At 41.0% G+C, this 103111-nt stretch overlaps 1 protein-coding gene across 1 annotated transcript; it reads left to right on the forward strand.

Annotated features, from left to right (window-relative positions):
• Window positions 1–29687: 29687 nt before the first annotated feature.
• LOC132482899 (probable helicase senataxin) lies at window positions 29688–92896 on the forward strand. The gene is made up of 24 exons (XM_060088169.1): window positions 29688–29864; window positions 31383–31593; window positions 33563–33672; window positions 37207–37423; window positions 38414–38533; window positions 41194–41365; window positions 41499–41586; window positions 42070–45228; window positions 54735–54834; window positions 61563–61736; window positions 64055–64287; window positions 65348–65515; window positions 66195–66345; window positions 71518–71619; window positions 71810–71925; window positions 73127–73198; window positions 74878–75027; window positions 76200–76307; window positions 79556–79743; window positions 80363–80455; window positions 82139–82303; window positions 85743–85841; window positions 86446–86533; window positions 90538–92896. The coding sequence occupies exons 1-24, from the start codon at window positions 29688–29690 to the stop codon at window positions 91288–91290; spliced, it is 7014 nt and encodes a 2337-aa protein (XP_059944152.1). The 3' UTR covers window positions 91291–92896.
• The last annotated feature ends 10215 nt before the right edge of the window (window positions 92897–103111 follow it).

The following is a 103111-nucleotide window of genomic DNA, read 5'->3' on the forward strand; positions in this document are numbered from 1 at the left end:
ATTGAGCCTTGTGATGACAAATCTCATGGAGCATTCTGATGATAATGGACATGGAACACTGTGATTACAAGGTTCTTGGAGTATTGTGATGACAAGGGCATGGAACATTGTGATGAGAAGGCCATGGAGCTTTCTGATGACATGCATCATGGACTTTGTGATGACAAGGGCATGGAGCATTGTGATGAAAAAGACATGGAGCCTTGTCATGACAGGCTTCAAGGAGCATACTGATGTCAAGTGTCAGGGAGCATTGTGATGACAAGTGTATTGAGCATTGTGATGACAAAGGTCATGGAGCATTGTGATGAGAAGACCATGGATAATTGTGATGACGAGCATCATTGGGCGTTGTGATGACAAGTGTTATGCAACATTGTGATCACAAGCGTTTGGAGCATTCTGATGAGAGAGGTCATGGAGCATTTTGATTTCATTGTGATGACAATAGCATGAAGCATTATGATGATGGGGATGGTGCACTGTGATGCCAGGGGTCATGGAGGATTGTGATGACGGGGGTCTAGGAGCATCGTGATGACAAGAGCATGGAGCATTGTGCTGAGAGGGCCAAGGAGCATTCTGACGACATGTGTCATGGAGCTTTGTGATGACAAGGGCATGGGGCATTGTAATTGCAGGCGTCTTGGAGCATTGAGATGACAAGTGTCACGGAGCCTTGTGATGACAAGGCCTTGGAAGTTTGTGATGACCGAGGTCATGGAGCATTGTTATGACAGGAGTAATGGAGCATTGTGATAACAAGGGCATAGAGCATTGGTCTGAGAAATTTCATGGATTATTGTGATGAGAGTGTGCATGCAGCATTGTGATGACAAGGGCATGGAACATTGTGATACATGGGTCATGGAGGAATGTAATGACAAGGGCATGGAGCATTGTGATGAGAAGGGCATGGAACATTGTGATGACAAGCGTCATGGAGCTTTGTGATGACAGGGGCATGGAGCAATGTGATGAGAGGTTTCATGGAGCAGTGTGATGACAGTGGCATGGAGCACTGTGGTGCCAAGGAACATGGAGATTTGTGATGACAAAGGTCATGAAGCATATTGAGGTCAAGGGCATGGTACATTGTGATGAGAAGGGCAGGGAGCATTATGATGACAAAGTCATGTAGCATTTTGATGACAAAGGCATGGAGCATCGTGATGACAAGTGTCATGGAGCACTGTGATGACAGGCGTCACGGTTCATTGTGATTACAGGTTTCATGGAGCATTGGGATGACAATGGTCATGGAGAATTTTGATGAGAAGCGTCCCGGATCATTGTTTTGTCAGGGGTCATGGAGGGTTGAGATGACAGTACTCATGCAGCATTGTGAGGACAGGGGTCATGGAGCATTGTGAAGACAAGGGCATGGATCATTGTGATGAGAATGTCATGGAGTATTGTGAAGGCAGGTGTCAAGGAGCATTGTGATGACGTATGTCAGTGTCCATTGTGATGACAATGGCATGGAGCATTGTGATGACAAGGACATGGAGCATTGTGATGCCAAGGGCCATTGAGAATTTTGAAGACAATGTCGTGAAGCACTGTGATGACAAGCGCATGGAGCTTGCTATGAAAAGGGTCATTGAGCATTGCGATGACAAGTGCATGGAGAATTGTGATGACACGATCATGTAACATTATGATGAGAAGTGTCATGGAACATAGTGATGACAGGGACGAGGAGAATTGTGATGACAATGCACATGGAGCATTGGGATGACCAGGACATGGATCATTGTGCTGGCAAGACTGTGGAGCATTGCGATGAGAAGACCATGGATATTTGTGATGACGAGTGTCTTGGAGCACTGTAATGACAAGGGGCATGTAGCATTGTGATGACAAGTGTAATGGAGCATTCTGATCACCATCTTGTGGAGTATTGTGATGACAATGGCATGGAGCATTGTGATGAAAAGGGCATGGAGCATTGTGATGAAAACGGCATGGAGCCTTTTCATGACAGGTTTCAATGAGCATTCTGACGACAAGTGTCAGGGAGCATTGTGATGACAAGTTTATTGAGCATTGTGATGACAAAGGTCATGAAGCATTGTGGTGACAATGGCATGGAGCATTGTGATGAAAAGTGCTATGGAGCATTGTGATCACAAGTGTTGGTAGCATTGTGATGACAGAGGTCATGGAGCACAGTGATTTCAAGGACCATGGAGCATTGTGATGACAAGTGTATGGGGCAATGTGATCCCAAGTTTCATGGAGGATTGTGATGACAAGCGCATGGAGCATTGTGATGGCAAGTTCATGTAGGATTTTCCTGACAAAGGCATGGAGCATGGTGATTACAGTGGTCATTGAGCATTGGGATAACAAGGGTATGGAGCATTGGGCTTAAAATATTCATGGAGTATTATGAGGACAGGTTTCATGGAGCATATTGATGAAAAGGGAAAGGAGCATTGTGATGACAAGATCCTGGAGCATTATGATGAGTAGACCAGGAGCCTGGTGATGACAAGTCTCATGGAGCATTCTGATGAAAAGGGGCATGGAGCATTGTGATTACAGGGCTCTTGGAGCATTGTGATGACAAAGGCATGGAGCATTGTGATGAGAAGTCCATGGAGCATTCTGATGACATGTGTCATGGAGTTTTGTGATGACAGGGGCATGGAGCATTGTGATTACAGGGTTCTTGGAGCCTTGTGATGAAAAGGGCATGGATCATTGTGATGAAAAAGGCATGGAGCCATGTCATGACTGGGTTCAAGGAGCATAGTGATGACAAGGGTTCAGGAGCGTTGTGATGACAACTGTATTGAGCATTGGATGACAAAGGTCAGGAGCATTGTGATGATAAAACCATGGATAATTGTGATGACGAGCGTCATAGGGCATTGTGATGACAAGTGTTATGGAACACTGTGATCACAAGGGTTTGGAGCATTGTGATGACAGAGGTCATGGAGCCTTTTGATTTCAAGAAGCGTGGAGCATTGTGATGACAAGGGCATGAAGCAATGGGATCCCAAGTTTTATGGAGGATTGGGATGACAATGGTAAGGGAAGATTGTGAAGACAAGCGCATGGAGCATTGTGATGACAAAGTCATGTAGCATTTTGCTGACAAAGGCATGGAGCATTGTGGGGAAAATATTCATGGAGTAATGTGATGACAGGTGTCATGGGGCATTGTGGTGATAAGGGAATGGAGCACTGTGATGACAAGGTTCTGGAGCATTGTTATGAGAAGACCATTGAGCCTTGTGATGACAAATCTCATGGAGCATTCTGATGATAATGGACATGGAACACTGTGATTACAAGGTTCTTGGAGTATTGTGATGACAAGGGCATGGAACATTGTGATGAGAAGGCCATGGAGCTTTCTGATGACATGCATCATGGACTTTGTGATGACAAGGGCATGGAGCATTGTGATGAAAAAGACATGGAGCCTTGTCATGACAGGCTTCAAGGAGCATACTGATGTCAAGTGTCAGGGAGCATTGTGATGACAAGTGTATTGAGCATTGTGATGACAAAGGTCATGGAGCATTGTGATGAGAAGACCATGGATAATTGTGATGACGAGCGTCATTGGGCGTTGTGATGACAAGTGTTATGCAACATTGTGATCACAAGCGTTTGGAGCATTCTGATGAGAGAGGTCATGGAGCATTTTGATTTCATTGTGATGACAATAGCATGAAGCATTATGATGATGGGGATGGTGCACTGTGATGCCAGGGGTCATGGAGGATTGTGATGACGGGGGTCTAGCAGCATCGTGATGACAAGAGCATGGAGCATTGTGCTGAGAGGGCCAAGGAGCATTCTGACGACATGTGTCATGGAGCTTTGTGATGACAAGGGCATGGGGCATTGTAATTGCAGGCGTCTTGGAGCATTGAGATGACAAGTGTCACGGAGCCTTGTGATGACAAGGCCTTGGAAGTTTGTGATGACCGAGGTCATGGATCATTGTTATGACAGGGGTAACGGAGCATTGTGATAACAAGGGCATAGAGCATTGGTCTGAGAAATTTCATGGATTATTGTGATGAGAGTGTGCATGCAGCATTGTGATGACAAGGGCATGGAACATTGTGATACATGGGTCATGGAGGAATGTAATGACAAGGGCATGGAGCATTGTGATGAGAAGGGCATGGAACATTGTGATGACAAGCGTCATGGAGCTTTGTGATGACAGGGGCATGGAGCAATGTGATGAGAGGGTTCATGGAGCAGTGTGATGACAGTGGCATGGAGCACTGTGGTGCCAAGGAACATGGAGATTTGTGATGACAAAGGTCATGAAGCATATTGAGGTCAAGGGCATGGTACATTGTGATGAGAAGGGCAGGGAGCATTATGATGACAAAGTCATGTAGCATTTTGATGACAAAGGCATGGAGCATCGTGATGACAAGTGTCATGGAGCACTGTGATGACAGGCGTCACGGTTCATTGTGATTACAGGTTTCATGGAGCATTGGGATGACAATGGTCATGGAGAATTTTGATGAGAAGCGTCCCGGATCATTGTTTTGTCAGGGGTCATGGAGGGTTGAGATGACAGTACTCATGCAGCATTGTGAGGACAGGGATCATGGAGCATTGTGAAGACAAGGGCATGGATCATTGTGATGAGAATGTCATGGAGTATTGTGAAGGCAGGTGTCAAGGAGCATTGTGATGACGTATGTCAGTGTCCATTGTGATGACAATGGCATGGAGCATTGTGATGACAAGGACATGGAGCATTGTGATGCCAAGGGCCATTGAGAATTTTGAAGACAATGTCGTGAAGCACTGTGATGACAAGCGCATGGAGCTTGCTATGAAAAGGGTCATTGAGCATTGCGATGACAAGTGCATGGAGAATTGTGATGACACGATCATGTAACATTATGATGAGAAGTGTCATGGAACATAGTGATGACAGGGACGAGGAGAATTGTGATGACAATGCACATGGAGCATTGGGATGACCAGGACATGGATCATTGTGCTGGCAAGACTGTGGAGCATTGCGATGAGAAGACCATGGATATTTGTGATGACGAGTGTCTTGGAGCACTGTAATGACAAGGGGCATGTAGCATTGTGATGACAAGTGTAATGGAGCATTCTGATCACCATCTTGTGGAGTATTGTGATGACAATGGCATGGAGCATTGTGATGAAAAGGGCATGGAGCATTGTGATGAAAACGGCATGGAGCCTTTTCATGACAGGTTTCAATGAGCATTCTGACGACAAGTGTCAGGGAGCATTGTGATGACAAGTTTATTGAGCATTGTGATGACAAAGGTCATGAAGCATTGTGGTGACAATGGCATGGAGCATTGTGATGAAAAGTGCTATGGAGCATTGTGATCACAAGTGTTGGTAGCATTGTGATGACAGAGGTCATGGAGCACAGTGATTTCAAGGACCATGGAGCATTGTGATGACAAGTGTATGGGGCAATGTGATCCCAAGTTTCATGGAGGATTGTGATGACAAGCGCATGGAGCATTGTGATGGCAAGTTCATGTAGGATTTTCCTGACAAAGGCATGGAGCATGGTGATTACAGTGGTCATTGAGCATTGGGATAACAAGGGTATGGAGCATTGGGCTTAAAATATTCATGGAGTATTATGAGGACAGGTTTCATGGAGCATATTGATGAAAAGGGAAAGGAGCATTGTGATGACAAGATCCTGGAGCATTATGATGAGTAGACCAGGAGCCTGGTGATGACAAGTCTCATGGAGCATTCTGATGAAAAGGGGCATGGAGCATTGTGATTACAGGGCTCTTGGAGCATTGTGATGACAAAGGCATGGAGCATTGTGATGAGAAGTCCATGGAGCATTCTGATGACATGTGTCATGGAGTTTTGTGATGACAGGGGCATGGAGCATTGTGATTACAGGGTTCTTGGAGCCTTGTGATGAAAAGGGCATGGATCATTGTGATGAAAAAGGCATGGAGCCATGTCATGACTGGGTTCAAGGAGCATAGTGATGACAAGGGTTCAGGAGCGTTGTGATGACAACTGTATTGAGCATTGGATGACAAAGGTCAGGAGCATTGTGATGATAAAACCATGGATAATTGTGATGACGAGCGTCATAGGGCATTGTGATGACAAGTGTTATGGAACACTGTGATCACAAGGGTTTGGAGCATTGTGATGACAGAGGTCATGGAGCCTTTTGATTTCAATTAGCGTGGAGCATTGTGATGACAAGGGCATGAAGCAATGGGATCCCAAGTTTTATGGAGGATTGGGATGACAATGGTAAGGGAAGATTGTGAAGACAAGCACATGGAGCATTGTGATGACAAAGTCATGTAGCATTTTGCTGACAAAGGCATGGAGCATTGTGGGCAAAATATTCATGGAGTAATGTGATGACAGGTGTCATGGGGCATTGTGGTGATAAGGGAATGGAGCACTGTGATGACAAGGTTCTGGAGCATTGTTATGAGAAGACCATTGAGCCTCGTGATGACAAATCTCATGGAGCATTCTGATGATAATGGACATGGAACACTGTGATTACAAGGTTCTTGGAGTATTGTGATGACAAGGGCATGGAACATTGTGATGAGAAGGCCATGGAGCTTTCTGATGACATGCATCATGGACTTTGTGATGACAAGGGCATGGAGCATTGTGATGAAAAAGACATGGAGCCTTGTCATGACAGGCTTCAAGGAGCATACAGATGTCAAGTGTCAGGGAGCATTGTGATGACAAGTGTATTGAGCATTGTGATGACAAAGGTCATGGAGCATTGTGATGAGAAGACCATGGATAATTGTGATGACGAGCGTCATTGGGCGTTGTGATGACAAGTGTTATGGAACATTTTGATCACAAGCGTTTGGAGCATTCTGATGAGAGAGGTCATGGAGCATTTTGATTTCATTGTGATGACAATAGCATGAAGCATTATGATGATGGGGATGGTGCACTGTGATGCCAGGGGTCATGGAGGATTGTGATGACGGGGGTCTAGGAGCATCGTGATGACAAGAGCATGGAGCATTGTGCTGAGAGGGCCAAGGAGCATTCTGACGACATGTGTCATGGAGCTTTGTGATGACAAGGGCATGGGGCATTGTAATTGCAGGCGTCTTGGAGCTTTGAGATGACAAGTGTCACGGAGCCTTGTGATGACAAGGCCTTGGAAGTTTGTGATGATCGAGGTCATGGAGCATTGTTATGACAGGAGTAATGGAGCATTGTGATAACAAGGGCATAGAGCATTGGTCTGAGAAATTTCATGGATTATTGTGATGAGAGTGTGCATGCAGCATTGTGATGACAAGGGCATGGAACATTGTGATACATGGGTCATGGAGGAATGTAAAGACAAGGGCATGGAGCATTGTGATGAGAAGGGCATGGAACATTGTGATGACAAGCGTCATGGAGCTTTGTGATGACAGGGGCATGGAGCAATGTGATGAGAGGGTTCATGGAGCAGTGTGATGACAGTGGCATGGAGCACTGTGGTGCCAAGGATCATGGAGATTTGTGATGACAAAGGTCATGAAGCATATTGAGGTCAAGGGCATGGTACATTGTGATGAGAAGGGCAGGGAGCATTATGATGACAAAGTCATGTAGCATTTTGATGACAAAGGCATGGAGCATCGTGATGACAAGTGTCATGGAGCACTGTGGCGTGTGGGCTTTCTCTATTTGGGGCGAGCAGGGGCTACTCTTCATGGCGGCTCGTGGGCTTTTCATTGTGGTGGCTTCTCTTGTTGAGAAGTGTGGGCTCTAGGCACGTGGTCTCAGTATTTGTGGCTCATGGGCTCTAGAGCACAGGCTCAGTAGTTGTGGCGCACAGGCTTAGTTGCTCTGCGGCATGTGGGATCTTCCCGTACCAGTGCTCGAACCCATGTCCCCTGCAGTGGCAGGCAGATTCTTAGCCACTGCACCACCGGGGAAGTCCCTCCGTTATAGGTTATTACAAGATATTGTATATAGTCCCCTATGCTATACACTAGGTCCTTGTTGTTTATCTATTCTATATACAGTAGTGTGTATCTGTTAATGCCTTTGTCTTCTACGATGTTGAAATTGTGGGAAAATACAGGCTAGTCATTGTGGAGAACTTGCCTCAGCTGGGGAGTTTGTCAGACGCTTCCGTACTGTTAGATTCGGGATTTGTATTTTACACGGGAATCAGTCACGGGGGAGGCTGTGTTTCTGTCACCAGGTTACATCCCATCATGAGGCATGTGGTTCTGATTTTGATCCCCTGGCTCTGGCGGCCTCTGCCACACTGCCCCACTGTAGAAAAGTAAGTTTTTCTCTTGGTGAAAAGAAACGGCCACAGGAAGATATTTTGAGACCACATCAAGCTCCTGTTCCTCTTTGGATTTGCCTCAGTGGTTTCGGTGTGCTGTTCCTTTGCACTTCTCATCCGAGGAGTGAGATTACATTGGTTGTCACTGTCTGTCTTCATTGCTATGGTCCTTGCATTTTCAATCATTTCTTGCCACTGGAGGAGAGGCCACCACTCTGAAGACCTGAGTTCACTGCTGGCCAAGCAACAGAGAGCTGGTTGGCAAAGCACAGTTCTTCTAAGCAATGCAAACTGTTGAGCATCACAGGGCTCAGGGGTTGGTGGGCTTTGGGAGGTGGGGATGTTGAGGGACTGTCTGGCCTTTAGTTTGGGAAGGGTGCTGAGGGGAACAGGGCTGCCACAACCTGGCTGCCTTCCAGAAACGTGGCTGCTAGAGTGAGGTTGTCACTGATCCATTAGGAAGGGTGTAAACTGGTTCTGCTGGTTAGTTATTTACACCTTGGGATTATGGACAAAGAACAATCAGTCCTTTTTTTTTTAACTTGGAGAATTGGAATCTTTTCGTGGCAGGCCCTGTTGGGAGTCACAGACACATGCCCATGGTTCCAAACCCTTTCCTCTTCTAGCTCATCTCAGGGGTGGGGCACCAGCTCTTGGGTGTGGGTCCCTGAGAGGGGAGGGTGTTAGGGGCTTTGAAGGAAGGCTGTTCTGCTGTGTACCCCACCAACTGCCATCCTAAGAAGTATTCATGTCGACAGGTCCCTCCCTTTGTAATATCAAACCGCTTTGAAAAATCTGACTTTTCCAATAAATGTTTGTGTATCTTGTGACATTGCCTCAGATCACATTTCTTAAATTAAAATGGGTTTTTAATGATTTTAAGTAGAATTATATACTTAAATATTGATTGTTCTGGATAAGGTTTAGAAATCTCAAAGCTGTAAAACAGATGTCATGGCATCCAGTCAAATACCATTGGAAATAGTACATCCTCAAAGTTTTAATAACGAATTAAAACAGTGAAAATAATTAAATTAAAAGTTTGGTCTCTTCAGGTTCTTTAAGCCTCCCTTGTGAATTGTTTAGGCAGGATTTTAAAGAAAGCATCTCCACCTAATGAGATGTAACACCTACTTCGTTTGAAAATGTCCAGATCAGTTATTGTTACTTCTTGAAGCCTGAGCTTTGATCTGCAGAACAACCTGGGTGCGGGGTGCTGTGGGAAGAGGGAAGGCATAGATGCCCTAGAACTTGGGCTTTGCAGTCAGGTGGACCGGGCGTCAAGTCCTGGGACTCTGCTCATAATTTAGCCAGCCTTGGGCAGGTCATTCCCTCACTTGCCTCTGCGTCGCGGTTTCCTCATCTGCGCAGTGGTGTAACAGGACCGTGATGAGGACGACAGCAAGGAGACAGTGCATGTCACGCTGTGCACACGTGGCGGGCAGCTGCTGCCATGAAGAGGCAGAGAGAGCCCAGCCATCTTGTACTTCCACATACCTAGCAGATCCAGTTATTCCCACTAATCATATAACAACTAGATTAATTAGTTACTGAAACAAATATGCCACACTTTTGTGGCTTAGGAAGTGAGTGCCCAGGAAGTGAAGTTAGTGATTTTCACTTTAAAAAAATATTTAAGATGTGGTTGTTTCTGTCCTACTTATTGTAAATGAAAAGTGGATTTGACTCACCAGAATATCGTAAATAAAGCATCCACTGTCTTTAGCTTTGTAAAGTAAAAATTCCAGACCCCTGCCTTTGCATTGTGACAAATATATAGTTAGCCTGAAGGTAGTAGTTAAGAGTGTAGGATTTGTGAAATGTTGCCATTGGCAGCAACACGGATGGACCTAGAGATGATCATACTAAGTGAAATAAGCCACACAGAGAAAGACAAATATCACAGGATATCAATTATATGTGGAATCTTAAAAAAACGGATACAAATGAACTTACTTACAAAACACAAATAGACTCACAGACATAGAGAACAGACTTATGGTTACCAAATGGTTAGCGGGAGGGAGGTAGGGGGATAACTTAGGAGGTTGGATTAACATATACACACTACAGTATGTAAAATACATAAACAATAAGGACCTACTGTATAGCACAGGGAACTATACTCAATATCTTGTAATAATCTATAATGGAAAAATAATCTGAAAAAATTAAATATATATATATACAACTGAATCTTTCTGCTGTACCCTTGAAACTAACACAACGTTATAAATTAACTATACTTCCATTAAAAAATACTGATATCCAAAAAAAGAAAGAAAAAAGTAGAATTTGGAATGGACCCAATTGAAGTTCCAGCCCTTCCCCCTATTCACTGTAAGATCTTGGGCATCTTCTCTCGGGTTCCCCATCTCCAAAACGAGGGATAAGCATAGGAGGCCCCACGCAGAGTGGTCGTGAGGGTTATTTGTTGCTCTGCGGAGAGCCCTCAGGGTGGGGCTGAAGACAATGATAGCATCAGCCCCTGTGAGCTAGTGTTACACCTTGTCTTCTCAACTGGTAGTTTAGATTATTCTAGTTTAGACAGAATCCGTGTTGTTGTACTGCTGTTTTTCTTCCTTTTGTGTGTGTGTGTGTTTAACCAGATGAACAATAGCTTTTCATATGTGTCTTATTTTTCTCACATGTGTAGACATGAGGATTAAGAAAGCTGCTTAGGTCTGTAGACCACCCCTCAATCCATGCACTTAGTACACAGGACTGAAATGATTAATTTTTAAACTGCCACTAACTTTTTGACACCTTTTCCTTTCTAAAGGGGTGTTCCTCCATCTTATGTCCAAAGTAAATTTTATAAGCTGAAAGCTTCCTGTGTTCCATTTTGGCAGAAGAAGACTTTTCCAGGTCACTATTTTCGATATCTGAATAGTGAAAAACACAGCATATGGGGACACACGCTGGTAGTGTGACCTTGGGTAGTGACTTCTGGGAACCTCAGATTCTTCAAATGGAAAATGGTGAAAATTGGCAAATTATAACCCCTACCTGACAGGACTTTCAAAAGTACTAAATGAGATAATGAGCTTGAGAAGTGTGGTCACCAGGCCGCCGGGCGTTTAGCAAGCACTGGGTGAGGAGCTGCGAGTGCTTCTGGATTGCACAGCACACATGCTCACACCACATGCCTGCACACACACTGATCCACAAAAAACTGGAGGTACAGTTTCTTCTCTGCAGCCATTTGTAGGTGGTTTACATATGTAATTCCCAAACCTGGACCATCAGAGTCAGGTGGGGAACTTGGGAAAAAAGATACATACCTGGGTCTCATCCCAGACCCAGTCGATCCTAGTCTCTAGTCTGGGTCCAGAGGCTAGATTTTTCTCTAACAAGCTCACAGATGAGTCGCCAGTGGCCTGCCCAGCATCATTGTTTGGGAACCACTGGTTTGGGTAACACTCCACCCTGCAGTGTGTGACAAAATTCTCCTTGCGTTCAGCAGACAGCACTTCATGGGTTTGAATCCTGGCTTCGCCCTCCTGACTCTGTGACTTTGGATGAGTTTCATGTCTTTATGCCTCATTTGAAACACGGGTGAACAATAGTGCCTACCTCATAGCATTTTTGAGAGGATTGAATGAGTGACTATGAATAAAGCAGTTAGAGCCAGGTCTTGCACACAGTAATGCCAGTAGCAATGCATTGTCATCGTCCATGCCATCCGTCCTTTGACCTTGGGAAGAGGCTTTGTCAGATCATCTCAAGATTCAGTTTCTTTTCTTTAGAGATTATAGACTACCTTCATGAGACTAGTCTACCATTGCTTAAAGAAAAATTAGAGAAGAAGATGGAGAAAAACGGGTCTGAGATCCAGACTCTGGCAACCCCCAAGCCAGTCTTCCTGTTTCGAGACATCTTTTATTGTGACGATGACAGTGAGGGAGAAGACGGAGATGAACAATGTTAAGTGGCTGATATTCTCTTGTCCACTTTTCTAGGTCTGGTTGTGTTTATGTACGTGTCAATAACACTATTTCCACTATTGATTTTACTAAAGAAGGTGCAACAGCCAAAGGAAGGGTATGAAAATAATAACATACTGTGGAACATTAAAAATTGATTCACATTTCATATTCAAGTTTGTCTGAATGTGAAAAGAAAGGCGAGTACATGAGTTGATTTAATATTTTCTGTGCTATTATATTGAAAATTATCATATTGAAAATACTTACAACTAATGGTTTTCATACAACAACAGGATCCCAAGTCCCTCTAATGGCAGCAGAGGGTAGTCATGTCCAAGGAACATTTTCTTTTTGTTTTTTTTGGCTGTGCTACATAGCTTATGGGATCTTAGTTCCCCACCGGGGATTGAACCCAGGCCCTCGGCAGTGAAAGCGCAGGGTCCTAACCCCTGGCCTGCCAGGGAATTTCCCCAATGAACATTTTCATGGTGTGGATTCAACTATACGTGCATTCAGCAAAAAAGAGAATGTTAACAATTTTAATAATGCATGCCATTTTTTTCTGTGTTTCAATTGTTTAGATGTATATTTTAGTGTGTGTGCGTATTAGGTAAGTGGTACAGGGACGTTTGTGTTCCCGGAAGCTGGTTTCGGTTCCCATGTGCCTGTCATGGTGTGCGTATCTCATCTTCCTGAGTGTGATTCTAGTGTTTAAAGATAAGTATTTTTCATACAAGATGCCCTCTCAAAGCCAGTCACAGAATTCTTCTGGTGTTTAACTGGAAAAAACAAAGAATCCAGCAGTCTCTTCCATTGCTTCTGGAAAAACTGCCTCTGTTAGACTTCCCTTGCTGGCAAGGGGAATAAAGTGCCCAGGCTTCTAGCCTCATCTGTACAGGGGAGATCATAGAAAGGAAGGTGTGGGTGAGCAATATCCCATACAGTGAGGCCACCCTCTGGGCCAAGGTGCAGCACCCTTTTCTCCTGAGTGTAGCATCATGATGTGTGATGTTGGTTAATTCATCCACAAAGCTAGACATGTTTCCAAGCTTGCCATCATCAGAGAAGGAAGAATAGAGAGAAACAAGTTTAGGAGTCCTCATTCACCAGTATATCCACAGCACCTATCATGGTGTTGTGCAAATAATAGACACTCGATAAATATTCAGGGCACAAATGAGTATTTTCTTTTTAAAAAGTAATTAATTTATTTATTTTTGGCTGTGTTGGGTCTCCGTTGCTGCACGGAGGCTTTCTCTGGTTGCGGAGAGCAGGGGCTACTCTTCATTGCAGTGCACGGGCTTCTCACTCCGGTTGCTTCTCTTGTTGTGGAGCACGGGCTATAGGTATGTGGGCTTCAGTAGTTGTGGCCCATGGGCTCATTAGTTGTGGTGCACAGGCTTAGCTGCTCCGCAGCATGTGGGATCTTCCTGGACCAGGAGGTGAACCCATGTCCCCTGCATTGGCAGGCGGACTCTTAACCACTGTGCCACCAGGGAAGTCCCATAACAAATGAATATTTTCTTTTTAATAAGCATTTTGCCTTTAGTCACCTCCTTCTATCTGTCAAACATACTAATCTTCAGGCTGATGGGAATATAAATTACATGTTCCTTTTGGAGGACAATCCGGTAGAATACATCAAAGCCTTAAGAATGTACATATTCTGTGATCCAGCAATTTCACTTCTAGGACCTAAAGAAATAATAGAACTAGTGTAAAAGAATGGCACATTTATAATATGGAAACTAGAAAAATGAATGTTCTTTCATAGGAAATTTACTATATATGATGGTGTATTCCTAGAATGGAATATTAGGCAGTAATTAAAGAATGATAATGAGGGACGTCCTGGGTGATGAAGTGGTTAAGAATCTGCCTGCCAATGCAGGGGAAGTGGGTTCGATCCCCGGTCTGGGAAGATCCCACATGCCACAGAACAACTAAGCCCATGCACTGCAACTACTGAGCCTGCGCTCTAAAGCCCGCAGGCCACAACTACTGAGCCTGTGTGTCACAACTACCGAAGCCCACGCTCCTAGAGCCCGTGCTCCACAACAAGAGAAGCCACTGCAATAAGAAGCACACACACCACAACGAAGAGCAGCCTCTGCTCGCAGCAGCTAGAGAAAGCCCACGCATGACAATAAAGACCCAACACAGCCATGAATAAATAGATAAATTTAAAAAAATTAATGATAGTGATAGATTTGGTTAACATACAAGGTAAACAGTATCATCAACTAAAATATATACTGTTTTTCATTCAGAAGTGTACATATTATCTTCTTAATTTTGTAACAGTAAAAAAAAAAATAGGGACTTCCTGGTGGTCCAGTGGTTAAGACACCTTGCTTCCAATTCAGGGGGCACAGGTTCGATCCCTGTTGGGGGAACTAAGATCCCACATGCTGCGTGGTGCAGCCAAAAAAGAAAAAAAAAGTGTAAATAGAGATGCATTACAGTTTAAGGGAGGAATTAAACCCAAAGTGTTGACAGTGGTTCTCTCCGGGGAGTGGCATTGTGAGTTTATAGGTTAGAAGTCTTGACTTGCAAGTGCCAGAAAATGAGACTCAGATAGCTCAAAGGAATCTGGGGACTCTCAGACTGAAAATCCAGAGGGAGAGGATGGATCCAGCTACTCGGAGTCCCCAAAATGTGTTTTCTTGCTGATTCTCAGCTCTCCCTTCTCCAGAGTCCACTTCATCTTCAATCCACACAAGGGGCCCCTTGGTCCTGAGGGGTGCCTTCATAGAGCCCCATGTTATAGCATCCTTATTATTACTTAAATAGAGTATGCCATTCAGAGAAGAGAACAATAGCTCTTGCTTAAGTCCTGGGTTTTGTTCCCAGTGCCCAAATTAGAGCTTGTGCCCAACTCTGAGCCATCACTGTAGCCACAAAAAATAGGATGGTCTTCAACCCATCTGGGCTCATGTCTGGAGCTGGGATGTAGCTCAACCTGCCTTAAATGGCTGAAAGGGTAAATATCCCTGTGGACAATTGTTCCCAATTGTCATCTCTATTCTGCATTGTTATCACCATACAAACAAGCCATGGTGTTAGCTATCTTTTTTATTTTTATTTATTTTTTTTGCGGTACGTGGGCCCCTCAACGCTGCGGACCATCCCTCCGCAGAGCACAGGCTGCGGACGCGCAGGCCCAGCGGCCATGGCCCACGGGCCCAGCTGCTCCGCAGCATGCGGGATCCTCCTGGACCGGGGCACGAACCCACACCCCCTGCACTGGCAAGCGGACCCCCAACCACTGCGCCACCAGGGAAGACCAGTGTTAGCTATCTTTGATTCTATACAGGTAGAATCAATTACCACTTTCTGCTACACTCCCCCCACTGCCCCCAACTTCTACATGCTCATGTTCCTTGAGACTTTTTGGATTCTTCACATTCTCCCAATGCCTCGAAATAACATTTATGTACTGATGGCTCCCAAATGTGTAGTTATAGGTCAGATTTCTCCCAAACTCCAGGCTAAAATATTAATCTGCCTACCTGCCATTTCCATTCAAATGTCTGAGCCGTTTGACCATAAGGTTAAAAAGGACTTTAGTGGGCTTCCCTGGTGGCACAGTGGTTGAGAGTCTGCCTGCCAATGCAGGGGACACGGGTTTGAGCCCTGGTCTGGGAAGATCCCACATGCTGCCGAGCTACTGGCCCCATGAGCCACAATTACTGAGCCTGCGCATCTGAAGCCTGTGCTCCACAACGGGAGAGTCCGTGATAGTGAGAGGCCCGCGCACCGTGATGAGGAGTGGCCCACACTTGCTGCAACTAGAGAAAGCCCTTGCACAGAAATGAAGAGCCAACACAGTCATAAATAAATAATATTTTTTTTAAAAAAAGGACTTTAGTTTCTCAGAGAAGTTTTAGGTTCACAGCAAAATTCAGAGGAAGCTACAGAGATTTCTGAAACACCCGCTGCTGCCCCCCGCCATATGCATAGTATCCCCCATTATCAACATTCCCTACCAGTGTAGTACATTTGTTACAACTGATGAACCTGTGTTGACACATCATTATAACCCAGAGTCCATAGTTTTCATTAGGGTTCACTCTTGATATGTACATTCTATGGATTTGGAGAAATGTATACTGACATGTATCAGTCCTTTAATATCAGAGTACTTTCACTGCCCTAAAAATCCTCTGCGCTCTGCCTGAAAGCTCAGTCAGTTCACAAAGAAGATACACTAATTCTCAATCTGCACATGAAAAGATGTTCTAGGGCTTCCCCGGTGGCGCAGTGCTTGAGAGTCCTTCTGCCGATTCAGGGGACACAGGTTCATGCCCCAGTCCGGGAAGATCCCACATACCGTGGAGCGGCTGGGCCCGTGAGCCATGGCCGCTGAGCCTGCGCGTCTGGAGCCTGTGCTCCGCAACAGGAGAGGCCGCAACAGTGAGAGGCCCGCATTCCACAAAAGAAAAGAAAAGAAAAGATGTTCTACATCATTATTCATTAGGGAAATACAAATGAGGCACCATTTTAACCCATTGGGATGACTGAAATTTAAAATACTTACAATAGGGATAGTATTGACAAGGATGTGGAGCAAATGGCAGTCTTATACTTTGTTTATGGTAATTGAAGATGGTAAAATCACTTTGGAAATGGCTTGTAAATTCTTGTAATGTTAAAGACACACCTACCCTGTAATCCAGCAATTCCACTCCTGCATATTTATCCATGTTAAATGAAAACATATGAGCATAAAAAGACTTGTACAGTAGTGTTCACAACAGCTTTATCTATTAACAGTAGAAAACTTGAAACCACCCAATATTCATCAGTAGATGACAAAAAGAAAAAGACCCAATTGTGGTGTATTCATTGAATGATACCGTTCTCTGCAATAAAAATGAATTGCTGATACATACAGTAACATCTGTGGACTTCATACAGTTCCTGTTGAACAAAAGCAGATGGTCAAAAGAATACATAGTGTATAATTCCATTGATAGAGTTCTAGAATAGTCTAAATGAATCTATGATGATAGATATGTTGATAGAAGTCAAATCAATGTTTCCATTGGGTGAATGGGGAGAAGATTTTCTGCCAAGTGTCCCAAGGGCACTTTTCTGGCAGTAAGAAATTGTTTTATATCATGATTAGGGATGGTTACATGAAATTATGGAGTTGTTAAAATCTCTCAACCATACACCTAAAATGTGTACTTATTGTGTATAATTGTATATAAATTATATAAAGTTGACAGAATAATGGACTAAGAGGCTACAATGAAGGTTAATGATGATGAAATCAATAGAAATTATAATATAACAAATATTTTAGTAATTCATTAAGAACAGATCCATTTCAAATAGAAATAATGTGTAACATGTTCTTGGATTGTTGATGATCCAAATAATGATGAGTAATGAGTCAAATGATCAAACTGGAAAAAGTACTGAAATTTTGACATAAAATACTGACATATAAAACTCACAATCTGTATCTAAAAATGAGAAAATCTATGACAACCTAGTAAGTAATGTGTTATCAATTCCAAGTACTTAGGTTCAATCATTACACCAGAAACTTTATGTGTTCTGAATTCTTACAGCTTATCTGTGAAAAAAGGCTTGATCCAAATTTTTTAAACTTGATAATCCTAAAATGTGCATATTATCAAACGAAGTATTAATTTGAAATGTTCATAAACACAATAAAATTTCATCAATCTTACTAGAAAAGAGACTGAATTACATTTGTGTTCCTTGTATAGAAAATGATCTTCAACCTCATTGCTGAGATAAAAGTGTATGAAGCCCAAATATATAACTTTTATAGAGTTGTGTTTGCAGCTTAAATATTTTTTTCTGAATTTTTAGTATTTGTGGGGTTTGTCCATTTAAAAAATGTGTAATTTGGGCCTCCCTGGTGGCGCAAGTGGTTGAGAGTCCGCCTGCCGATGCAGGGGATACGGGTTCGTGCCCCAGTCTGGGAGGATCCCATATGCCGCGGAGCGGCTGGGCCCGTGAGCCATGGCCGCTGAGCCTGAGCGTCCGGAGCCTGCGCGTCCGGAGCCTGTGCTCCGCAACGGGGGAGGCCACAGCAGTGAGAGGCCCGCATACCGCAAAAAAAAAAAAAATAATAAAAAAAAATAAAAAATGTGTAATTTGTGCTATTCATTTCAAAGAAATATTAAAGACAACCCTCAAGTTGTGTAAACTTTGGGCTCTACAACTACTGAGCATACCTTGGGTCAATGAATCTATGAGTATAAAAAGCAATTCACGGAAAAATGCATTCAGTCTAATTTGATAAAGCTCAAAAACAGGCTAAGCTTCATATATTTACAGATTAAAGACAAACATGGTAATATTATAAGGAAAGACCCACAGCGGGCTCCGAAGCAGGATGAAATTTTGGCTTCAGTGGCCCTAGGCACTTTTTGCCTTCAGGGTCACTCTTCTGCGTAAAAACACCAAAATTTATATTTTATGACTGTATTGGTATAATGACAAATAAATGGTAAATATTAAAAGATTTTCTTCAACGTAATATTCCACTTGTTTTTCTGATTTTATAAGAAGTTAAAACATTTCTGTATGTTCCTAGCCCAAGCTACCCTGTAAAATGGAGGAGCCCCTCTGTGCAGGATTCACAGTAATATTCTGTTTCTTACACTGTGGTGAGTAGCTTAGCATTTTATAAATATCCTTTCATGGCTACATTAATAAAAACGTATGTAATACATTCTTCAAGGATACACATTAAAATGGTTATCTCAGGGAAATAGAGATTCCGGTGATTTTTTTTCCATCTTCTCTTTCAGAAAAAGTTTTTTTTTTTTAATAGCCAGCCAGATCCCTATTTTACAAAAGTATTAATATTATTTTAAAAAGGATACCTCCCCAATTTATAGCGCAATATAGTTCCGCACAGATTTGTAACTTTCGTATTTAAACACTGGATTTGAATTTGGCCAACACAGTCCACCTGACAGAGAAAAATCTAGAAACGAGAATAACAGTCTTCGCCTCCCACTGGGATTGTTAAATTTCCATAACAGGCATCGGGGCTTTCCGATAAGCCACGCCCTCTTTCTGGAATGTTCTTCAGCAGGACCCTGCCCACTTCCTCCCTGGCTCGCCCCTTCTCATTCTTTGTTTAGGGTTTTCTGCTCAGTAAGATCGTCGCTGGCTGACCGGTCTGGATCGGGCCTAACTCAGCCTCTGCTTTCCTTTAGAGCCTTGATCAGAACTAGTAATTATTTGTTTTTCTGTTTCCTCTATTAGAGTATAAGCTAGTGGTGACGCCTCATCGTCGAAGTCACCAGTAAGCATTAAAAGAAAAAAAAAATGGGTAGGCTTCCCAGGGGGGTTTTACTGTTATATTCTGTACTGTTTTTTCTCTTTCCAATACTTAATGTATCCCTTTTCTATGATACAAAGTATATACTTCCCCCAAAGTACGTGTTGATTACATATTATATTTTAGGTCTTTAAAGGAAATCTAAAGAGAAAAACAATTCCTTCGCAACCCGTAACACCCCTGCTGAAACTCCTGAGGCGTCTAAAAGGGAAGAAAAAGGACTGGGCGGAAAAGACAGCAGGGTAGGCGTCCAGGTCGCCCGGGGTGGGCGCATCGCGGGGCGGCCACTACCCGGAGAAATCCGGGTAAAGGCCGCGGTGAAACCTCGGCCTCAAGCTTTTCCCCAGCCCACGCCCCTCACGGACGCTCCTGATTGGGCCCCGGAAGTGACGCCACGCTGGGCTTCCCGGCCTCCAGGCGGAGCCCGGGCGTGTCTCTTCCCACGCCCCGCCCCTCGGGGCACCAAAACAAGAAAGCGGCGGCCGGGGCGGGGCCTGCGGACGGCCGACGCCACGCAGAGGGAGGGACCTGCGCTCGGGGCTTCTTTGGTTGGGTGGTCGGTTACCGATGTAGGCGACTGATCGCACGCCCGCACTTCCGTTCTCGGCCGACTGTTGAGTTGAGGCACGGAGGCGGAGGCTGGTTAGCGGCCGGTGGGAGGCCGAGACGGGTGAGGAGAGCGTTGAACTCACGGCTGCTGGCCCGGTGAGCGTGGGAGTGCGCACGGTGTAACCGTCGCAGCGTGTGAGGCCCGGGCGGGTTGGGTAGGGGTGGCGTGAGCTCGGCCGCGTCCCTCAGGACAGTTGCGGCGCCCATTGGGGCGCCCTCCGGTCCTCTCCCTTCGCGTCGTCTGCAGTGCCGTCCCGTGTGAGCTCTTCTGAGTCTGGGCGCTGCGTAGTTTCTGTGGGAGTGAGTGGGGTGTCTCACTACAGAAAGTCTCTGTCCGCTCGACGCCCCCTGCTTTCTCCTGCTGGGGTTCGTGCCTTTGGAGAGTGTGCCCCTCCCGAGTGGCCACCTGACCCCTCCCTGCCCCACCTGAAGGCGATGGAGCGCTGACAGCCAGCCAGAGGGGCCTTTGCCATCCTCCCCACCTTCCAGGAGCGACGATGTGCCAAGACCCGTGTGGCCCAGAAGGAATCGAGCCCGAGGCTCGAAGGAAGAAGAACCCACGGCTGGTCAGTCAAAGTGGCAGAGATGTTAGCTACTGACGATTGTAGGGCTGAACTCACCTGCTAATTGCGGGACTTAATGACAAAGTGCCTCGCTCTACCCAGCGTGGGGACGAGGTCCCCCGTGGAGCCACTCCCCCTTGTGGAGTCAGAATGGCAGTTGCACTGTTTCTTCATTCCTTGTTAGATCCACCGGCATGTTGTCTAACCTCTGGGAGCTTGAGCCCTGTCATCAAATGGTACTATTTGGTGGTTCTTTATAAGGATTGATGTGAAGCCCAGGTGAGAGAGCGAGTCTAAAAACCACTTCCTCAGTTTTGGTTTGTTTTGCTTTTTCAGAAATGTTGGGGGCCAGAGTCTGGGTATATATGAATGCAGATCCTCACCCATTCTCAAATAAACCCAGGAATCTCGACTGAGAGGATCACTTCGCTGTAGGCCATTATCCCAGGTAATTATTTGTTTTTTTTTTTTTTAATTTTAAATGTTTACATGTTTTATTATTTATTTGGTTGCATTGGGTCTTAGTTGCGGCAGGCGGGCTCCTTAGTTGTGGACTCTTAGTTGCGGCATGCATGTGGGATATAGTTCCCAGACCCAGGGATCGAACCTGGGCCCCCTGCATTGGCAGCGCGGAGTCTTAACCAGTGTGCCACCAGGGAAGTGTCGGCAGTTATTTGTTAAATAGACATTTAAGACTTTTTTTTCAGGCACTTAATATGTGCCAAGCCCTGAGAAGTAAGACAAAAGAAAAAAAAAAAAATACAGAACGGATCCTTGCCTCCTAACAGACTCAGAATTGCTGAGGATGGAGCTTGTAGGTGGGAGACAGATAAGTAAACAGCTCAGCCTAACATGGTAAATGCAGTGATAGAGACCATGTACAAAGTCCTGAGGGGATAGAGAAAAAAGCCATCAAAGACAGATTGGAAGGGAGGGAATGAGTCAGACAAGCCTCCAGGCATGATGATGCTCAGAGGTAGTTCTCAAATCTGGCTCCCCCCACCCCCGCTCCCGAAATATTTACTTATTTATTTATTTTGGCTGTGCTGGGTCTTAGTTGTGGCTTGCGAACTCTCAGTGGTGGCATGCATGTGGGATCTAGTTCCCAGACCAGGGCTCGAACCCCGGCCCCCTGCATTGGGAGTGCAGAGTCTTACCCCCTGGACCACCAGGGATGTCCCCCAAATCTGGCTTTTTATCAGACTTACTGGTGGAGTGTTTTTTAGAACACATCTGAATTTTCTCAGTGGTATCTCACCATGTGCTTTTGCTAATTTTTTTTGCCAAGTTCCTTTGGTGAGTCTGATGCACATCCAGGGTTAAGCAGGCAAAGGTATGAAGAGTAGGTGTCCAAGGCAGATGGAAGAGCTTCCATAAAGGCAGGTAATGCCAAACACCAGGAAGCATTTTAGGAAGTGCAAGTGAGGGGGAATGGCAAGAGATGATGCTGAAGCCAGGTCATGGAGAGCCTTGTGTGGTGAGGTCAGAAATTTTAATTTTATCGGCCAAAGGTAGAGGAGTCATTTGTGCTTTTAGAGTCTGGTTTTGGCTTTGGCCTTTGACAGCACTTTGGAGGAAGAATTGATGGTGGATCAAACAAGAGGCAGATCATTTAGGTTTCTTCTGTAATCCAGACAAATAATGAAAATGTATTGAACTAAGGAAATGGCAGTCTCACTGAGAGTAAAGTACAGAGGTAATCAAGGTGGTAGACTCTATAGAACTTGTAGAGATGGGGGCTAAGGGAGGATAGTATAGGAGAATTCACAGGTTACTGGTTTGAAAAGTGAAGTCATGGTAATACCATGCATACAGAGAATACAGGACAGATAACACATTGATGGGAAGGACTTTGTTCTATTCTGGTCCTGTTTACTTGGAGGCAACTGTCAAGTGAGTATAGATTCACTGTACAGTAGGATATTGAGTACGGTCAGCCTTCCATATCTTTGGGTTTCCCATCTGTGGATATAGAGGGCCAACTGTGTTCCATGTACTCCACTATTTTATGGAAGGGACTTGAGCATCTGCAGATTTTGGTATGCATGGGGGTACTCCTGGAACCAATCCCTTGCAGATACTGAAGGGCGGCTGTATATCTTTGTGGAATTCTAGGCTAGGCTATCATTTATTGAGTAGCTGAAACACAAACATGGCATTGAGTTTTACCTACATTCTCAGTCTTTGGGAAGCTTCATTATAAATAGTAGTTGAAGAAATAGGTTGAATTGTCACCCACAAAGAGGATATTGAATGAAGGGTTAGAGTCCTGAGGACAAACCTTTGGAAATGTTGATATGAAGCAGGGGGAAAAGGAACAGATGATTATGGGGGCTGGGTAGAGGAAGTGAGAGAAGAATGGTGTGTTGTCGTAGATAAGGAATACATGCTTAGCAGTTTCATATGCTTTAGAGGAGTCCATTAAAGAACCTACTGGATTTGGTATTAAAGAGATTATTAGGGACTTTTGTGAAAACATTGAGTGAAACATAAGGTAGAAGCCAGAGTGCAAAGGAGCTAAAGAAGTGAATCTAAATTATTTTTTCAAGGGGAGTTCCCTGGTCGTCCAGTGGTTAGGACTCGGTGCTTTCACAGCCGTGGCCCGGGTTCAATCCCTTGTCAGGGATCTAAACTAAGATCCCTCGAGCCGCTCAGCATGGCCGAGGAAAAAAAATAAATAAATAAAAGCAATTGCGAAGAAGTTTAAAATAAATAAATTTTCAGAAAGTTTAGCTAGGAAGGATAGAAGAAAGTGATTGTTATTTGAAGTTTCTGGCCAGGTATTATTGATAAATGTAATCCCCTGGATAAGTCAATAGAAAATTACAGTTATACCTCTGGTGAAGCATCCTATGTTATTGGCAAAAAACCTGTCTCTCTGATGCACAGGAGCTGCTCTTACTTCTGTCATGCAGCTTGAGGATTCCCTGGACTCCCCCATTTGTGGTTCAGTAATGATTCCAAGCAGTAAAAACACTGATGAAATTAACAAAACTGTCCTCCAGAAGAACTGAATTGTACAAAAATTTGCAAGATTCATAGTCATCTACCAGCAGTTTTCCCTTAAAAGAAAAATTTCAGTATACCCTGTTCAGATTTTTTTGGGGCTTAGCTATCAGGCCAATGATGATTTTACTTTTAGGAACATAACCACACCCACTTATGGCCTTTGAGAGGAACTATGGAAACATGTTTCTATTGTTGATGTGCTGTAGCACTGTTCTCTCTGTTTTCTAAATTCCATGGCACTTAGCTGTTATATGGCAGTAACTCCTATCTACTTTGAGAACATTTTGTTTGCTTTCTGGAATGTGGAAGTAGGCCAGCTCTCTGAGTGAGTGAAATAAAAAGCAGCCTCCATATTTTTTTTTTACTAGAAAGTTTATTTTGCTAACTAACTTCTCTGTTAATAATTATTTTAAAGTATACAACATTTTGGGCTTCCCTGGTGGCGCAGTGGTTGAGAGTCCGCCTGCCGATGCAGGGGACACGGGTTCGTGCCCCAGTCCTGGAAGATCCCACATGCCGCACGGAGCGGCTAGGCCCGTGAGCCATCGCCGCTGAGCCTGCGCGTCTGGAGCCTGTGCTCTGCGATGAGAGAGGCCACAGCAGTGAGAGGCCTGCGTACCGCAAAAAAAAAAAAAAAAAAAAGTATACAACATTTTATTTGTACTTCAGTACCTTGATTTTTTCAAAGTTGCAGTTGACTGCAGTCTTGTTTCCTGCTCAAGTCAAGCTTGAAACAACTGATGTTTGAGAAATCTTCCCTGAGTTTCATTTTCTGTCCTTGCATTGTCTAGAAGGGTGAAACTTGTTGAATTAGATTACTTCACTGGAAAAACACAGCTTCTGCAGACTTTTAACTTCCTGGTATTATATTACTGGTTTTTCAAGTATGAGAAGTTCTTTGAGTGAAATTTATATTCTGCAGAAACATAATGTCTATTCTGTTACTTCATATTCCCTAGTTTGCAGCACCCTTAAAAAATGTAATTGAATTAGAATTAGTGTTAGGAAAGGGCAGGTCTCTCCAGCTGAACTAGCATATTACTTTTTTAATTTTTCACACAAGGACTGTGTAACTCATGCTATCTTTCTGCTCTACTTTTCAGGAAGCTCCTAAATTAGGCCTTATTGAAATTAAATTTCTTCTAAATAAGTTTTGATTTCTCTCCCTTTTTAAATTTCCTTCTAAAATGTCTTTTTCTTTATACTTTAATGTTGAAAGCTGCCCTGAATTCTTTTCAGAAGCATGAAGAAAGTATACAGTTAATATTTAATAAGTTTTAAAAATCAGTTCACAAGACAAATACATGTTTTTGATTGTACAGAAACTATAAATACTGTCAAGATGTGATCAGTTTCCCATTAGCAGAGCTTATTATGCACTCTGAATTTTTGGGTGGTAATGCATTCAAAAATGTAACATTGTCAAGTTTCTGTACCCAAGTATTCAATGACTTGGGTCATGTTTCTTAACCTTTTATTGTCCCTTCTCCCTCTCTGAAAGGAAACATTTAAGACATTTCTTTCCTATGAATTTCCCATGAATTTTAATACCAGCAATATATTATATACTTCTTTACGTAATGTCCATATACCTGTGCTTTATATGTAAAAAGAGTAGGATGTGTTCCACTAACCAGTTTTCATCTCCTTGAGGATGATGTCACTCCTGATGAGAATGCACGGATTAGGATCATCCAGTTAGGAAATGAACTTCATTGGGTTTACAGTTGGGTTTGTAACTTTTTTCCCATCAGGCTGATATACATTCATTAGATAATGAAGGTCAAGTTTTCAAGATCGGTTTTATTGGGTAATTTCCTGGCCCAATTCCCAATAAAATGTTTCCATATGATAGAACACTTGGTTCGATTTCCCTTGGGTGTGGTTTTCTTCATTTTTGTCAAAGACTGGCTAATAGCTGTTTGGCTAATACGTTGAGTTTGTCTGATGTTTTTCACATGAATAGACTGGGGTTGTGGGTTTGGGGAAGCATACTGCAGAGTTGAAGTTCCTGCCTCATCACATTGTGTCAGGGGTTACCAACACGACTTAACCACTGGTGATGTTAACCTTGATCACTTGGTTTGAGGTGGTGTTTGCCAGGTGTCTCCACCATAAGTGTGCTTTTCACTTTGCATACTTTCTTATTTGGAAGTGTTTCACCAAGTCCAGCCCTCGCTCAAGATAGGGTGGGATTAAGCTCCACTTCCTGGAATGGGGAGTATCTGTATATATTATTTGCAATTCTTCCATAAGGAAAGTTTGTTCCTTCCCCCACATTTGGTTATTCATTCATTTGTATCAGTATGGATTCATGTATATTTATACTGTGGGTTATAATCCAATATTACATTATTTTGTTACTCAGATTGTTTCAACTTTGGCCGCTGGGAGCTCTTCACGTTGGTGTCTAATATGTCCCTTTGACATGCCCCCATCCTTTTGTGTTTTGTGCACTTTGTTTCTGTTCCGGGCTTCCCTGGTGGCTCAGTCGTTGAGAGTCCGCCTGCCAGTGCAGGGGACACGGGTTCGAGCCCTGGTCCTGGAAGATCCCACATGCTGTGGAGCAACTGGGCCTGTGCACCACAACTACTGAGCCTGCGCTACAGAGCCTGCAGGCCACAACTACTGAGCCTGTGCTCTAGAGCCTGAGAGCCACAACTACTGAGAACACATGCCACAACTACTGAGGCCCACGCGCCTAGAGCCCGTACTCCACTAGAGAGGCCACCGCAATGAGAAGCCCATGCACCACAACAAAGAGTGGCCTCTGCTTGCTGCAGCTGGAGAAAGCCATTACACAGCAACAAAGACCCAACGCAGCCAAAAATAAATTAATTAAAATTAAAAAAAAGTCCCCCACTATTATTGTGTTACTGTTGATTTCCGCTTTTATAGCTGTTAGCAGTTGCCTTACATATTGAGGTGCTCCTATTTTGGGTGCATATATATTTATAATTGTTATATCTTCTTCTTGGGTTGATCCCTTGATCATTGTGTAGCATCCTTCCTTGTCTCTTGTAACATTCTTTATTTTAAAGTCTATTTTATCTGATATGAGTATTGGTACTCCAGCTTTCTTTTGATTTCCATTTGCCTGGAATATCTTTTTCCATCCCCTCACTTTCAGTCTGTAACTGTTCCTAGGTCTGAGGTGGGTCACTTGTAGGCAGCATATATATGGGTCTTGTTTTTGTATGCATTCAGCGAGCCTGTGTCTTTTGGTTGGAGCATTTAATCCATTCATGTTCAAGGTAATTATTGATATGTATGTTCCTATTACCATTTTCTTAATGGGTATGGGTTTGTTTTTGTAGGCCGTTTTCTTTTGTGTTTCCCACTTAGAGAAGTTTCTTTAGCATTTGTTGTAGAGCTGGTTTGGTGGTGCTGAATTCTCTTTGCTTTTGGTTGTACGTAAAGCTTTTGATTTCTCCATTGAATGTGAATGAGCTCCTTGCCAGGTAGAGTAATCTTGGTTGTAGGTTCTTCCCTTTCATCACTTTAAATATATCGTGCCACTCCCTTCTGGATTGTAGAGTTTCTGCTGAGAAATCAGCTGTTAACCTTATGGGACTTCCCTTGTATGTTATGTGTCATTTTTCCATTGTTCTTTTCAGTAATGTTTCTTTGTCTTTAATTTTTGTCAATTTGATTACTATGTGTCTTGGCGTGTTTGTCCTTGGGTTTATCCTGCCTGGGATTCTCTGCGCTTCCTGGACTTGGGTGGCTATTTCCTTTCCCATGTTAGGGAAGTTTTCGACTATCATCTCTTCAAATATTTTTTTGGGTCCTTTCTCTCTCTCTTCTCCTTCTGGGACCCCTGTAATGCGAATGTTGTTGTGTTTAATGTTGTCCCAGAGGTCTCTTAGGCTGTCATCATTTCTTTTCATTCTTTTTTCTTTAGTCTGTTCTGCAGCAGTGAATTCTACCATTCTGTCTTCCAGATCACTTATCCGTTCTTCTGACTCAGTTACTCTGCTGTTGATTCCTTCTAGTGTATTTTTCATTTCAGTTACTGTATTGTTCATCTCTGTTTGTTCTTTAATTCTTCTAGGTGTTTTTTCTTTAATTCTTGTAGGGCTTTGTTAAACCTTTCTTGCATCTTCTCGATCTTTGCCTCCATTCTTTTTCCAAGGTCCTGGGTCATCTTCACTGTCATTTTCCTGAATTCTTTTTCTGGAAGGTTGCCTATCTGCACTTCATTTAGTTGTTTTTCTGGGGTTTTATTTTGTTCCTTCATCTGGTACAAAGTACTCTCTGCCTTTTCATTTTGTCTGTCTTTCTGTGAATAGGGTTTTCCTTCCACAGGCTGCAGAATTGTAGTTCTTCTTGCTTCTGCTCTCTGCCCTCTGGTGGCTGAGGCTACCTAAGAGGCTTGTGCAGGCTTCCTGATGGGAGGGACTGGTGGTGGGTAGAGCTGGGTGTTGCTCTGGTGGGCAGAGCTCAGTCAAACTTTAATCTGCTTATCTGCTGATGGGTGGGGCTGGGTTCCCTCCCTGCTGGTTGTTTGGCCTGAGGCAACCTAGCACTGGAGCCTACCTGGCTCTTTGGTGGGGCTAATGGCGGACTCTGGAAGGGTTCCCACCAAGGAGTACTTCCCAGAACTTCTGCTGCCAGCGTCCTTGTCCCCACGGTGAGCCACAGCCACCTCCCCCCCTGCCTCTGCAGGAGACCCTCCAACACTAGCAGGCAGGTCTGGTTCAGTCTCCTATGGGGTCACTGCTCCTTCCCCTGGGTCCCAGTGCTCACACTACTTTGTGTGTGCCCTGCAAGAGTGGAGTCTCTGTTTCCCCCAGTCCTGTCAAATTCCTGCAATCAAATCCTGCTAGCCTTCAAAGTCTGATTCTTCAGGAATTCTTCCTCCCGTTGCCGGACCCCCAGGTTGGGAAGCCTGACATTGGGCTCAGAACCTTCACTCTAGTGGGTGGACTTTGTGGTATAAGTGTTCTCCAGTTTGTGAGTCACCCGCCCAGCAATTATGGGATTTGATTTTATTGTGATTGTGCCCCTCGTCATTGCAGCTTCTCCTTTGTCTTTGGATGTGGGGTATCTTTTTTGGTGAGTTCTAGTGTCTTCCGGTTGATGATTGTTCAGCAGTTAGTTGTGGTTCTGGTGCTCTCGCAAGAGGGAGTGAGCGCACGTCCTGTACTCCGCCATCTTGAACCAATCTCTGAAATTAATTTCATTTAACCCTTTTTACTTGAGTTTGGATGGTGGAGGCTGGCTCTGATGGTAATATAAAACCCCAAATTGGAGACAGTTGAAAACTGTGAGTTTCAAACTTAGTAGGAATAGGTTTGTAGCTATTATATTTGCAGCCATTACAGTTTATACTGCGTTGATGAGCAGTGAGTTATGGGCAGCAGTTCATACACACGTGCAAATTCATGTGTATATATACTTCCTAACCAAGAGAAAATTCTTCTCTATATGAGTTTTTGTTATTGGTATGGACTAATATTTGTGGATTTCTAAGGTTTCCAGGGATTTCTGGAGTAGGACCTCAGGGAATGTGAAAGGTTTCCTGAGCTTTTCACTTGACTCCAGTACATGATTAGAACACTCCAAAATCTGTACTTTGAAAACATTGATAATTCTATGTCTCTGTATATAATTTCCCATCAGTACTGTATAGTTTTGAGCCGGCTTTATAACACAGCTGTATGTTGCCTTATGATGTTTATTACTAACTGCTTTCATTTCATTATTTTTCACGTGTCACAGGTAAAGATTTTACGAGTAAGCTCAGATTGAGTTTAGCCAGTGATTGATAAGCTGGCCAGCAGAATATTCTGGATGTGGTCGAGGCACATTGTAAGTTGAAGACATGATCGTTAGTAGGAAATGTATCCATTCTCCACCAGAATATGCCTGAAGTGTTGTGTGTTTTTTTTCTTTAGTCTTTCCATGTCTTCTTTTCTGGATACAGGTACAGAATGAGCACATGTTGTTGGTGTACACCAGGTGGTATTTCCACCATTGACTTCCTGCAACGCTATGTATCCAAGACCCACTCCAGTGAATTTCAGACAGCTGAGGAAGACCTCTGCTACTGCTTAGAATGTGTGGCGGAATACCACAAAGCAAGGGATGAATTGCCATTCTTACATAAGGTACTTTACATTAATTGGGCAGTATTTTTCAGAGCTTGATAACTAGGAAGAGAATAAATTTGAACTCTGTTGGAAGCATTCAGGGAACTGAAAATGTGATTTAAACTGTGAATGCTAATGTACGTGTAGTATGTAACTCATAGCCTGGTAGATAGTAGGTGCTGAATAAATGCTTATTGATTGATGGAATTGAATTGAAATCTAAAGCAGAATTTTATAATCCTCCACATTTAGACATTTTGATGTGAAACAGTTTCATGAAATGAAGTGACATATGGGGTTTTTTTGGGTTCATGTTTTAATGTTGTTGCATTTGACATTGTTAACAGCCAGGTATCTGAATGGCTTGGGTTATTCTTTTATTGGCTAATAGTTCTTTTTTTTTCCCCTCTCTTCATTTTTTAATGTTAAGTGCTATAAATCAATAAAGACAAAAATTTTTTCATTCACAGTAACCAAAGTGAAACATATAATTTTAAATATGTGGCTTTGAATATTGGTTTATTATATTTATCTGATGAGAAATGGAATACAGACCATAGAGTTATGTATAATAATATAGAAGAGTGGGCCTCCCTGGTGGCGCAAGTGGTTGAGAGTCCGCCTGCCGATGCAGGGGATACGGGTTCGTGCCCCGGTCTGGGAGGATCCCATATGCCGCGGAGCGGCTGGGCCCGTGAGCCATGGCCGCTGAGCCTGCGCGTCCGGAGCCTGCGCGTCCGGAGACTGTGCTCCGCAACGGGGGAGGCCACAACAGTGAGAGGCCCGCATACCGCAAAAAAAATAAATAAATAAAAATAAAATATTATAGAAGAGAGGAGGGGGATGATTAGTTATGAACCTTTAGAGGAAAACCTTTACGTTTACAAAGTTGCCTAGTGATGAAGCTAACCAATGCCTTTATGCTAAAGATGATGTTTCAAGGTAATTACCTATGGCTGGAACGTAGGAGGGAAGTCAGAGAAGGCCCAGCTTGTGCCTTGGTAAAGAAGCTCCAACTTCTCATTTCCTTTTCAATAGAGTATAGTTGACAGTGCTGTTGATAACAAAACTCTGCAAGAGCAATGTTGTAAACATCTCATGCTCTATGTACTCATGTTCATGTATCATAAAAGCCACTTTTATGTACAGTGACTGTTTTCTTTAAATTTAATATATGAGGTTTAGACCTTTTTTTTTTTTTTTTTTTTTTTTTTTTTTTGCGGTACGCGGGCCTCTCACTGTTGTGGCCTCTCCTGTTGTGGAGCACAGGCTCCGGACGCGCAGGCTCAGCAGCCACGGCTCACGGGCCCAGCCGCTCTGTGGCATGTGGGATCTTCCCAGACTGGGGCACGAACCCGTGTCCCCTGCATCGGCAGGCAGACTCTCAACCACTGCACCACCAGGGAAGCCCTGTTACTTCTTTAAACTTCTGAATTTTTATGCTTAGGAAAAGGCTTTCTAGAAGGATCGTCACATCCAGTATATTTTGTTGCTAATAAGATATAAAGCACACTGCCCGTTTTTCTTTTCCTGTAGGTTTTATGGGAATTAGAAACCTCACGTCTCATAAATCATTTTGAAAAGGCCATGAAGGGAGAAATTGGAGACGATGACGAGTTATATATAGTAGACAACAATGGAGGGGCACAGATGTTTGACCTTACAGGCCAAGACTTTGAAAATAAGCTTCGAGTTGCTCTTCTTGAAGTACTGAAATATCCTTATTTGCTTTTACATGAGCGTGTTAGTGAGTATCCTGGGTGTTTCACAGTTGTATCATTTTTTTATTTTAAGAATTGTAAGAATTTGGGTTTATCTATATTGAACATCTGTTTCTTAAACATATAATTAGGATACTTTTTTTTCCAAATGTTTTATTTTGAGCATTTCCAAACCTAGAAAAGTGAATTACACAGTGAATACCATATACACACCACATAGATTGTACAGCTGCTGATATCTTGCTGTTTTTGCTTTATCACATATTTATTCATCTATCCATTCAATTAATTTTCATTCTTGGAATTTGTCTGTAGCAGGGTTTTTCAAACTTGGCAATGTTGACATTTTGGACTGGATAAATTTTGGTGGGTGAGGGACATGCTGTTTATTGTAGGATGTTTAGCAGCGTCCCTGGCCTGTCTCCACTAGATGCTGGTAGTGACTTGCTCTCCCCATTACCCTAGTTGTGACAAGCAAAAATGTCTCCAGATATTGCCAAATGTCCCTTGGGAGTTGGGGGTCAGGGCCAGTGGGGGACAGAATCGCCAGGTTGAGAACCACTGTTCTGTAGTAGTTTTCAGTAATCACAATGGCATAGCATATTATGTCTGCCTAGATTTTGGCCATTTATATTTGCATTTCTTAATATGAATCTCTTGAAGATATTTCCCTGATCTGTCACATCTAATGAAATAACAGTACCTTTAAGGCACCCACTACTGTATCTAGTCCACATTCAGATTTTCCCAATAGTTGCAAAATGTGTTTTTGGATGATTTATTTAAATTAGAGTCCAATCAGGGACTGTACATTTGGTTCCATTTGGTTCCATATTTCATACATCTCTTTTAATCCAGAATAGTTTACTTTTACGTATGTGTGCACAGGTATAGATATAGTTAGATACATAGATAGATGGATAGATAGATAGATAGATTTTTTGTCATAACTTTGACTTGCTGAGACCAGATGGTTGCCCTAAAGAATAATGTGCTTCCTGGACTTTTCTGATTTCTTCCTTGTCATGTTATTTGACTTGTTTCTCTATCCTCTGTATTTTCAGTAAATTGAAAAGTATATCTAAAGATTTATTTGATAAATCAGTTCTTTCTAAATAAACTCAAAATAACTAGATTTTTAAATTCGAACAAGTCATTTTTCAAACATTTATTAAAGAGTACCATATCCAGAAAACTATATAAGCTTGATTTTTCATAAACTAAACATACTTGTGTAGCTGGCACCCAGGTCAAGAAACAAAACATCATCAACACACCAGAAGCTCTCCTCTTACTTTTCCAGTCATTGTTCCTCCTTCCCAAAGCTAACCACTGTCACTACAATATTCTTTGAAGCTTGACAAAATAAAGTTGATTCATCTGATATGGTAAATGTAGGAGTCTATTCAGTATACTTTTGAAAGAGTGATGAAGAAATTTCCATAAAGCAACAGGGATTAGGATAGTGCTGGTACAGATAGACTCATGGAGCAGTGTAGAGAGTCCAGAAGTAAACCGAATCTATTTGGGGAATTTACTCTTTGGTGATGATAGCATTTCAAACCAGTGGAGAAAATGGATTACTCAGTAACTGAGAGTAGGACAAAATAGCCATTTGGGGGACAAAGCTGATTTTATCAGTGCGGTACAAGATAAAGTCCTCATGGATCAAAATGTAAAATGCTAATGGAATTGGACCTATAGCCATACTTCTAAGAAGGTGCCCTCTGGAGATAATTATGCCCAGTGTGAAAAAAGATGTTTGTACTAGGAAAGTCAGAGCAATTCATAGGCACACACTATGATCAACCTACCGGTCTTTCAGCAGCTAAATATCATTCCTACATTTACAGCATTTTTATGCCTCAGTTTAAAAAACAAAAGGAGCAACTTTTCATTTACTTACAGAGCAACTGAAGGAGCCAAATTTAGGGAATCTTGATAACGTTGATAAGATGTATGTCTTATGTTTACTGCCTTATTTTTTCTATTTAGATGAATTATGCGTTGAAGCACTTTGCCGGATGGAACAAGCTAACTGCTCCTTTCAGGTTTTTGACAAACATCCAGGGATCTATTTGTTTTTGGTCCATCCCAATGAAATGGTGAGTGTGAGTGTTAGGCAGTGGAAGAGGGGATATTTTATTTTTGCACCTATAGTATAGATAACTATAATAGAGGTTTTTGATGTGTACTTTGTTTAAAATATTTGCCAAAGTTATTCTCTTGTTGTTGTAACATTACTGCAGTTAAGGAGGGGGTGCTGGGGGGGCTCAAAGAAGAGAGTTAAAAGAGTAGGGAAACAGTTCTGACAGGTGATGCTTCAGTTTAAAAGACAAATGAGGGAATAATCTGAACTTTCAGTGTGTTGACCTGAACTAACGAAGAAGGAGAGTTCTCTCTTGCTTTTCTTGCTTGCCTGCCCCGCTCCAAGCACATGGAAATACCAGTTAAAACACTTGAAATAATTATTTTGCTAATAGATGAGATTTTTAACAGGTGATGGTGTAGAGGGGTGGACAAGGAGATTCAGTTCCTAGGTGCCAGACAGGAAGAGGAGCATGAGAATCAGAACAGTAGGTAGACAGAAGCAGAGAGCAACACCAGAGGCTTGGAACCTGACTTTGCGCTGATTGCTCGAGTTTGAGGACGTATCATCATGTGGCTAGGCAGTGTGTGCAGTAGGACCTGTGCACGTTGGCCTCTAGAACTGAGTTACAACGTTAAGGCAATAGCCACGAAGGGTTGCTCTGCCAATAGAAGGATAGTAAAGAGGCTTTTTTTTAAGTGGCGAAGAAAGAACACGGTAATGGGGTTTCCAGTCAGAATGGTGGTGAATTTCAGTCTCCTTTGTGCCAAACCCAAACAATGATAGAAAAAAATTCAAAAAGTGGAATTCTAAAAGGTATAATCACACTTTTCAAAGGGTAAATGTTTCTTTGGACCAGTAATGGAACAGAAATACAAAGTGATACATGGTGGAAACCTGTATGTCGGCCTGGGTGGCTGTAGGTAGCAGGGGACTGAGTTTGTGCATGATAATAAGAATTACAAGTCTACTCCAGGCAAGGGTAGAACCAGAGTCGAGGCCTGTGCTTAAAATAAGGGTGGGGCTTTCCTGCCTGTGAAAGAAGACTGACAGAAAGTACAGCCAGATGCTCTCTGGGACTGGCTTTCTTAAAGCTGCAAAGCAGTAGAGGAAGCAGGTCCAGCTGAGCAACCAGGACCTGGGCCAAGCACTTGCAGACTGGTTGACTGGGTCTGCAGAGCCAGGAATGACTGTATTCTTCATTATATACATGTTTTGGTAGGTGAGGAAACTGAGTCAGGAGACTTAACCACAGTTACACAGGCTAGTATGGTGACTGGGATTTGTATATAGGCAGCCTGATCCAGAGCCCTAATGCTTTTTTTTAAAGTTTTTATTTGAAAATACTTTAAAATTTTCAGAAAATTCTCAAAAATAAAAAAAAAGTAGAAAACACCTGTATATTCTTTAGCTGTATTCACCAATTACTAATGTTTCACTCCATTTGTTCTATCATTTGCTTTCAGTTAACTACAAAGCTGTTTGTTTTCTGACCATTTGAGAGTAGGTTGCATGTATCATAGCCTTTTGCCCCTAAATACTTCAGTGTATATTTCCTAAGAATAAGTATATTCTTACAATATTATAAACTTCAGTGACTTTAACATTGACACAGTAAGGTCTGTTTTCCAGTTGTGTTGTGTGATCCAGTGTACTTTGTAGCATTTTCCCCCTGTACTCCAGTATCCAGACCAGGATCAGGATTTACATGTAGTTGTGTTACATTAGTCTCCCTTAATCTGTAACATTTCCGCAGCCTATCTTTGTCTTTTATGACAATTACATTTCTGAAGAATAGTCATTTCTGTCTCCCTCCCATTTACAAAAAATAGAATGCTTATCATTTTGGGTTTGCCTGATGCTTGTGCATGGTTAGTCTTCGGTTATACGTTCCAACTGGAATACTACATAAGTGAAGGATGTTATGTCCTTCTCAGGGTGTCAGATATACAGGCATGCCATATCATCCGGCCTTTCATGGTGATGTTAATTTTGATCATCTAGTTGAGGTGTTGTCCAGTTTCTTCACTGTACAATGTCTATTTCTTAAGTACTCTAAGATCACATAAATACCTTACTCCTCACCAAAATGTTCTCCTAAATTTAGCATTACCTGATGGTTCTTCCCTGAGCCAGTTTTTCTAAGATTGCAAAGTAGTTTCAACCCCAGCACTTTACACGTTTACCAGTCAGCACTTGACATTGATGATACTATAATCAAGAGCCATTTTCCCTGCTCTTCATTTATTCATCTGTTTATCATAAGTTATAGACTCATTGATTCCTTTGTATTTTTTTCGATAGCTTAAAATCCATTACTTAATTATGTTGGCATAGAGCCCATTCTTTTGTCCACTAGTTCTATGTTTTGCAAACTTTTCTGCCCATAACCTAAGTAAAAATATTCTTCATCGAGTTCACACACATATATAGACATACGTGACCTAAACATTTCACAAAACAGTACTTACTGTTATTATGAAGGAAGCCCACTGATTTTTTTTTATTTTATTTAGTTTTTAAGGTTGGTTGTGGTCACTAAATTCAGTTTGTAGTGCAGAATAAATTTAAAATCACTTCCCTATGCTATATCGCCATGTAGAGGTGACCTTTGATTTCTTCTGAGGTTTCTCTTTTCATTTTTCTTTCCTTTTTTAACTTTCTATTATGGAACATTACAAACATACAAAAATAGATTGGTGTAGTGAACCCCCATATATCCATCACTGTGCTTCATCTATTATCAATATGTGGTCAATATTCTACTCCTGTTAAGATTAGTTACCGCAAATCAGACATCAGAGCATTTCATCCATAAAATACTTTAGTACGTGTATCAAAAAGTTAAGTGCTCTTTAAAAAGAACAATTACATCAACACACTTATAATAATAATAATAATAATAATAATAATATATTTCTAGTCAGTGTTTGAGTGGAAGTTATTATCCAAAAATGCTTTATCAGGTTTAGATCAAATCAGGATCAAGTAAGGTTCACACGTCGCATTCCAGTTGACCTTTGAGCAACATGGGTTTGAACTGCATGGGTCCTCTTATACACAGATTCTTTTTAATAGCATGTAGTATAGTACTACGCAGTTCGAGGTTAGTTGAATCCATGATGCAGAACCAGGATATGGAGGGCTGCCAACTATGTTATATTCGAATTATATTAGTGCATTCAACTACGCAGAGGGTAGGTGCCCCTAACCCTTGTGTGTTGTTCAAAGTTCAATTGTAATTAGTATCTTCCGTCTTTTATTTTTTTCCTGTCATCATGGACCTTTTGGTTTATTTCCTTTAAATGTCTGAAAATCATGTATTTTTCCTAAAGTACTTTATTCTATATGATAGGTTTTTTCTTCCAGTTTTATTGAGGTATAATTGACATACAGCACTGTATAAGTTTAATATATACGGTGTAATGATTTTTTAAAGTATTTGATGTATCTTGTGTCCTCTGTAATCTGTAGAGAATCTTATTTTAACTGTATTCTTTCTCTAGACAATTGTGTGTTATATGAAGTAATGAATGTGTTACACTTTTAGGTTTCGCGTTGGGCTATCCTGACAGCAAGAAACTTGGGGAAAGTGGACAGAGATGATTATTATGACTTACAGGAGGTTTTGACTTGCCTTTTTAAAGTTACTGAGTTAGGGCTTTTAGAAAGTCCAGACATTGATACTTCTGTCCTTGAGAAGGGTAAACTGATTCTTCTGCCTTCACACATGTATGATACTGCCAACTACAAAAACTATTGGTTAGGTGAGTATTGTTCCTACACACATATAATTAGTATTTTCCAATATTTCTTATGATTATCCTGCAAGGGAAGGGATCTCTTCTGGTAATCTGATCAAAATTGCTAAATAGGGTTTCCCGGGTGGCACAGTGGTTGAGAGTCCGCCTGCCAATGCAGGGGACATGGGTTCGTGCCCCGGTCCAGGAAGATCCCACATGCCGCGGAGCGGCTGGGCCCGTGAGCCATGGCCGCTGAGCCTGCGCGTCCGGAGCCTGTGCTCCGCAACGGGAGAGGCCACAACAGTGAGAGGCCCGCCTACCGCAAAAAAAAAAAAAAAAAGCTAAATAAAGGATTTCATAGTTCACAATTCTTGTTCTGTCATTAAATTGACTATTACAACATCTTGTCTTTAAACATTTCTTATCCTAGAAATCATCTGTGTAAGAGGTACATTTTCAATTATGGCAAATAGATCTTTTATTTAAGGCAGTATTAGATGTTACCGTATTAGCACAGCAGCTGAACTTAATAGGGTTTTGATCTCTTGAAACAGAGGTTTAATACCTCTTTTCCCATCTGTAAAATATTTCCTGGGAGAAAGCGATACTAACTTTGGTTTTCATCAAGTTGTATATTGACTTAAAGTAGTTCTGTCCTACTTCATTGATTCAGAGTCTTACAGTCATGTGTATATTTGGCAGTGACTGGTACTTGAAATATAGTGATCTTAAAATTTAAGGGGTCTTTGATATTATGAGATGCAAATTGTGTGGTAGTCATTTTGGAAATGGTTTTCTAACCAGGTTCGTGCCATTTTCCCTTTTTATTCAGTCTAAAGTTCTGTTCTTAGGAGGAGGAGTTGTATATGAATATCTCAGACTTCAATGTCTGAGGCACTGGATACTGTTTGGTTTCATCTTACTGCCTTGTTATTCTTTTTGCCAACTAAACTGGAGAAGACATTAGAACAGTTTTATTTAATCAATTCAAGAAAACTATATGTGATCTTACAGGTATTTGCATGTTGCTGACCATTCTTGAGGAGCAAACCATGGATTCACTGTTGTTGAGCTCAAACAAACAGAATGATTTTATGCAATCAATACTTCACGCCATGGAGAGACAATCAGATGGTAATAAACTTTATTTGCTGACTATTGTGATGATGGTGCACTTTGAAAATACTAGTGTCACTGTAAGAATTTGGGTGTATGATGTGGAGGAAAGAAAGAATGAACATTTTATGGTTTTGGTCACAGAGTCAGAATTTTTAATTGGAAAGGACCTTCAGAGTTTAACTCAGCACGTTACTTTCATAAAAGAAGAAACTGAAGCCCAAGGAAGTTAACTTACTTTTGAAAAAAATTAATTTATTTATTTTTGGCTGTGTTGTGTCTTTGTTGCTGTGCATGGGCTTTCTCTAGTTGCAGCGAGCGGGGGCTACAGATTCTTTCTTTAACATCTTTATTGGAATATAATTGCTTTACAACGGTGTGCTAGTTTCTGCTGTATAACAAAGTGAATCAGCTACACATATACATATATCCCCATGTCCCCTCCCTCTTGCGTCTCCCTTCCACACCCCCATCCCACCCATCTAGGTGGTCACAGAGCACCAAGCGGATCTCCCTGTGCTCTGTGGCTTCGTCCCACTAGCTATTTTACATGTGGTAGTCCATGCCACTCTCTCACTTCGTCCCAGCTTACCCTTCCCTCTCCCCGTGTCCTCACGTCCATTCTCTATGTCTGCGTCTTTATTCCTGTCCTGCCCCTAGGTTTTTCAGAACCTTTTTTTTTTTAGATTCCGTATGTAAGTGTTAGCATACAGTATTTGTTTTTCTCTTTCTGACTTACTTCACTCTGTACCACAGACTCTAGGTCCATCCACCTCACTACAAATAACTCGATTTCGTTTCTTTTTTATGGCTGAGTCATATTCCATTGTATGTATAGCCACATCTTTATCTATTCATCTGTCGATGGACACTTGGGTTGCTTCCATGTCCTGGCTCTTGTAAATAAAGCTGCAGTGAGCATTGTGGTGCATGACTGTTTTTGGATTATGGTTTTCTCAGGGTATATGCCCAGGAGTGGAATTTCTGGGTCATATGGTAGTTCTATTTTTAGTTTTTTCAGGAACCTCCATACTGTTCTCCATAGTGGCTGTATCAATTTATATTCCTACCAATAGTGCAAGAGGGCTCCCTTTTCTCCACACCGTCGCCAGCATTTGTTTGTAGATTTTTTGATGATGACCATTCTGACTGGTGTGAGGTGACACCTCACTGTAGTTTTGATTTGCACTGCTCTAATGATAAGTGGTGTTGAGCATCCTTTCAGGTGTTTGTTGGCAAGCTGTATATCTTCTTTGGAGAAATGTCTATTTAGGGCTTCTGCCCATTTTTGGATGGGGTTGTTTGTTTTTTTGATATTGAGCTGCGTGAGCTGCTTGTAAATTTTGGAGATTAATCATTTGTCTGTTGCTTCATTTGCAAATATTTTCTCCCATTCTGAGGGTTGTCTTTTCATCTTGTTTATGTTTTCCATTGCTGTGCAAAATCTTTGAAGTTTCATTAGGTCCCATTTGTTTGTTTTTATTTCCATGTCTCTAGGCGGTGGGTCAAAAAGGGTCTTTTATGTCATAGAGTGTTCTGCCAATGTTTTGGCAGGCGGATTCTTTACCACTTCACCACCAGGGAAGTCCCCTCTTTAAGAAACATTCCATAATTGTCTTCACCTAACTAATGACTTTCTTCCTTATTTGAGAGCTTCCTAGACATAAGACAGCTTCAGTAGAGGATAAAAAAGTATATGAGCAGTTCTACACGAACGACTATGATAAAAAAAAAAGTAGACTCTAAGAGCCCTGAGGGAAATAAAGCAGAAAGTTCTAAGGTTGACAGTAATTGGGTGAGTTAGAGCACTTGCCTCCTAAGAATACTGCGGAAGATGACAGGTGGTACTCACAGTGAAGCCATTCTGGTTCTTTCTTGGAAAAAGCCAGCTATCTGTTTTTTTCTGTAGGTGGTGTATCTTTATGTGAGTGTAAAAAATAAATCTGGAAAGAAAGAATAGAGTAAGATCTTACAGATGCTTGACTGAGGGCTTCTAATTTCCTTAGAAGACATTAAGGAGCAAGTGAAGGTCTTTGAGCAGGGTAGTGTTTTGCCCCTGCATGTGGAGAAGAGGGGAAGGACTGGGCATAAGAGTGTGTGAGTAATGGGAATTCCTGCCAGTTGGATGGAATGGAGATAACAACAAAGCCATGTTGAGACATGGGTGGATGAAGAGTATGTATCTCTGCTTATCCAGTGGATGAGGGGTTCAGTCCTTTATTCCAACCGAATGACACACACAATTCAGGATTTCTCATATCATGGACTTTGTTTAGATCTGAAAATACCAAGTTTTCCGTTCTCTCCCTTTTTTTTCTACTTTACCTCTGTTATTTATTGAAGGATGGGAGTATAAAGGTCTGGAAGAAGCAGAGGAGGAACGATTCTTTCAGGTTGGCAAATAGGGTGAGAAAGTTGAGTTTATCTGGACTATCTCAGTTTGTTCCACACAACAAGATTTCTTAACAGAGGTGTATTGCTTTAAAAAAAATGCAGACACTATTTAAAAGTTTGCCAGCTTTCTAAAACCTGTAGTTGACAACGCTTTACTTTAAATTACTTCCTGCTTTGCTTTCAGTTTTGTTGCTACCCAGGTAAAGAATGCTTAATTCTCAATATATTTTAGTACCTTTCTCTAATTGTGTTGTAATTTGGCAAATTACTCCATTGTGTCTCAGATGATAATGTGGATCCTTTCTGGCCAGCGTTACACTGTTTCATGGTGATTCTGGATCGTCTTGGATCTAAGGTCTGGGGTCAACTTATTGATCCTATTGAGGCATTTCAAACCATTATCAACAACGTGAGCTACAGGAAAGAGATCCAGAACATACGGAGCAGTTCTGTGAGGTTCGTTCAGTTCCTGTGTCAGGATTTCCAACAATCTGTATGAGGAAGTCTACTATAATTGACTTAACAGTAAGATTTTTCTCTTCTTTTTACCCTTCATTTCAGTAATTTCTATTTGTTCTTAATATTTAAGGACCAAGTCAGAACCGGAGTCATATTTAGATGATATGGTGACTTGCAGCCAGATGGTATACAATTATAACCCTGAAAAGACCAAAAAGGTATAAAACATTTTGAGAATTCAGATGATATTGTATTGCCTTTATATTGTATAGCCAGTGTTTGCATTGCTGATTTTATGATATGTAGCTATTCTGAATCAACTGTTGCATAAAACAGTTTCTGATTGAACAGTAGCTCATGAGGAAAAATGGGCTGTAATGAGAGCATGCACACTTTGAGAGATTAATTTTAAGTACATTTTGGAAGGGTAGAACATTTATGGCATGAGGGAGATAAATCAAAAGACTAGAAATCAAAACCAACTGAAGGAAAGAGGTCCAGAGTACATGGAGGTTTTGTAAATTTAACCTTTTCATGAAAGCTTCACCTCAAAATTGGACTGTTTTCAATTTCTTAGGGGTCCGTATATGTACATCAACACAGGAAAGTTGAGCAGTGTATTTTCTTGTTGGCAACTTTTGTGTTAAACCTGTCATGAATGGTGCTTGTTTATCTGAATATCAGTATCTCTTTCATTTTAGGATTCAGGGTGGAGATCAGCCATTTGCCCAGATTATTGTCCTAACATGTATGAAGAAATGGAAACATTAGCTAACGTGCTTCAGTCAGATATCGGTCAAGACATGCGTGTTCATAACAGCACGTTTCTGTGGTTCATTCCCTTTGTGCAGTCCCTCATGGATCTTAAGGATCTGGGTGTGGCTTATATAGTGGAGGTTATTCATCATCTGCATTCTGAAGTCAAAGACGTCCTCAACCAGACGGACGCCGTGTGTGACACAGTCACTGAGTTTTTCCTTCTGATTTTGGTGTCAGTGATTGAACTGCATAGAAATAAAAAGTGTTTGCATTTGCTGTGGGTTAGTTCCCAGCACTGGGTGGAAGCCATCGTAAAATGTGCCAAGCTTCCCACCACCGCGTTTGCTCGGAGTTCTGAGAAGTCATCTGGAAACTGCTCCAAAGGCACAACAATGATACCTCTGTCACTGCATTCAGTGCCATCTAACTCTGTACAACTTGCTTGTCTGCAGCTGATCAGAAGTCTCCTTAAAGAAGGCTATCAGCTTGGGCAGCAGACTCTTTGTAAGCGATTCTGGGATAAGCTCAACTTATTCCTACGAGGAAATATATCTTTAGGTTGGCAGTTGACAAGTCAGGAAACCCATGAGTTACAAACTTGTTTAAAGCAAATTATTAGAAACATAAAATTCAAAGTGCCTCAGTGTAGCACTTCTGTGGATCTGACTCCTCCATGTAAAACGCCTCCTGCATCTTACAATAAAGAAGAAAGTGAACAAACAGGTAAGAAGTCTAAAAAACACAGGCACTGTCTGGAAAACTCCAGCCCAACATTCTCTAAAGAACCGATGAAAGCTGATGCCTGTCAAGTGAAAGAGAGTATTTTCAGCAAGGCACATAATGCCATAGAAGAGCATAATGAGCAAACTTATATAAAAGATTTGAAACGCAAAGACCATCTCTCAGCTGAGTTGTGCTTGAAGCCCAGTAGTAAAAGGCTTGTTAATGAAAGAGCTCGAGGCCAAATTAAAATAAGTACAGGGAAGCATAAGTCTGTAAAAGAGAATTCCTCATATACCCCACAGAATTGTACTTCAAGAAATGGTCCAGAAAAGGTATTTGACAGAGGAATAATCACATCAGCAGGTTTGTTGACTGATTCTAGCAATGACTCTCTGGAAAAGGTATCCACATCAGATGAGGATTTCTCTTTAAAGGATGATGCTCTTGGCAAAACATCAAAAGCAAGAACTAAGGCACATAAAGATGAAATCTGTGCTAAGTTATCGCATGTAATGAAAAAGCAAGACAGGAAAAGTACCACTTTAGAGGAAAACCTGACTGTATCTAGCATTGAAAGTTTCTGTTCAAAGAAAGATGCAGGAGGTCAGAAAGGAGATGGCTTCATACACAATCTCTCTTTAGGCCCTAGTGGTGTTCTGGATGATAAAAATGGACAACAAAAACCTGAAAACAGTTTATTGCTGAAAAAGAAACAAGTAAAGGAAGAAGAGTTGGGCATTTTCTCCACCCCTGATATCAGTTGTCAAATACTAGAATGTCATGTTGGTAATAAAGATTTGGTCTCATTCACAGAAATGACCAATATTTTTGTGGAGAAAACACCTCCCTTTAAAGATCCTGTGACTGTACTTGAATCAAGAGATATGGGAATTAGCAAGAGTACTGTTCAGTTTTCTTCTGATTTAAGAGAACAGGTCCTTAGCATCAGTCCTAAGTCTGACCCTTTAACAGATTCTCAGATAGACAGAGACATCCACATATTATCTTTAATAGCTCAAGCCAGTGTTATTAAGTTCCCATCAGGTTCAACCCAAAGAAGTTTATCCCAGCTACAAAGAAAAGTTAAAGATGATAGAAGATGTTTGACAGCCAACCAAAATAGTGTCAGGGAAACCTGCTGTGGACACGTCATTATTATTTCCGATTCTGATGAAGAAGATGATGATGATGAAAGAATTGTGGGTTTTAAGAAACACATTAAACAGGGTAAAACATGCATTGAGAAAGAATGTCCAGAGCATCATACTTCAATAGCTAACACAAATGTGGAACAGAATGTAATAAAGGAAGAAAATACAAGGTCCCTTTTGCGGTTTGAGGAATCGGATTCTCATTTTTTTGAGTTTGAAAGTCCATGTGAAGTGTTTTCAGTTTGGCAAGATCAGAAAGCAGACAAGAATTCAGTTCAAGAGAATGAAGATAATTCGTGCTTGACTCATGTAGGTGATACCACAGATGATTGGGGTTATGGTACAGCTTATGTACCTGAAGAGGTCATTAAAACAGCAGAGGCAGCTTTGAAAGAGGGAGAACCTGAATCCAACAGTGACATAGAGGAGGATAATACATTTTTAACACAATATGATCCGGAAGATATGGATTTATGTTCACAAATGGAGAAAGAGAATGATGAACTCATTGAAGTAGTTCATGGAAAAGATACAGTCCAGGTAGAAGAAGATTCTGTGAGTCGGCCTCAGTTGGAATCTTGGAGTAGCACAAAATGTAAATACAAAGATTGTGTGGAAACACTGAAAAACCAGGGTGAATACTGTTCCAAACACTCTGAAGCTAAAGCAGCAGATGAAGATATATTTCGTAGACCTGGCTTGCCTCTCTCTGCATCTAAACCTTCGAGACCTCCCACTGCTAAGATATTTACCTCCAGTAGTACTTCACGAATTGCTGGTCTTTACAAGTCTTTGGTAAATACGTCAGCACTCTTACCAACTCTGCAAAATAAGTCAAGTGGGGTACAATGTGCTTTGAAAGTACCACAGCCAGTCTCTCTGGTGTCTCAGAAGCCAGTGGCTGAAATGAAGGGTTTGTGCAACGTTCTCCAGTCTCATACTCCAAATAATTCCAACAGGCAAGGCTACAAAGTTCCATTTTGTGAAAACAGATCTTTTTCGCCTTCCTCTCCAGTAAACATTTTCTTGTCAGCACAGTCCATCTCTGACACCTTCGTTAAAGAGGTCTTAAAATGGAAATACGCAATGTTTGTGGACTTTGATCAGTGCGGACCCCCTTCAACTCTTTGTCAGTCCATCACAAGACCTGTGCCTGTGAGATTTCAAGATGGTAGAGATTATTTTAATGTGTTTTTCCCTTTGATGATCCTGAATACTTTTGAAACAGTAAGTATATGTTCTAATCGTATACGTTCAGACTTTGAAATTACCTTTCTTTACCATGTTGTGTACGGCTAAAATAACTGATCGCATTTTGATTTAGATGTAGCTTGTAGATTTCATGTTGAACAGACATTGTGCCCGACACTGTTCTAGATGCTGGTGATACAGAGGAAACACTTAAACTCTGCCCTTCTGGAGCTTACAGACACAATTCAGAGTGCTAGTTTACCAAGTCCAGAGGTGGCACAGGAGGAGGAAACGTTTTTCGGTGTAAAATAAGGGAAGACTTCTCAGAGGACATAGTCTCTCATCTGCGTTTATTTTTTTGAAAAGTAGAGTAAACCTTTACTGAAGTTTTCTTGAGGAGGTAGCAAAGGGCAAGTTACACTGGTCAGCACAAAGCAGTAAATCCCAAATTTCTCATCTGTCTTCCCAACTTCTTATGCCTCATAGCAGCCTTTAGCTGCCCCCCTACCCCAACACATCCCATTCTGGCTCTTCTCTCTTTCTTACTGCCTGAATGGGATTGCCAAGTAAAATATAGGATTCCCAGTTAAATTTGAACCTCAGAAAAACAGCTAGTAATTCTTTAGTGTAAACATCCACCTGCACTTTGAAGGATGTTTTTGGTGTTCTCACAGCAGGTCGACTTTTACTTTTTTTTCAAATTGATTAAAAAACAAAAACCCAAAACGTGAGTGTGCAATAAGATGCTTCAAAACCAAGAGCACTGTGGTGAATACCCACGTATTCAGTCAGCAGATCCTTGGGTGCCTGCTACTTGCCCAGTATTATCACAGACCTGGTGGGGGTAAAATGGTGAACACAACAGACAAGGCCTCTGCCTTCTGGGAATGATCATTTCAGATCAGGACAAAAGGCTCTAGAGTGCTCTAGAATGATCTAGAGCAAAAGGGAGCGGGCACTTTAGACTGAAAGGTGAGACGGCCTCTGTGAGCGATGGTATTCACACCGAGACCAGAGTGAGCAGAAGGAGTTGGCCATAGGAAGTATATCCCAGGCAGAGAGACTGCAAAGATCCAGCTTAGAACTGTTAAAGGCAAAGGAGATGTACTGCACAAAGAGGCAAGTTGGTGTCGATTTATGCCCTAAATTTCAGCCATTGTCATAAGAATTATTTTACTAGTGTTTCAGAACCATTAGAAACAACTAACTGGTAAAGGCTCTTCAGTCTCTCTCCTTAAGAACAATGTGAAATAGTAATACAAGAATGATTTTCTTACCTTACAAAATCGTTAGTTCAGTGAACAGTGTATACAGTTAAATAAGCTGGGGAATATACAGAGATTTTCTTCATCTTGGAGCTTATTTTTTTCTTGAACGTTTATCCTTTCCAGAAAACACCAAATCGCTTAGAAGCCATTCATAGCCCTTAAATTTAGGACACATTTGTGATTTTATTTTTCCCTTAGTTCAGAAGTATTTATATGTTTATCTTTAAGATTTCTTCCTTCAGCACATTTCTGTAGCCAGAACCTTTTCAAAACAGAATGAGCGCAAGTTCCGTTTGTATATACACAAAGTTTAAGATAGTCAAATACTTGTGGAAGGCCCATTATAAAAAAAAAATCAGCCACTCTCACCTCCCCAAGTAATTATTTTTGATCCTTGAGGGATCCTTTTGTTATTTACTTCCATATTTCTAAATAACATGCCACTATTTTGACTTGTTAATTTTTCAGTACTAGACATTTTCTGTAATTACCCACTACAGGAAGTACCCTCTCTTCCCAGCCCTGTGTTCACACACACCTCTCCTGTTTCCCCATCCTCACTATGGAGTAGTTTTGTAATTTTTAGGTCAGTATTTGTTATTATTTTGACGATATAAAAGGTGTCCACTGGGCTTCCCTGGTGGCGCAGTGGTTGAGAATCTGCCTGCTAATTCAGGGGTCACAGGTTCGAGCCCTGGTCTGGGAGGATCCCACATGCCATGGAGCAGCTATGCCCGTGAGCCACAAGTACTGAGCCTGCGTGTCTGGAGCCTGTGCTCCCCAACAAGAGAGGCCGCGATAGTGAGAGGCCTGCACACTGCGATGAAGAGTAGCCCCCACTTGCTACAACTAGAGAAAGCCCTCGCACAGAAACGAAGACCCAACACAGCAAAAATAAATTAATTTAAACAAAAGAGAATAAGGTCTTTGAATTTAAAAAAAAAGTTTCCACTACAAAGTCGGGGTAGCTGTAACTACTTTTCGTTTCCAACTCTTTGCTTTCTCTTTCTTTGGATTTATTGTTTACATAATTTTCTATGTACTTATTACTAATTTAGCTTCAGGCTGTCTCTTGGATGTTTAGGTCTCTCAGTATGATCAGGCACATCAGATAGTTGATAAATTTCATCTTCTTGGTTTAGGATGGTTAACCTGAAATGCTCACCATCCTCATCTTAGGGCTTGCATTTCCTTCTTTCCTGTGTTGGAACTTTGTCTCCTGTACCCAGGGTTGTCTGTTTTTGTCACCCTCTCATTTTAGTAAGTCACATCCTTCAAGCTTCCTGAGAAAAGAATGTGTAGGAGATAAATTTTGAAACTTTGCATGTCTTAAAATTTCTTTCTATTTTGCCATCTCTGTCTTTGTTGTTGTCATCGTCATTCTCCTTCCTTGGAGACTTTCTCAGCATCCAAGTCTATTGAAAAATTTTTGAGCATATTTTTAGTTTCACAGTACTCTTGTCCTCTCATTATTCCTTTTTATAGGATTGTGTGCTTTCTTCATGTGCACAGTATTTTTTACCTGAAGTTAATTAATGATAAGTTTAAAGTTAGTTGAAAGTTTTCTTCTCTTTTCATTGTCCCTGTTTTCCCAGTTGCTTTTTTCCTATTCATTTTAGTGTCTACAGACCTTTCATGTTAACTCCTTTCTTCACATGTCTAATGATTTTTGGTGGTTTACTCACATTTAAGAACAGAATACTAACAAGCAGATTGGAGCATTGTTCATAAAAGCCAAAAGTTGTAAACAGCCGAGATGTCCATCAGGAGATGAATGGGTAAACAAAACATGGTATATGCCTACAATGGAATATTAGTCTACTATTAAAAGGAATGACCCATTATATGTACTTTTACCTGTTCTTTGATGAACCTGGAAAATATTATGCTAAGTGAAAGAAGCCAGGTACAGAAGGCCACACATTGTGTAATTCCATTTATATGAATTTCCCAGAATAGGCAAATCCGTAGAGACAGAAAGTGGATTAGTAGTCGCCAGGGGATGGGTGAGGGAGGGGTGTGGGAATTAGGACTGACTGCTAATAGGTATAAGGCTTGTTTTGGGATGGTGGGAATGTTCTGGAATTAGATAATGGTGATGGTTACACAAAATAGTGAATGTACCAAAAACACACTGTAGTGTGCACACTTTAAAGTAGTGAATTCTATATTGTGAAATATATCTCAACTTTTTAATGCTATAAGAAAAGAGGATGCATTTAAATAATGACAGGTCAAAAGAGGTGCTTAGGAAAAGAGATACTTTTACTAAAATGGTCCTTTATTATTTGCACTGTGGAAGTCAAATGTGATCTGAAGGACACCATCACATGGTGAAATCCAAATTAGTTTCATTCTTTATATTAAGATTATATGCTTAGGTATAGTTATAATCTATATTTTGTTACATGTAAGATTTTAAAACAGATTAGAAGCTCTGAGTGAAAGGGATAGGCTTGTTGACCATTTGGCATTTTATTGGGAAGCCTCATCCCCACCCTCATGTCACTGTTTTTAGTCTTTTTTTCCCCCTCTTAGTGAGGTCAGATTTCCCCAAGAAGAATCTTCAGATCGATTGCCTGGAAAGCATAGGCTTGATGGGGAGCTGACTGTGGGGTGAGGGTGGGGGCAGAGGGAAAGGTCCAGGCATTCAGTATATAAACATTTGCTTAATTCCCTGTTTAAAAATTATTTTATTTTATTTTTTAAATTATTTGTTTTATTTTTGGCTGCATTGCGTCTTCGTTGCTGAACGCGGGCTTTTCTCTAGTTGTGGCGAGGGCTTCAGTAGTTGTGGCTCACAGACTCCAGAGCGCAGGCTCAGTGGTTGTAGCGCACGGGCTTAGTTGCTCTGCGGCACGTGGGATCCTCCCGGACCAGGGATCAAACCCGTGTCCCCTGCATTGGCAGGCAGATGCCTAAACACTGTACCACCAGGGACGCCCCCCCACCTTTTTTTTAAGTACAGCATCCCCTCTCTGTCTGCTGCCCCACAGGCAGAGACGGTCACACTTTATAGAAGTGAAACCACTCTAGCTTTTTGCTAGGAACAGGGATGGACAGTCTCCCTTCAGCACTCCTCCTTCTAGAGGTGTATGTCAGATGCTTCCTTCTTAGAGTTCAGCTTCTTGGACTTGCTGAGTTAGTTAACCATTCATCCATCTGCTTACCAGCTTCCCAGATTTTGATACTCTTGCCTCGTCTTCTGTTCTCTTCATCCTAATGAACTAATCCTGTTGTGAAAAATCCCTTGGGTGTTTTAGTGGGGTTTCAGGGGAATGAAAGGAAATGCCTGTGTTCAATCTGTCATCTTTACCATGAAGTTTTATCTTGTTCTTTTTTTCTTATTTTTGCAATCTTGTTCTTTTTCTTTAACCATGTAGTGAAACAGCATTGTTTTAGCATTTCTAGTTTATATAGTCCAACATTTATTAATGGTATTATTAATATACCTTGATTCCTTTTTTTTTTCCCCACTGTAACGTGTGGCTTGTGGGATCTTAGTTCCCTGACCAGGGATTGAACCTGGGCCCTCAGCAGTGAAAGCACTAACAACTGAACTGCCAGATAATTCTCAGATACCTTGATTACTTTTAATGTTTATTCTTTCTTATAAGCCAGAGACTGTGGCATCAACCACAGTCTTGGTCCAAGGCTTCTTATCCTTATTTGGATGTAATTTGACTTCATAATATTGTTTGTTAATGGAATGCTGAAGTGTGTTTAGAGTCCTTTGACAGAAATGTGGTTGGTATCCTATTTAGGACATGAAACACAGTGTTTGGTTATCCAGTTCTTATGTCTTATTGCAGGTGGAATGCAATGACATTGCGTAGAATTATCCCTTGCCCCAAAGGGCAAACGAGCAAATTCAACTTTTAGAAATATGAGTCTCTTGAATAAAAAAAAAAATCCCACAGGATTCAGAGGCAAAAAGTATACAAATCAATTTTCACAGCAAAGTAAAGGAGCTGTTACAGTGGAGGATTCCTGGACTGAATGTCAATATTATGACATAGTATGAGTCTGTTTCGTGTTTGGTAGTTGCAATCGTTGTTGCTTTTGTTGTGGTCATCCATTTGCAATGCTTGGTGTCAGTTTATCTCTTGTAAAAACAAAATACAGTGTGTGTGGGGAAAAAAAAGAAATATGAGTCTTTTGTGTACTGATGTGACTGATAGAGGATATATTAGTTTTTAATCCTTACGTTTAACACACAAAAGTATTAGATAATGTGCACTATTTTGACAGGGACCAATTTTTTTGGTCAGTTTTGGCAAATACTTTATTGTCTTAAAGTTTTGGTTTGCTGGCTCTGTCTGCAGTCCCCTTCGGTTACCTGTGTGTGCATGCACGTATATGCAGAGTGTAATTGGCAGGAGCTTTTTAGGTTGTGTAGACAAGGAGCAGGCAGAAAGGGGGCCCTTCTGGAGTACCAGCTGTGATTCTTAGTGCCCACACCCCTTATAGGGAGAGTGCACCGTTTTTTAGCTAATTTCCAGGTATACTTTGTTCTGTGAAGGAAACAAAACAGGTTGATATGATGAGCGACATTGGGAGGCTGCTTTTGAGATCGGGCTGAGAGCCAGGAGAGGAGGGTTTTGTGCAGAGGAGGGGGGAGGGTCAAGACTATAATGCTTTGAGGTAGGCCTAACTGAGCATATGTGAGCAAAGAGATTAGACTGATGTGACTGGAGTGAGGTAACTTAGAGGTAAAGGGAAATGAAGTAAGATTGCAGAAATCAGTCAAGAGCTGGATGGTATACAACCCTGTAAGTGCAGGTCGGGGTTTCATTCTCAGTACAGTGAGAAGATGTTGGAGGATTTTTAGTTGGTTGGTGTTTAGGCTGGGGGAGTAGCAATATGTAGTAGTTTACTTTTTTGTTTTAAAGAAAACATTCTTAGTTGCTCATTAGAGAATAACTGTAGAAAGGTAAGCATAGATGCAGTAGACCTGTCGGGGGCTATTATAATAGCCCAGGAGAAAGATGATGGTAGCTTGATCTAGGTGGTAGCTATGGAAATAAAGAGAAGTGAATTCATTGGGCGTAAATTTTGGAGATAGTACTCAGTACTTATCTTTTTTTAATATATATAGAAATTTATGTTATTCATTTTTGGCTGGGTTGGGTCTTGGTTGATGCACACAGGCTTTCTCTAGTTGCAGCGAGCTAGAGAAACTCTGCATAGCATCCCCCATTGTCAACATCCCCTACCAGTGTAGTACATTTGTACAACTGATGAACGTACATTGACACGTCATTACCACCCAGAGTCCATAGTTTTCATTAGGGTTCACTCTTGATTTGTATATTCTAAGGGTTCGGACAAACGTATAATGACATGTATCAGTCCTTTAATATCAGAGTACTTTCACTGCCCTAAAAATCCTCTCTGCTCTGCCTGTTCACCCCTTCACAGTCTCAACCCTGGCAATCACTCATCCTTTTACTGTCTCCATAGTTTGCTTTCCCAAGCATGTCAAATAGTTGGAATCACACAGTATGTAGCCTTTCCAGATTGGCTTCTTTCACTTAGTAATGTGCATTTCAGGTCCTTCTGTGTCTTTCCATGGCTTCATAGCTCATTTCTTTTTAGCACTAAATAATATTCCATTGTCTGGTTGTACCATAGTTGGTTTATCCGTTCACCCACTGAAGGGCATCTTGGTTGCTTCCAAGTTTAGGCAGTTATGAATAAAGCTGCTATAAATATCCATGTGCAGGTTTTTAACGTAAATATAAGTTTTCAGTTCATTTGGATAAATAGTGAGGGCACTATTGCTGGATCCTACAGTAAGAATATGTTTAGTTTCATAGGAAACCACCGAACAGTCTTCCAAAGTGGTGGTACCATCTTGGGAATTTCCTGGTGGTCCAGTGGTTAGGACTCTGCACTTCCACTTGCAGGGGGCACAGGTTCGATCCCTGATCAGGGAACTAAATCCCACAAGCCACGTGGCTCAGCAAAAAAAAAAGAAAAAAAAAGGTGATGGTTCCATTTTACATTCCCAGGAGCAATAAATGAGAGTTCCTACTGTTCCACATCCCCGTCAGCATTTGGTCCTGTCAGTGCCCCAGATTTTGGCCATTCTAATACGTGTGTAATAGTTTCTTGTTGTTTTAATTTTCATTCCTTTGATGACATAAGATACGGAGCATTTTTTCATATACTAATTTACGGTCTGTATATCTACTTTGGTGAGGTGTCTGTCCAGGCCTTTTGCACATCTTTTTCATCAGGTTGTCTGTTTTCTTACTGTTGAGTTATTTTTTTTTCTTTTTTAAATAAATTTAGTTTATTTATTTTTGGCTGCATTGGGTCTTCATTGCTTTGCACAGGCTTCCTCTAGTTGCAGCAAGCAGGGGCTACTCTTTGCGGTGTGCGGGCTTCTCATTGCAGTGGCTTCTCTTGTTATGGAGCACGGGCTCTAGGCATGTGGGCTTCAGTAGTTGTGGCATGCGGGCTCAGTAGTTGTGTCTCACGGGCTTAGTTGCTCCGTGGCATGTGAGATCTTCCTGGACCAGGGATCGAACCTGTGTCCCTTGTGTTGGCAGGCAGATTCTTAACCACTGTGCCACTAGGGAAGCCCTTCTCCTTCACTTTTAAAGGATAATTTTTCAGGATTCCGAATTCTAGGTTGGTAGGATTTTTTCTCTCAGCAGTCTAAATATTTCACTACTCTCTCCTTGCTTGCATGGTTTCTGAGGAGAAGTTAGATGTAATTCTTATCCTTCCTCCTCTATAGATAAGGTGTTTTTTCCCACACGCTTCTTTCATGATTTTTTCCTTTATCTTTGATATTTCATATTCCTGAAGGTTGAATATGATATGCCTAGGTGTAGTTTCTGGCATTTATTCTGCTTGGTCTTGGAGCTTCCTGGATCTGTGGTTTGGTGTCTGATGTTAATTTTCGAAAACTGAGTCATTATACCTCAAATACTGCTTCTTTTTCTCTCTCTCTTCTTCTTGTATCTCCATTATGTGTATGCTGCATCTTTTGTCATTATCTCACAGTCTTGGATATTCTGGGGTGTGTTTTTTTTAACCCATTTTTTTTCTCCTTGCTTTTCAGCTTTGGTAGCTTCTATTGCTGTAGCCTTAAGCTCAGAGATTGTTTCCTCAGCAATGTCCAGTGTACTAATGAGGCCATCAGAGGCATCCTTCATTTCTGTTACAGTGTTTTTGATCTCTGGCATTACCTTTTGATTCTTTCTACTTTACATCTCATTCATTACATTACCCATCTATTATTTCATGGCCTCCTTTTTTCATTAAACTCTTAGTATATTAACTATAGTTTAAAAAAAATCCTGGTCTGATAATTCCAGTATTCCTGCCATATCTGACGGGTTTTAGTGCTTCTTTATTCTGTGCAAACTGTGTTTTTTTTTTTTTTTTGCCTTTGAGTATGCCTTGTAATTCTTTGTTGCAAGGCAGACGTAATCTACTAAATAAAAGGAACAGCAGTAAATAGGCTTTTAGTGATATAGAAATGAGGTATGGGGGAAGGAAAACCATTCCATAGTCCTGTGATAAGGTGTCACTCTTTTAGTGAGCCTTTGCCTCTGGACTAAGAACTTTACACCACATGCTTCTTAGTTTCCCCCCACCTCCTTGGGTGAGACAGGATGGTTAGAATGGGCTGGAGCTGGTTTTCTTCCCTCAAGTAGGTTAAGCTCTGATGAAATCCCAGCAAGTTTGACTCCGGTAAAATAGCTTCTCATAGATCAGGCCTTGTTAAGAAGGTCAAGAATGTTCTGGTGTATTTCACAATGGTTCCTTTACCCCAGTCCCCACCAACCCCCCACCCCCGCTGGAAGCACACAGGGAATTTTCTCCAGTGTTCACTGTGAGGGCCTGTTCGAGCTCCTAGAGGTAAGACTCACCAAAGTGTGGAGTCCCACTTATGACTGGGTCCCCCTAGAGTTTTTAAGAGAGGTCATGCTGAGCCTCCAACAGTTTGTCGCATCCAGTTCAGGATTTCCTCCTGGCATGGAGGTTTCTACTTAAGAGTTTTCTGCGCTGGCAAGTTGTGATTGTCTGTATCCACCTTTTTGTCTCTTTTTACTTGTTAGGATGGAGTGGTGACTTCTAAGTTCCTTACATGCCAAGCTGGAAACCAGAAGTCCCAAATTAATTTTTAATGTTTGTGTCACACAGGAGTTCTAGGTTCTGGATTTTATGGTTGCTTACTTTGGAAAATTTTGCTGTTTAACATTGGCTTTTCAGATGTTTTTGCTTTCTTAAGTTGCTTTTTTTTGCTTTGCGTAGGTGGCACAGGAATGGATCAGCTCTCCAAACAAAGAGAAATTCCATCAGTTGCATTTACGAAAATTTCCTGCTGATTATAAAAAATACTGGGAGTTTGTGGGTAAGTTCTTCCTTACGTAACTTGGGCTCTATCATATAATAATTGGAGATTGCTATTTGAGGGAACATAATAATTGCTTGAAGTTTCTGGGATATAGGTTTCCTAAGGTCAATTTGTAAGCTCTTACAAAGAATATGTTTAAAGTCTTTACTTAATGAGGATAATTACTGGGACAGTTATAAAATTCATGGTTTTAACCATTGTGCTAGCAGAATACCACAGGCCAAAGTGTCCCTAGATGCTGGGCAAGGGAGAGAGAAGGTGAGTGAGGGAGTTTGACTGGCGGGGGTGGAGGGGATGTTGACATGATCGTGCGTACAGATTCTGAGTAAATCTCTCTGCCGTCTCTGCTCTCACTTCATGAGTTGTCTGGAGCATGTGTCACAGTTATATCTTAGTTATAAATAAACCAAGCATTTAGAACCCTTTAAAATAAAAAATATAAATTATCCATCTGCCTCCTTCCCCCTTGCAGTCCATCCCACTCCATAAATTCACATAAGAAAAAAAGCGTGTACATATATTTGGGGGGAAAGGTATTATATGTTCACTGTAGAATATTCAGATAACATTAGCCAATAGTAAAATAAACATCACTCACAGTTCCCATCATTCAGAGATCATCTTATGAACATAGTAGTGTATATCTTACTGCTAGACTTCCTATTCATCTGAGTGAAGGCGGGGTGGGTAGGGTTATTTTACCTAAGTGACTTCTTTCATGTATTTATTCAGCAAATATTTACTGACTTTATACTACCTGATAGTGTATGATTCTAGATGCTAGGTATGTAGCTGTGATGAAAACATAAAATTCCACCTTCGTGAAGCTTACATTTGACTTATTTTCATTTAGTCTATTATAAATGTCTTTTCAGAGATAAATAATAATAGCATGTTCAGTGTTTGTAGTTATTCCATTGTAAGCGTATTCCATAGTTCTATTTAACCAGTAATTTCTAGTTAGACATGTACATTACTTACGGTTTTTTACTGTTACACTGAAAAAATCCCTTTGCTAGATCAAACAGTGTGTGCATTTTAAGACTTTCGGTTCATATTGCCTCTGTCTACCAAAAAGAATACCATTTTCACTTCTGACATAAGAATGTAAGAATGCATCTCTTCTCATTTGCTAGTTTAAACTTATCCCCCAGTTTTATATGGAACATGTATCTCATTTGAAGTTGTAGTTTTTGTCCTCAAATCTTTATTGGTCTTTTGTATTCTTGCGGGGTGGATGGATAATTGTCTGTTCATGCCTTTTGTCCTTTTTTTTCTCTTAAGGAGGTTATTTTCTTACTTGTATGCATTGTTATTTTTTTTTCAATTTCATTATTTGCTGTTCAGTTTCACATGCAGTTTTTGAGGCAGACAATTTTTATCTTCACATGTTCAAAAATACCGTATTTATTTCTTTACTGTTCAGTTGGTTTTAGAAATCAGATAAATACTTCCATATTTTCTTGTAGTAGTTTTATATTTCTTTCTAATATTTAAATCACTGATTTATCAGCCATTTATCTTGATGGTATGATAGAATCACATAGCATTTACTCTTGTGTCTGACTTCTTTCATGTAACATGTCTTCGTAATTCATCAATTTTGTGTGCATCTTTGGTATTTTTTCATTGCTGTGGTGGTATTTCAATATGTGACTGTGTCACCATTTTACTGTTGATGGACATTTTTATTATTATTATTTTTAAGAAGTTTTTTTGGCAGTGCCATGCGGCTTGTGGGATCTTAGTTCCCCGACCAGGGATTGAACCCGGGCCACAGCAGTGAAAGCGCCGAGTCCTAACCACTGGATCGCCAGAGAACTCCCGTTAATGGACATTTTTTTCAGCAGTTTAGGCCTGTGTGTCAGGGCTCCCCAAGCCCATGCCCACGTTCAGTGATTCACTAGGAGGACTCACAGGAATTATATTCATGCTCATGGCTGTGACTTACTATGGCAAGAGGATACAAAGCAAAATCAGCAAAGGGAAAAAGGAAACCAGGAGCAAGATTCCAAGAGTCATTTCCCAGCGAAGTCACACAGGACACACTTAATTTTCCCAGTAGTGGGCTGCAACAACCCATGTGACACATTATCTGCCGGGGAAGCTTAGAGACCCAGTGCCTAAAACACCCTCTGCCTAGCCCACATTCATGATTTTCACAAGTAAAGTGGGTGTTTGACATAAGCTGTAGAGAAAAAATTTGGCAAACAGGTAAGGTACAGTGAGCCATTGTCATCAGCAAATGATGAGAGCTGTCTGGAAAACCAAGTTCCCAGATTCCAAGGGGGGCCAACCTTGTAAGCAGGCCTTTCTAATGATAGCAGCCTCAGGCCTTCTTCTACACACAACATTTTATGAATAATGCTACTATGATCATTCATGTGTCTCTTCGTGTTATGTGAGGGCATTTTTGTGGAGTCTGTCTCCTGAAGTGGGTCTCAGAGTCTCAGGGTATTATGCGTGAGCTTAACATGAGTAGATAATGCCCAGCTAGTCATGCAGAATGACATGCCCCACCAGCGTATGGAAGTCACGTTGCTCCATGTCTCTGCCAACACATTTGTGTTGATTGTGCTGTTCATTTTAGCCGTTGTAGTGTGCGTGTACTGATGGCCATTTGTGGTTTTATTTTGTAATATCCTGGCTATCAGTGAGATTGAGCACCTTCTCATATATTTAGTAGATGCTCAAGTAACCTCTCTGGGGAAGCACCTATTAAATTAAAGACTCTTGTTCATTTTCTGTTAGTTGTCTTTTCCTTACTGATTTGTAGCAAGTTCTTTATGTAATCTGGATATAAACCATTCTCCCACTTTGGCATGCATTATGACTCTCTTAGTGATGTCTTTAAAATTCTTATTTTATTCTTGTTTAGACTTTATTTTTTAACATAACAAATGCATCTGTGTATTTTTTTATGGTTAATGGTCTGTGCCTCATTTAAGAAACCTTTCCCTGCTGCAGGTCATAAATATATTATCTTAACATCTAGAACAGGTGTCAGCAAACCACAGCTTGCAGATCTACCCTGTATCCTGTTTTTATACTGCCCAAGAGTAAGGTTCTTACATTTTTTTAAGGTTTTGAAAAAAAGATGATGATGAATATGCAACAGACATCATGTGTAGCCGGCAAAGAAAAATCTGGCTCTTTACAGAAAGTTTGCCAATCCCTTTTCTAGAGGCTTCGCTGTTTTGCCGACCAGGAATGGATTTTGTACACGAGTAAGATGTAGGGGCCATGTTTCATTTTTTTCCCTAATGGAGATGTAATTACCGCAGTAGTATTTATTGAAAAGATTATCCTTTCTCCATGGTCTGCAGTGTCATATTTGTTACAAATCTAATGTCCATTTAATGCACTGACCTTTTTCTGGGCTCCTTTCTTCTTTGTTGGATCATTTGCCTACCTTTCTGCCCATATCACGTTGCTTAATTTTACTTAATTAAGCTTTATTATAAACATTAATGAGCAAGTCTGCTTACCTTGTTTGGCCTTAAGAGTACGTTGGCTATTCTTGTCCCTTTGCATTACCATGTAAGTTTTAGAGAAAAAAAGATGTGGACATTTGTTAGGAATTGGCATCTTTCTAATACTGATTTGAATACAATACATACTGTCAGTTATTTAGGTTTACTTTCAGTAATGTTTTACAGTTTTCTAGGGAGAGGTTTTGCAGATCATCATTGGTTAGATTTTTTTCTTTTGGTGTCATTTGTAATTATTTAAGTGACTATCTCTAATAGAGATGGACCTAAAAATTCATAGTAAAACATTATTTTGTTGCTAAAGTATTAACCATGATTTCTTAATATTAGATAGCTAGACAGTGTTCAAGTTTTCAGTTTCCTCATAAAGAACAATTTATTTCAGCCTGCTTGAATTAAGATCCAAGTTAGGTCCACTCATTGACATTGTTAATATGTCTTCTTCAATTATAATTGTCTCCTTCATGGATTTCCCCCCTCCTTTGTAATTTATTTGTTGAAGAAATTGTGTTGTTGACACTGTAGAATTACAGGGTCTGTGTCTGTGTCTTGCTGATAGCATCCCCCTGGTGGTGTTTAGTATGTTTTTCAGTCCTTTGTACTTTTTGTAAATTGATAGTTGGATCTAGAGGCTTGATCAGTTTCATTTGACCTAATATTTTTGGCAAAACTAGTTCATAGCTGAGGTTGGTGTGTTCCTTTATCAGGAGGTGCTTGATCTCTAATTTCTCTTTTTGTAATACTTATAACCATTGATCCTTAATGCCTTGATTAATTATCTTACTAAAGGATACAAAATGGTGATATTTTTATTTGATCATTTCTTCATGTATTTGCTATTGTAGTTCTATAAAGAAAAAGTGCTCCATTTTATTTGATTACTCAGTAGTATACTTTATAAAGAAGGGTAGAATAAGTATTGATACTTGACTCCTGACCAGTTTTCAAAATAATGACTTAATTCTCTGCAAGTGCTGGGTTGACCAGTGAACTTTAAAAAAAATGTTTTTTCGTTATGAACACATGGACTTAAATACACTTGTTTCAAGTCTTTGTAATTGGTTTCTTCAAGTTGGCTCCTGAGCCCTTTAGACAGGACCCTACTAGTCTTTGAGAGCTTTCTTGCTACCTGATACAACCGATACCATCTATATGTTTTATCCTGTATGTGAGCTTTCAATTTTCTAAGTAGCCTTAGTATCTTTGGGTAGAAAAAGTTATTTCAAGATCAGTATTGGCATGTTATATGCTGTTTACAAGTAATACATGTAAACATAAGGATACAGAAAGGTTAGAAGAGGAAGATTGGAGAAAGCTACTCATGCAAACCCAACTAAAAGAAACTTGTTTTGCTCTGTTAATACCAGACTAAATAGACTTTACGGCAGAAGAGCATTATTTGAGATTAAAAGCGAGTATTTCACAATGATAGCAAGTTCAGTGAACAGAAGATAGGACCATTTTGAATACCTAATAAAATATATAAAGAAAAAACTGATAGAACTAGAGTGTACTCTTTACATATATGTGAGACCTTTGAACCATTCATTTTTTTCTTTTCTTTTAGTTTGGAAATTATACATCAACTTTTACCTCTTTTGCCATTTAGTAGTTCAGGTGAAAACTTAGAGTGTACATGATTCAAACTTTACAGATTTCATCGATACTTTAAGTGTCTCCATAGATAAGGCAAAATCTTAAAAACTTTAACCCTGTTTATGTGTTCCACTTTGTATATTATTATTGTTACGTATTTTAACTCTATATTTTAAACTGTGTAAGACATACAGTTGGTCCTCTGTATTTGCGGGATTTGCATCATCAGATTCAAGCGTGGATTGAAAATATTCATGGAAAAAAATTCCAGAAAAACATGTTTGCTATGCACCAGCACCTATTTACATACCACTTATGTTGGATTTACAACTATGTCCATAGCGTTTGCATTTTATTAGGTAGTATAAGTAATCTAGAGATGATTTAAAGTGTACTGGAGGATGTGCGTGGGTTATATGCAAATACTACGCCATTTTACATAAGGGACATGAGCATCTGAGGATTTTGGTGCCTGCGGGAGTCCTAGAACCAATTCAAGGACTGTACTCTGTGTAGTGCCTTGTGCAGCCCTTTTTTGTTTGTTTGTTGATTCTACTAGTTCATGTATTCTCTCCTGGTGCTTTGCTTATTTCTAATATGTTGGTCATTGTCTTTGGAAAGTTATTTAAAAAATAATCAGGGGCCTAGGATGATACGATGTCCTCTTCCAGAGAGGATTTTTCTTTGCTTCTGCCAGGATTCTGGGAGTACTAGCAATGTGGGATCATCTTAATCCGGTTTAAAGGATTGAGCTTTCCTGAAGTACTCGGGTGAATTGAAGCTGCCTTCATTGTTGGGTGTAGTCCTTCATGGTCCCTACCTGAAGCTTGAGGGCTACCAGTATGCCTACTTTATCTATGCAGGCCCTGGACTCCAGTTTTTGTCTCATTTTTTGTACAAGGCTATCCCAGGTACTGCTCAAATTCCTGGCTGCCACTCCCTGAAGAGTTCAGATGTTTCTAGGGAAAATACTGGGCTGGCCCTTGCGGATCTCCACCTTGTTCTGGATCTCAACAGAGTGATTCTTCATTGTTGTATTTGCTCTCTGATGCCTTCAAATAGACATTTCTTACATGATGCATTTTTTAAATTCTTTTTTGACTTAGTAGTTCAGTCTACTTAATCCTAGTACTTCGTGCTTTGGTTCAGTATGTTGTTGCTGGATTTGGCAGTTGGTACTGAACTTTTTAATTTTAGAGCTTGCTCTGTTTTCCCAGCCCCATTTATTTTACGACTGTCCTTTCCCCCTTGTTTGAAATGCCACTAGTAGGCTCAAAATTCTTACGTGTACATGGATCTGTTTCCAGATTTTCTCTTGGGATTTTGAAAGTAGGGCACAAAAGTGAAAATTCCTTGATTAAAAACTACGGTAAACTTCAAGGAAAAGAAATTTATTAGCTACTTTTGAATATTATGACTTCATCTATTTTGGCTTTGTAGCAGGTTTTAAGAAGACTTTTATAATGCTGTGTGATCAATATTTGTCAATGCTGACTAGCTTAGACTATCATTTTGAAGTATGTACAAAGTCCGCTAGTGCTGTATACTTGCTTGAACTTGGTACAAGCGTTTAATATCCTTTAATCTCATGTAAAATAATTCTGTTAGAATAAATGCTGGCTTCTTCTTGTGTTATAGTTTATCTTGAGGAATGTGAACTAGCTAAACAGCTTCATCCAAAGGAAAGTGATTTGGTGTTTTTGGTCCCTGAAAGACTAAATGGAGAGAAGAAGGATATAGAGAGAAATCGCCTGCAAGTACCCCGTGAACATTACTGTGGCTATGTTCATACGTTCCGCCGCACTTCAGTCAGTAAGTACCTAATGAGACATGGAAGAGAAATCTGTCAGCAGCTCATCTTTTAATCTCCCTCTAAATTAGGCTTTACTAGCCATGTATTTGCTATACATTTACCAGCCCTCTATTTGCTGTACATTTACCAGATGTATATTTGCTCTATGTTTACCAGACTGTATTTGCTAGGTTGATTACTTACCATTCAGAGTCCTCTTTTAGTTTTTCTAGACTCAGCTGGAAAAGGCCCAGCATGTATTGCTTTAGACTTAGGATTTTAAAGCTTTCTTTTGTAATGTCTTCTCCTTCTAGTAAATTCCTTCATCTGTCAGTGTGTTTGTTATAAAACAGACAGTTTGCAAACCATCTGTTTGTTAAATCACATTCCAGCCTTGGTTTGGGGGCTAATTATTGATGAGCAGACCAAACACAGAACTAATTGTAAGGCAACTGGAGGGGTTTACTGTTTCATCACTCCCATCCATTGTGGTGTAGGGACTTCTCTCCCTAAGGTAGCATAACAAAAATAATGTTAGCTTGAATTTAAGGACTACTGACTGTGTGCCAGCCAGTGTGCCCTGTCCTTCCTGTACACATTTATCATCTTTTCCCAGAGCCCTGCAAAACAGAATGGTTTGTTCCCTGCTCATTGGGAAATCAGAGTTCAGGGATGTTAAGTAACATATCCAAAGACATCCTTAGTATTAAACACTCGGTCCAGAATTGAAACCTAATTTTGTTTGACTACGAAGTCCACATGCTTGATATATGCCAAGCTGCCTTTTTGACATTGCTGCTCTCTTAGTCTCTGTTATGGGAAGAGAATATGTGATCATTATTCCTTCACCTTTTTGTATCATATCTTAAAAATAGCAACAAAGCTCTTAGAGTTTAACATTGTGCCGCATCATAACTGGTGTGCCATGTCCACTATTGTGTGATCGGAGCTCAGTTCTTTGTGCAAGATGCGTTGAGCACCAGGGATATCTAGCTTCATCTGTGCTTTCAACTCTTACAAGTGGTTACATTTGCCAAAGTTCTGTTTCTAAGATTTAGCAATGGTTTCTGTCTCCTTCCCGGAACTCCTCATGCATCCAACTACCTGACGTCTCCATTTGGAGATTATTAGACATTTCAAACCTACTGCAAAAGGAAGCACTTGATTTACTGCCTGACATCTGCTGTTGCTCCGGTTTTTCCCAACTCAGCATGTGGGACCTCCATCCCATTCTTCCAGTTGCTCAGCCCAAAACCTCAGAGTCATCCTTGAGTCCTGCTTTCCCTCGCACGCTCCATCTAATGCATCAGGAAGTCCTGTCGGATCTTCCTTGGCCATATATTCTACATCCAAGCACCACCTCTCCTGCTGCCTCCTGGCCCACGTGACCATTCACTTTTACCTAGATTTTAGCCTCTTAAGTTGTCTTCTTGTGCTTTTTCCATTGCAGTTTATTCTTCTTTCACGATAAGTGATTCTTTTAATGTGTGACTTAGCGAGTGTCACTTACCTGCACGGAGCTGTCCTGTGCTCTTGACCTGACTCAGAGTCATGTTCAGAGTGGTTAACTGCAGAGCCCTCTGAAGTGTAGCTGCATTTACTGTCTTGGTCTTCTAGCTTGCTTCTCCCTGCTTTTCCTTCTAGCCATTCTGGCCTTCTTCCTGTTGTGAAAATAATCCAGGCACCTCGCTGCCCCATTGTCTTTGCAGTTGCTGATTCTCTGCCTGTAACCCACTTTCCCCGGTTACGGGCATGGCTCACTCACTTAATGCCATGGCTCTGCTCAAATATCATATCAGGAAAACCTCCCCTGACTCTCCTGTCTACAACAACACTCCCTCACAACCCTCATCACTTCCTCATCCCCCTTCTCGGCTTTCTTCCTAGCACTTACCATCACCTGACATGTTTATTTGCTTTTCTGCCCCCTTCTTCTAAAAAATAAGCCTCCAGAGGACAAGAACGTTGCCTGGTTCTTAGGAGGCAGTCAGTAGATACTTACTGAGAAAATTATTTAAATGATGTATAAAAAACATGTTACAGGGCTTCCCTGGTGGCACAGTGGTTGAGAGTCCGCCTGCCGATGCAGGGGACATGGGTTCATGCCCCGGTCTGGGAAGACCCCATGTGCCACAGAGCGGCTAGGCCCGTGAGCCATGGCCACTGAGCCTGCGTGTCTGGAGCCTGTGCTCTGCAACGGGAGAGGCCACAACATTGAGAGAGGGCTGCATACCCCCAAAAAAAATGTTAACAAAACACCTTGTTCTGAATAACCTTTTTAACTGGACACTGATATTCACTGGTAACTGAAATTGCTTTTTCTCCTTCTTGATAATAGTGCGTAATGGGAAATCTGAGTGTTCCCTTTCCATCCAGACTCAACATAATTTACCAGTCAATTTAAATGAATTCGTGAAATGTCTTGTAATCAGCTCTCTGGTGACTACACAGAGGAAGTTGAAAGCCATGTCTTTGCTGAGTGGTCGGAACCAACTGGCCAGAGCCATTCTGAATCCAAACCCCATGGACTTCTGTACAAAAGATTTACTAACTACAGCATCTGAGAGAATTGTGAGTGACAGTCATTTGATAACAGGGGAAGTCAGAACATTTCATGTCAAGATGTTAAAGCATGTTATTTTTATCTGTCACACATTCCCTGTTGTCTACAACAAAGACATAGTCACCATGTGTGCCCAGTGACGTTTTTAGTGCTTAGTTTTCTTTAATATTGCAAAGTAGTTCTTTGTGTTAAGTTAGTCAGCTTACCTCAGGAAAAAAGGTAGAGTCCAAAAAGGAATTGAAAATATGCTTGCAGAGCAGCATTAAAATGTGAGGTGAACATCGTACTTAACGGTTTGTTAGGTAATTAAATACAGGAGTAAGAGGAGGTTTAATGGAATGACTTTTGCATTTGAATGATCAGTGGAGCATTGACTGGTACTGTTGTCAGTGTGACGACGAAGTTGTGATTTTTGTGTGAACACATATTTCTCATTGTTGTAAGAGTTGTGTGTAAGTTCCAGGAAATTAACACAGAGACAGGCGGAGGGAAAGGAATGCTATTTGAACCCCTGTCTTGTGTTAGGACTTTCATATGCATTTTCTCAGTGAGTTCTCACCCTCTAAGGAATCCCAGATTTAATGATTGTCAAAGCCTGAAGCCCAGAGAGGTTAGGAGTTTAGAGACCTAGCTTTTGAGTGAAACTGAGGTGTAGACTCAGATCTGACCCCAAATCCATGTTGTTTTGACTGTATCACTTGTGTTAGGAAAGGAAGTCTTGGAATGTTTTTACTGTCTAAAGAGAGAATTGACTAAAATGGGAAGAACCACGGAATAAAAAGAAGAAAAGTACAAAACAGTTTATTGTGATCATCTTTATAAGAATCACAAATAAAAATATAGTTGTTGTGGTTGTAGGTGGACTGAGGCCTGTAGACTCATCAGTAGCTCTTTCCAGTAGTGAAAGTGGTTCTTAGATTAAGGGTCATTTTGGGGTTTTGCCTGATCATCACCAAAGCATCTGTCTGACAAAGGTCAGCAGCAGTTCAAACAGATGTCTTCCACTCTCTCGCTCTCTTGTGCCATCCCAGGAAGAACCACTCGTTCTCACTAGTGTCTTTTGTATAGATTGCCTACCTAAAAGATTTCAATGAAGACCAAAAGAAAGCGATAGAAACTGCATATGCCATGGTGAAACACTCCCCAGCAGTTGCCAAGATCTGTCTGATTCATGGACCACCCGGGACAGGAAAATCAAAAACCATTGTGGGCCTCCTGTACCACCTACTGACAGAGGTAGAGTGTGCACAAGGGCATCTGTGCCCTTAATTGAGTATGTTGTTTTACTTTAACTAATGTGTAAATAAGTACTAAAGTGCGTTTTTTCCCTTCACTTCTGTGTATCTTTTTGATACTGTGTGGAACTATATCAGATAAAGCGGTAGCAGAGGTAGAGAAGGTTATAAGAAATAAAAGGAACAGAAAATGTTATCTTGTGTGAAACTAAGGGCCAGAAGAGTGTTCTTCGGGCTTTATTATAGGTCACGGCTAATCCCAGGAGACAATCTTGAATGTATTCCTGGGTTACATTTTGGATTGAACATTGAATAAAATAAGTGGATAGTAAGGTAAGGCTCAGAGAAGTTAGATAAAATTTTATGCCAGATTAATTTTTATTTTTTGGGCACACCATGCGGCATGTGGGATCTTAGTTCCCCGACCGGGGATCGAACCTGGGCCCTTGGCAGTAAGAGCACTGCGTCCTAACCACTCGTTTGCCAGGGAATTCCCAGCCAGAGTAATTTTTTAACATCAGTGTAAGATGTAGGTGCTTTTATTTACTTTTAACTATTTATTAGGGGAACTTTCAAATATATGTGACAGTAGAGAAGAACTATAACACTGCATAATAGAGCTTATCAGTATTGTTTGTTTGTTTTTTGGTTTGTTTGTTTGGTGCAAATTGTCGAACCAGAGGAGGGGGCATTCAGATGAGAACTCCAATGCCAAAATCAAACAAAACCGTGTCCTTGTGTGTGCACCTTCCAATACAGCTGTTGATGAACTTACAAAAAAAATTATGCTTGAATTCAACGAGAAGTGTAAAGACAAGAAGAATCCTTTAGGTATGATACTTATGTGGGCTTTTCATTTGTTTTTGTTTTCAGTGTTTAGTGTGGGTAACTTTGAATGACAAAGAGCAAGCCAGTTCTGGTCATTTTTTCTACTTGAGGCTGTGGCCCATGTGTACTTACTGCTTTGTTTACTGAATATTTTGGAGCATTTATTCTGTGCCAGGCCCTGTGCTGTTTGAAACACCTTAGAGCAGCCCTTGATTCAGTTGTGTAGGGGTTACGGAAGACTTTTAGAGGAAATGATATCTAAGATGAAACTTGGAAGAGCAATGAGGAAGTGAAGTGGGGAGAGGACTCTGGTGGAACTTACTGTACATAAAAAGGACCAGAAGCCAGAGAACCGTGGATGGTTCAGTCTAGCTAGAATATAACAAGCTCCACCAAGGCAAGGGGTTTTAAAAATATGTTCATTGTAGTAACCCCCGTGCCTGGAACAGTGCCTGGCACTCAGTTGGGACTTAGTAGATGTTTAGTGACACAAAAGCTAGAGCAGTCATCACTTATGGTTACCGAGTGCTCACTATGTGTTAGCACTCAGAGTAATCCTCTGAACCATGCAATAAATAACCTATCTACATTTTATAGGCGGAGAAGCTGAGGAGTTGAGATGTAAAGTATACCACAGGGATAAGTCTTTACAGTTGACAGATTGAAGAGCATTGCCACCGAGGATTCGGGATGCTTGAGCGAATGTGTAAAGTCATTTCTGTGCACTTAACCTTAACACCTCCTCTCACACCAGCCATCCTGAGTGGCGTGGTTATGGCTCTGGGTTGGGCTGTTCTTCTAAGCACATGTATCTCGTCTTCCCTAAGCAAATTTTATTTTCCTTGGGGTTACCTGGCAGTGACCTAAATCAGTTAAGATTCAATTGGGCTGCAAATAATAGACACTCCAAATACAGTGGCTTAACTATGATAGAAGTTTATTTCCTTCTTACTCAGAAGCCCAGAGATGGGCAGCTGAGGGATGATACTGGCGTGATGACTCTGCTTCCGAGTCTTCAGAGACCTAGGGTCTTTCTACCTTGTTGCTGCACTACATGGGACCCCCCACTCCTTAGTGCACCTCATGGTCAGAAACGGCTGCTGCAGCACCAGTAGTCCCATCTAGCAAGTGCAAGGAAAAAGGGACAGATATACTAGCTGTGCTTTAAGGAAAGTTGTGAGACGCTGCCAGTAGCACCTCTGCTTATTTCCTTTTGGCCAGAACTTAGTCCCGTGGCCACACCAGCTGCAGGAGCAGCCAGGATGTGTCGTCTGTCTTCGCAGGGATCACGCACATTTCCCCTTTTATTGCACATGTATTAGCTACATGTAGAGGTCATTTGCTTTTAAAACTGAAAATGCATTGTCAACGGAAACTTTTCTACTCACCATTATGTTTGTGAGAACTATGACTTTATGTATCGCTGTATATGGATACGGTCATTCATGTTAACTGCTATAGGGTGTTTCATCTGTGAGTGCACAGTTCATTCGTTATCCATTGATAGAAATGTAAGTTCTTTCCCTTTTTTTTTTTTGTTATTTCAAACTTTATTCCTGTACTTGTGCCTGTTTCTCCAGTGCAGGATGAAAACGTTTACTGCAGTGACTGAGTTGTATTGTGTTGTACTGTACAGCAGCTGAAGGGAGTACACTGGAGTACTGTGTTCTTACTCACGTCTCCTGAGTATTCATACAGGCTGCTAGGGCAGTGCTTTCACACTGTGGCTTGTGACCAGTTAGTGGATTGTGAAATCAGTTTAGGGAGATCAGACCCAGCATACTTAGACAAGATAAGATAGAACAGAAGAGAACAGAAAAGATTAGAGTGTAGGTAGTGAGGGGTAAAGTATTGTTTTGTGAAACCTGTTTTATTGGTGAGGTATGAGTGTACTGGCTTTCAATGTGAAGTGTACCTCATACTATAGATCACGGTCAAAAGAGTTTATAAAAACACTGGTCTAGTGTATATATACCTAGAAATGAAAATGCTGGGTTGAAGGATTTGTGCAGATTCTAGATAGTGCCCGGTTCTGCTCCAAAGTGGTTGTATCAAGTTATACAACCGAAAACAGTTCCCACGTGATTTTCACTTTCCTTTCCCTGAGGGAGGGTAATAAGCCCCTTTTCAGGTGTGGGCTGACAACACGAGAAGGCTGGGATGAAGGTGGCACAAGTGTAGTGTCTAGGTTGGATTTTTAATATTTTTGTTAGAGAGAAAATGACATCTCTTGTCAGTAAAGACAGCTTTTTTCTTCTTATTCAGTACTTTCATTTTTGCTTCTTTTCACTATGTCCAGTGGTCCTGGGTGTCCTTTACGGAAATACCTTGGACATCTCACCATTATGTGTGATGTTTGTTCCTGGGGTTTGGTATATACGCTTTTATCAGGTTAAAAAAGTCCCCGTCTAATTAGAGTTTTTTAATGAATGGGTGTTGAATTTTACTGCATGCAGTTTTTTTTTTCATTCATATACCCCTCCCCCTCACCGTATGGCAGTGCAAGCACAGAGTCCTAACCAGGGAATTCTGCTTTTCTTTCTTTCTTTCATTCTTTCTTTTCTTTCCTTTCTTTTCCTTTCCCTTTTTTTTTTTTTTTTTTGTGTGTGTGGTTCACTGGCCTCTCACTGTTGTGGCCTCTCCCGTTGTGGAGCACAGGGTCTGGAAGCGCAGGCTCAGTGGCCATGGCTCCCGGGCCTAGCCGCTCCGTGGCATGTGCGATCTTCCCGGACTGGGGCACGAACCTGTGTCCCCTGCATCGGCAGGCGGACTCTCAACCACTGCGCAACCAGGGAAGCCCCTTTTCTTTTCTTTCTTTTCTTTCTTTTCTTCTTTCTTTCCATACCCCGAGGCTTAAGGGATCTGAGTTCCCCGACCAGGGTTTGAAACCAGGCCCATGGCAGTGAAAGTGCCGAGTCCTAACCACTGGACTGCCAGAGAATTCCCTACAATGCTTTTCTAATGTGAAAATATCCTTTATTCCTAGAATAAGGTCTGCTTGGTTGTGTACTATTATTTTTTTACCACATTGCTGGATTGCTATTGATTTTTTTAAATGAGGGCAGCCTATAATTTTTCTTTGTCATATCTTTGGTTTTAGTATTGAAGTTATACAGACTTTAAAAATGAAGTTATACAGGGCTTCCCTGGTGCCGTAGTGGTTGAGAGTCTGCCTGCCGATGCAGAGGACATGGGTTCGTGCCCCGGTCCTGGAGGATCCCACGTGCCACGGAGAGGCTGGGCCCATGAGCCATGGCCACTGAGCCTGTGCGTCTGGAGCCTGTGCTCCGCAACGGGAGAGGCCAGAGCAGTGAGAGGCCCGCATACCACAAAAAAAAATAAAGAAAGAAGTTATACAGACATTTATTTGGGATGTTTCATATATGACAGAGAATTACCTGTTACTTGAAGGTTAATTTGTCTTTAGTGTTGTTTTTTGGGGGGACTTCTTGTTTGTTTGTTTTTTGTCTGTTTTTTGACAGATGGGTAAGTTTCTGTCTGCTGAATGTCTTTAATTGTTTATTCAAGTTTTCTACATTTGAGTGAGTTTTGCTAATTCATATTATTCAAGAAAAATTTCCACTTCACCTTAGGTTTTCAAATATATTGGCATAACATTGGTCACTGTATTCTCATTTTTAAAATCTCAACCATATTTTGGTTGGGTCACCTTTGTCATTCTCTGTATTATGTATTTAGGCTCTAAGTCCACATGTGGCATGGGCCTATAGTTGGAAAGTCCTAGAAGAGAGTTTTTTTTTCCCAGCTAAGCCCAGGCCAAGATAGATTCATGTCTTTTTCATCCCTCCACCTCTTCCATGCCCTCTTACTTTCTAGTGGACATTAAAATCCAAGCCCCCATTAAAAATTTCTATATGTTGATTGGAATGGTAGTTTTGCTGATGTAGATATTTGTCAAACTCTGTAGAACTAAGGATTTTTAAATCTCTGCATTTGATTGTATGTAAATGAAAAAACAAACACCTAAGCATCTAGAGAGTGACCAGCCCTCACCCTGTTCCCTCCAGGGAAGCCACAGCATCTCAGGGGCTTTCACCTCTGGTTTTCACCTTTCTCTTTGTTTTTGGCCCCTAGGAATTTCTCTTACATCCTTCTGAGCTCACCCTGCAATTTAAAGGATGTCTGTTTTAATTTCTGGAGCATTTTTAGATGCTTATAGTGGGTATAAATCTCATCCACCTTTCTGGTAGAAACACAAGTTAGCAATTTTGACACCTTCAAGTAAATGTTGGTCCGAGAAGATGGCTTCAAATTTTAGAAGAATGAGCTGAACTCGGAACAAAAATATGTGTAAACAGCTGTATAATGAGTTCATTTATTCATTCAGTGTATGTTTATTGTACTTACGTGCCAGCTGCGGTTCTAGGCAGTGACCAAAACAAAACCTGGTTCTTATGGGACTTGGATTCAGTGGAAGGAGATAGCAAACAAGTATGTGATGTGTCAGATTGGGATAAGTGCTAATAAACGCTGCATGATTGCTATAGTTTAGTAGTTCAGTGAAGCAGTGGGAGACTTTTCGATTAAATAATATCTGAAATGTGCTAACCTAAAATTAAAATGTGGTTAATAAACCAGTTAAATGATGCTGACAGTTTTTGGAATTACCATATTCCAGAATTTCCAGCATCTTGTGTCCCTTAGATCCTGGAGTGGCATTGTGATGTGGAACAGAGTTTCAAAACCGTGGTTCTCAGTATTCTGCAGAAAAGCATTTGATGGTCCTGTAAGATTCTGTTTGGGGAATTCAGACATGCATTAATAGAGAAAAGTCTTCATCTTCGAAATATCCTATGGTCAAGAAATTTGTTTTATTTTCACTCGCCATTTCCCAAATACATTTTACCATGGAGTGATGTATAGAACATAGTTTGAGAAGCATTAGTGTAATAGAATCTCAACTCTGCAGTGTACTGCTTGTGCCACCTCAGTAGCTTTTACTAGGTGGAAATAAATCCTTGCCTTATAGGATTCTTATGAAGCAAATCTAAAAGAATGTGTGTGGAACCTCTAGCGCAGTTCCAGGTATTTGGTTGATTAATAGTTCATGTTAGCTCCTTTCTCTGATTGTTAATATATTTGCTTAGAAATAATTATTATGTACAGAAATTGACAGCATTCTTATTAACCTCTAAGTGTGACTTGTATCAACAGGAAACTGTGGAGATATAAATTTAGTACGTCTAGGTCCAGAAAAGTCTATTAATACTGAGGTCCTAAAATTCAGTTTGGACAGCCAAGTTAACCACAGAATGAGTAAGTACTGAATAAAGATATATATTAATTGATTTCTGTTTCTTTTTGTATGGTAGAAAATGGCATGGGCATTAAAGGTAATTTGGAGATCCTAGAAGTAGTCTAGTTTTGAAAGCTAGTTTTTCTTCTCATTGTGTATGCATATGTGTGTATTTGTTAGAATTAACAGCTTTTTATCTTTTTTTTAAAGAAAAAGACTTACCTTCTCATATTCATGAGATGCACAGAAGAAAGGAATTTCTAGGTCATCAACTAGATGAACTTTCTCGCCAGCGTGCTTTATGCCGAGGTGGAAGGGAACTACAGGTATCTAAACATGTCTTGATCAGTGTTTTTTAATAGCTCATAGATAAACTAGTTGGTGAGTATTTGATGCCATTCTTTCATTGTGGAATAGCATAATTTGTGTATAAAAATGTACAGAGAAATGGTATGCCTTATATTAGGGGTTAAACTTTTTTTTAAAAGAACAAGATAGTAAATATTTTAGACTTTGCAGGCCATGTGCAGTCTGTTTTAGCCACTGAACGCCACTGTTAATAGCATGAAAGCAGAGTAGATAACACGTAAGTGATGCCCCAAGTTGGCCTGCTTAAGCAGAAAGAGCGTACCTGCAGTACTCTGAACAGAACTGAATCATACACACTATTAAGAATTTATTGGACTTCCCTGGTGGTCCAGTGGTTAAGAATCTGCACTTACACTGAAGGGAGCTCAGGTTCGATCCCTGCTCAGGGAACCCTAGTTCCTCATGAGCATTCCTCATGCTGCACAGTGTGGCCACCAAAAAAGAAAAGAATTTATCAAATTAACACCTACTGATTGAAGCATGGGGTGCTGGTTGTTGGGTTGCTGGATAATGAGCTGATGTTTAAAAACAGACCACAAGAGAAAGCGAAATAGAGAAGTTTATTTTCACAGGTCTTGAAGAAGGTATAAGGCATGTCTCATGGGGCATGACAGGCAGGTCAAGGGAGAGTGCAGACAGAGAGAGGCAGGCCCTGGCGCACATGTCATTATCAGAGTCCATGGGTGGAGTACTTTGGGGTTCCCAGGCTAGGGCTGGATTGGCCAATTTTAACCAAAAGAGCAGGGTTTTGGTAAGTAGCTTGGAGGGTCTCTTATCTAAAGGGCATATAAGGGGAAGGCACTGGATGGCAGAGGAGACTGTTGATCACAAGAGCTAATGTTGGCTGGTGGGCCGGTGACTCCACGGGCTGCCATCTAGGGCGTGCATGTGTGTGAAGGGGCCTAGTGTTAGTTTGGGGTCTCTGCAGGCTGCTTGGCCAAACAAAATGGATGCCAGGGCATCAGTACCATGGAGTAGCTTAGCTAAACTCTGACCCCCAGCAATACAGAAAGACTGATATAGAGAAAACACACTGGGTGAATCAGTTTTTCATTGGTAAAGTACTGGCTCACCCTTTTGAAATGTGAGACAGTCCATTGGAAAGCATTTTAAAATGCTTAATTTAATTTTAATGATGGCATTCTGATTTTTTTCCAGAGGCAAGAATTAGATGAAAAAATGGCCAAAGTTTCACAAGAAAGGCAGGAGCTTTCTTCTAAAATTAAAGAGGTAAGTAGTTCACCTGTAGCACTTTACTGGTATTACTTTTTCTTTTTTTAAATTATGAAATAGTTCAGACAACCTGTGGTCTTTTCTCAATTACATTTAAAAATTGGGGGGAATTCCCTGGCTGTCCAGTGGTTAGGACTCTGCTTCCATTGCAGGGGGTGTAGGTGTGATTCCTGGTCAGGGAACTAGATCCCATGTGCTGCAACTAAGAGCCTGCATGCTACAACTGAAAGATCCCTCATGCTGCAACTAAAAGATCCCACACGCTGCAGGGAAGATCCCACATGCCACAACTAAGACCCAGCATAGCCAAATAAATAAATAAATAAATAACTATTTGAAGATACAGGAAAAAAATTACACGTCTGAATTCAGGTAGAGTGACAGTGGCTGGGATGTGGCCCAAGAAATATAAGCACCTTTTTTCTCAGTTTTTGGCTGAAAGCATATACTCCTTTTACTTGTGTTTGATCACAAAAAATCCTTCTATAACATGTATAACTTTTCCCAGTTTTCTTTGGATATAAAAATATCAACTAACATTTATATTGGTCAAAGCTAGGATGAGCCAGGTGTGTACCCCATCACCAGAATGCAGCCCTTAATGAAATGAATTGGCGGTCAGGGAAAGAGAGGGTAATACTCAACCGGTAATGGTATTTGTATTTTTGAGCTGAGGTTTTCCTCTTGAATGTATTATTGACCTTCTCTGTGTGGCTAAATAAATATAATTGAACTTAATGTGTATTTCCACTAGCAGTTTGTTATGTGGAAAGCTTTTTATTAAAACTTTAAGCTGAGCCCAAAATTAATCTTCCCACATTTAAGGATGAAGTCCATGTTTACCAGTACTATGGTTTTTGCCGCTGATCACATTGTTCTGTGGGCCATTAAAACAATTGTACTTGGCAGTTTTACTCATTAGATGGCTGAGAGGAGAGGTATGTGACAGTTAACATGTGAGCACCAGAAGGCCACAGTTGCCGCCCTCTCTTCACATACATGCCTTGGCAACCATGGTTGAATCTATCACATGTTCAGGGATGATTCACGACAGCTTTTTCAGGAGGGGAGATAGGCTACCTGAATCTATGATGAGAGTACCAGTTTATTAATTTGAACACTGAATGATATGCGTTGTGAGGTGTCATTCATACTGTTAGTCTCCATCACAGCTTATTCCATTATAGTCTGGACCAAGGTTGTTGGATTCCACTGTGGAACTAGAATGCTTGTCAGTTTCACAGGCGTTTTTGTTGGTACTATCCCTTATAAAAGAACAATATTACATACTTAAAAACTAACAGCAAAGTGTATGTTCAGGCTTAGTTCTGATCCTGGTTTTACTCAGATAATTGCTTCACAACTCAGTAGAATTACTTAATCTTTGCTTATTCTGATAGCTTCCCTCATACGTCAGGCTGTAAGAATTGTAATCCACTTCGACCAAATTAAACCTGAATAAATTTTTCTTAATGTGCTTATTATTAACTCATGTTCTGAGATTAGACTCCACTGCAAAGTGTTCTTTCTGGTGGCTTCTGATTATCTTGAATGTTTCTGCTGTTTTCTAGGTTTGAGGTTCCTACCTAACATTTACTAGACATTATTTTGCCACATAATAAGTGTAGTTAAGAATTTATATACAACTGAATGTTGATGAAGTTTTATTCTCTTAGGTTCAAGGATGCCCACAAAAGACACAGAACATCATCATCTTAGAGTCCCACATCATCTGCTGCACACTGAGCACGAGTGGTGGTTTGCTGCTCGAGGCTGCTTTCCGTGGGCAAGGGGGTGTCCCCTTTAGTTGTGTCATTGTTGATGAGGTCAGTAAGCAGTCGGCCATACAGCTTTGCTAGGAGTAAGGCGTAAGTCTTAGATGAAGAGTGGCTGCCGAGATGTTGACAGAGTGGTCTTTGCATCTGATTTTGACCTGCCATTACATGTGTATTCTCTTATGTTGAAATATGCTGCTAATGACCCACCACAATGAAAATTGCTTTTTCAGTATCGGGACTGTAGTCTTAGAGATTCCTGATTGTTCTTCATAAAATCCCTCCCAAGGATTATTCTAGCTCCTGCTTTGGATATCTCTGGTTACCTTTATTTTTTTTGTGGTACGTGGACCTCTCACTGTTGTGGCCTCTCCCGTTGTGGTGCACAGGCTCCGGACGCACAGGCTCAGCGGCCATGGCACATGGGCCCAGCCACTCCGTGGCATGTGGGATCTTCCTGGACCGGGGCATGAACCCGTGTCCCCTGCATGGGCAGGCAGACTCTCAACCACTGCGCCACCAGGGAAGCCCTCTGGTGACCTTTTGAAGCATTTTTAATATAACTCTGGGCAGCTCTGAGCCACTGTATTTTCAGCTAACATCTTTATTTCTACTTCATTCATTGAGCAAACATTTATTGGGTACCTACTGTTTGCCAGAATGTAGAGCCAGAAGACAAAAGAGATGGAAAATGAGGTACAGAGAACCCATCCAGGAGATCCAAGATCCAGTATTCATCAAAACGAAGGAATAGAAAAGATGGAAGTGATGAAATAATTGAAGGAAATGCCATTGACTTGAAAAGAAGTTTGACTCTTGCGTCTGAAGCGGCCTACTGAGGAGCAAGGAAGAGAGTGAGAGGGGGTGGGACACACAGACACACAGTCCCCCCAGGCATGTGCCCAGCAGGGACAAAGAAGACAAACCGGGGGCATGACATGGCCCTTCTAGCTTATGGGCTGCTTCCCAGGTGGTAGTGGCACCTGAGTGGTGGCTGACTTCAAAACGTGTGTGGGCTTTTTTCCCCCACTTCGGTGTTTAGAATGTTTTTGTTGTTTTGTTTTCTAACCAAAGAAAGTTCTTATTTTTGATCTTTGGTGCAGAAGGAGAAAGTGTATGTTTCTGAATGGTTAGCACTCTTATGAATTGGATAGACTGTATATGGATAAATAAATAATAGATATAATTCTGATTATGTCTCCATTCTGTACTCTCTTACCAAGGCTGGACAGTCTTGTGAAGTTGAAACTCTTACTCCCCTCATACATGGTTGCAACAAGCTCATCCTTGTAGGAGATCCTAAGCAGCTCCCTCCCACAGTCATTTCCATGGTACGTTTTTTCACATTCGTGTTGCTTTAAAGTGGAAGGGGCTTGTTTGGGTTTTTTTGTTTTGGGCGGTGCGGCGGTCTTTCTTGGATCATCATCTCTTATTTGCAAGGATAAATAGGGAATGGCTGAGAAAAGAGAACCACTGTTGAGAGCCTTCATAGTGAAAGTCTCCCGAAATGTTCCTTTGTTCATAATGTGCTTATGTGTGTGTGACAGGAGCAGTGTGAGTGTCACAGACCAGAAGTTTAGGAGGAGGATGTCCCATGTGCAGTGGGCTGTTCCTTTGGGAAAGGCAGTGTGCAGCTGTTCTAAGGGCTGTGTCTGATTTATTTTAGTAACATAAACACCAAAACAATAATAAAAGAAAACCTTTAAAAGCAGGGAATAGAATCCAACCTCCTGATTTATCTTTCAATATGTGAAAATTTGAGGAAAACAGTATAAAGAGAAATTATTCTTACAGTAACGTTTTCAATTTTAGAATTCTGTATCCTATAGCACAGGAAAATGCCGGTGTCCCTCATATCCTCTGAAAGGGAAGGTGGAAAAGGAAAGAGGTTGTGGGCTGTGCTTGTGGGAAGATGAGCACCAAAGTTGTGGTTCCGTTCACTTCGTTTCTTAAATCTCACTAAAGGTGGCTCCTAGAAATGCACAGCAGAATCAGGATTCAGATGTTTTGGGTAATCTTCATAGGTCTAGATGACGGTTTTGAAGTTTAATGAAATTTCAGCATTTTACTGATACATAGATTATTTGTACAAATATAGAGTAGTGGCTGCATAAACTGTCCCAGAGAACAGACCATTTTCACAGCATTTCTGTTACGTTATGGAAACAAAGCAGGTTTTTTTGGTTAGTATTGTTTTTGACTTTGGAATCATCAAAAGGATAGTGCAGTTCTTTGACGTCTGAACACTCGTGCGTGACTGTTCAAGGGAGTAGCCTAGGAGCGCCCGTGTCCCTGAGTGAAAACCTTGTCCATAGGACAGAGCTGCTGTGGGGGGTTCTGCTTGTGGAGACCTAGGAGGAGCCAGCTCTGCCCTGCATTCTTTGACTAGTTGCAGTATTTCAGAAACCTACTGATTTAACTTCCTGAAGGGCCTTAGCATGTGGTTAGTGAAAAGGGTTGTCGATAGGCCTCAACTTGACTGTCTCCTTTGGTGATGGATTAAAAACAGCAGAAATGAGAAAAATCCATTTAGGCTTTTCTTATTGTTGCAAAAATAATAGAGGCTTATTGAGAAGATTCAGAAAATAATTACAAAGTTAATTTTCTCAGCATGCCTTTCTAACCCTAGGGATAAGTACTATGAACAGTTTAGTGAGTATTTGAACAGTTTGTGGGCATGTGTGTGTTGACTTTTTTCAGTCTGTGTTCATTGAGTGCCAGGCTAATTCAGGCACTGTTTTTAAGTTTTGGCGTCATGACAGTGATGAAAATAGACGAAAATCCCTGCCCTTGGGCTTCCCTGGTGGCACAGTGGTTGAGAGTCCACCTGCCGATGCAGGGGACACGGGTTCGTGTCCCAGTCCGGGAAGATCCCACAAGCCACGGAGCGGCTGAGCCATGACTGATGAGCCTGTGCGTCCGGAGCCTGTGCTCTGCAGCGGGAGAGGCCACAACAGTGAGAGGCCCGCATACCACAAAGAAAAAAAAAATCCTTGCCCTCATGAAGCTGACATTCCTAGTGGGTAACAGACAGTAAATAAGTTACTAGATTCAGAATGTCAGATGGCTATAGGGAACGTATAAATTTGTGTATATGTATGTAGGGTTTTTTTAAATTTATGGCTGTGTTGGATCTTTGTTTCTGTGTTAGGGATTTCTCTAGTTGTGGCAAGTGGGGGCCACTCCTCATCGCAGTGCGCGGGCCTCTCACTGTCGCGGCCTCTCTTGTTGCGGAGCACAGGCTCCAGACGCACAGGCTCAGTAATTGTGGCTCACGGGGCCAGCTGCTCCATGGCATGTGGGATCTTCCAAGACCAGGGCTCGAGCCCTTGGGTCCTGCATTGGCAGGAGGACTCTCAACCACTGCGCCACCAAGGAAGCCCTGTATGTAGGTTTTGACCTTGTTTAAAGGTGGAAGAATCAGTCTGTACCAAATTACCCTTTTTTCCAGTCAGTAAATAGATCAGGGATATATGTTCATGTCAAAACATAAAAATCTCCATCATTTTGTAGGATGGACTCAGTTTTTTTTTCTGGAAGTAGATGTGTTACCTCATATAAACCATTTTCTTTTTCCCCAGAGTGAAATAAATGAGGTTTTTTAGCTAACTTGAATAGATAAACTTTGGGGGGTATAGATGAAATTGCCAAATGTCTACTAAAAATATTCTCTTTAATTATACAAACTTATTTAATATCACATATGTAAATAATCACATATATAACTAATATAAATAAGAAGTAACACCTGTTTTCTCCACTCTGATAGTTTGTGAAACAAGTTTATTAAAACTGTGCACATACATCTTCAACGCTCATATTGTCAACGTCACTCATAAAGATTGCATCATCCTAGTGGGTTTTCCAGAGCACATTTTTTGCTTCTAGATTATTTAAGACGTAATACTTTTTGAATCTTGATGTGATGCTACCATTGAAAAGTATATCCCAAGGCACGACCGTGATAACATTAAGACAGTTTTCTTCGTTTGTCAATTAAGTCACTGTGTTTCAGATCACAGGTTTGTAACCCTTTCTTGGATTTATGAAATCAACTTAGTTGCCTGTGTCCTCTACTAGAATGTAAGCTCTGTGACATTTGATCTTCACTGTAGACTGTCAGCACCCCAAATTTTAGCTGCTCGGTATATGATGGATGGATAAAGAAATTGGTCTTTCAGAGGCTTATTTACAATGGCATTCATTATTTCTAGTTGTGAGAGCATAGCCCAGAAATAATTGTTAAAATCTGTGTTACAGTTCTTTGCTGCTTTTATCATCGGTTCTTTCAGGTGACCTCTGTTAGCACCAAAATAGCGACAGCTGTGGTCATTCACAAGATCACATCTCGTTCATAAGCAGTATGTGGGTTTTCTAAATAAGGGGAAAATACCTTAACTTTTGTAGTCAAGCTACATGGCTTTTCTAGGGCTGGAGTCGGAAACATCTTCTCTCTCTGAATCTTTGGTTGTTGGTAATACCTTGTATATTTTAGAGCTCAGTGATTGTTTTTTTTTTTAATAGTGGGAAACGTACACATGAATTCTTGCAGATTATTGCTTTGTTTTCCTCCTTTCAGAAGGCCCAGGAGTATGGCTATGACCAGTCGATGATGGCCCGCTTCTACAACCTTCTGGAAGAGAACGTGGAGCACAATGTGATTGGCAGGCTGCCTGTCTTACAGCTCACCATTCAGTACAGGATGCACCCAGACATATGTCTCTTCCCTTCTAATTACATTTATAACAGGAACTTGAAAACAAATAGGTGAGCTCTGTTCATTTCATGTTCACCTGTTTTATTTGTAGGTTTGGCTGCTTAGGAAGAATAGCTCTTTTGTTGTGCTTTTAGGTCTTGTTATTAAAAACACAAAGGTTTAATAATTTTAATTACAAAAGTCCTATTGATTGTAGCAAATGCAGATAAATGAAAAGAAAGGGATAAACCCAACCCCTATTGATACTACCCAGAAGTAATCGCTGGTAACATTTTGTTATATCTACTTCCAGTCCTTGTACTATGCACATCTTTTTTTTACTTTTTCTCCTTTTTTGGGGGGGTGGAAAAGCACACCATGCTCTACATAGTATACTGTAGCATGCTTTTTTCACTTACTGTATTATGAGTAATTTTCCAATCATGATTGTTATATTTTAATTTACATGGGTCATTCTCCCTAGTACTAGAATAGAAATGAAATTAACTTGCTACCTTTCACTAAAATATGTTATTTAAAAGTATTTAATTTTATTTAAAAAGAAGGTCCTCTTGTCCTCTTAACTTTCCCTTGCTCTCTTCCACAGAAAGAACAAATAGTAATAATAATTCTAAAACATTTTCTCTTGTAATTTGACTTGCATTCTAAATGGTGGCTGCTCTTTTGTAGAATGACAGAGACCATTCGGTGTTCATCTGACTGGCCATTTCAACCCTACCTCGTGTTTGATGTTGAAGATGGTTCAGAAAAGCGGGATAATGAGTAAGTTCTCCTTTTTCTTCAGTCCGCACTGATGGTCCCAGAATTTTTGTATTGTTTCTGTTCATATTTAAATTCAAAATACTTTCCATATAAATCTCTCTGCCTAGTGCCAGTGCACAATCATTTTCTTTTAGCTGGGTTGATAACTTCACCTTTTCAATCATAAATTACTGATGTCTTTATATATTTCAGTCTTGAATTTTTTTCTTAACTGGGTAATGGGGGTTATGTTACCTAACATGCGGTCAGCACTTCAGTAGATCCATGCTGAGATCCCAGCTGTGAGTAAAACAGACGTGGCCCCAGTGTAAGGCTGCTGTGGTCTAACAGGCGAGACAGACATTAACCAGGCCATCACCGTGGTGATTAATGGTTCCAGTTGGGTTAAGTATTGTGACGGATAAGTACAGATACAGTTGAATCAAGGTGTGAGGCAGAGGGTGGACAATACTTTCAGCATGTTGGATTGTGAATCAGGTGGTTTGTGAATGACAGCACAGAAGGAGCAGTGGTTGCTAATTAGGAAGCACCTCAGAGGAGCCGGGGCTTCTTGTGTGAGAATAAAGGAGGAGGAGCCCGGAGGCTGTATTTGTTAGCACAGATAGAAATGCCACCCCTGCATCATGACGTATGAAGAAATAGAAATTCCACCTCTGTGTCAAGAGAGAGCTGCAGAGCAAGTGGTGTCCTCCATGAGAATAAGATATTAGTTAATAGTGGTGGAAGGAGGGGCCCTTCAGTGAAGAAGTTAGAAATACGGAGCAGTTGGCTGGGGGGTTGCTATTCCAGAGGGATTGTGGAGGTTGTAGTGGGGTCTGTTGGAATGGAGCAGAGGATTGAGAGTTTACCGCATAAGTATTATGGAGATGGATGGTCACGGGAAGAGTGTTGGCCTGAGAGGTGACCAAATAAAGCTTTCAGGTATGGAAAAGAAAGCTAGCTGACTGGCTTGTCTGTATAGTAAGTCTTGAAATTAGAATAGTGAATATTTAAGGCTTTAAAGTGAGACAGATAAGGTAGCCTCGGGAATAAAGTTGCGCATGCAGGGCATCCCCCAGTGTGCACACATGTTGCATTTGGTATGGTGATGAGGGATCGCATTGTAGTTCAGGAGATGAGTTGGGAGTGCAGGATGAGGCCAGCAAGGACAGAGGACGTGATCCTGCTGTAGGGCCCCGTGTTTGTTCATCTCTGGGAGCCGGGTCACATTTAGTCTGTGTGGCTGCCATCCTCTCGGTCATGTGGTGCATGATCTGCATGGCCTGTGGTGGGGAATGCAGGAAGGTAGTACATCTGAAGCACTTTTCTCAGTGTTGGGAAGATAGTCAATCCTTACGTTAGCTATTCATTAGTCATATCTTCATTATTATTATGAATACTTTCGTTCTCACTGTGGCTATCCCTGTTTTAATAAGTGAAGAAACTGGTGCCTTAACATCACGTAACTCGAACCACTTTTCTCTCCTACAACTTTGTGTTTCACTGGGCAGTTATTTTTATATTTATTCATCTGTACAATATTAATGGTCATTATAACAGCCTCTTTGAATCACTGCTGACTGAATAAAGATGAAACCTACCTATGTACTCTTTACTGTAGTGGAAAACAAAGTGGAACTTAACTTAGCAATTGGACTGCTATTAGTTTTGATGTGTTGTATTTTTTGTTTTCATCTTATTTAGCTCATATGTAAATGTTCAAGAAATAAAACTGGTAATGGAAATAATTAAACTTATGAAAGACAGAAGAAGGGATGTTACTTTCCGAAACGTTGGCATAATAACCCATTACAAGGCTCAGAAGATGATGATTCAGAAGGATTTGGACAAAGAGTTTGATAGAAAAGGGTGAGGCATCTCTATTTTTACAGATATTTTGAGTTTTTCTGTTGAATTAAAAAGAAGAAAGAGGGGATAGAAGGAAAGAAGAAAAGGAAACTTAACTCTAGGGAGTGGTCTTAGACCCTGGTAGTATAGAACAAGGAGACTAGGACCCTGGCTCCATAGACTTGTGCTGGGAGGGAGTGTGGTTACACGTGTAGCCCCTGCAGATGGAGTACCTCCTGTCAGTTCAAATGTCATCACCGTTACACTTGACAATGGAAGTGACTGAGAAATTCTTCAGGCCTTTACCTTTAGTTGGATGACTTGTTATCTGAATTCTAACTCTACTGAGAATCATGTATTCACATTTTCACTTACAATAAATTATTTAACCCTTTTAGTGCCTTCATGTATAGGGTCATGTTTTTGTCTCCTTTATACCTCAACAGTAAAATAAAAAATTAAATATTGGAAATCCATTAACTCAAATGTTTCTGCACCTAGAAACCCACAAAGTACCAAAATTGACTCTAGGAAAAAACAGAAACTTTGGATAGACCTATTAAATGAAAAAGAGTGAGTTAGTAATCACTTTCCAACAGAGAAAAACAGAGGATCAGGCTTCACAGGTGAATTCTGTCCAACATTAAGAATTAACACCAGTCCTTTGCAAATGCTTCCAAAAAATAGAAGGGAAGACTTTCTAACTCATTTTATGGGGCCATTATTACCCTGATAGCAAAGCCATGGAGACATCACCAGAAAAGAAAACTATGGACCAATATCCTTTATGGATATGGATGCAGAAATTCTCAACAAAATAATGGCAACTGAACTCAACAGCATATTAAAAGGATTATTTACCACAGTCAAGTGGAATTTATCTCAGGAATGCAAGGTTGGTTCAACATATGAAAATCAGTCAGTGTGATATACCATATTAAAGGGGGAAACCCCACATGACGGTGATCATCTGAATAAATGTGGAAAAGACATGTGACTGAATGCAGCAACCTTTCATGACAAAGATACTCAACAAACTAGGAAGAGAAGGGAACTTCCTCAACCTAATAAAGAGCATCTATGAAAAACCCACAGCTAACACATCATACTTGATGCTAAGATTGAAAGCTTTCCCCCTATGATGAGGAAGGATGCCTCTCTCTACTCTCTCTACTTGCACTACTTGTGTGCAGCACTGTATTAGAAGTTCTATGCAGAGCAATTAAGCAAGAAAAGGAAATAAATGGCATCCATATTGGAAAAGAAGAAGTAAAAGTGTCTCTTCACAAATGTCATAATCTGGGACTTGCCTGGTGGTCCAGTGGTTAAGACACCATGCTTCCACCGCAGGGGGCATGGGTTTGGTCCCTGGTCAGGGAACTAAGATCCTGCATGCCGTGTGGCCACAAAAAAATCCAAAAACCAAAAAAAAAAACCAAAACTAACAACAACAACAACAAAAAACAAATGGCATACTCTTACATCTAGAAAAACCTAAAAAAATCTTTGCAAACTACTGGTCCTTATAAACAAGTTCAGCAGAGTTGTAAGGTACAAGATCAGTATACAAAAATCAGTTGTATTTCTGTACACTCTAGAGAAGTCTGAAAAGGAAAATTTCTTAAAATTCCATTTACAGTAGCATCATAAAGAACAAAGTACTTCGGAGTAAATGTAACCAAAGAAGTGTGAGCTCATACACAGAAGGACAAAACGTTGTTGAAAGAATTTAAAGTACTAGATAAATGTAAAGACATTTCATGTCCATGGATCGGAAGACTTAATATTGTTAAGATGGCACCATTCCCCAGGTTGATCTTCAGATTCATTGTTATCTCTGTCAAAATTCCAGCTACCTTTTTTTTTACAGAAATGGACAAGCTTATTCTAAAATTCACATGGAAGTGCAAGAGACCCTAAATAGCTTGACAGAGAACAATGTTGGAGGGCTCACACTTCCCTCTTTCAAAATTTACTACAAAGCTATCAACACTGGTACTGTCATAAGGGTAGACATATATAGACCAATAGAATAGAAGTGAGATTCCAGAAATCAATCCATACATTCATGGCCAGTTGATTTTCAACAAGGGTGCCAAGCCTACTCATTGGGGAAATAATAGTTTTTCAACATACGGTGCTGGAATAACTGGATATCCACCTGCAAAAGAATGAATTTAGACCCCTGTCTCACACTGTATAGAGTAATTAACTCAAAATGAATGAGTGCTCTGAGTCTAAGAGACAAAACTATAAAACTTACAAGGAAACAAAGGTAAATTTATATGACCTCAGATTAGGCAACAGATTCTTAGATATGATACCCAGGCACCAGTAACCAAAGGAGAAGTAAATTGGCCTTCATAAAAATTAAAAACTTATGTGTTTCAAAGGACACACTATCAAAAGAGTGAAAAGACAACACACAGAGTGGGAGAAAATACTTGCAAAATATTTATCTGACAAGTCATATCCAGAATATATAAAGAACTCATACAACTTAATAAAATGATAATCTAACTTTTTAAGCGGGCAAAGGATGTGAATAGCATTTCTCAAAAGAAGATAAACAAAAATCCAACAGGCACATGAAAAGCTGTTCCACATCATTTGTCATTAGGGAAATGCAGATCAAAACCACAATGAGGAGATATCATTTCACACCCACCAAGATGACTAGCATTACAAAAAAAAAAAAAAAAAAACAATAACAAGTTTTTGAAAGGATGTGGAGAAATTAGAATACTTACACATTGCTGATGAGAAACTGCAGAAAACAGTTTGGCAGTTCCTCCTAAAGTTGAACATAGAATTACCACGTGACCCAGCAATTCCACTCCTAGGTACATACCTGAAAGAATTGAGAAAGGGTTCACACAAAATCTAGTACATGAATGTTCATAGCAGCATTATTCATGATAGTCAAAAAGTGGAAACAACCCAAATGTTCCAAAATGGTACATAGGTAAGAAGTAAATTGTGTATCTGTACAAGCGAATAGTCAGTCGTGGAAGGAATGAAGTACTGTTACCAGTCTACGACACGGATGAACCTTGAAAACATTATGCTAGGTGAAGGAAGCCCAACACAAAAGGTCCCATATTTTATGATTCCATTTATATGAAATTTCCCATGTAGAAAAGTCCATAGAGACAGACAGTAGATTAGTGGTTGCCAGGGCCTGGGGAGGGGGAGATAGAGACTGATGGCTGATAGGCACAGGGCTTCTCTCCTGGATGATGGACATGCTATGAAATTAGATAGCGGTGATGACTGCACACTGTAGTGAATGGACTCAACACCACCAAATAGTGTGCTTTAAAATGGTGAATTCTGTGTTATGTGAATTCTACTCCAGTTTAAAAAGATAGCACTAAAAAAGTAAGAAATACTACTGTGTAAATATGTATATTTAATAATTATCTTTTTTCAGCAAATATGTTTCTCTCTTCGTAAATAGGCCAGCAGAAGTAGATACCGTGGATGCCTTCCAGGGTCGTGAGAAAGACTGTATTATTGTTACATGTGTCAGAGCAAATGCCATGCAAGGCTCAATTGGGTGGGTAACTGTCATCATTGATTCTTTGCTTGTTTATGATCCAGAGTTAGATCTTTTTAATCACTGTTAGAGAATACCATCATTTGCTCTATTTTCTTATATAAAAAATTGAGTAATATCATGAAGGTTTCTTTTTTAAGTTGTGAAGGTGATCCACTGTTAGGTCTGCTTCTCTTGGTACCTTGTTTATTAACCCATGTCACAGTGTGAATCTGTTGTTTCACCTGATAAGAGTGAAACAGATTATCGAATCCAGTATATTTTGCAGGGGCATGCTCCTCTCCATGGTATGTGTCATAATTGATCTCCTATCATATTTTTAGGATCTTTGAAGGCTTAAAAATCATACCATTAAACTTTCCAATATCTCATCCAAGTCAAAATAGGAAATTGACAGACAGATGCATCACTTTGAAGGAAAGCACTGGGCCTCTTGTTTGTTTGCTGTCCTTAATGGGAATTGCTTCTGTGCCGGGTCCTGCACCACGAGCTTAAAGCAGGAGCCCAAGAAAAGCTGTCTGAAATGCCTGTGTCTCACCTACGCTGACATGCCGAGTCTTTCTGAAGAAGGAAGTAACTCTTTTTTTTTCCTTCTATTGCTTAGGTTTCTGGCAAGTTTGCAGAGATTGAATGTCACCATCACACGAGCCAAGTATAGCCTCTTCATCCTGGGACATTTGAGGACCCTGATGGTAGGTACATTCTCGAGGACCGGGGAACTCCAGAGTTTGCTCATGATGACTGATACCGGGTTGAGGTTTTATTTTTATTTTTCATCAAAGTGGAAATGATTTCGAAGCTACAAACAATAATGAGCCTCTTCCCACTGGTTGTTTTGTCCTCCAGCAGCTTCTTCCTGGGAGCTTTTATAATGCCTAAACTGCTCACCCTTTCTTAGCCCAAGACCCAGGTATCCGTAGTGTACTCTCAAGATGAGCTTTAAAAAAATTGTATCTACATCGTAGAATTGTTAAGAAGACATGTAAACCCATATATGTAAAGTGCTAGAAGATTGGTTAGCACTTAGTAAACACTCAGTAAATGTGGCTATTAGCCTAGCTTAATGCCAGAGAGGGGGAATTTGCAGGAAAGTGCTTGGATCTTCATTTCTGTCTTGGCACTTAGAGCAGCACTGCTTGCTGTTTCCCTTGAGGGGTGAGTGGCATCAGAGCTCATCCATCCGTACAGATACTCCTGTAGAAGGAGGGGCAAGTTTACATCTGTAGTCGACAGATAGTAATAGTACAGCTTAATTTGGTGAACCACAGCTAGATAAAACATGTATTTGCTGCCTGCCTCATTAGGTGTAATAACTCAGTTTCTCTAATTTCTGTATTTAACAGAGTCATTGTTTTATCTCAGGAGAGGTGCCAACTCAGTAGGATTTTCCTCCGTTTTGGTTAGTTCCACCAGAGGGCGCCCAAATACAGTCTTTCTCATTCAGCTCTTATCTAGATTTGTGGTCTTCAACCTTTGTTGTTTGTGTACCCCCTTGAAAGAATGTTTAAAAGCTGTGTATCCTCCGCTTTTAAGATTATATTGAAAATGTTTCATCGTTAAGTGTTGATAAAGATTTTGTTTCTAATATATTGTAAATATTTGACATTTTAAAAGAAAGCTATTAAAAATAAATCCATTTTGCCACTCTTAAATATATCCAGTGGAATAGAGAGCAGTGTTATTCTTTCTGCTCTTTAAAATTGAATTGCCATTTATACTGTTTAGGATAAAATTCAGTGGGGGTAGTTTATATATTTTCATAATTAAAAGCCTTTCTGTTAATATGACTATTAGGCTTTTCTGCCACAAAAACTTTACATGTAAATTTGAAAATTTAAAGAATTGGTTTTCATAACGATTTGGGGAAACTGTGTGAAGGGTGTGTGGAACCTCTGGACTGTTTTGGTAACTTCCTATGATTCTATAGTTACCTCAAAGAGTTTTTTTTTAAAAAATTATTTTTCCTGTGACCATAAGGATCTGAGTATTAACGAACGATATCTTGTCAGTTGAGTAACGTATTAACAATTACTCTTTTCACACAGTTGAATTTTGATAATGTTCAAACCCGAAAAGTAAAATGTTTATAGAGCTGTGTCTCTTAGATGACCTGATTGCAGGAGCCTTCATGGGCAGCCCTCTGTTTACCAGCCCCTCTATTTGACACCCAGGCATGTTTACCTCCCCTAGCTGTGTGTCCTGTGGTCAGATTTGGGACAGGTGAGACTTGTGGTTGTGAAGGTGGAGTGGAAGGGCAGAAAAGCCCCAGGAGGACATAGGGAACTGGGGTTTGGAAGCTGAGGTTTGGAAATTGATTCCCAGAAAACGTGCTCACATCCCCCTGAGGAAGTCTCTGTGAGCCCCAGAGTCACCGTCACGCAGATTTGAAGACCACTGACGTCTAGGTGCAGTATAGACGTTATTATCTTCACTCTGGGAAGCCAGTGTGACAAAAAGAGACCGGCAGAACAGAATAGAAAAACTTCCAGTTTATCATTTGGACTTTGCAATCCAACTTGCGTATTTATCCTTGGGCTTCCCCCTTCCCGAGCCTCTTTTTTTTTTTTTTTTTTTTTTTTTTTAGTTCTTCAGCCCAGTTTCCCTTATGGAGATAGAATCAGTGATTAAGGCACTTGGTTTCCTCTGAGAAATCAAGACTAATAGCCCCTTCTCAGAACTGTTTTTGTGATCTAGGGATTGGATTAAACAGCAAGTTTAGGTGCAGTAGAATTGGCAGAAATAGCAGCAAGGCCATCTGCTTTACATCTGCTTTCCAGCCACAGGGTAGGACTCTCAAGAGCTCTCCTGAGTCAGGGAGATCTGAGACTGGTACCTCTTACATGCACCTCCTGGTGCATGCGGTCACCGTACCGTGCACTTGATTTATGCGACTTACTTTAAAAGGCCCTGTGAGGTCTGCATTGCCACCATAATTTATCAAATCCAAGAAGCCAATAGTTATATAATGTGCGTCATTATTTTATGCTCTACTATTGAACTGTGACACTTTATTTTCACTTAGAATTTTTGTCTTATAGTGACTGAAAGAACTCTTTTAGACTTTAGACAGATTTTTATTGGGTTGGCCAGAAGGTTCATTTGTTTTTTTCTGTAACATCTGAATGAACATTTTGGCCAACCCAGTGTCATACCACTCTTGTTCATACCTAGGAAAAACAGCAAAATAGGTAGACTAAGATACCCCTGAAAGCATCTCACTCTCAGACTAACACTCTGGGCGTCCCCATTCACCATCCCATGTACCCTTACTGATGCTCGAACCATTCCCTGTGCAGTCAGAGGTGTGTCATGAGAGGGCCCCACTGTGGTCCCGGGTTTTTTTCCAACTTCTGATCTCCATTCTCCAAGTTGTAGTGCTGGTACTTTCTTGTCTTATCAGAAGATGTCTGTGGAAAGATTTTTCAGGCAAGAGCCAGGACTCATTCTTTTTAGAAGTGGTTTGTTGACTAAAAGTCAAGAGGTTGTAGCTGCCCAGCCATGAATTCCTCCAGGATTACATACATGGAAACTGCTGTCTGGCCTAGAGGCACCCTAAAGTCAGAAATGGTAAAATGTGAAAATAAAGCGCATTTTATTTATTTTATTTTATTTCAACGCACATTTTAGAGTCATTTAAATAAAATACTATTCATACCTTACAGTGAGGAAACAGGCTCAGAGAGGTCAAGTGACTTGACCAAGGTCACACAGCAGGTCAGTACTATGTATGCAGCTTCACTGCTATACCCTTACCCACCTTCATGAATAGTGCAGGAGCCCCCATGAGGGGAGCTATCCTTTCCTTCTCTTTCCTTCAGTCTCTGTCTTTTTTCCTCCCTCATACTCTCTCTTTCTTCTGTCTAAAGAGGCCCAAGTTCTGATGGTTGTAAAGAAGCAATTTATTGTTGAGGAAACTAAAAGGAAGAGAGGAGAGATGCGTGAGTTGGGTTTTTGTTTTGTTTTTCCGTTTAGATGTGCTTTTCATAATTTAAGCTCTTCTAGAAAAGAGACACAAGTGAGACAACATCTTTGGAATAGTTATCTCAGCAGATTAAGATGTTTTAGCCCTTGGGAGTTTGGGAAGCCTTTGGGAATTTGATGCAAGCTGTGGTCCTCTTTCTAGAACAGTCAGCATGCACTCAAGAGTTGGAGCTTTCTGAAACCAAGCCTTCCTCTTCCAGAATGTTAGCCTTGGCCAGAGACAGGCAAGACTCTAGGGTCAGCAGTGTCAAAGGGAACTTGGTGGGATGACGGAGCCCTTCTGTGTCTGTGTTGTCCAGGATACTAACCCTAGTCACATGTGTCTGCTGAGCACTTGAAATGTGGCTGGTGCAACTGAGGAAATGAATTTTTAATTTTATTTAATTGAAGATGAAAGAGCTACATGAGGCTACCGGCAGTTGGTACAGATTTGCATGACAGCTAATTCACCACGTGGCCTGAGTATCAGTGGTAAAATGATGGAAGTACTTTCTTAGAGGTGGTTCCCAGTGTTCTTTTCTAGCAGCATGGCTTTATAGTTCTGTATTCCACCTTATTTTTCCTTTCAGCCTTGTCTAACAAGTAATGGATTCTTGAGAATCTGTTCACGAAAGTATACTTACTATTTGTTCAGAAGTGAAAGCTGGAACCTCTGCTTCCCATGCATATGAGTGTTTCTTTGGGATGTAACTTACTTCCTTCTCTTTGTTTCAAGGAAAACCAGCATTGGAACCACCTGATTCAGGATGCGCAGAAGCGTGGTGCCATTATTAAGACTTGCAACAAATACTATAGATACGATGCAATGAAGATTCTGAAACACAGGCCCATACTGCAGAGAAGTCTGACTCACCCTCCTGCTATCACGCCAGAGGTTTCCAGACCCCAGGGCAGAGTGCCCAGCAACAAGCTAGACAGTGAATTTGCCGAGATGTCTCTTGCTTCTTCCCTGTACCCCTCACCCTCTGAGTCCAAAGAAGCCACTGTCACTGTTACTGCAAAGGACCCTGAAAGGCCACCCCTTCAGGACTGGCCTCGGGACCCACGACTGCTTAGGAGGATGGGCTTGGGCTGTGAAGCCAAAGGGAAGAGCCTCTTTGAGCTGCAGCCCTTGAGCCCCTGGTATCCTGGAGCAACGCCTCCCTCTGGAGAGCAAGGCTCCCCCGGAAGTCACCAGGATCCGACCAGTATTGGGCAGCAGGCCCCCACCAAGGGAGCTGCTGTGAACAACCAGAGACCTCGCATGCAGTGTGATCCTCCAGCTGCTAGTACCAGTACTTCCACGAGTGAGAGAAGATGTGCCCAGGAAGGGGAGGCACTCAGCCACAGGAGGGAGACCAGTGCCTTCACCAAGGGGAATCAGGAGAGGCGTGGCTCTCTGAGCCACCACACAAAGAGGAACTCAGGCTGGGACGAGAGGGGACTGGAGGAGGAGGACAGTAGATTGAAGAAGAGGAAGCTTTTATAGTGGAGCCAAATGAGACTGTCAGTCACAAGCATTACTGCAAACTTCAGATGACCAGCTAGTAGGACTGTCCAGATAAGATTACTTTTTTCCTTAAAGGAGTTTGTGTGCTGTTGGAAAACAGAAAATGTATCCTAACACATGGGCCTCTTGGTCATCTTCAGTACATTTTGTCAGTTTCAAAAGCTTTCAGAAGGCATTTGTGTATCAGTAATAATGTCCTCGAAGTCGAAGACTTAAAATGTTGATCTCTTGTTCTTCTGTAGGAAAGGTCAGACTGGAGGATTTTAAGAGGATGCTGTAAAAGTTGGAATGTATATTTGTATAGCAAATAACAGAATCCTCTTAAAATTTGGTAGACAGCTTTTCTTTCCCCTGCTTAAAATGTTAATCATTTTCAACGGAACAAACCTTATATTTTAAAAAAAAAGATGGGAGGAGGGCAGGTCCTTTCAGAGATTGTTGTAGCAAACAGACGTCTTTAACAGCCCAGGTGGCCTGAGAGAAGTGAGTCAATGCGTTGGGTCAGAGTCCTGTTAAACCAACTGGAGTGTCCTGGGCAAGACCCTGGGAAGCAGAGCTCTGTTAGGTGAAGTTCCACTCCTGCACCTTTTTAGACGAGGCACCTTGGCACAGGATGTTACATTTCTGTGACGAGTTCATCTGCCCATTGTAGTCAGCACGTAGTTCTCTAGCTAAAATTCTCATTCTTCATGAGATAGAAGAATGTGAAATGAAAGAATAATTCTTGAAATGTCATTCAGATGCCCCCAGCATATTGTGAATTTCCTGCAACTGGTGGGTTACAAATCCAGTGGTTGCCAAGTATTGGAGCAGTGCTGGGGTGGCTTGTGGAAGCCTGTGGATCGCCAAGAGAATCCAACTCATGAAAAGCTGGATGTTTAACATCTTCCCAAGGGATACTGGTCACCAGGCAGCTTGGGAACCAGGTAGGGCAGAGCAGATAAAATATTTTAGGCAGGAGAGAAACATCCTCTAAAAAGTGAAGGATGGGAGAGGAGTGCAAATACTTGGGAGTTGAGAACAGGGAGAGAGTTGACAGATTGCCTGTCATCTTTGGAAACCATCGTAAGTGACGCAAATACACCGCTGTGGTGGAAGATCTGGTTAGAGGGGTTGTGCTTCTGTGAAAGGAAGTGGCCACGGTGGGTGGCGATTTGAGAGACTTGATGGAGAGCAGGGCTGCCTAATGTCAAAGTCCAGTTTTCCAAGCGCACACACACTGATGTTGAGGTATCACAGACTGAGAATCTGTGTTAGTAACAGTTGACCATTGTTTGAACTAGCGGTTTGTAGTGAATGTTTTGCAGCCCTAGTTAATTTGGGGGAGAAAGCATGCATTCCTGAAGATGAATGTGCACCATTTGAAACTTCTTCAGTCATCTTCTTTTTAAGCAAAAAGGGCTTTGTGTTCATCAGGAATTCTACTGAAGCAGGTTATTAAGAGCTTTCAAAAAAAAAAAAAAAAACGTTTGGTTGCCAAAGGTTTAAGCATGCTACTTCTTTGTTACCCTTGTCCCTCCCTCTGGTTTCCAGACCTCTGATGATGGGATTGAACACTCCTGTCACTCAGGGAGCACGTGCTCTGTCCCCACAGTTAACCACTGCTCCCCGTTGACAGAGGCGGGCTGAGCCCCACTCTGGGTAGGGGCTTCGTAAGCTTCCTGCCTGGCCTTTGGCAAGAAAGCTCATTGTTTCTTTAAGTTTACTTTCCTGCTATCTTGGTAAAATGCTTCATTTAGCAGACACTTGTTGTGACAATGTAGAGAATCTAAAACCTGTAAGCTTAGAGAAGAGGCATGCTGGAAAGAGCTGGGGTCAGGAACTTCTCCCACTCCGCTCACACAACACGTGAAGTAATTGCTCCCCATCATACGTACTTTGCTGCCCCACCCAAACGATGTTATTTCCAGTTAAGTTTGGTGCCTGTTCTCCCACGTTGTGTTCACTTTTGGTCCACCTTCCACCTGGTCTGGCAACGTGAGAATTAGTGCATCATCCCTGGTATTGAGCAAGCCTGTGTCCTGACAGCCTCTCCCAGCAGGAAACAGTCAAACCTGACATTGCATTGGAATCGAGTTGTGGTTCCTGTTGATGTATGTATTTGCATGAAGCATTTCATATGTACAGTGTGTCCTTGATGTGGCTGTCATAGCACTGTTGTTGATTGGTGGTTAACCTTACTGCAGGTGAAAAATATGGCTGTTAGTTTCGTCCTTGCCCTGGCATTATAAGAAAGTGGCCTTCTTTCAGTCTTAGTTCTTTGAACATGCATATATTCTACTTAAAAATGTGTTTTGCTTCTTTGTATATAACTTGCCTTGGATTTACTATGCACAGTTTATTTAGTTCTTTCTTTTCATGTATTATCAGGAGGAAATTTGATAAGTACATGTGATTAATCTCCCATAAATGAGTTTTACAACAAAATTGTACTAAACTATTTTCTAAAGTTAGTTGTGCAGATTGATAATTTTTTTTGCTGTAGTTTTGATTCGTTCTATGCTCTGAATTCCTAGCTGGGATTTGGCAAGCAATAGCCCTGTTGTCTTTGTTAAAACCTGAACATTAAGGGAAAATGGCAGAATTAAAAGTGGAAAGAAGAAAACTGACGTGGTTTAGGAGTTATGTGTTTTTGAATGAAGGTTCAAGGTACTTCCCAGATACTCCATTTAGTCTGCCATTAGATGTATTTTATGCCAAAATTATCTGGTGGGGATTTGTTTTATTCAGGTTTCTCATCCAGTCCACAATCCCAGCTCTCCTTGCTTCTCAGCTGTTCTTGGAATCTTACCCGTAAGGTTGCAGGGTGCACTGTGGCTAGTTGTGGTGTCAGTTACACGTTGACGTTTGGTCCAGAAACGCACGCTCACCTCCAGGCTAAGATTGGGGAGCGGGTGAGAGAGGAGGGATGGATGAACAGTGACCCACGAAAGGAGCTCCCGGGGCGCCAATGGGGGCGCAGGGAATAGATGGCCAAGTTGGGGGTCACCACTGCTGGTTACAAAAGTACAACTCGTTTTATAAAAGCAGTGGCTTCAGGGGGCACAGTCAGATGTGCTGTGCTCTGCCAGGACATGGGCACCATCAGCTTCGCTGCGCCTCCCACTCATTCCGGATGGAGGCACCAACCACCCACGAGCGTAAAGTGACATACGTGTTCTGGGGTGAGATAAGCTTGCCAAGTGACCTGATGGGAGGTGAGCGCTCTGCGATGGCCATTTTATTTGTGGAATTTGTTACTGCAGCAGCTGGAGCAGTGATTTTTAAAGTCCCTCCTGACCAACACGCACTGTCACCACCATCTCCTGGGGTTCACCATTTATTTTTTGAGGAATAAATAATTCAGGGAGGAAACTAAAATTTAGCTTCAGCTTAAATAGAATTTCCAATGTTCTGCAGCACCGTGAAGGCCGGTTCTGTACACAGGGGATCCCTCCATAACTCTGAAAGGACCTGAGTTATCGTCGCCCCGTCCTGCTGTACAGAAGGCATTTGCCAAGTCAAATGGCGTAAATGGTGTCTGCAGTTGGAAGGTGCTCGGAACCACAGGAGCTGCCTTTGTGCTCTCTTCGTTAGAGCTTGGGCCCAGCCGTGCTGGTGGACACTGTTGCCTTTGGTCTAAGGAGCATTGCTGCAAATCAAATTGTTAGTAGTTCTCAGCCTGCGAGGTGCACTTTGGAGTCACCTGGGGGAACTTCGGAAAAATTCCCACTCCCGGGCCCTACTCTAGAATTCCTGATTTCATGGGTCTGGGGGCAAGTACTTGTCGCCTTTTCCTTTTTTAAACGTAAGCTTAAACTCACTCTCAGGTGTTTCCGTCGAGTGGCCAGCCTTGCGGCCTGACTCCTAAGGGTTCAGGAGGAAGGGGGAGCAGCCCTGGGGCCCGTCGGGGTCACATCTGCCTTCCTCAGTAATGGTCCCCCCACGGGTCCTGAGTGGGGTGAGGCCCACCACCAAAAGCCATCTGGCCATCTCTGCTTTTGTTCAGAAGGAGATTCCCAAGGGCTGCAGAGTGGGGCTGGGGAAGGAGGTCTGGGAATATATCCAGAGAAAACCATAATTTGAAAAGATACGTGCACCCTGATGTTTATTGCAGCACTATTTACACTAGCCAAGCAACCTAAATGTCCATCCCCAGAGGAATGGATAAAGAAGATGTGGTACATATATACAATGGGATATTACTCGGCCATAAAAAAGAACGAAATAATGCCATTTGCAGCAACATGCGTGGACCTAGAGATGGTCATACTGAGTGAAGTAAGTCAGAGACAAATATCATATGATGTCGCTTATATGTGGAATCTAAAAAAATGGTACAAATGAACTTATTTACAAAACAGAAATAGAGTCATAGATGTAGAAAACAAACATGGTTACTGGTGGGAAGGGGAGGGTGAGGGATAAATTGGGAGATTGGGATTGACATGTACACACTACTATGTATAAAATAGGTAACTAATAAGGACCTACTGTATGGCACAGGGAACGCTTCTCATTAGTCTGTAACGGCCTCTATGGGAAAAGAATCTAAAAAAGAATGGATATATGTGTATATATAACTGATTTGTTTTGCTGTACAGCAAAAACTAACACAACACTTAAAATCAACTATACTCCCATAAAAATTATTTAAAAAACACAAAACAAAAACCACACTGCCACCATTCAGGTCACAGGGACATCTTATTGGGGTTCCTCTGGTCAGAGGGATGGGTTTTCTATGAGGATTTTCCCACAGTCCCCGCTCACAGGGGCCTCTTTTCCTGGTCCTCCAGAAAACTACAAAACATTGCTGCTGCTTCCTTTACCAAATACCCCCCTGGTCATTGCAAGTATCTGAAATAGTTAATTCTGATCTATTTTTATAGTCTACTGCCATAAAAAGGCATAAGGGCATCACTGTTTTTTTTTCAAAGTGCATTTATAAATTAAATCTATTCTTTTTTTAAATTAAATTTTGTAAAGAAAAAATTGGAAAATTTTATTTGAGCCGAATTTGAGGATTATAACCCAGGAAGAGCATCTCAGAAAGCTCTGAGAACTGTTCCCTAATTTTCTTTTTAAGCCCTTTAATTGCCACCTCTTCTAGTATTTAACCTGATCTACTGCATCTAATAAACTCATAAACACGGTGAATCTCTAGTTCTTTTAAAAATACCATTTACATACGTACACTAATATGTATAAAATGGATAACTAATAAGAACCTGTTGTATAAAAAAGTAAAATAAAATTCAAAATATTAAAAAAAAAGAAACCAGAAAACCTGAGGATTCTTTTCCTCACATCAAAAAATAATAATAATAAAACAAATAAATACCATTTAATACAATGTTCTTAAATTTTCCATTTAATCCTAAACTGAGTTATTTAGTAGGTTTCTAATTGAAATAACAAAACTAATCTGAGATGAATATGCCAAATTCTCTTAAATGTTAAAAACGAGCCATCAAATACACTTTAACACATACAATTTGATCTAAAAACATCACTATCGTTTTAATTTACTACATCATCTCAGGTTTAATTTTCAGTCTTTACAAAGTTAGAAAGCAGCCACTAAGGGAAGTTTTTATCTTCCTGTGTGAATTAAGGTTGGCATCCCAAGCAAGTTAAAAAACAAATATGTGACCTGGGAATGGTGTATGTCCACAGTGATTCTCAGACCACTGATTGGCACAGACCTGGCTCTTAAAACTTTTGTGAAATAAATCATACACATCAGAGTGTATATAAGAGTGATGTAAAAGGAAAGATGTAATAAAATAGACACTCGTGTACCCCCCACCCCATCGTAAGAAATGTCACTGCTGATGCCTGGAAAGGTCACTCCATGTTTCTTCCAGACACTCCGCCCCACCACACCCTTCCACCTAGTTGTAACCCGAATTCTGAATTCTGTAGTTTGTATAAAGTTTCACTGCACACCCCCAAATTATATTTACTTAATTTTGAAGTTTATGTGTTATATACAATGGGTATTCTGGGGCTGACTTTTCTCCCCCTCATCCTTACATTTCTGAGATGACTAGCCGTTATCCACTCTTTTTGGGTGGAGGGTAGTATTCCATTTTAGGAACACGCCCCAGTTAGCCCGTTCTACTCTGATGGACTTTGGTGTTGTTACTGCTTTTCCTGTCGCATTCCTCTGGTACCCACGTAGAAGAGTTTTCCCAGGCAGTGTTCAGACCTTTGTCATGTAGGGACACAGGACAGGAAGGCACTCCAGAGCACCCGGACGTGGATGTTTCTGGGCTTGAGGCTGTGACATCAGAGCTCCAGACAGCAGCACGGTCAGATGCTCCCTTCCCCTGGAAGCAAGCCAGGAGGACAGCATGCCAGGTGGGGACTGATTGGAGCCCTGCCCTTTGTATCATAATCCCCTTATCGCACCAGTAAACCCCTTGGTCACAGGAGCCAGACTTTGTGGTTTCCATTCTTTGTAACATAAGTGCCTTGATTGGAGTACTCCTTACCTAGCAATCTAAGGTAGTTAGTGGTCTAGAGACACATCCTGTGGTACTAGCGATGTTGGACTTACACCCACCTCTCTGGGGCAGAGTGTCAGCGCCAGATGTAAATAGATCCCGGTAGCTGGGAACTGTCCACAATGTTATGGTTAGGTGGGGGTTATAGTTTTATTCTGTATACTTGTATGTGTGTGTGTGTGTGTGTGTGTGTGTGTGTGTGCATATATTTGAACAGAGTGAAGAGGCAATGGAACAGTAAGCATAGGAATTATCCTATGGAATGGGAGAAAAGATTTGCCAACTACACGACAGCTAAGGGACTAATGTCCAAACATAAAAGGACACAATTAAAACAAAAGTTGAATAATCTAATTAAAAAGTGGGCTGAAAACTTTAGCAGATATATTCCTCTCATAGGAGACCTACAAATGACCAACAGACACATGAAAATTTGCTCAAGTTCTGTACTAGTAAGAGAAATGCAACATAAAACCACAGAAAGATACCAACTCACACATTTCATAGTGGTTATTATGCAAAAGACAAGACATAAAAGTGTAGTCAAGCATGTAGAAAAAAGGGAACACTTACAGACTGTTGGTGGGAATGTAACTTAGTACAACCACTATGGAAACTAATTCGGATGTTCCTCAAAATACTAAAAACAGTACCACCATATAACCTAGCAATTCCATTTCTGAATATACATATTTGAAGGAAATGAAATTAGTTACTTTACTGAGATATTTGCACTCTCTTGTTCACTGTATTAATATTTACCTAAAATATGCAAGGCATAGTCATTAACTATGTCATTGTTTATCAATGGTTAAATGAATCCTTTTAATGTGCTGTTGCATTCTCTTTGCTAGTATTTTGTGGAGGATTTTTGCATCTATGTTCATCAGTGACATTGGCCTGTAGTTTTCTTTCTTTGTGACATCCTTGTCTGGTTTTGGTATCACGGTGATGTTGGCCTCCTAAAATGTGTTTGGGAGTGTTCCTCCCTCTGCTATATTTTGGAAGACTTTGAAAAGAATAGGTGTTAGCTCTTCACTAATTGTTTGATAGAGTTCGCCTGTGAAGCCATCTCGTCTTGGGCTTTGTTTGTTGGAAGATGTTTAATCACAGTTTCGATTTCAGTGCTTGTGATTGGTCTGTTCATATTTTCTATTTCTTCCTGATTCAGTCTTGGCAGGTTGTGCATTTCTAAGAATTTTTCCATTTCTTCCAGATTGTCCATTTTAGAGTTGGCATAGAGTTGCTTGTAGCAATCTCTCATGATCTTTTTTGTATTTCTGCAGTGTCAGTTGTTACTTCTCCTTTTTCATTTCTAATTCTATTGATTTGAGTCTTCTCCCTTTTTTTCTTGATGAATCTGGCTAATGGTTTATCAATTTTGTTTATCTTCCCAAAGAACCAGCTTTTGGTTTTCTTGATATTTGCTGTTGTTTCCTTCATTTCTTTTTCATTTATTACTCATCTGATGTTTTTGATTTCTTTCCTTCTGCGAACCTTGGGGGTTTTTTGTTCTTCTTTCTCATTGCTTTAGGTGCAAGGTTAGGTTGTTTATTTGAGATGTTTCCTGTTCCTTAAGGTAGGATTGTATTGCTATAAACTTCCCTCTTAGAACTGCTTTTGCTACATACCATAGGTTTTTGGTCGTCATATCTCCATTGTCATGTGTTGCTAGGTATTTTTTGATTTCCTCTTTGATTTCTTCAGTGATCACTTCGTTATTAAGTAGTGTATTGTTTAGCCTCCATGCGTTTGTATTTTTTACAGATCTTTTCCTGAAATTGCTATCTAGTCTCATAGCATTGTGGTCGGAAAAGATACTTGATAGAGTTTCAATTTTCCTAAATTTACCAAGGCTTGATTTGTGACCCAAGATATGATCTATCTTGGAGAACGTTCCATGTGCATTTGAGAAAAATGTGTATTCTGTTGTTTTTGGATGGAATGCCCTATAAATATCAATTAGGTCCACCTTTTTTAATGTATCACATAAAGCTTGTGTTTCCTTATTTATTTTCATTTTGGATGATCTGTCCATTGGTGAAAGTGGGGTGTTAAAGTCCCCGACTATGAATATGTTATTGTCGATTTCCCCTTTTATGGCTGTATTTGTTTTATGTACTGAGGTGCCCCTATGTTGGGTGCATAAATATTTACAATTGTCATATCTTCCTCTTGGATACACCCCTTGATCATTATGTAGTGTCCTTCTTTGTCTCTTGTACTAGTCTTTATTTTAAATTCTATTTTTTTCTGATATGAGAATTGCTACCCCAGCTTTCTTTTGAATTCCATTTGCATGGAATATCATTTTCCATCCCCTCACTTTCATTCTGTATGTGTCCCTAGGTCTGAAGTGGGTCTCTTGTAGACAGCATTTATATGGGTCTTAGTTTTGTATCCTTCAGCTTGTCTGTGTCTTTTGGTCGGAGCATTTAACCCATTTACCTTTAAAGTAATTATCAATATGTATGTTCCCCTTCCCACTTCTTAATTATTTTGTATTTGTTTTTGTAGATCTTTTTCTTCTCTTGTGTTTCTTGCCTAGAAAAGTTCCTTTAGCATTTGTTGTAAAGTTAGTTTGGTGGTGCTGAAGTCTCTCAGCTTTTGCTTGTCGTTTAAGTTTTTAATTTCCCCATCAAATGTGAATGAGATCCTTGTTGGGTAGAGTAATCTGGGTTGTAGATTTTTCTCCTTCATCACTTTAAATATGTCCTGCCACTCCCTTCTGGCTTGCAGGATTTCTGCTGAAAGATCCACTGTTAACTTTATGGGGAATCTCTTTTGTGTTGTTTGTTTGTTTGTTTTCCCCTGCTGCTTTTAATATGTTTTCTTTGTATTTAATTTTTGGTAGTTTGAATAATATGTGTCTTTGCATGTTTCTCCTTGGATTTATCCTGCATGGGACTCTCTGTGCTTCCTGGATTTGATTAACTTTTTCCTTTCCCATATTACGGAAGGTTTGAACTATAATCTCTTCAAATATTTTCTCAGTCCCTTTCATTTTCTCTTCTTTTTCTGGCACCCCTATAATTCGAATGTGGTGCATTTAATATTGTCCAAGAGGTCTGTGAGACTGTCTGCAGTTCTTTTCATTCTTTTCTCTTTATTCTGCTCTGCAGTTTTATTTCCATTATTTTACTTCCAGGTCACTTATCCATTTTTCTGCCTCAGTTATTCTGCTACTGATCCCTTCTACAGTATTTTTAATTTCATTTATTGTGCTGTTCATCATTGCTTGTTTGTTCTTTACTTGTTCTAGGTCTTGTCAAATGTTTCTTGCATTTTCTCTATTCTATTTCACAGATTTTGGATCATCTTTTCTATCATTATTCTGAATTCTTTTTCAGGTAGACTGCCTATTTCCTCTTCATTTATTAGGTCTGGTGGGTTTTTACCTTGCTCCTTCATCTGCTGTGTGTTTTCCTGTCTTCTCATTTTGCTCATCTTTCTGTGTTTAGGGTCTCCTTTTTGCAGGTTGCAGGTCCATAGTTCCCGTTGTTTTTGGTGTCTGTCTCCAGTGGCTAAAGTTCATTCAATGTGTTGTGTAGGCTTCCTGGTGGAGGGGACTAGTGCCTATGTTCTGGTGGATGAGGTTGGATCTTGTCTTTCTGGTGAAAAGGTCCAGGTCTAGTGGTGTGTTTTGGGGTGTCTGTGGCCTTATTATGATTTCAGGCAGCCTCTCTGCTAATGGGTGGGGTGGTGTTCCTGTCTTGCTAGTTGTTTGGCATATGGTGTCCAACACCATAGCTTGTTGGTTGTTGAGTGAAGCTGGGTCTTGACATTGAGATGGAGATCTCTGGGAGATTTTCGCCATTTGATATTATGTGCAGCTGGGAGGTCTCTTGTGGGCTAGTGTCCTGAATTTGGCTCCCCCACCTCAGAGGCACAGCACTGACTCCTGGCTGGAGCACCAATAGCCTTTCATCCACATGGCTCAGAATAAAAGGGAGATAAAGTAGAAAGAAGGAAAGAAAGAAGGAAGGAAGGAAAGAAATAAAGAAAAAAGAAAAGATAGATAAAATTTAAAAAGTTATTAAAACAAAAATAAAAAAATAATTATTAAGGAAAGAAATATTTTATAAGTAAAAAAAAATGACAGACAGAACCATAGGACAAATTGTGAAAGCAAAGCTATACAAACAAAATCTCACACAGAAGCATACACATACACACTCATAAAACGAGGAAAAGAGGAAAAAAATAATATATCTTCCTCACAAAGTCCACCCCTCAATATGGGATGAATCATTGTCTATTCTGGTATTCCACTGATGCAGGGTACATCAAGTTGATTGTGGAGAATTAGTCCGCTGCTCCTGAGGCTGCTGGGAGAGATCTCCCTTTATCTTTTTTTTTTTGCTTTTGTTTTCTGTGTTTTGTTGTTTGTTTTAATTTTTGACCCTGGTGTGAAATACTTTTAAAAAATATTTTTTTAATTAAGTGTACTTTCATTTATTTATTTGTTTGTTTGTTTATTTTTAACTGTGTTGGGTTTCATTTCTGTGTGAGGGCTTTATCTAGTTTTGGCAAGCTGGGGACACTCTTCATTACAGTGTGCGAGCCTCTCACTGTCGTGGCCTCTCTTGTTGTGGAGCATAGGCTCCAGACGTGCAGGCTCAGTAGTTGTGGCTCACGGGCCTATTGCTCCATGCGACATGTGGGATCTTCCCAGACCAGGGTTCGAACCCGTGTTACCTGCATTAGCAGGCGGATTCTCAATGATTGTGCCACCAGAGAAGCCCCCTTTCTCTTCTTTGCTCGCACAGCTCCTCTATTTCTGCTATGAATTTGGCCCTGCCTCTGCATGTAGCTTGCCTGAGGGTGTCTGTTCTTCGCTCAGACAGGACAGGGTTAAAGGAGCCGCTAATTCAGTGGCTCTGCCTCTCTCTGGCCGGGGGGATGGAGGGGTATAGATGCAGGTCTGGTCTGCGGCGTCCAAAGCTGACGTGATGTTGCAGCAGCCTGAGGTGCGCAATTAGTTCTCCTGGGGAAGTTGTCCCTGAATCTTGGGACCCTGACACTTGCGGACTGCACTGCTTCCTGGTCACGGAGGTATGAGGAGTGACCTGTGCTTCTACACAGGATTCTAGGTGGTGGCAGCAGCAGTCTTAGCATCTCATGCCCGTCTCTGGGGTCACGCTGATAGCCACAGCTCGTGCCCTTCTCTGGAGCTCCTTTAAGTAGCACTCCTAATCCCCTCTCCTCCTGCACCAGGAATCAAAGAGGGAAGAAAAAGTCTCTTGCCTCTCTGGAAGCTCCAGACTTTTTCCCGGACTCCCTCCCAGCTAGCCGTGCTGCACTAACCC

This window comes from Mesoplodon densirostris, chromosome Y (genome assembly GCF_025265405.1).
Source record: "Mesoplodon densirostris isolate mMesDen1 chromosome Y, mMesDen1 primary haplotype, whole genome shotgun sequence".
Classification (NCBI taxonomy): domain Eukaryota; kingdom Metazoa; phylum Chordata; class Mammalia; order Artiodactyla; family Ziphiidae; genus Mesoplodon; species Mesoplodon densirostris.

Coding starts and splice junctions, on each gene's coding strand:
- LOC132482899 (XM_060088169.1), top strand. CDS start 29,688: ATGAGCACATGTTGTTGGTGTACACCAGGTGGTATTTCCACCATTGAC. Junction 71,926..73,126: donor GAGGTGGAAGGGAACTACAG/GTATCTAAACAT, acceptor ATTTTTTTCCAG/AGGCAAGAATTAGATGAAAA. Junction 73,199..74,877: donor TTTCTTCTAAAATTAAAGAG/GTAAGTAGTTCA, acceptor TTATTCTCTTAG/GTTCAAGGATGCCCACAAAA.